At 40.4% G+C, this 140,957-nt stretch overlaps 2 protein-coding genes across 8 annotated transcripts; both read left to right on the top strand.

Moving 5' to 3' along the window:
- The first annotated feature begins 15,381 nt into the window (after positions 1-15,381).
- Positions 15,382-35,284, top strand: coq3 (coenzyme Q3 methyltransferase). 4 transcript variants are annotated; one of them, XM_069887136.1, is made up of 9 exons: positions 15,388-16,026; positions 21,666-21,689; positions 23,017-23,059; positions 23,599-23,654; positions 23,743-23,880; positions 25,367-25,466; positions 26,191-26,433; positions 26,963-27,122; positions 34,427-35,284. In XM_069887136.1, exons 1-9 carry the CDS (start codon positions 15,806-15,808, stop codon positions 34,633-34,635), a joined length of 1,194 nt encoding a protein of 397 aa, XP_069743237.1. In that variant the 5' UTR covers positions 15,388-15,805; the 3' UTR covers positions 34,636-35,284. The 4 variants fall into 4 exon arrangements, 3 of the variants coding, with proteins under 3 accessions (XP_069743237.1, XP_069743236.1, XP_069743238.1); XR_011340663.1 differs by lacking the exons at positions 21,666-21,689; positions 23,017-23,059 and adding an exon at positions 27,255-27,539 and having other exon boundaries at positions 15,382-16,026; positions 34,427-34,512; XM_069887135.1 differs by lacking the exons at positions 21,666-21,689; positions 23,017-23,059.
- Positions 35,285-51,225: 15,941 nt separating this feature from the next.
- On the top strand, positions 51,226-121,999 carry faxcb (failed axon connections homolog, metaxin like GST domain containing b). 4 transcript variants are annotated; one of them, XM_069887133.1, is made up of 6 exons: positions 51,226-51,253; positions 62,732-62,867; positions 100,513-100,709; positions 111,926-112,143; positions 116,681-116,797; positions 121,150-121,999. In XM_069887133.1, exons 2-6 carry the CDS (start codon positions 62,829-62,831, stop codon positions 121,446-121,448), a joined length of 870 nt encoding a protein of 289 aa, XP_069743234.1. In that variant the 5' UTR covers positions 51,226-51,253; positions 62,732-62,828; the 3' UTR covers positions 121,449-121,999. The 4 variants fall into 4 exon arrangements, with proteins under 4 accessions (XP_069743234.1, XP_069743232.1, XP_069743233.1 ...); XM_069887131.1 differs by lacking the exon at positions 51,226-51,253 and adding an exon at positions 57,921-58,365; XM_069887132.1 differs by lacking the exons at positions 51,226-51,253; positions 62,732-62,867 and adding an exon at positions 90,562-90,795.
- The last annotated feature ends 18,958 nt before the right edge of the window (positions 122,000-140,957 follow it).

The following is a 140,957-nucleotide window of genomic DNA, read 5'->3' as shown; positions in this document are numbered from 1 at the left end:
ACTGATACACAATTTTTAGTGAGAAATATAGATTTCCGTTTTTTTTGGCAAAAATAAATTGTTTTGTCAATGCCTGGACTGCAGCTCTGGAAAAAAAATGTAAAGCTGCTTAGAAGTTGGTATTGAATACAATGGAGTAAACCTCAATAGCGTGTCAAATTTGGTGTTTAAAAATACTTGCAAGATCCTTTTAAACTTCTTGCAAACTGCACATTTTAGATGTTTAGTCAGTACACTGGATTTTGTCCACATTCTTGTTTAAACATTAAACATGCAGGAAAGCATTTGATGGAATGAAACTGCATAAGCAAGCCACAGATTGTTAAAATTAATAATTGGAAGATAAATACACTAGGAAAGTCAATGTATGTGATATGTTCATTGAGATACAATGATCATCAATTTCTCTGCTCTATTACTAACTGAATGGTGGAATATTTAGCAAATGATTGAAACTGAGTCAACCTTGTGCTGAGGTGAAATCCAAGTTATCCATTGGCACCAAGATCAGGCCAATTAGTTGAACTTCTCATTGTAGAAACAACAATTTTTCAAAATAATTTATAGTTTTGGTCAACACATCTGCATACAATTACCATTGTGCCTTTGGATGATTATGAGGTAATATCATCTCTGAAATTATAAACTTCAACTGGATATCATCAAAATTCTTCAAATATGTAACAACAAGAATGCAAATCTGCCTTGAACTTTTCTCCTGAATCAATTGAATGGTTATTAATAATCTGGTATCGTAAAAGTAAGGCAAAAAATCTAAAAAAAAATTGAAATTGATATTTGAATTTATAGATGATAATAAATTTTAAAACTCCATAGAAATCTTATTGATTTTAATAAACATCTTTGTTCATAAGATTTGTCTATATGTTTTAACTGGTCACAAGCATTGCGAAAGTGATAAATATCCACAAATTGTGGAATCTGATGTAATGAAAAATATTTATTCAATCATTACTGACCTTTTAAGTTTTAAGCATTCAAATTTTAAAAAATTCAAGTCTGAAACTAACTGGCTGAAAAGTTATGTCCAGTCATCCACAACACATAATAGCTCTTCAAGTGCTTGTCAGCAACTTAACCTAGTCTGAAAGCTGGGTAGTGGGATTAGCCCTCAGTAAATGTGTTTCGGTTGGGTTTGAACAAGAGAGGTGAATTTTTAATGACATTTTTTAAAAGCTTCTATGTTGGAAGACCTAGAGCAAAAGAACATGAGGTGTATTTCCAAGTCAAGTTTATTGTCATCTGATTGTACAAGTACAACCCAATGAAACAGCATTCTCCGGTCCTTGGTGCAAAAACGTGCAAACACGCAACCAGAAATAACACACATACAGACAAATAATACATTTGCAGGACAAGTATATCTATAGAAATAAATATTGTTTTGTAAAATGAAAGTCTCAGATCTTTAGTGTGAACAGTTCCTTTGGTCGTTCAGCATTTTCAACAGCTTTTATCCTGAACCTCCCCCCAATGCATGTCCATCATCTACAAGGCCCAAGTCATGACAGATGGCACATTCTTCACTTCTCTGAATTAGTGAAGCTCCAACAATGTGGAAGAAGTTCAACAATGGTTAAGATCGAGCCATCTATTTGAATGGCATGCCATCTGCCACTGGCAGATCATGGCTGCAGTATGTCAACCTACAAAATTCACTTAGTTATTCTAAATAACTCAAGATAGGCAGGTCAAATCAAATCACAAGTTTGGAGTTATGGTCTTGTTTCCATATACCTTCACTGAGCTGATAACTGCAGAGCAGATTATGACACTTTTTCAACAATTTCACTTTCAATTTTTTTTTAATTGTGAAAATTGAAATGATTGTCATTTCCAAGACAACTTAATTGATATCATTCTTGCTCAGGGTTTGGCATTGATGCCCACTCTTGCAAAGTCATTTAGTCCTGGACTTTTCAGTTTTCTAGTTTTCCTGTGTATACACAAAATGATTTTTTTAAATGTATTTTCATTTAATTGATTACATTTCTAAATGCTTGAGTGGAAGTGTTTGCACCCGAAAAAGACTAAGTATATACAGACCCCCTACGTCATGTTGTCTCCTGTGCCTGACTCCATTTTATTTCACATATTTCTTTTTATTTATTTATTTATATCTCACATGCTGTTCAACCTGCTGAGTTCCTCCAGCAAACGTTTTTGTTACTTTGTGTCGTTGCCACAAGCTGTGCCTAAACCCAGGGTGAAGAATCACTTGCTGGGGATCAGTAGACCTGTATTGTTAAGAATGAGCCTGGCCAAGTTGCTATGAAACCTACTATTTGATTGGATCTTGCCATACCACAACCCTTGTAGTAAACTACATGAAGGTAGTACAGTAGTTTGCACATGCAACTGGACAATCTTGGTTTCCTCCCTATCACAACCTTTGTTCTCCCCAATCCTCACCACCTCTGCAACTGAAATCATTTTTATTTACCTTTTCAATTCATTAATTCTTAACTGTAGATACTGAAGCCAAGTTTATTATCTGATTGCATAACCTGATGAAACAGCATTCTCCGGTCCTTGGTGCAAAGCCCATATAACTAGACAACACACATACAAGCAATATATATACTGGACAAGAATCCCTGCCCATGGTCAAGGACAAGGGGGCGTGATTGCAAGTGAGGCAGGTAGTGGGATCCAAGAGACAGTGCTGGAGGAGCCTCAGCCTTGATTTTATCTGAAGTCTGAGGATCTTATTCCTTGTGTTGATAAGAATGGAGGCTGTAGGAAGGATGAGCAACCTAACAGGCCTGGGGTTCAGGAAGCCATTTGGTGGGGGGGTGGGGGGGGGGTGGGGAGAAAGAAGAGAAATGTGGAAATTTGGGATAAGAGGAAAATAAAGTTCTCTCACAGGGATAGAGCATCCTGAACGATATGTTGGCAGGGTTTTGAAGATCTTGTCTGACTTGCAGAAGAATTTTCAGTGGGAGGGGAAAGATCCAGTGATCGTTGTCCATGCAGATGTCAACAATGTAGGTAGAACCAGGAAAGAAGTTATGCTAAGAAAATTTGAGGAGCTAGTGACCAAATTAAAAAACAAAACTTAAAAAAAATTATAGTCATATCTAGAATTGGCCACAGTCCAGAAGATTAGCGGGTTAAATGTGTGGCTCAAGGATTGCTTTTGGAGAAGTGGGTTCCAGTTCATGGGCGATTGACACCAGTATTGGGGAAGGAAGGAACTGTATAAACAGGATGGGCTCCATCTGAACCATGATGGAACCTGGATCCTGGTGAATCACAGAACTAGGACTGAGGACAGGGCTTTAAACTAAATAGGGAGTAGGTTCAACAGACTGGTGAGGGATGAATAAAGTAAAAGAAAAAGTTTAAAAGAAAAGCAATAGAGTGGATAAAAGTCAATTGCAAAAAAAGTAAAGATGACCAGATTTTAAAAGCACAATGGATACAATGGCACTTTATCTGAATGCCTGTAGTATTCAAAACAAAGTCAGTGAACTTGTGCCCATTATAGAAATATGGTTGCTGGGTGGAGAGAATTGGGAATTAAATATCCAAGCATATCTGGTGATAAGGAAAGATGGGCAGGAAGGTAAAGATGGGGGTGGTGGGATGGGGTAGCGTTCCTAGTTAAAGATGGGATCAGGGCAATAGAGATGATGTAGGATCTAAGGAGCAAAATGTTGAATTAATTTGAGTATAGATTAGGAATCGTTAAGGAAAAAAAATCACTGGTGGGAATTGTCTATAGGCTCCCAGTATATGACAGTGGCACAGGCAAAAAAAAAAACCCAAGAAATATCAGAGGCATCTAAAGATGGAACAGCAGTTATCATGAGGGACTTTAACATGCACATTGACTGGGTGAATCAGGTTGGTCAAGGCAGCCTTGAGGGGGACTTCATAGAATGTGATAGCTTTCTTGAACAGCATGTCAATGAACGTACAAGGGAACATGTTATCTTGGATCTGTTCCTGTGCAATGAGTTAGATATCTTCTTTGTAAGGATGATTACAGTGTGATTGAGTTTCTCAAACAAAGGGAGAGTACCATAGTTAGCACTTTGTCTAAACAAGGGAAAATACAAGGAGATGAGAGAGGAGTTGGCCAGGGTAGACTGGGAATGCAGGTTATATGGAGGGATGGTTGAGGAACAGTGGAAGACTTCCACAGAGATTTTTCAGGGTGCTCATCAAAAGTAGATTTCAGTTAAAAGCAAGAACAGGAAGGGTGGGGACATCCTGCCTTGGATAACTAAGGAAATAAATGAAGGCATCAAACTAAAAGCTCGTGTACGAAGTTGCCAAGAGCAGTGGGAGCTGGGAAAACTTTAAAAAACAAAGAACCACAAAGCGAGCAATAAAGAGAGGGAAGGTAGACTGAGAAAAGTAAATACTTTATTGTTGATGTGTAAGAAAACACATCAAAATTTTAAAAGTGCAACCGCGGTACCATACAGCATACAAGAGCAAATAAAACAGTGAAAACAATAAAAACAAGAAAGAGGGAAAAAAAGCAACATTAAAACAAAACAAAACCCTAAATGACAGAGTTTAATTTCCAAATGGCTCTGGCATAGAAACTGTGCTTGAGTCTGTTCATTGGTGATTTAATGGACCTGTATCGTCTACCTGAGGGCAGTAAGTCAAACATGATAGCCCAGATGAGTAGAATCCTTAAGAATATTAGTTGCCTTCCCAATACAGCAAGATCCAAATAAATCCTCCAAAGGGGACAAGGAAAACCCCACGATCTTCTGAGCCATATTGATAAACCACTGAAGATCCCTCTAATCTGCTTCTGTACAGCTGGAAAACCACATGGGAATGCAATAAGTCAGCACACTTTCAATTGAGCAGCGATAGAAGGACATCAATAACTTCTGCAGATTAATTTTCCTAAGAATTCTCATGAAATGGAGACATTGATGTGCATTCTTGACTATAGCGGTAGTATTAATAGTCCAAGAAAGATCCTCAGTCAAATATATTCCCAAAAACTTGAAATTTGTAACCCTTCTCACACAGTCCACATTAATATACAATGGAGCTGGGGCCATACTATTCCATCTAAAATCCATGACAAGCTCTTTTGTCTTCAAATAATTCAATACCAGATTGTTTTCTGAGCACCATTCTGTGACCTTTGTCCCAATAGGCTCATTCATCGCCCTTTAAAATTAGCCCAACCACAGTTGAGTCATCTGCAAATTTTATGATGGTATTAGGCAGTGGTTCACAACCTTTTTCTTTCCAGTCACACATCACTTTAAGTAATTCCTATGCCATCAGGATTGCTTAAAGTGGTATGTGAATGAGAAGGGAAGGTTGAGAATCACTGGTCTAGACCCAATTGTTACTGAAATATTTTACTTGAGAAAAATTGTCATTGGCCCATTTCCTTTGGAGTTATGAAACCGTGCACATAGCAAGTTAATTAGGAACAATTAAAACAGTGGTTTTCAGACTTTTTCTTTCCACCCACTTACCACCTTAAGCAATCCCTTACTAATCACAGAGCATCTATGGCAAAGGGAATACTTAAAGTGGTATGTGAGTGGAAAGAAAAAGGTTGAGAACCACTGTATTAGAAGAATACTCAAAGACACAGTTGTAGTTATAAAGAGAGTACAACATTGGGCTCAACACACAGCCCTGTGGGGAACCAGTGCTAAGTGTGAGGGTAGGGGAATAATGAGCTATTTTTACAGTCTGGGAGCGGTTTGTTAATAAGTCCTTAATCCATAGACAAATCGATTTAGAAAATCCTAAATCAGAATGTTTACTAACCAGTCTGCCTGGAATAAACAGTATAAAAATCAGAACTAAAGTTTTTAAAAAGCAACTTCACATAGCATCCCTGTTGATCTAAGCGGGTCAATGCTAAGTGAAGAACAGTGGCAATAGCATCCACAGTAGACCTATTAGCCCTATAAGCAAACTGGTGTGGATTGAAGGTGGATGGGAGACTAGCTTTAATGTACTACAAAACCAGCTCTCATAATAACTGGTGATAAAGCAACTGGACAAGTCATTGAAGCCCTTGATAACCTTCTTCTTAGTCAGTGGAATGGTTTCAGCAAGCCTTTAAGCACAGAAAAATTATAGGTTTTGAGAAGGACCTGTTGAAAATCTTTGTGAATACCTCAGAAAGATGGTTCACACACTCCTTCAGAACCCTGCCTGACATACTATCGAGGCCAGGAGCAGTAAAAGTTCATAATTACTGTAATATAAAGTGCAAAGCGGTGGCTAAATTGAAGGGTTGTCCCTTGGAAGATGAGAAGGGGTAATGAGGAAATGGATGAAACTTTGAATTTTGTTTCAGTCTTCTTGGTGGAGGGCATATTGAATATGCCAAAGACAGATGTTATAGATGTGATGAGATGTGAGGACCTGCATGTAATAGCTATCACTAAAGAGGTAGTACTCAGAAAACTTGAAAGTCTAACAATAGATAAATCCCTTGGACCTGATGGAATGCATCCCAGGATACTGAATGAAATGGTAGAAGTTATAGCTAAGGCTTTGATGATATTTGACCACTATGGACTCTTGGCAGGTCCCAGTAGATCAGAAGACGGTGAATGTCAAGTCACTATTCAAAAAAGGATGTAGGTAAAAGGCAGGGAACTATAGGCTGATTAGTTTAACATCCATGGTTGGGAAAAAGCTTGAAGCTATCATTAAAGAAGAAAAAGTGAGGCATCAGGAGCAAAATGGATCCATCAGGGAGACACAGCATGGATTCAGGAAAGGCAGGAGCAGTTTGACAAATTTACTGGAGTTCTTTGAGGATATGACAAGTGCGGTAGGCAGAGGGGAGCAGATGAATGTTGTTTACCTGGATTTCCAGAAGATGTTCAATAAGGTATCGCATAAAAGACATAGAGAAGATAAGGACACATAGAGTTGGGGGTGATGTGAGAAAGTAGAGTTAGGATACAAGGGTGTTTTTTTCTGCTTGGTATTCAGTGGTGAGCAATGTGCCACAGGAATCAGTGCTTGGCTTGCAACTGTTCCCGATATACATAAACAATCTGGAAGAGGGGGTAGATTGTAGTGTATCTAAATTGATGACACTAATTGAGTGGAAAAGCAAATTGTCCTGAGGATATAGATAAGTGAATGGGCAAGGGTCTGGCATATAGAGTACAATGTTGGTAAACGTGAGGTTATCCACTTTGGAAGGAAAAATGGAAGATCAGAGTATTAGTTAAATGGCAAGTGACTTGGGAGTGCTTGTGCATGAATTGCAAAAGGTTGGTTTGCAGGTGCAGCAGGCTATCAAGAAGGCAAATGGAATGTTGGCCTTCATTGCTAGAGGGATTGAATTTAGGAGCAGGGAGGTTATGCTACAACTTTAAAAGGTACCGATGAAGTCCCATCTGGAGTACTGTGCGCAGTTCTGGTCTCTTTACTTGAGTAAGGATTTAAATGTTATATTTAGACATACAGCACAGTAACAGGCCCTTTCAGCCCATAAGCCCGTGCTGCCAATTCACTCAATTGACCAACAACACCTGATACATTTTGAATGGCGAGAGGGAACTGGAGCCCCCAGATATGGGAGTTGAATCCTGGTCTTGATTGTTGGCACTGGAATGACATTGCTAATTGTGCCACCCATGCTCAGCAATGTACTGGCTTTGGAGAAGGTGCAGAGTAAGTTTAACAGGTTGATTACAGAGATGAGGAGAGAATGAGATGTCTGGGACTGCACTCGCTGGAATTTAGAAGAATGAGAGGGGATCTTATAGAAACATATAAAATTATGAAAAGTATAGATAAGATTGAGTTAAGTAAATTGTTTACATTGATGGGGGAGAAGAGAACGAGAGGATATAGCCTCAAGATTCAGGGTAGTAGATTTAGGATGAAGATGAAGAGGAACTGCTTTTCCAGGAGTCTGGTGAATTTGTGGAATTCGCTGCCCATTAGTAGTGGAGGCTACCTCAGTAAATATATTTAACACAAGATTGAATAGATTTTTACATTGTAAGGAAATTAAGGGAGATAGGGAAAAGTCAGGTAGGTGGAGATGAGCCTATCATCAGATCAGCCATGATATCATTAAAAGGCTGAGCAGACTCGATGGGACGGATGGACACCTGCTCCTAATTCTTATGTTCTATATACCATTAAATAAATAAATAGATTTTGTTTTGTAAATATGAGATTTAGTGTGAGCAGTTCTGTTGGTCATTCATCATTCTTGGTGCCTGTGGGAAGTAGCAGTTTCTCAGCCTAGTGGCACTGGTTACGATACGCCTGTATCTCTTTCCCAATGGGAGCAGCTGAAAGATGCTGTGTGCGGGGTGGAAGGGGTCCTCAAAGATTTTACAAGCCTTCTTCAGACAACAGTGGATCATGTTGATGGTGGGCATGGGTGACTCTGATTATCCTTTCTGCCACTCTTATGGTCCTGTGGATTGACCTCCAATCCATTTCCCTGCGGCAACCGTACCACACTGTGATGCAGCTGGCTGGGACTCTCTCAACAGAGTACCTGCAGAAGGCAGTGGACTGATCTCGCCTCAAACCGTGCATCTTGGCGCCTCACAGTTCGGCGGGCAGCAACCTCCTTTGAAGAAGACCGCAGAGCCCAGCTCACTGACAAAAGACAAAGGAGGAAAAACCCAACACCCAACCCCAACCTACCAATTTTCCCTTGCAACCACTGCAACTGTGTCTGCCTGTCCCGCATCGGACTTGTCAGCCACAAACGAGCCTGCAGCTGACATGGACATTACCCCTTCATAAATCTTTGTCCGCGAAGCCAAGCCAAAGAAGATAATAATCAACTTGTTTCTTTTTCAATACATAATCAAAGTTTATTGCATTGGAGATTTAAAGGTGTGAAAAATTTGGGAGATTGTTTTAAAGAGGGTAAGTTTTTTATCTTTTAATCAGATGAGGGAAGATTTTGGTATTGATAAGAACTCTTTATTTCTTTATTATCAAATTCGATCTTTGGTAAAATGTATGTTTAGTAGAGATATGATTTTATGTGTGGGTGATGTAGCTTGCTGTGTTTCACCTGATAACTGCTGTGATGTTTTGGTATTAGTGGTTGTGGTCTCTTCACTTGATATTGGTGTTTCAGGCTTTTCTGGTATTAAAGTTTTCTGCTTCATCACATCTTGTGTCAGCCAGATGTGAATTCTGTTCCTCCTCCGCTGATTGCCAGAATCTATCTCGACACTGTATGATCTTGGTGCTTTAGTTTCTCTGATGAACTTTGCTGGGGTCCATGTTTTCAACATCAGCTCTTGAATATGGACATGATGCCCTCTGAAGAGTTCTGGCAATGTTTATGCATGTTTGTTATAATGTTGGCATCCTTCTTGTGTTGTTTATCAGCCAGTCTTCTGATGGTTTCCTCCTGGTCTACTGAAGGGTGTATTTTGCTTGGCAGAGTTGTTTTATATCTCCTGCCATTTAGAAGTTCTCCCAGGGACTTCATGTCAACCCTTAATGGTGTTGCTCGTAATGATAGAAGAGTGAGGTGTGGGTCTTCTTTTGTTTTGTGACACTTAACTAGCGTGTGTTTCACAGTTTGCACTTGTCTTTCAATGAACCCATGTCCTTTGGGATAGTATGGGGATGATGCAGTGATAACAAACCCATACTCTGCACCTAGCTTTCTGAATTCTTGTGACATGAACTGTGTTCATTGTCACATATTACTTGCTTGGGTATAACTTGTTCAGCAAAGAGCGCTCTCAATTCTGAGGTGATAGTTTTTAAAAAAAAATTTTTTAAATTTTTCACACTATAAACCATATTGACCAAGATACATACAGACATTTTTCTTCTTAAATATATACAGTGTCATTTTCTCCCCCTTTTTACCCCCTCTCTTCCCTCCCTCCCTCACTCCCTTCCCCATTTATATAAAGTTCAATCTATAAGATACATTAAACCCGTTAAACAATGTTGTCACTTAATAAAAATAAACAAGAAATTTTACCGAGTCAGTTCTTTTCGTTGTCTTCTCCTTCTGTCATTTTAGGTGGTGGAAGTCCATGATAGGATTTCTCTATTGTGTTTCATGTCTGGCTCCCATATTTGTTCAAATATTGTAATGTTATTTCTTAAATTATATGTTATTTTTTTCTAATGGAATACATTTATTCATTTCTATATACCATTATTGTATTCTCAAGTTGTCTTCTAATTTCCAGGTTGACATAATACATTTTTTTGCTACAGCTAGGGCTATCATAACAAATCTTTTTTGTGCTCCATCCAAATCGAGTCCAAATTCTTTGTTTCTTATATTACTTAGGAGGAAGATCTCGGGGTTTTTGGTATATTGCTTTTTGTGATTTTATTTAATATCTGGTTTAGATCTTCCCAAAATTTTTCCACTTTCTCACATGTCCAAATTGCATGAATTGTTGTTCCCATTTCCTTTTTACAGTGAAAACATCTGTCTGATACTGTTGGGTCCCATTTATTTAACTTTTGAGGTGTGATGTATAGCCTGTGTAACCAGTTATATTGTATCATGCGTAACCTCATGTTTATTGTATTTCTCATAGTTCCGGAGCATAGTTTCTCCCATGTTTCATTCTTTATCTTTATGTTTAGATCTTGTTCCCATTTTTGTTTAGGTTTACCATTTGTTTCCTCATTCTCCTTTTCTTGCAGTTTGATGTACATGTTTGTTACAAATTTTTTGATTATCATTGTGTCTGTAATCACATATTCAAAATTGCTTCCTTCTGGTAACCTCAGACTGTTTCCCAATTTGTCCTTCAAGTAGGTTTTCAGTTGGTAGTATGCAAACATTGTATCGTGAGTTATATTATATTTATCTTCATTTGTTCAAAGGATAATAATTTATTTCCCGAAAAACAATTTTCTATTCTTTTGACCCCTTATCTATTGTAAAAGGGATTAGCTGATTTTGCGTCAATATTAGTTTTGGTAGTTGGTAATTTGTTTTATTCCTTTCTACATGAATCTTCTTCCAAATGTTGAGCAGATGATGCAATACTGGTGAATTCCTACGTTGTACCAATTTTTCATCCCATTTATATAGTATATGTTCAGGTATCTTCTCCCCTATTTTATCTAGTTCTAATCTGGTCCAATCTGGTTTTTCCCTTGTTTGATAAAAATCTGATAGGTATCTTAATTGAGCGGCTCGATAATAATTTTTAAAGTTTGGTAGTTGTAAGCCTCCTTGTTTGTACCATTCTGTTAATTTATCTAGTGCTATCCTCGGTTTCCCCCCTTTCCATAAAAATTTCCTTATTATTTTCTTTAACTCCTTGAAGAATTTCTCTGTTAGGCGTATTGGTAATGACTGAAATAGGTATTATATCCTTAGGAAAATGTTCATTTTAATACAGTTTATCCTTCCTATTAGTGTTAGTGGTAAGTCTTTCCAATGCTCTAAGTCGTCTTGTAATTTTTTCATTAATGGATGGTAATTGAGTTTATATAGATGTCCGAGGTTTTTATTTAGTCGTATACCTAGGTATTGCATTGCTTGCGTTTGCCATCTAAATGGCGATTCTTTCTTAAACTTTCCGCATTATTCATTGGCATTGCTTCACTTTTATTTGCGTTGATCTTGTGCCCTGACACTTCTCCATATTCCTTCAATTTCCTATGTAATTATTTTATTGATATTTCTGGTTCTGTTAAGTATATTATAACATCATCTGCAAATAGACTGATTTTATATTCCTTCTCTTTTATTTTTATCCCTTTTATTTTATTTTCTGTTCTTATCAGTTCTGCTAGTGGTTCTATAGCTAACACGAACAGTGAGGGAGATAGTGGACATCCCTGCCTTGTTGATCTGCTTAAGTTAAATTGTTTTGATATATATCCATTTACTGTCACTTTCGCCAATGTCCCCTTATATAATGCTTTAATCCAATTAATATATTTCTCTGGTAGGCTGAATTTTTGTAGTACTTTGAATAAATAATTCCATTCTACTCTGTCAAAGGCCTTCTCTGCATCTAAAGCAACCGCTACTGTTGGAGTTTTATTTCCTTCTACTGCATGAATTAATTTAATAAATTTACAGATATTGTCTGTTGTTCGTCTTTTTTAAATAAGTCCAGTTTGGTCTAGATTTACTATTTTTGGTACATAGTCGGCTAATCTGTTTGCTAATAATTTAGCTATTATCTTATAATCTGTGTTAAGTAAAGATATTGGTCTATATGATGCTGGTGCAAGTGGATCTTTCCCTGTCTTTGGTATTACTGTAATTATTGCTGTTTTGCATGAATCTGGTATGCTTTGTGTTTTATCAATCTGGTTGATTACTTCCAGAAGGGGAGGAATTAATAAGTCTTTAAATGTTTTATAGAATTCTATTGGGAATCCATCCTCTCTTGGTGTTTTATTGTTCGGTAGTTTTTTTATTATCTCCTGTAATTCTTCTATTTCAAATGGTTTTATTAATTTATTTTGCTCCTCTGTTTGTAATTTCAGTAGTTCAATTTTAGTTAGAAATTCATCTATTTTGTCTTCTTTCCCTTCGTGTTCAGTTTGATATAGTTGCTCGTAGAATTCCCTGAAGTTTTCATTGATCTCCGTTGGATTATATGTAATTTGCTTGTCCTTTTTCCTTAATGCCAATACCATTCTTTTAGTTTATTCTGTCTTAAGCTGCCACGCTAGAATTTTGTGCGTTTTTTCTCCTAGCTCATAATATTTCTGTTTTGTCTTCATTATGTTCTTCTCCACCTTATATGTTTGTAGTGTTTCATATTTTTTTTATCTGCCAATTCTCTTCTTTTAGTTGTATCTTCCTTTATTGCTAATTCTTTTTCTATATTTGTTATTTCCCTTTCCAACTGTTCTGTTTCCCGATTGTAGTCCTTCTTCATCTTAGTTACATAACTTATTATTTGCCCTCTGATGAACGCTTTCATTGCGTCCCATAGTATAAACTTATCTTTCACTGATTCCGTATTTATTTCAAAGTACATTTTAATTTGTCGTTCAATGAATTCTCTAAAATCCTGTCTTTTAAGTAGCATGGTGTTTAATCTCCATCTATACATTCTTGGTGGGATGTCCTCTAGCTCTTTTGCCAATAACAGGGGTGAGTGGTCCGATAATAGTCTAGCTTTATATTCCGTTTTCCTAACTCTCCCTTGAATGTGGGCTGATAACAGGAATAGGTCTATCCTTGAATATGTTTTATGTCTACCCGAATAATATGAATATTCCTTTTCCTTTGGGTGTTGTTTAATTCTGAGGTGATTGTTGACGCTCTCAGGTCTTTCACCCTTGTAACGAATGGAAACATTAACATTAACAGGCTACTATTAAATACCACTCTTGATTCTTGGTGAACAAGTCTGCTCCCACTGTGTCCCATGGCCTGATCCTTTTGGATATCTTCTTGATCTGGATCTCATAATTGACAAGAGTTCAATTGCTACTCCTGGCAGCTATCCAGACTTAGAATTGCTGGTCCATCTGCATCTACCATGTAAAACGTACAGAGGATGTTCTTTCCCTTATGGCAGCCATTGATCTTAGCTCTCCCTAGCTGCTTGATCATGGGTCCACCATAGGCCGTTAATGTGACATTTGCTGTTTCCAATCCACCGTCTTTTGGATATCCTTTTATTATATTCTCTGGGAACATCTGGCGGTAGAGTCTGAATGGAAAGATATTGCTTTGTGATCCAGTATCCAGCTTCAACTTTAGATTAAATATTCTGGCTTCTCCTCTGTATTTGGATCCTTGTGTGCAACTCGCTTCCTTCTTTCATCTCACCTGACATCTCGTGAAGGTGTATGGATTTTATGTCCAGTATCTGGGTGTTGGAGTCCTCATTGTTGTTTCCTTTTATGTGGTGGATCTTGTTCTTGTCTTTTTTTCCTTTGTACCAGACTTGCACATCTTCACCCAGTGCTTTTCTCTACCACAGGCTCTACATTCAGAACCATATGCAGGGCATTTGTTTTGGTAATTGAAAGGGTTTTGCCTGCCGCACTTCCTGCAGGTCTGGGATGGGGGGGGGGGGTTTGCACTTCTCTGATTGTGTTCTTTATAACATCAACCCTTCTTTCTCTTTGCTGTGGGTGGGTCTGTATAGATAGCGATTTCATTTGCATCCTCATGGCTTCAAAGGCTCTGGCTTTGTCCAGCTTCAAGCTATCCTTCCCTATCAGAGATTTTTTTCCCTTTGGGATGGGCACTCCCCCATATTAGTTGATCAACTGATCTTGATCTATATCCTTAAATCTGCATTTTGCAGCAACAATTTTTAGTCTTGCGAGGAAGTTATTAACAGTTTCATCAGTCTCTTGCATTAAGCCTTGAAATTCATAGTGCTTAATTCTATGATTAGACCTGGGTTCAAGCTGAGAAGTAAACTTTGCAAATATCTGCTTGGAATCAATTTTTTCCACCTCTGTAAGCTCCCCTTGCTCTAGGCCTTGCTCCCCTGTCCGGAGAAGTATAAAACTGACTTTCTCCTCTGGTGTTGCATTTTTAAAATAGCTTTTGAATGCTAAATTGCACTTCTGCTGAATTTTTTTGAACAATTCAACAATGTCTTCAACCTCCCAGTCCATCATTGGGTGAACTGCTGGAGCTCCAGCCATTTTTTTCAGTATTTTTTTTCTCTCTCTCTTCTTCCTTAGTATTTCAGTGACTATTGTGAGAGATGAGTAAAACTAATATGAAAATATGAAAGATGAAGAAAACTAGTATGGATATATGTGTAATGAATAAAGCCAGTATGAATAGGATAAGGATAAGATAATAGAATGTAGGAAGTAAAGTTAGTCAGAATAAGATAAGGGTCTTCTAGCCTTCGACAGAATTAGCAAGTTCTGCATATAAGAAGTTAGTAAGCCCTGAGAGTTGGGAAGGTGTGAATAAGGACAATGACATGATGGGACGCCGACAGGATACCCCCTGGTCCTCCAAGTTCACAGAAAAAGCATGTAGGCAGACAGGATTGCCTAATGCCATACTCATCCAGGAGGCAGAAGAATGTAAGGGGGAGGGTACTTCTATACTGAAATCAACTGTATAAAAGTTGGGTGAGCCCCAGTGTATGTGTGTATTCCCAGGGTAAGGGGAATCATCCAACTTTGCATTGTTGTTGAAATAAATGTTCTTTGTTCTCAATTTTTGTCTCGAGCAAATTCTGTGAAGGTACTTCTGTTTCTCACACTTACAATAATTTGTATGCCTTTAATCCTGTTCTCTTATAGTGTTGCCACCATGTTATGTCTGTGTTACTTGGGAGGCTTCTTAAATAACTTAGAGATGCAAGATTCAAATAACAGAAGAAAGTTTACTTACTGATGTCTGCCACCATCTCAGGAGACCGTTTACACTCATACGCCCCACAGTGGTGCACTACCATTACTGCAGTGAGAAGGGTGTATTCTTAAGCAGATACAAAATAGTTCACGTTATCCTGACCATATAATACTAAGACTGGTGAGAAAGATTCTAGAAAGTGCCTTTTTGTAGATAGGTTCTTGATTAGGAAGGGAATCAAGGGTTATGGGGTCAAGGCCAGAGAATGGGGTTGTAAAGGATCACAATGGGGTTGTAGATCAGCCTTGATGGAATGACGGGTCGACGCGATAGGCCGAACGGCCTCACTCTGCTCCTATCTATCTTGGTATATTACTTCAAAAGTTGCGCGTGTCTTTTGAAGTAATTAGAGCAAGACATTTGCCTCGTTTAAACGGAATAAAGAACGGTGCATGTCGTCGACGAACAGCAACCGGCCCGAATTGTCGGGCGCCTGCGGTTCCGCCGGATGGTGCCAGAGTGGGACCTGCTGCCCCAGCCATGGCAATGCGCACCGTGCTGCTGTTGCGGCGGCTTCTCAGTCGGAGGAGCGGCCGCGGCGCCACGCGCCCTCTCGGGGCGGTCCGGGCAGCGCGCTGGACCTGGGCGGCTGTCCGACCGCCAGCGGCCACGGGCCCAGGCGTGCTCGGGGAGCGAGAGGCCCCGAGAGCCAGTGGTTGCAGCAATGCGCCGAGTCCGGCCAGCTTCGCGGACGCCCACAGGTGAGAAAGGCTGACCTGAAAGCCCCCCCCTCCCCTCCTTCCCTTCCCCCCTCTCCCCCCTTCCCCCTCTCCCCCCTTCCCCCCCTCCCCCCTTCCCCCCTTCCCCCCCTCCCCCCTCTCCCCCCCTTCCCCCCCTCCCCCCTCCCCCCTCTCCCCCCCTTCCCCCCCTCCCCCCTCTCCCCCCCTTCCCCCCCTTCCTCCCCCCTCTCCCCCCTTCCTCCCCCCTCTCCCCCCTTCCCCCCCTCTCCCCCCCCTTCCCCCACCCTCTCCCCCCCTTCCCCCCCTCTCCCCCCCTTCCCCCCCTCTCCCCCCCTTCCCCCCCTCTCCCCCCCTTCCCCCCCCTCTCCCCCCTCCCCCCTTCCCCCCCCTCTCCCCCCCTCCCCCCCTTTCCCCCCCTTCCCCCCCTTCCCCCCCTTTCCCCCCCTTCCCCCCCTTCCCCCCTTTCCCCCCCTTCCCCCCCTTCCCCCCTTCCCCCCCCTTCCCCCCTGAGGCGTTTCTTGTGAGTCCCAAGCAATGTCAGTGGGATGATTTATTCATGATCTCGCCTACTCTATGTTCCAGCAGCTGCTTTCGCCTTGTCATAGCCCCTGAAGAAAATAATCGCCTTCAAAGCCCTTGAAACGGAACAAAAGAGATCATAGGTGCAGACAGTGTCAAGTATGCTTTGAAGTTGTCGAAAAAATCTAAGAGAGAGATTTAGACTGTTATAAACCCCCAAACCACTTGGTAGTAAAGGTAAATCAAAATAGTCTGAAGGATTTAAAACAAAATGTATATAGAGACGTTCACAATCTTGGGATACTTGACCTCTGATGACTTGCCCTGTTTTGTCAGGAAAATTTATGACCAATTTATTGAAGCTGCTGCAGTCATGAGATTGGTGAAATAGCTCTTTTATTTATGAACGTTTTGTCATCAGGTGAAAAACTATCTCATTAGCAGTTTTCACGCCACAGGGGAACGGTGACCCTACTTAGTCCCAGTGAAATTCCCGGGAATTCAGGACCTCCCAGGCCTTTCACACTGTGGTTTAAATACCTGGGAATTTGCCCTCCCTGACAATTTTGGGGGGGGGGGGGTTCCCCAACCGATGACGCGTTATGAAAGTGTAGTGCACTATCAGTAACCACAAAGACTAAGCTGAGGGAACTATAGGGTTTCATAAACAGAAGAACCTTGCTGGCCCGGATCCAGGTATCGATATGGAGAGAAGGGAGAGGTGGCTCAACCTTTATGACCCAAGACCACAGGGGAGGAGTCATAGGGTATGAGTCATCAGTGGGCAGGCCAACTCCACATATAGTCAACAATAACTATATACAATGGAGGAAACATATCACCACAGGAAGTTCACCCTCCCATCCATCGATCACTCACTCTCTCCCCTCAATCGGCTGCCCATTGCCCGACACCCACCCCCCCGCGCTTCGGCACGTCACGTGATGAATGGCCGACTTTGTTTCCCATAATTCCTCATGCAGCTGGAACCACTTTGTGGAATACAGCTGTGTGAGGGATTATGGTTAATGAGGACTGTTATTCATCCCCCGTCGTGCTGCCGTCACGATGTCCAAAGTGACTGCTATCAGGTGGTAAGTATCTTTTAATTTTAATTGTAATTGGCTATATGACTTGGCATGCAAGTGCTGATGTCATGAGGCTTCCCTGCTTGACCATCTGGCTCTTCACACCACAGGTCGAAGGTGGTCCGGTAAAGTTTTCTGGGGCCGCAGTCCTACCTACGAGGTAGGGCAGCAGACCTGTTTAAAATTCCAGGGCTGACCTTTTCACATTGCAGGTTCACGGGAGGGTTCCCGGGAAAATTTCCAGGCCTATTGAAAAGACACATTGAATCCAAAATTACATGAATAGGTAAAGGAGATGTAGAATTGAATATAAGGTGAAGCACCCCTTCTGAATTGCACTGGGTCATCTCTTGAATTCATTATACTGCCATCTGATACCCAATGAAAATGCTACCTGCCACTACATAGATTGGATAATTTTTCCCCAATGTAATTGCATCATGAATGAGATTTTACTTTTACCTCATTCATTGGACATGATACTGACAAATTGACTACTACCTTCTCAAAGTTCTCTTGAAAAGGGAATGATGAACTGCTATTTGAACTACTGTGTTCTTTGTAATGAAGGTATTCTTGTCAAGTGCTTAAAAAGAGTTTGAACCAGTGGTGATTATTGAATTGAGTTGTTTATTTGTCAGAGATAAAGCAGAAAGAAGGTTAATTTTGTGTGGTATCCAACTCCTAGTACAAGTAGTGCAATAATAATTAATTGACAAATTAAGTGTAGGGAGGAGTTTAACAGTATTACCTATGATCTTGGAGTAGTCAAACCATGCAGAGTATGGAGAAAGCACAAAAGCACACTGCAGGGAATAGAGAAAAGTATGGATATAAAAGATAGTGCATGGGGCATCCTCTTTTGCCAGTATGAGATCCATTTAAGAGTCTGATAACATGGCAATTTTGAAAGTAATGAAAGGTTTTAACTTAATAGATATTTAGAGGAGATTAAATCCTAATGAAAGGAACATTCTTTTTATTCTCATAGACATGATTCTTATTATACGATAGATTTATTTTTAATTTTGGCGCAATTGCAAGGAAATGTTATGAATGTGGATTACAAGGCTAGAATTTTATCTGATCATTCGCCACTTTTAATTATATATTTGTTTTTGTAAAAGGAACAAATGGTTTCTACATAGCGATTAAATTCAACATTGTTAAAGAGGACAGATTTTTGTAATTTTTATAAGAAAGCATATTCAGGAGTTTTTAGAATTAAATTCTAATTCTGTTTTCAATAAATTGATTGTATGGGATGATTTAAAGCCTTATTGAGAGGACATGCAATAGGTTTTACATCAAAAATTAAGAAATAATATATGAAAGAGGTTGATCAGTTAGAAAGAGAAATACAGGATTTGGAAAATTTATTACAGAAAAAACCTACAAACGAGAAAAGAAAGGAATTAATACAGAAAAAAATTCCTTTTAATATGATCCAGGCATACAGGACTGAAAAATTGATTGATAGAAATAAGCAAAGGTATTATGGATTAGGAGAAAGAGCTCATAAAGTTTTAGCTTCGCAGTTAAAAACAGAACAATAGTCTAGAATAATTAATGCTGTCAGGAAAAATTCAAAGATAATTATTTTATAATCCTAGAGAAGTTAATGATGTATTTAAAGTTTTTTAATTCTGATTTGTATAGATCAGAATATACTGGAGATGAAGTTAAGATTGATAAATTTTTATCTCAGATAAATCTGTCCAGTTTGACATATCAAGATCAGAGAAATTAATGAAGTGCTTCATTCATTACTGAATGATAAATCTCCAGGAGAAGATGGTTTCTGTCTGAATTTTGTAAGAAATTTAAGGATCTTTTAATATCTCTGTTTCTTTTAATATCTTTTTCAACAGCAATAATTAAAGTTATACCAAAGAAAGATAAAGTCTTGTTGAATCCTGCATCTTATTGTCCAATATCTTTGTTAAATATGGATTATAAAATTGTTGCAAAAATTTTAGCAAATAGATTATCTAAATGTTTACCTAATTTAATTCATATGGATCAAACAAGATTTATTACAAATTATATTCATCTGATAATATTGCAAGATTAATTAGTTTAATTCAAAAAAAGAGGGGATCGTAGTGTAGCAGTATTCTGGATGCGGAAAATGATTTTGATAGATTAGAATGGAATTTTTTCTTTAAAGTACTAGAGAAGTTTAGTATTGGTTCTATGTTTATAAATTGGGTTAAACCTTTATATAAAAATCCGTAAGCATAAGTTATTACTAATGGACAAATAGCTGCCTCTTCTATTAACTGGATCAAGTTGACATTGCCTTTGTCTCTGGCTTTCTTTATTTTAGTTGAATTTATAAGACAAGATTCTATGATTAAAGGAATTAAAGTGAACCAGGAAGAATATAAAATTAATTTGTTTCCTGACAATGTTTTGGTTTATTTAATTGATCCTATAAATTCTTTGTCTGAACTACAGGTTAGATTGAAAGTCTATGGGAAAGCTTCAGTATATAAAGTTAATTGGGGAAAAAGAGAGATTATGCCCTTAGCATGGGTGATTATACAGATTGTAAAATGGTTACTAAATTTAGGTGGCCAGACATAGGTATTAAATATTTAGGTATTAGAATTGATAATGATTTAAAAAAATTATATAAATTGAATTATCTATCTTTGCTTAATAGAATTGATGCAGATTTAAAGAAGTGGTATAATTTACCTATTACTTTAGTTGGCAGAGTGAATTGTGTTAAAATGAATGTGTTTTTTTTCTAGAATTCAATATCTTATTCCAATTCTTTCAATTTTTTTAAAGGATTTAAATACAGCAGTTAGGAAATTTTTATGGAAAGATCAAATGCCATGGGTTTCTTTGGAAAAATTGACTTGGAAGTATGAATTAGGGGACTTGTGTCTTCCTCATTTTAAAAATTATTATAAAGCAGAAAATTTGAGATTTATAAATGTTCTGTTTAGTTTAGATAATATTCTAGCTTGGGTTTTTATAGAATTTAATGCAATAAGGGATATGAATTTCCAGGATTTTATTTATAAATGGAATTCTAAATTGTTACTTAGAAGTAGGGAATCACCTATTTTGAAACATTTGATTGAGTTGTAGAATAATATTGATAATTAAATTGGCATGAAAAGTTTAATATCTAGGAAAATGCCTCTATGTCAAAATAGGCTTATTCCTTTTTCAATGAATAACCAATTTTTGAGAATTTGGAGGTGGAAGGGTATTAAGAAGATTGAAGATTGTTTGGAGGATGGGAAATTTATAACATTTGAACGAATGAAGGAAAAATTTAATGAACCTAATAATACTTTATTTTGTTATTATCAAGTTAAAACTTTTTTTATCTAGCAAAATAGGTCTTACTTTGACATTACCTAATCAAAGTGAATTAGAATTACTGATTTGTAACACTACTGTAAATAAATTTATTTCTGTAATATATAACTTGCTTCAAACTAAAGCCCCAAAAATTAGGTTGCAAGATTAAGATTACACCCACAAATAAATGAAGAGGACTGGATGGAGTTGTGTAAGAACAATATGACTAAAATTATAAATGTAAAATATAATTTTTAAAATGTAAAATATAATTAAATGTAAAATATAATATTTGACACCACAAAAATTACTTAGATTAAATCCTGCCATATCAGTTTTATGTTTTAGGTGTAGATCTGAGATTTTAACTTGGCAATGTTCTAATGTTAGACAATTTTGGTTAGGGGTAGGTAATTTTTTGGAACAAATTATGGGCTTAAATTCCCACAGGATCCAATGTTATTTTTATTGAATAATATTAAGGCTATAAGGCAAAAATTAAAATTAAACATCTATCAAATTGAATTTGTGTTAATTGCTTTAGCAGTTTCTAGGAAATGTATCACAATATCATGGAAGTTAGAAATAAATTTAGGTATGGAAATATGGCATGCAGAACTTCACATTTGTGTACCATTAGAGAAGATTACTTATAATGTGCAAGGTAAATATGTTTTTGGAAAATATGGTGCCCATATTTACAAAATATTGGTTTGCATGTTTTAATAGATTCTCTGAAGACATCACTTCTTGGTAATCTCCAATAGATTTTATTGTATAAATGTTTTATTTTCTTCACATTCTGTTTTTTTCTTTCTCTTTTCTCTTTTTTTTCTTTCTTTTTAGGGATGGGAGGTGGGAGGGTGGGTTGGCGGGGTGGGATGATATATACCACATGTATAATTTTCAAAATAATTTCTGGGATTGAATGTCATTTAACTATTATTGAGGTTTTAAAATTTATAAATAAAAAATTAAAAAAAGAATCTGACAACATCAGGAAAGAAACTGTACATGAATAATGTAGGTTCTTGTTCTCAAGCGAGTATATCTTCTCTCTAACAGAAGGGAGAAGGAGAAAGTATGACTGGGTTAGGATGAGTCCTTTAATATATAAGCAGCTCTCCTAAGACTATGAGAGTAATAAACAGATTCGATCAATGGGAAGTTGATTTTTATTATGGCATGAGCTGTATTTACTCTGGAGTTTCTTGTAGTATTTGGGGAGAGGAATTCACGTCCCAGCCTGTGATGCATTTAGACAGGTTAGTTTCTATGGTGCACCTGTAAAGGTTGGTAAGAGATCTTGGGGACATACTGAACTTCCTCAGGCTTTTTAGAAAGTAGAGTTTCTGGTGCACAATCTTGGTTGTAACAGCAATGTGATTAATCCACGATAGATTTTTTTTGGGGATTATGTACTAGAACTTGGAACCCTGCACCATGTGAACCAAAGCACTGCTGCTTTATCCTGGGATGTGTGCTCCTCTCTAGTTACTGAAATCAAACACCAGCTTCTTCATTTTGCTGACATTGATGAAGAGATTGCTATTTCTATCGGACTATATATCTCTTTCTTATGCTCCATTTCGGATTGAGCTGTAATGCTAGAGTTTTGAGTCCTGTGTGAAAGTGAAACTTATTCAGGAGGTGCAATCATCTTGTCAAGTCAAGGCTATTCTATTGCACACTTGATATTTATAGATAATTTAAAAAAAACACTAAGGAGTCGCTCTCTGTTGAATACTCAGCTCTGACCTGCTTTTGTAGCAGCAGGATTTATGTGATAATCTAGTCAAATTCAGCAGATTACTAATTGTTACGGGGCGTTGGTGTACTCTTTCTTGTTCGAAATGGGCATTATATCTCACCTGCCCCTTATTAGTCCGTGCCTGGAAATTGTGGCAGTTTTTTTGCTGCATGCAGGCACAGACTGCTTATTTTTTGGATTAAAAAAAAATCAAATGGAAGCAAATACTTGTCATCACGGAGCATCATTACTTTAATTTGTGATGCAAGGTAGGTCAATGATATAGCAGCTAATATGGTCATTATTTGTCTTTTCTCAACGGATTTGAAGGAACCAACATACATACTGTTGTATCTCCTGGGCAGAGATAGAGGTAAGAGGTATGTAGCATATTGCGGAGCACTGCCTACAACTTTTTGAACCATAGAACATTAAAGCACAGAAACAGACTCTTCAGTCCTAGTCTGTGCTGAACCATTATTTTGTCTCGTTCCACTGACCTGCACCCAGTGCATGTCGGTCCATACCCCTCCCATCCATGTACCTGGCCAAATGTTTCTTAAATGTTAAAATTGAGCCTGCATTCACTGTTTCAGATAGCAGCTCATTTCACACTTCCACCACTCTCTGTGTGAAGAAGTTCCCCCAATGTACTCCCTAAACTTCTCTCCTTTCACCCTTAACCCATGTCCTCCAGTATGTATCTCACCTAACCTCAGTGGAAAAAGCCCACTTGAATTCACTCTATACCCATCATAATTTTGTGCACCTTCATAATTTTAGTTATTAAACAAATATTTTTCATTTTCAAAATTATATTTTGTATTTTGATTTTTTTTAAATGAGAAATGTTACTGTCTAAATTAATTTTTATCTATGTTAACTTCATAAGAATTCCTGTCACTTTTACAGAAAGCCAACCTGAAGAGCTCTTGGAAGATTTTGCAACAAAAAAAACTGCACTTCAGGCAATTTTGACATACCAATTTGATAGAAAGACAATGTTACATTTAAAGAAATTCTGAGAACCATTATAATTCATTTCTGTTTCATTAGAATGTACAGCACATCAACGACAACAGTGGAATCTGGTGAAATGAAAAAGTTTCAGGCCTTGTCGCAAAAATGGTGGGATAGAAATGGAGAATTTGCAGCATTACATGCCTTGAATGATCTTCGTGTTCCTTTTATCCGGTAATTGTAACCTTCCCATTCATAGTTTATATTATGGTGGCTCTGAGAAAGTGATTGCTTAATTATGTCTTGCAAAAAGTATTTGTGTCAAAAGGCACTCAGTAAAGAAAACCATGGTTAATGCTTGCTGGTCTTTCATGGAGCCTTAAACAAAAGACTTCACAAAATAAATATAAACAATTATCTCTAATAGTGTTATGGTTATCTGCTTTGATTGCTTAACATTTATTAGTTCAGTGGACGAGTTTCTAAAATTGTATTTTATTCCTTTTACACTACATACAAATCCCAAAACCTAGCCAGTGCCTTGCTCTGAACCCAATAAGCACACAATTTTTGCTTATTGTAGTTAAAACGGAAAGTCTACAAATGCTGTGGTTGTGGTGAAACACATAAAAGTGCTGCAGAAACTCAGTAAGTCACACAGCATCTATAAAGAAGCAAAGAGATATAACTAACTCTTCGAACTGAATCCTTGACATATTTTGATGAAGGGCTCAGGCCCGAAACATTTCCTTTTGCTTTCTAAAGATGGTACATGACCTGCTGAGTGTCTGGCACTTTTGTGTTTGCTAATTATTTGTAGCAATTCCTCACCAAAAGAAGGAAAAGATAAAAAATTGGACCTGAAGTTGGTCATTCACCTGGGCAAACTTGCTTATTCCCTGTCTATCAGCAAATTTCTTGACAGCTTCTACATCTAGAAATGTATCTGTCCCACTCATCAATTGCACTTCCACAGTCTTTCATAATAGCAAATTTCAAATATCTCTTCTCTGAGTGAAAGATTTCTCTTCATCTGAGTCTTAAATCTCTCTCTAGGTGTGTCACTTGAGATTGTAATTCAATGTCTAGATATCCCAGCTGGGGGAAAAAGAAAGCTGTAGATTTACTTTCAACGTTATTTTTAATTTAACCTTATAAGAATCTGAATTTTTAAGATGGTCTGAATTCATACCAGATCTAAATTACCAATATTGTTCTAGTTTTGTTGTCTCCTGTAATGTACCAGGAGTGTTTAGTCTTGATTTTATTTTAAAAAATATAAACCCTTGACAGTTTTTTTAAAAATGGGTAAGGTAAGAGTTCCATTATTGCCACGTAATACTACATTTAGAATATAATATACATGAAATTTTTTAACTTTGTCTACCATAAGGAAGACAGAGTTGCCACTTTGTCAAGCACCCCTCACAAAAATGTGAAAAAAAAAGTGCTCTAACCACTAAGCTATTAAACTTCTAAGTAGAGCCTGTTGTTAGTGGCAGCTATTATTTAATGAAGTATTGATATGAATGGGTTTTATTTTTGACTGAACTTGGTCAATTATAATTGATGCTGGCAATTTTATAATCTCTAAATTTTTACCCATGGATGATCTATGGGAAGAATTTGAAACAGCATACTCCATTTTTTCAGTTGATGTAGTTTGAAGATGCTTTCTGGAGAAAAATGTGCTAATTTTGTTTTCTGATTTTTTTTTTAGAGATACATTGTTGATGTACAGTGAAAAAATCCACTTGGGATATCCCCTTCATGGTCTCCGAATTTTAGACGTTGGTTGTGGAGGTGGTCTACTAAGTGAGGTACAATAAAAGCTTGTGATAGTGATGAACCAATTCATTGTCTATGTTTAGATTAGAGAACATGTTACTGATATCATTAGTTACTAGCTCAAATTTATTGTCATGTTAAACCTGGTACAGTGAGAGCAATTTGTTTTGTGAGCAGTCCAGCAAGTCAACTCCAATATGCATACAGAAGTAAAAAGTAAAAGAGTAAGAGCACATTGCAGAGTGTAAAAAGGAAGATACTGAAGAAAAATGTTAATAATTTAGAAAGTATTAAAGCACAAGATAAACAGAGTAAAACAATTATATTTTATGTTAAGAGAAATATATGCAGAGAATAGCTCACAAAATTTCACAATGCTTCACCAAGTGCCAATTTTTCATTTACATTTTTGGACATAAATCACAAAAAAATATTGCAATTCAAAACACAAGAATGAACACGATGGAAGAAAGAGGCTCAATCCATTGGGCTACATAATACATACGTTTTTTTTAATAAAAATGTCCTTGGTTGCTTACTAACCTACACAACAGTCCAAGTCTCTCTTCAGTATTTCAAACCCATCTCATGCTTTTACTGACACATATGGTACACATTTCAGTCTCAATAAATCTCTTAACTTGACCCTCAATTCTTAGTGACAATTTTGATCAGTTTTACTCCCTTGAGAAACCTCGACTAGTTTAGCTGGAGCTTTGGTTTGTAGGCAGTTGATGATTTTCCTTTTTTGCTTAGCCACTAGGTCGACTTGGAGCAGTGGTTGTTGGAATTGATCCTGTGGAAGATAATATCAGAACAGCAAAACTGCATCAATCATTTGATCCAGTGCTGAAAGCACAAGTAGAATACACTGCCTGCTCTCTGGAAGAAATGACAGTAAAAGCAACAAATATGTTTGACGCTGTTGTAGCTTCTGAAGTTGTAGAGCATGTTAATGACTTAGGAACATTTATTCAGTGTGCTGCACAAGTATTAAAGGTAAGATTTATTGAAAAAACAAAATCCAGTTGAATTTATAATCATTCATAAAATGTGTCTATAACTGTTAATGCCACACTTATGAAGGATGATGACATTGCCTAGAAACATTGTAATTTTATAATGTAATTGTGTCATGTTCATCAATATGTGCATTAGGAAAAGGTAAGCCTTGGATTTGGTTTAAATCTATATATAAATATTTTGCTTGAATTTTGGTGTTCATTATCAAAGTATAATGAACTGTATAATTCTATGCAATTTATGGACTGGATGCTTTTGAGTTCTGCCATTATGGTACATTTTAGTAGATTATGCATAGGGGATGCATTCTAGATAGTAAACTGACTCTAACATTCTATTGTAAACCAGAAGGCTTTTAAAATCTTGTTTTTTTTTACAATTTAATGACAGGATCAACCAAAATTCTATCTGTTGTCCTGGGGTAAAATTGGTTAAATACATGATTTATGTTTGTATAGTGTACTGTGTATGTGAAGCCTAAAATAATTTTTTCTCTTTCAAATAGCCTGAAGGGTCATTTTTCATAACAACAATTAACAAAACATTCCTGTCCTATGCATTTGCCATTGTGGCAGCTGAACATGTGTTAAGAATTGTACCAAGTGGGACACATGAATGGGAGAAGTTCATCAGCCCTGAAGAGCTGGAAAGATTTCTGGCATCCAGTGAGTAAACAGGAATTATTAATTTTATTTTGGAAATTATTTGTTAGTGAAAAGGATGGATATATTTTAATGCATTTTACCATGGGTATGTTGATGGTTGAGGGAAATATTATTCATTTTCTTTATTTCAAGTAATCACCCAACACAAGCATGGTTTGGCTGAAAAAAGTGTAGCATGCATGCTACTGCGAGGTGTAGAAAGAAGACACGCACATGAGGAGTCGAAATAGAAGACTGATATATTGCACTGGCAGCTTTGCTTATATTCTCTCCCCACTGCTGATGACAGAAGTGATGTCATGGTAATGCTAATCTCTGATTGGCTGGCATTCCCGCCATTGCTCGTCATTTCTAGCTGTGCAGGTGTTCATCTGGGTTTTAGGGATGGACCGGGATCTGATGATACCCCCTGATGAGGTAAACTTTTGAAAACACCTTGTAAGTTAGTGGTAAAGTCTTGGATGTGCAATTTGGGGTACTTGTCAAGTGTGGTGGCTTTGTTGAGGCGGCGATAGTCACCACATGCCTCCACCCTCCTGCTGCCTTTTGTGCCATGTGTAGGGGAGAGGCCCAGGGGTTGTCAGAATGCTGCACTAACCCCATCTCTTCCATTTTTTAAAAACTCTCCCTTGGGGGTGGGGAAGGCAGCACACCCTGGTGTGGAGAAAGGGGACCACAGTGATGATGTGGTGCCTTACCCCGTGCTTCAACTCGGCAGTGGAAAACTGGTGCCACAATTGAAGGGAACTCTGCAAGGATCCACATGAATGCATTGTTAGTTAGCATAATGGAGTTGAGGTGGGGGGAGGTAACTTGTCTTTCCCCAAGGGTGTGGTTTGAAACGTTTTGGCATGCAGAAGTGGCCGCCCTTTAAGGTCCACCAGTAGTCAGTGGGCTCACAGTAAGTCTGCTCCCCGGAGCGGTTGCACCACAGCTGCAATTGTGAATGCCCATGTGAATCGGTTGCTGCCAAAGCAGAGGGGGACAGCGATGGTGCTGAATGTTCATATGGTGGTGCTGTTCACTTATCTTAGTGCTGGGCACGGTCCGGGTGTTGTAGGCCAAGGGTGGGTGGGGGGCACTTATTTCAGCACTGGTGTCAACGAGGAAGCACCTTCCTGACAGAGTCCCACACCTGGAGGAGGGTGGGTCACATTGGGCAATCACCGCAGCCATTAACGACAGTTGGCTGTGGCATTTCCTGGAAACCCGCACCACATCGTTGGTGATAGTATCAATTCTGTTGGGTTGGGTGGGGGGGTCCACTTGCCTCTGTATTTGCTGTGGCCTTGTTGCTGGCTGTGCACCGGGCCTAGCAATCTGTTCCACCAAGACACCTTTTTCTTTCTTCGCTCTCCAGAGCACATTCACCCGGGCTGTGACTTTCCTGAAGTAATTGAAGTCTTCCTTAGTGAACAAGAGTCAGATAACTTTGGACAGCTGGTGCAGGAAAATCTCCTCTTACCCTCCAACTATAAAAGTTATAATGATAAAAGATGGAATATGTAGTTATATAAACAAATTATTTAAAGAAAAAAGAAAAATATAAAGAGAAAATGATACTAATCTGGATTGCATAAAGGATCAGATCACTCACTGGGATCTTATAGTATTTATATTAAATGACTTTGGGGAAGAAGATTATTAAAGGTTGCAAGAGGCCAGAAGTACATTTTTTACATATTTATCCTAGTGCCATCTTTCCAAACCCAAATGAAATCTGATTTCCTAGTCACTGCAATACACTTCTTTGCCACTGCTAAAGCTATTTTTAATAAATTTAACTTGGTAAAATTATAGTTTTAATTCAAGTCCTGTTCCTTTTCTATTCCCCAACAAAAATAAATCTGGATTTGTGAAATAACAATACCAATAATCTGTTCTAAAAACTTTCCTAAATCCATCCAAAAAGTTTAACTTTAGAACATGACCAAGTAGAGTGTAAAAAGTTTCTTATTTCTTCACCACATCTGAAACACTTATTTGATAAGTCTGATTTCATTTTGTGCAATTTTTGTGGTGTTAAGTATAATTGATGTAAATAATTATATTGAACTAAACTATAACATTTATGATATCATACAATCTTGACAGAGTTCTGCCCATCTTTTCTCATCAATTGTGATATTTAAATCAACCTCCCATTTCTGTCTAGATTTTTATATTCCCTTTTTAATATTACCTGTTTGAAATAAATGATATATTGCTGAAATAAATTTCTTAGTTGTAACCTTTCCTGATAAGAACCTCCAACTCACTACAACCTAATAAATACATTGATGGATCTACTTTTTCCTCTTAATTGAAGATGTCAAAAAAGTGTATTTCAAGTAATTCCATATTTATTTCTAACTGTTGGAATAATATCAGTTGACCTTGTTCATAACCATCTTCCACATCTTTAATACCATTGTGAAACCAAATATTTAAAAATGGTTTTTCTTTAGTCAAAGCTATAAGATTATTTTGAATCAATGGTGTTTTTAGGTGATGTACTTCCTTTTATTCCTATGCTTAAGCAAAGATGCCTCCTTCACACCAGTTATTAATTTTGAATACCGTTTATAAATGAATTTGTCTGCTGACTTCTCCCCCATTTTGTCCATCTCTATTTTGACCCATCCCTCAAATAAGGAAGTAAGAAACCTCAATTGAGCTACTTGATAATAATCCTTAAAGTTAGGAAGTTGCAAACCTCCCTGTTAGCTTTTCTAGTGATATTCTTGACATTTTACCTTTCCAAAGAAATCTATATATTTATTTACTTCTTGTAAAAATTTTTGTGGTAACAATATGGGTAAAGTTTGGGAAAAAAAATTGTATCCACAAAAAGATATTCATCTTAATACAATTTACTCAAATTACCAATGTTGTTGGAAAAGTAGTCAACTTTTTCAAATCTTCTTCAACTTTTTTAAGTAATGATAAAAAATTCAATTTATTATAGATTATTTAATTTATTGTCTATCTGAATGTCTAAATATTTAATTCCCTCTTCTGGCCATTTTAATTGAGTATTTCTTCAACAAAGAGTATAATCACCTTGTGTAAGGGGCATTAACTTCACTTTTATACCAATTTACTCTAACCTGAAATCTTTCCATATTCTTCCAAATTTAAATGTAATTTACATAAAGAGGTCTCTGTTTCAGTCAAATAAATCAAAACGTTGTCTGCAAATAAACTAATTTTGTATTCCTCATGACCAACCTTGAATCCTTTAATTTCTAAGTCACTCCTAATTTATTGACTGTTTGCCAATATTTTAGCCAGTATTATAAGCTGCATTCAGTAAGAAAATTTGGCCTATAAGATGAGGGTTTCAAAGGACCTCTGTCTTTTTTTGGTATCACAATAATTATTGCTGTTGAAAAAGAATCTGGAAGAGTGTAAGATGTTGATGCTTTATCTAACATTTCCATAAATATAGGAATTAATTCAACTTTAAATTCCTTACAAAGTTCAGGTGGAAAACCATCCTTCCTCAAAGATCTATTATTTTGTAATGAACTTATTGCTCTCATTACCTCTAATTCTGTGAATTGTACATTTATTTCTAATTGCTCTTCTAAGTTTAGTATGGATAAATTTATCCTCGATAAGTATCTATCAATTTTATTATGGTCTTTTAAAGATTCTGAGCTATATAGTTCAGAAGTTTTTAAAAGTTTCATTTATTACTCAAGGTTTATAACTAATCACATTCAAGTCATTCTTAATTGCATTAATTGTTCTTGAGGCCTGTTCAGATTTCAAGTGCCCTGCAAATATTTTATGTGCTTGTTCACCCTTAATCAGTTGCCTACCTTCTGAGCTTCACTTCTGAATATCTTTTTCCAATATTTTTATTTATTGCACCCATTAATCTATTTCTTTCATATAGTCCTTCTTAATTTCAGTAGTGAATCTTATAATTTGCCCTCTCAGATAAGCTTTCAAAGCATTCCATATTACAAATTTATCATTCACTGAATTCAAACTTGCATCACAGGATAACTGAATTTGCTTTTGAATAAAATCACAAATATCTTTCCTTTTTAATGATGTTGAGTTCGCTCTTCATCTATATACTGATTTTTTTTTTCTTCCCTTGTCTGGCATTGTAATAGTCATTAACAAAGGTGAATTATTCGATAATATCCTCATTTTATATTCAGCATCCAATATCCACCCTTGAATTTGTGCAGATATTAAAAATAACCAATTCTCGAATAAGAGTTATGTCTATTTGAATAAAAAGAGGAGTTACTTTATCTTGGGTGTCGTCTTCTCCAAGTTTCTATCAAGTTTAAATCTCTCATTAAAACCAAAGTTGCTTTTGCTACTTTAGTTCTTACTGTTCCTCCAGTAGTTCTGTCTAAAGTTAGGTGAAAACTAAAATTAAAATCTTCTCCTATAAAAATATTATTCTGCACTTCTGCTAAATTCAGAAAAGTATCTTTTTTTAAATACTTTATTTTAAAAATTTAAAACCACAATTACATCAAAGTCTGATAAAGTTCATATATAGAAAAATATATGTGAATCATATAACAAAAAAAAAACCCTACCTCCCTTCCCCTCCCCACTAATCCCTTCCCTCCTTCCGCTAAACTACTCCCTAAGAATATAGCATGGAACCAAAAATTATCTCCGGAATGGATTGAGAGCTCATAGCTTCAAACCAACCATTTTCAAATATGGGCTTCATACTTTCATTAAAAAATGATATTTGTCTCATAAATTATGTATTATTGACGGATGCAAGGTTTCATTTCTTCAGACTTATGTTTTTGGTGTGGTAAAGAGATAGGCACTTTTCTTCATTCAATTTGGATCTGTCCTAAATTCAAGACTTTATGAATACATTAAATTATTTTTGGAAAAAGTATTAAAAGTTAAACTTCTGTTTGATCCAATGTTATTTTTATTAGGAAATATTAAAATGTTGGTTTAAAATTAAGATTGACTATGTTTTATATTGAATTTTTACATTTAGCTTTAGCTGTATCTAAGAAATGTTTAGCTATTACATGGATATCTGATTTGGTTTTGGGAATCCAAAGATGGCACTCAGAAAGGTATCTTGAATAAATCTCTCATCATCTACATTTGGTGCATACAGATTAAGAAGCGTCTGTAATTCTGAAAATGTTTGACAATGTGCCATTACATATCTTCCAGCAGGATCTGTCACAAAACTTTGTATTTAAATTAGAATATTCTTTTTAACCAAAATAGCCACTCCTCTTGCCTGTGTTTATATAAAAAAAAGCTAGCATACATCCAACCCAATCTCTCTTTAACTCTAAATGTTCTTTATCAATTAAGTGAGTTTCTTGCAAAAAAGCTATATCTACACCCATCTTCTCAAGACCTGTTAATACTCTTTTCCTCTTCATTGACCTGTTTAACCCATTATCATTGTAATTTACAAATTTAACTGTATTACTCATACTGCTCATTAACTCTTTCTAAAAATCTTCCTCCCATAACTCTCAAACCCAGTGTGAAATATGCTTATAACAAAATATATAACTATATATAAACCAAGAAAATCACCCCCCCCCCCCCCCGCCCCAATAATATAATACATCATTAGTTCCCTCTATGGGCCATGATCAGTCACAACTACCCAAATGATACAATAGAAGTTAGCACCACCTACTCTCCCCAACCCTCCTGGTACTTTTACTTTCACTCTTTTAAATCTCAAAACTAAACTTAATAAAAAGAGAAAACATACAACACATTGGGGAAAAAATAGAGATTTAAAAAAAATTATAAAGAGATAAATGGTCAATATAAGATTTTTAATTTACATCTCATAGTAACAAACTGCCAAAAGATTTAGCCCATCAAAATTAAAACATTCACAAATCTTCATACCCTCTGAACAATTGGAAGATTTTGTACAAACTTCTCAGTTTCCACATAGCTCAAAAAAAACTTGTTTCTTTCACCAAAAATTTTCAAAGTTGCTAGATGATGCAGAACAAACCTGTATCTTTTCTCCCATAAAATCTTTTTAACTGGGTTGAATTTTCTTCTTTTTAATACGTCTGCACTTATTTCAGGGTAAAACAAAACTTTAACACCTTCATTCTCAAGTGGGCCTCTTGTCAATCTCACCTTTGCTACTACCAAAGATGAAATCTTCTCTTTAACTTGGAACCAAAGGAATTTAATTAGTATTGAGTGTGGATTTTGAGTTGGAGACGTTTTGGATCTGAGAGCCCTGGGTGCTCTTTCAATCTCTATAGGACGTTCGAAATTCTCTGCACCCAGCGTTTCAGGAAGCCATTCAGGCGAAACCCAGCCATATCTTGCTTTTCTACACCTTCTTTGAGACTCACAATCTTAATATTGTTTCTCCTAACATTTTCCAATACATCCACTTTTTGCTGTAATTTCTTATTCTCCATAGTTAAAGCAGTAATAGTATCTTCTACTATAGTTACTCTATCCTCTACGAGCTGCATGTCTTCTTGCATTCTTTTAATTGAACCTTCTAACTTAGTTAATTTTTTTCTTCTTTTTATTAGCATCCTCAATACTTTATTTATTTCTCCCTTTACATTTGCCCAGTTCATTATTAGATATAATCCTTAGCCTTGGTTTTAAATCTAGTTGCTACAGTTCTATTTTTTTTCTCTTTACCTCCTCTGCTTAATTTTCTCCTTCTGGATCTTCACCCTCTTTACTACCCAATGTCTATGAGCCCAAGTCTTCTGTCAGCGTTGCTGAAGGCCTCCGTTGTTTGCACATGCATGTCGTGTTGCTTCTTGTTTCCTCTTTCTTTATGCCATCTTTCCGTCACTGTGAGAGAGCAAAGATGAAAGAGGGGCCCTCAAGAGAATCACTCATCACGGGAGCAGCCCAAGCACTAGCTCCCCTGCTTTTCTCCGATGGTAGGCCCCTTTTCTTTTCTTCTCGTTGCAATGGGCTCCAGGTAAGGCAACAGCAGCTTTTTTTTAAAAAAATTTGGAGACATGTCTGATAGTGTTGTGTAGGTATGTAAATTTATTTAAGCAGCTTTTAATCACTTAAAACATTGCTTAACCTAATTTTTTTATAGTTTTCCCAAGAAGTTTAGGTTCCGTGCCCTAACCCTGGAGCATCACGTGACCTCCCGTTTTTCCCCCCCCACCCCCATGTTTGTTCAGCAACGGAAACAATTCATTGATGATTTACAGTAGTGATATTTTATCCAATGTTGCATGAAAAATTGCAGTAATGTTCATATTCTATGATAGCTGTAATATTTGTAGTGTAATTAAAGAGACATTTAAAAATGTTTTACTTATTGTTGTTTGCCATTTCAGGTGGATTCACAGTAGAGACGATCAATGGAATCCTGTTTAATCCCTTATTTGGCTCCTGGAATTGGATTAGTAATTGTAGTGTAAATTATGCACTGCATGCAAGAAAAGGTAAAATAGAGCAATCAGATTTTGTCTCCGAAAGAAGCAACAGGAAAGATAATGGTTCCAACCAATCAGAGACTACTAGTTGCTCCACAGACAAATTATAGAAGGAACTATTAAATTCAATTGTCCCTCAGCAATGCTTCTGGAGTAAAACACATGTACATCTACATCAAGTGTAGAAACCTTTTTGAAGCTGCAGAAAGGTATTTTACATGGACAAATAACATTTAAACCTATTAGGTATACAGACTGATATTTTCACAAACCAAAGTAGGCAATGCAAATTATTTTTGAAATATGGTCTTTCAATATGACTTCTGACATACAACAAACTCTGGAGAAACTCAGTGGGTCATGCAGCATTCACAGAGGGGAAAAGAATAATTGTTTCTGGTCAAAATCCTGCTTCAGGATCCCATTTCCATCCATAGATTCTGCTTGACCCGCTGAGTTCCTCCAGCATTTTACTTATTGCTCTAGATTCCAGCAACTACAGTTTCTTGTGTGCATGACTTTTGAAGTACTTTTTTTCAAAGTTTTTACTTAAAATCCAGATGGTTCCTTTGGATTTATTCTGTCACTTCCTCAGTCATTTTGGTCTTTATTAATGTATTTCTTTTAATTTCTTCCTCCCTTTATAATGGTTATTCCCAGAACTGATCTGATTTAAAAAAATAAATCTCAAAATTATGTTTGTATGTCAAATTTATCAAGGTTACAGGGATTATTTTAACATTAAACAATGAGCTTTAATCTGTTTTGGTATGTTCTTCATTTTTGTGTGGAATTTTGATTTATTGAAATTCTTACATTTATGTTTGATCATTTTCAAAAATGCTGTTAGCTAAAACATATGGTTTATTGCATAGATCTGTTTTACTCTGCAGCATTGCACAAATAGACATCAAGACAGTGAAGTATCATTTTGAGTGGGTCCAGAAATGGTGCTCACCAACAGCACAGTAATAAGATGATGTTGCACATCATTGCCAATAAGGTCTATTTTAAAGTGAAGTTGCTAAGGCAAGCTTGTTAGAACTTTCCCAAGAACATATGAGTTTAAAAATTATTTCAGACTGCATGTCTGTTATTATTTATCATTAATAACTTATTCTGTGAGGACATTAAAACATGAAGGAAGAGGGGGGGGGAAAAGTCCTAAACTGTACTCTGAAGCTTCCATCTGATCTATTTCTGCAGCAGGCTTCTGAATAGACTTTTAGAAGTACACCAGCAGCAAATTCCGCATTTCCCAGTGACCAGACTTGGACAACATCTGTCTTGTCTTTGGAACTTAATGTCTTTCTTTGCTCAAGTCAGGTCAGACTCGGGGTCGGAGGAGACAGTGAGTCAGTGCCTGGTGTCGGGTGAGAGGAGGAGGAGGAGCCGGGAGTTAATTGGGGTTAATTGGTAAGGGGCAAATAAAAGGAGTAGAGAAGGGGGGAGCGGCCAGCGAGGAGCGGCCAGCGAGGAGCGGCGCAGTGAGGGAGTGGCCCAGTGAAGGAGTGGGGACTTTGGTTCGAGGGACTTCGGTGAGCAGGGGCTAAGAAGGAGCTTATTAGTAAAGGGTATTATAGTAAGAAAGGAGGAAATTGAGTCAGTTGGGGTAGTCAAATGCTCCAATTGTGGGATGTGGGAAGTCAGAGACACCACAGCTGTTCCTGATGACTACACCTGCAAAAGGTGCATCCAATTGCATATAATGAGTGACCGTGTTAGGGAGCTTGAGCTTCAATTGGATGAACTGAGGATCATAAGGGAAGCAGAGGCAGTGATAGAGAGGAGTTACAGGGAGACAGTCACCCCTAGAAGGCAGGAGTCAGGGAATTGGATGACTGTGAGGAAAGGAGGGAGAGCGCCAGTGCAGAGTACCCTTGTGGAAGTGCCCCTCAGCAACATGTATTTGGCTTTGGATACTGTTGGGGGGAAACAGCCTATCAGGGACAAGTCGTGGGGGTCAGGTATCTGGCACAGGGGCTGCCCCTGAGGTTCAGAAGGGAAAGAAGGATAAGAATAGGATTCTTGTAGTTGGGGACTCGTTAGTCAGAGGGACAGATAGGAGGTTTGTGGGAAGAGATAGGGGATCCAGGTTGGTATGTTGCCTCCCTGGTGCCAGGGTCAGGGATATCTCTGATCGAGTACATAGCATTCTGCAAGGGGAAGGAGAACAGCCAGAAGTCGTGGTCCATGTGGGGACCAATGACTTAGTTAGAAATGGGGATGAGGTCCTGAAACAGGATTATGTAGAATTAGGTAGGAAGTTAAAAAACAGGACCTCCAAGGTAGTAATCTCTGGATTGCTGCCCATGCCACGAGCTAGTGAGGGTAGAAATAGGAGGATGTGGAGGATGAATGTGTGGCTAAAGAGATGGTGCAGGGGGCAAGGGATAAGATTTCTGGATCATTGGGATCTCTTCTGGGGAAGGTCGGACCTGTACAAGAGGGACGGACTCCACTTGAACTGGAGGGGGACCAATGTACTGGCAAGTAGATTTGCTAGAGCTGTGGGGGTAGGTTTAAACTAGTTTGGCAGGGGGGTGGGGAACAGAGGGTGAGAGCAGTGTTCAGGGAGTATGGCCACCTAGCTAGGAATAAAAAAGATAAGAAAGGTAGGATGGAGATTAGGGTAGAAGGTAAAAAAGTGAATATATGTGAGGGTCATTCTCTGAGATGCATATATTTTAATGCAAGAAGCATAGTGAACAAGGTAGATGAGCTGAGAGCATGGATAGATACTTGGGGTCACGATATTGTGGCAATTAGTGAGACCTGGATATAGGAGGGGCAGGACTGGCAACTTAATGTTCCGGGATACATTTGTTTTAGATGTGATAGATCAGGGGGTAAAAAAGGAGGAGGAGTTGCTCTGCTTGTTAGGGAGGACATTACTGCCGTGAGGTGGCAGGATGGTATGGAGGGATCGACCAGTGAGGCTGTCTGGGTGGAATTGAGGGGTGGAAGAGGCAAGAGGGTGCTAATAGGGGTGTATTACAGACCACCAAATGGGCCAAGGGAATTAGAGGAACAAATTTGTAGGGAGATAACGTATATGTGTAAAAATCATAGGGTAGTGATCATGGGAGATTTTAACTTCCCACACATTGATTGGGATACCCATACGATTAGAGGGCTGGATGGGCTGGAGTTCGTTAAATGTGTTCAGGATTGTTTTCTAAATCAGTTAGTAGAAGAACCGACTCGGGATGGTGTAATTAATATTGGATCTCCTGTTAGGGAACGAGCTAGGTCAGGTAGCGGACATTAATGTTGGAGAACCAATTGGGTCTAGTGACCATAATTCTGTTAGTTTTGGGGTAGTTTTAAGGAAGAGCAAGGAGAGGCCTAAAGTTGAGGTTCTGAATTGGAAAAGAGCAAATTTCGTAGGAATAAGAAGGGATTTGGGGAGTATTGAGTGGGACAGGATATTTTCAGGTAAGGATGTTAATGAAAAATGGAGGATATTCAAAAAAGAAATTTTGAGGGTACAGAGTAGTTATGTCCCAGTCTGGATCAAAGGAAAGGCTGGAAGTCATAGGGAGGCTTGGTTTTCGAGGAATATTGGAAATTTGGTTAGGAGAAAAAGGGAGGTGTACAAGAGGTATAAAGAGCAGGGAGCTGAGAAGTTGGAGGACAACAAGGAGTGTAGAAGGAATCTTAAGAAAGAAATTAGAAAGGCCAAAAAAAAGCATGAAGAGGCTTTGGCTGACAGAGTAGAAATAAATCCAAAGGGTTTCTATAAGTACATTAAAAGTAAAAGATTAGTGAGAGATAAAATTGGACCCCTTGTAGATAGTGAGGGTAGGCTGATTGAGAAGTCTGAGGAAATGGGGGAAATTTTGAATGATTTCTTTGCCTCGGTATTCACTAGGGAAAAAAATGTTGAACCAGTTGAAGTAAAGAAAAATAGTGGGGAGGTCATGAAGCATATAAGGATAACCAAGGAGGTAGTGATGGCTGTGTTTAAAAAAGATAAAGGTGGATAAATCTCCCGGACCGGACAAAATATTCCCTAGGACACTCATGGAGGCTAGTGGACAGTTAGTGGGGCCATTAACAGAGATATTTAGGATGTCACTGGCCATGGGGGTGGTACCAAAGGATTGGAGGGTGGCGCATGTAGTTCCTCTGTTTAAGAAAGGGTCCAAATGCAAACCTGGGAATTATAGGCCTGTATGTCTGACGTCTGTGGTGGGCAAGTTGATGGAAAGTGTTCTGAGGGATGCTATTTACAAATTTTTGGAGGTACAAGGATTGACAGGGAGTAATCAGCATGGTTTTGTCAGGGGTAGATCATACTTGACAAACCTGATTGAGTTCTTCGAGGGGGTTACAAAAAAGGTTGATGAAGGGAAAGCTGTGGATGTTGTCTATTTGGACTTTAGTAAAGCTTTTGACAAAGTTCCCCACAGGAGGCTAGGAAAAAAGGTGGAAGCATTAGGTATAAATAAGGAGGTAGTGAAATGGATTCAGCAGTGGTTGGATGGAAGGTGTCAGAGAGTAATGGTAGAAAATTGTTTGTCCAATTGGAGGCCGGTGACTAGTGGAGTTCCTCAGGGTTCGGTCCTGGGTCCACTATTATTTGTTATATATATTAACGATCTGGATGTAGGGGTAGAGAATTGGATAAGCAAGTTTGCGGATGACACAAAGATTTGTGGTGTTGTGGACAGTGAGGTAGATTACCGTAGATTAAAAGGTGATTTAGGAAGGCTGGAGGTGTGGGCTGAGAAATGGCTGATGGAATTTAATACAGAGAAATGTGAGGTGCTGCATTTTGGAAAGGCAAATTTAAATAGGTCATATACATTGAATGGTAGACAATTGAGGAGTGCAGAGCAACAAAGGGATTTAGGAGTTATGGTAAATAGTACCCTCAAGGCTGATATTCAGGTAGATGGTGTGGTGAAGAAGGCATTTGGAATGTTGGCCTTCATAAATCGGAGTATTGAATTCAAGAGTAGGGAGGTTATGATGAAATTGTACAAGGCATTGGTGAGGCCAAATTTGGAGTACTGTGTACAGTTTTGGTCACCAAATTATAGGAAAGATATAAACAAAATAGAGAGAGTGCAGAGAAGGTTCACGAGAATGTTGACAGGATTTCAGGGTCTGAATTACAGGGAAAGGTTGTGCAGACTGGGGCTTTTTTCTCTGGAGCGTAGAAGATTGAGAGGGGACTTGATAGAGGTGTTTAAGATTTTAAAAGGGACAGACAGAGTAAATGTGGATCGGCTTTTTCAATTAAAGGGGGAGATTCAAACTAGAGGTCATGGTTTAAGATGGAAGGGGGAAAATTATAAGGGGAACATGAGGGGAAATTTATTTACGCAGAGGGTGGTGGGGATGTGGAATCAGCTTCTGGCAGATGTGGTCGAGGCGGGATCATTGGTTACATTTAAGGAAAGACTGGATCGTTACATGGATAGGAGGGGACTAGAGGGGTATGGACCGGGTGCTGGTCAGTGGGACTAGGAGGGTGGGGATTTGCTACAGCATGGACTAGTAGGGCCGAACTGGCCTGTTCTGTGCTGTAAGTGGTTATATGGTTATATATGGTTAAGTTCAAGTTTATTATCATCTGATAGAACCTGAAAAAACAGCATTTCTCTGGACTACAGTGCACACACATCAGGATCAGGAGTTATTGTCACGAACAAGTCATGAAATTCAGTGTTTTTTACAGCAGCATTTACAGTGCAAACATTCATATTATAACCATCTTACGATATTACTATAAAAAACAATGATAATATTAACAGTAAGAGTGCACGAAAAGTAAGGGAGTGTCTTTGGTTCATCGTTTATTCAGAAAGCTGATGACTGCAGGGAAGAAGCTGTTCTTGTGCCACTTGAGTGCTTGTCTTTAGTATCCGGTACCTTTGTCACGATGGTAGTAGAGTGAAGAGGGCATGGCTTGGACATACATATGCAATATGTAGTACATAATCACAAATATGTATAAAGATATAATTTAAAATAAATATAAATTACTTGGTTTCAGGATGCTGTTTGACAAATCCTGCAGTCCTGATTTTTGTTATTCCTGTCTTTCCTCTTGATGTTAGTGGGTGAAAGATATTGTGTGTTGGATGGGAAGGGTCTTCTATAATTCTCTGAGCCCTATTTAAGCAGCGTTCCCCATGGATGTCGTGAGTGGAGAAAAGGGAGATTCTAATCATCTCGACAGCTTTGATGATCCACTCTATTGATTTCCTGTCTGATGATTTGCAGCTTCCATACCAAAAAATGATGCAGCCATGGAGGACACTCTCAGTTGATTGGTAAAAAGTTGTGAAGATGGGGCAGGTAACCTTGCCCTCCTCAACCACCTTGGGTGCTGCTGCGCCTTCCTGTTGTGGATCCAGGATAGGTCGTCCTTTATATGTACACCAAGGATCTTCGAGCTCTCCATGATGGAACCATTGATGTGTAATGGAGAATGGTCAACTGTCCACCTGAATTCCACAATCATTGCTTTTGTCCATGTTGAGACTCAGGTTGCTGTTTTTGCACCATTTTACAGGACACCCAACCTCCTCTTATTGTTGCTAATGAAGCCAACGACTGTGGTAATAATCCATTAACTTGATACTGTAAGAAATGAATCTGGCAGTACAGTTGTGAGTCAGTAACATGAGCAGTAACGGGCTGAGCATACAGCCCTGAGGTGTGTCAATGCTTGGCCTGATGGGACTTGAGATTTTGCCCCCAACCTAGTTTACTACTGGGAGGTCGCTGTGGTTGTGGATGGAGAGGAGGTGCTCAGCAAATCGAATCCCAATCTGCTCCCTCCACGATTCTCTCGTGCATTCATTCCTCCTCACTTATTCCCCCTCCTCACACCTTCCCTTGTGGCCGCAGGAGGTGCAACACTTGCGCCCACACCTCCTCCCTCACCATTGTCTGTGGCCCCAAACAAGCCTTTAAGTGAAGCAACACTTCATTTGTGTATCCACAGGACTCATTTACTGCATCTGGTGCTCCCGTTGTGGCATTCTCTACATCGGAGAGACTGGTTACAGATCGAGAGATTGCTTCGCTGAGCACCTCCTCTCCGCCCGCAACCACAGCGACCTCCCAGTAACCAACTATTTCAGTTCTGAGTACTCGCATGTCTGTCCATGGTCTTTTGCAATATCGTACTCAGACCTCCCACAGATTTGTGGAACAACACCTTATCTTCCATCTGGGCACTCTCCAACCAAATCGCATCAACATTGTTTCTTTGCCTTCAGTTGAACTTGGTTGCCTTTTCTTCCACCTCCCCCTTTCCAGTCTTTCTAGTTCTCCCCTCCCTTCCCCATTACCCACCTAGACATCCCTTCTCCCCCTCATGGCTGCTGTCCCTCCCCTCATCCACCTATGATCTTTTGCCTTTGCTACCCCCCTTCCTCCTACCCTTTTGTTCAGATGCCTGCCGGCATTCTCTCATAACTTGATGAAGGGCTCATGCCTGAAACGTCAGTTATGTATTTTTTTTACCTTTGATACATAAAGAACATTGACCTGCTGACCTCCAGCAATTTGTTTTTTGCTGTGGAGAGCATTCTAGCTGGTTGCATCACTGGTATGGAGGCACCAACTTTCAGGGCAAGAAAAAACCCCAGAGGGTTGTTAACTTGGCACCAGACTTCACTCCATCGAGGACATCTACAAGAGGCGGTGTCTGAAGAAAGCAGCCTCAATGCTCAAAGATTCCTACCACCCAGGCCATTCCCTCTTTATTCTGCTACCATTGGGGGAAAAGGTACAGGAGAATAAAAACAAGCACTCAGCGACACAAGGACAGCTTCTTTCCTGCTGTCATCAGGTTCCTGAATAATCAATGAACCAAAGACACTGCCTTACTTTTCTTGTACTATTTAAAAAAAATTATTGCTGTACGTTTGCGACATGATGCTGCCGCAAACCACCAAATTTTGTGATTTGTGCATAACGATAAATTCTGATTCTGAAAAACAAGAATAAAACAGTAAGGGACATCGCCCAAACCTTATGATTACACAAATCAACTGTTTAGAACATCATTAAGAAGAAAGAGTGTACTGGTGAGCTCAGTAATCGCAAAGGGACTGGTAGGCCAAGGAAGATCTCCACTGCTGATGACGGAAAAATTCTGAAACACACTTCAGGAGGCAGGTGTGGATGTGTCGATGCCTACTGTCCGCGGAAGACTTCATGAACAGAAATACAGAGGCTACACTGCAAGATGCAAACCACAAGTTAGCCACAGAAACAGTTTGCCAAAAATTCTGGAAAAAGGTCTTGTGGACAGATGAGACCAATGTCAGAAACACAAATTCTCACAAATGAGTCTCTTTAAGATCAGTGACACGACAAGCTTTATTCTCAAGTCTGCAGAGTTGGACTCAACCGGCTTCTTGCCAAGTCGAGCCCTGATACATACAGTGCATTGTTTTTTATACAATTTGCTTGTCCTTCGGCATCTCCACTACACTGCTTTAATTGGTTAGTTTTTGTAGAATCATCCTGATTACTGTTAGTCACGCACACCACGATCATTCATGACCTCTGCTCACACCAAATTCTGTTTTTCTCTCTTTATCAATCTTTGGCTCCTACATGTCTCTCTGTAGTTAAATCTGTTGCAAGTCTGTTGTAACATTTTCCAGCTAAACTCTAGTGGTTAGCCCCCTTTTATGACTAATCATCACATTTTAACTTAAACCCTTTTTAACCCAAATTCTCTATCTATAACAACCAAGATAAAACTATCAGAGTGATGACAGGAACAAAGTGTAAAGGTGTGAAGGAACTGCCCAAAATCCAAAGTATACCACCCCATTTGTTAAACATGGTGATTGGGGATTTATGGTTTGGGCATGTACGGCTGCCAAAGGTACTTGCGCACTTCATTGATGATGTAACTGCTGATGGCAGTAGCAAAATTAATTCTGAATTGTAAAGAAACCTCTTACCTACTCCAGTTCGAGGAAATGACTCCAAACTCATTTGTCGGTGCTTCATCCTACAGCAAGATAATGATCCTAAAATACTGCAAAAGCAATACATGAGATTTTCAAAGCTTAAAAACTGGAAAATTCTTGAATGGCTAAGTCAGTCACCCAATCTAAATCCAATTGAGTATGCCTTCCATATGCTGAAGAAAAAACTGAAGGGAACAAGCCCTTGAAATAAACAGGAGCTGAAGATGGCTGCAGTAGAGGTCTGAAAGATCATCACCAGAGAAGATAATCGGCACCTGGTGATGTTTGAATCACAGACTTCAAGCAGTCATTACATGCAAGGAATATGCAACAATGTACCAAACATTACTACTTTAATATACCTACCATTGCTATGTCCCAAATATTATGATGCCCTGAAATAAGGGGACTATGTATAAAAAGTGCTGTAATTTCTACACGGTCAAACCAAAATGTATACAAATACACTTTAATAAAATAAGGAATGTGTACTTTAATAACATGTGAATTGTTTGATTGCAAATTTAAAACTGGAGAACAGGGGCAAATAAAGGAAAAAAGTGTCTTTGTCCCAAACATTATGGAGGGCACTTTATATCTAAGGTTCACAATGGAGGCAAATTCACAGGCACTCAGTGTCTCTGAAGAAACTCTCTTTTGCTTTCTTTCTCTTGATCTGTAAAAGGGTGCTGGGTGACACTAATGGCGACTATTTGCCTTATATCAGACAGAAGGCAGTTTAGTGTAATATTAAATGTTCTGTATGACAATAAAGGAATCATGAATCATTGTGCAGTTATTAGGCCACTATAGTGAAAAAGAAACAATCAGTTTCATGAATGGAATTGTGCTTACAGATGTATCAGTTCATAACAGATCACACAATTTGATCAATTGTAGCCAATATGAGAGGGAAGAATGGCTTGGGTTGTGTTGGTAAATGGAGCATTAATGTACATCATAAACACACAAGTCTGGCACTGAACAAGATTGACAATTCTAGATTTAAATGTTGGAGCTGAATCTTCCTGGGATTTGTGAGCATTTTTTTATTTGATTTCACTGAGAATTGTGAGGTTGCAAATAAGAATGAAGAAGGAGAAATGATTTAAGCTCTGACAGTAAGCAAAACTGGTGGCAGGGCTTTGCCAGCTGTCATGTTTTACTATCACCATATGATATGGGCCATTTTAGTTCCTCCCCTGCCTTTCACTGAGATCACTGTTCATATTCACTCTCCTGTGGTGTCCTCACAATCCTGGATGTTATTACTGATTTTAAATGTACATATTTCAGATTTGAATAGATTCAAGGATTCAGCCCCTACAATTTTATGGGGCAAGGAATTCTAAAGTATCACCTGAGGAAGAAAAAAATATTTTTCATCTCAGATTTAAATGAGCATTCCTTATTCTGAGACAGTATCCTTTATTCTCCCTGCCAAGCCCTCTGATGTGTTTCAAGAAGGACACTACCCACTCTTCTAGACTCCAGTAAATTCATACCAAACCTGTTCAACTTTTCCTGACTTGACAATCTCTCCTTGTCCAGAATCGTTTTTGCACTCCCTGCAATTCTTTAAATCAGGGCACCAAAACTGTACAAGATACTCTAGATTAGTCTTATTTCAGCTATGCCCCTCCCCAACCCCCCACCCCCGGACTCTGCTCAAAGTTTATAAGCCCCCTTCCCTGTGAAGCAATCAAGTTTTGGTTTCTTCCGTACTTCTACTGACTACATTAAAAATTGTGTTACGTGAGCTGAAAACGTGAGCTGAAAAGAAAACAAGGTTTTTACTTAAATGGGCTGTGGCCTCCGTTGAAGCCTTAGGGCCCAAATTGAAAATGGCTGCTCAAGATGATGTTTTACTGGGCATCTTGCTCTTATTTCTTGTGTTGTGTAAATAATAGTCTGCATTATCATTTTTAAGACCATAAGACATGGAAGCAGAAATTTGCTATTCAGCCCATTGAGTCTGCCCCACCATTTAATCATGAGCTGATTTATTTTCCCATTCAGCCCCAACTGCCCATCCTTCATGCAGTAACATTTGATGCCTTGCCTAATCAAGAACCTATCATTCTCTGTCTTAAATACATCAATTGACTTGGCCTCTACAACCTCCTGTAGCAACAAATTCCAGTCTTCCTCCTGAGTGAACAAATTATTCTGTTATCCACTTTCCCATTTTTGTCCTCATGGTTATCTTACCCTTCACAAATTTGGCTACAGTGCATTCACATCCTTTCTTTAAATCATTGTTATATTTAGTAAACAGCTGTAGTCCTTTCTCTAGTCTCTATAGCATTCCCTGGTTGCAGGTTGGAAACCTGAAAGTGACTACCCCCTACCCCATATGCTTCTTCCTGACAGGTATCCAACCCGCTATCCCTGTTGATATGTTAAACAGTCTGCTGCCTAATTGGGATGAGTACAGTTTCCTTAATGAGCCACTGGAGGCCCTGCTGTTCATCTCATTTCACCCAGCAAGCAAGATCATCGATTTATGACAGCAAAATCAGCTTCATTAATGCCAGGGATCTCTGAGCCCGGGGGTACATTTGCACTGAAGTAAGCATTGAGCAGATCTCATGTGTCCACAAAACCCTGAGATCAATAGAATTTGTTTGGTAAATTTGATATCCTGAGCAGCTACAAGCCAATTCAAATCTGGGCTAGAAGTTTCATCCTATTCTGCAGGCAAGAATGGATGAGATGTATGTAAAATAAAATCATTTGTTTATTGTTATTGCACAAGTACAATCCATCGTAACAATGTTTTCTGGACTTTGGTGCTAAACACGCAGACATAACCATTCATAACACTCATACAGACAAATATGCAGGGCAAGTAGTTGTATACACAAACAAATAAATACTGTTTTATGAATTCGAGAGTCTCAGATGGTTATTGTGAGCAGTTCCTTTGGTCGTTCAGGATTCTCTCTGCCTGTGGGAAGAAGCTGTTCCTCAGCCTAGTGGTGCTGGCTCTGATCCTCTTATACCTCTTTCCCGAAGAGAACATCTGAAAGATTCTTGTGCAGGATGGAATGGTTCCTCAATGACTTTGCGTGCCCTCTTCAAACAACGATCCTGGTAGATCACATTGATGGGGGGTGGGGGAAGGGAGGGAGATGCCAGTGATTCTCTCTGCCACTCTTGTGCTCCTGAGGATTAATCTCAGATCCATTTCTCTGCAGCAACTGCACTAATGCAGCCAACCATGATGCTCTTGATAGAGCTCCTGTAGAAGGTTGACATAATGGTGGCTGGTAGCCTTCCTGCTTCAGTCTTCTCAGGAGCTGCAGTCACTGTTGCACCTTCCTAACAAGTGAGATGTTGTTTGTCCATGATAAATCACTAGTTAACTGAACTCCAAAAATCTTGATGTGTTGCACTCTCTCTCTACTACAGAATTATTGATGTGTAGTGGAGGGTGGTCGTTCCTGGTCTTCCTGAAATCCATGATCATCTCCTTTGTCTTGTCCACATTGAGATTCAGGTTATTACTCACGCATCATATGGTGAGATTTTCCACCTTTACTCTGCATGGTGACTCATTGTTGTTGCTGATGAGACCAACTGTTCAAGGTCAAGATTCAATTTACTGTCATGTAATAAAGACAGTGCATTTTTCCACAGAATTTGTTTTTTGTCTGCTGTAACGCAGACAGATTTGCAATCAATAGAAATTCCCTGGTGCCTTATGCAGTCATGAAAAGAGGAGGAAAAGAGATTCCCCTCAGAGTCACTGGATTTGTCTCCAGTGCTTCAGCAGTCCCCACAGCTATACAGAGTCCACTCCAAACCATCAGCAGCCCGAGCTCCAGATCCAAACCTCCGACCTGATCAGGAAACCTTCAGCACCCTCAGCACCCACTTGCAATCCAGTTCCAATACCTAGTACTGCTTCAGTCAATCTTAAATGAGTCACCACAGTCTGCAGCCCGGTGTGAACGCAGTAATCACCAGCCCGTTGTCCCGTGGTTCCTCGCCTCAAGTCACCAACAGCCCATTGCAGTGTGTTCTTCAGCTGCAGAACCCCTCACTGGTCCGCTGCTGTGGTCACCAACCCCTGGGTCATCCCTGCTTCTCAAACAGGGAGGAAGGGGGGTCTCTCCATTTTCTGGTGCCCTGTGCCAGTCCTCTGCTTCCCTGGAGTCTGCAACCCTTCGTGGCTGCTCCCAATCATAGGTGCCACCACCTTGCGTGCCGACCTTGTGGTTGCAGTACTTTTAAATAAAACTACCGTCAGCTCTATTTACAGGTGTTCAAAGCCCGTATAGAGCTGACAGCAGTCGGACTGGGTGGTTGATCCCGTGGGAGCGTTGCGACTCCCCTCCCTACTCTCCATGGGTCTCCACCACTGTTACGTCATCTGCAAATTTTTTTTGCATCAATACAAACATTAACAATGTAGATAATACATTATAATAACGTTACAAAATGATACAAGATATTTTATATATTTTCTCTCCCACTCCCCTCCTTCCTACCCCTAATAAGAAAGAGAAAAAGAAAGAAAACACCTAAATTTATACATGTGTTATTATTCATATGTTCTTACCATAGTTATTTTATTTTCTAAATATTAATGGAGAGGAGCAGGTGATGTTGAGGATATGGATGGACTTTTATTAACGAAATCCATATATGATTCCCAAATCTTATAAAAATTACCGATCTGATTCCTTAAACTATAAGTAATCTTTTTGAATTGAATATAATTTTGCATCTCAATGTTCCATCTATCTATTGTTACAAAATTCTCTGTTTCCCACGTTATTGCCATACATTGTTTTCGCTACCACTACTTCTAGGCTCAAAAGTTTTATTTGATCTTTATCCAACTTCAGTTTTGTATCCGCTTCATATATATTTCCAAGAACAAATATTCTCGGATCTTTTTATATTTTTACCTTCATAATTTAACCTAATAATACACTCGTCCTTCCCAAATTCCTCCACTTTTACACAGGACCAAACTGAATGTAAAAAAAAGTCCCTCTTATTACATTGAAAACATTTATCAGAATAATTTGAATCAAGTCCATTTAATTTGTATGGAGTGTAATATAATTGATGTAAAAATTTGCATTGAAACCATTTAATACCTGGCATTAATAGTATTTGTAACACTCTTGACACAATCTTGACCATACTTTTTGAATTTGTATATTTTAATCTTTTTCCCATCTTTGTTTAGATTTATATAAATCCTTTTCCCCCACAGTATCTTGCAATTTTATATATATATTAGTAATACATTTCTCAATTAAATATTCAAATGGACTTTGCTCTGGAAGTCTTAAATTCACACCGAATTTCATTTTTTAATATGATTTAAGTTGATAATATGAAAAAAATTGTATTATTTTGTATGTCATATTCTCTTTCATTTTTTCAAAAGTCATAAAAAATCCTAAAAAAAAACAATCTTTTATCCTCTCTAATCCTTTACGAACTGTAAAATAAAGGATTATTCAAAGTAAAAGGAAGAAGTTGATTTGTTTGAACAACATTTTAGGCGTTTGATAATTTTTAATTCCTCTCTCCATATGGATTCTGTTCCAAACCTTCAATCAATGTTTTAAAATCGGTACTTCTATTTTCCCTTTTAGTAATTCACTATTCCATTTATACAAGAATTGCTCTGGGATAATTTCTCTAATTTTATTAATTTCAAACTGAACCCAAGCTGTTTTCTCACCAATTTGATAACAGGACAAAAATCTTAATTGAGCTGCTTTATAGTAATTTTAAAAATTTGGTACTCTTAGTCCTCCTCATTCAGATTTGCGAGTTAGTTTTTCAGAGCTGCTCTTGGCATTTTACCTTTCCAAATAAACACTCTTACATTTTTATTTAAATTTTGGAAAAACTTTTCTGGAATAGAAATGTGTAATGATTGAAAATAATATTGTATTCTTGGAAAAATGTTCATCTTAATACAATTTACATGCCCTATTAAAGTTATTGGTAAATCTTTACATCTTTTTAAATCATCCTCTATCTTTTTTTTAATAGTGGTTAATAATTTAGTTTAAATAAATTGTCTAAATTTCTATAAATATTGATTCCTAAATATTTAATTGCTTATTTTTGCCATTTGAACTTGGTCATTTTTAAAATTTGCATATAGTCCATGTCAATCATAGGCATCACTTCACTTTTATCAACATTACATTTATAACCTGATACCAAGCCATATTCTGCTAATCTTACATTTAATTTATTCAATGATATTTGGGGTTTTGTTAAATAAACTATAATATAATCCACAAATAAACTGATTTTATGTTCTTTATTATCTATCTCAAAACCTTTAATTTCTTTATCTCTTCTAACTGTTTCCACCAAACGTTCTATAGCTGATGCAAATAAAAATGATGATAACAGACATCCTTGTCTAGATGATCTTTCGAATAGAAGTGGTTTTGATATTCAAAATTAGATAGATCAGGTGAAAAAATTATGAAAGGTGAAGTGGCCAAAACTGCAATAGGTTTAATGAAAGATATGGGACTCATAGATATTTGGAGAAAAAATTATCCAAGTGAAAGGGACTATTCCTTTTATTCTTTTAGATATAAAACATATTCACAAATAGATTTGTTTATAGTCTCTGCACAGCTTCAATCCAGAGTTCAAAAGATTGAATATCAAGCGAGAGTTCTATTTGATCATTCACCCTTAATTCTCTCAATTTTATTGGAGGAAGAACAAAATGTAGGTTATAGATGGAGATTGAATACAATATTATTAAAGAGAAAAGATTTTTGTGACTTTGTGTCATCTGTAAACTTAATGACATTGTTAGAGCTATATCTGGTGATGCAGTTGTGAGTCAGAAGTGAACAGAAGTGGGTTGAGCACACAGCCCTGAGGTGCGCCAGTGCTCAGCGTGACGGTGATCGACTTTCTGCTACTGTTAGGTAAAAACATCATGAGCTGGGAATGTAGAGGGAGTCTCCCAGTGCTGGGCCGTAACAAGATGCAGTTGTGACCTTGTACTCTCAAGATAAGAGTGGGGATGACAAATTGATGTGCAGGAGGCTAGCAGAGAGGGACAGCAACAGTTTATTCATTGGACAATGTCATGGTATGATAATTTACTAAGTACGTATCCTAAGGTATATAAAAAACACCATTTTCTGATAACGGCAGAATGCGCCTTCTCCAACTAACACTGTTAGTTGCAAGTGTTACAATCCGGCAATAAAGAACAAAGAACCTTGATTTCGACTCAGTCTGGTGTTTGACTCACTCATTCATGAACAAAGCAGACCTAACACTACTGACCCAGATGATTGTGGTCTTTCCATTAGGAAGTCCAAAATCCAGTTAATTAGAGGGTGTTGAGTCCCAGCCTGGACAGCTTTTCCACCAGCCTCTGGGGAATTATTAAGTGCTGAGCTGAAATCAATGAACAGCAGCCTGGTGTATGAGGCATGCCCAATAGGGCATGTATGGGTCAGGACAGAGTGAAGAAACAAGGCTATAGCATTGTCTGTGAAATGGGTTTTTTTTCTATAGGTGAATTGAAGTGGGTGCAATGTTTTGGGGGGTTGTGCTTTGATGTGTTCCATCACCAGACGCTCAAAGCATTTCATAATGGTGGTATTGAGGCCTGTCATTGTCGCCCCCTTGGGTACCAGGATGATGGTGGTTTTCTTGAACTCTGTAGGAACAATGGATTGGTGCAGTGAGGTTTTGAAGATGTCCATGAAGAACTCGGTCTATTGGTCTGCGCAGTCCTTCAGTATCCAGTCAGGTCTGTTGTATGTTAATAATGTTGCTGAAATTTGAAATAATATCTGACTTTTGTATTGATAGCATTTTTTCAAAAGAGGAAGAAATGAAGTATCCCACATTATGGCCACTTCATTTGATCAATATAATGGGTAGGAATATGACATTTGGATCTTTTTGGAGTTTATCCATTTAACAGCAGCTTTGAGGCATTTCAACATGCTGAAGTAATGGTCTTTGGTATGTTTATGAAATCAGAAAGTTACTTTGTACCCTGCTTTTGCCTTAAAAATTATTTGCTGAGTTTTAAGTATTTAAGCTAAAATGAAACTTGGAAAAAGGACAAGTTGGTCTCAAACAAAAATACTTCTGCAGTCTTGAGGAAAATAATCCACATGAGGCCAGAATAGGATCAATGAAAGCTATTATTAGATCAACCAAAATGTGAATGGAGAAGATGATAGTGGATAGCTGTTAGTGCAGTGCAAAAAGGCTGTATTTACTGTGTTAGATATTAGGGTGCAATTAAAGATTATAAAGCCATTGAAGGGTTCATCAGAACAGACTTGAATATGATTAAAGATACAAATGAACATGAACAATGCAAATATTAAAACAACTTCCATTTACTTAGAATAATCAGAACATCATCTATCAACATTTTTGACTGTATCTTTTAGAACTGCTTGGACTTGGGCTGCCGGAGCTCCTGTAACGGCAGCATTGCAGCTGGTGTAGACTGTGGAGAGTGGAAACAGTGCTCCTCCAAAGGGTTCAATCATCCGATCCTAATGCTGGTGGCTCCATATAGGCTAACCAGCCTGTTAAAGAAGCTGATGGTGTTTGTAAGTAAAACCTTGCAACCAGGGAGATCTGTACCCAAGATGGCAGCTCGCCACATGCATTGCAGATTTCAGAGGGCAGTGGACCGATGCAGGGCACCAGAAACGGGAAGAACACTCCCCCTGCCTCACATTGAGAAGCAGAAACAGAGGAGATGGCCCTACAGGATGGTGACCGTGGTGGCGGACAAGCAAGGAGGTCATCGGTTGAGGGACCCTACAGCATGATGACCATGGCAGCGAACAAGCGAGGGACTCAGCGGCTGAGGAACCTGCACAGACTACGAGCAACTTGCTGTCAGGGGATCTGAACAGGCTGCGGGCTGCTGGAGACTGGCTCATGGGAACCAAGTATTGGAGCCAGGATTTGAGAGAGTGCTGAGGGCAAGAAGGGGCCCTGAAGTGTTTCTGGAGCTGAGGGCTTCCTGATCATGTTGGAGGTTTGGATCTGGAGCTCGGGTTGCCGATGAATTGAATAATAGTGTGTGTGTCTGCAGAAGTTCAGGAGCAATGGAGGCAAATCCAGATACTCAGAAACTCTGAAGGGACTCTCTGTTGCTTCTCTTTCTCTCTTAATGTAAGGGGTGCCGGGTGACACTAATGGCAACTCTTTGCTTTATGGCAGGTAGAAGGTATTTTTGTGTAATATTACATGTTCTGTACTATTACATGACAATAAAGGAATGTTTAATCTTGAAATTGTTCCCTTGACCTGGAAATAGTGGCAAATCAGCTCCAGGGAATAATTGACAAAGTACTTTAATCATTGGTAGGATCCTGAAAGGATAAGGTTTTCAGGGTATCAGGGTAAAACAGAAAGTATCAAAAATAGTGAATATAATTGGCCATAACCAATTGCCCCTGTAAATAGCCCCACCTGTGCACATGCTAATCAACATAGGAATAGCAGAATAGTTTGGATAAATATGGCTTTGGCAGTGGAGCAAGAGGGAGGGGTTCAGATTCCTGGGGCATTTGAAGTGGTAGTAGAGGAGTAGGATCAGTACAAACCAGATGGTCCACATCTGGAAAGGATTAAATCAATGTCCTCGCAGGATTGTTTATTACTGCTGTTGGGAAGGGCGTAAACTAATATGCCAGGGGATGGGAAACCAGGTGGAAAGACAGGAAAGCAATGCAGAGGCCAAAACAATAGTTAGAAAATGCAAAAGACACAAAGAGTATTAGATTCTCTAAGGACAATAAGTGTAGTATTCAAAACAAGGTCAGTAAACTTGTGGCACAAATCAATACAAAATTGATTGATACAATGTTGAGGAGGAGGAATGACTGCAGACAGACATAGATGGGTTAAGTGAATGGGAAAGTTGTGGAACTTGCAGTTGTAGAATATAAGTAGAAACGTGGTGCCATACTAATAAAAACAGAAGCTGTTTATAGAAATAAATTGAAAACAAACTGTAACTATGGCCTTGATTCACAATTAATTGATGATCAAAACAAATCAGCCACATTGATCGGAAATATGCAACGAATGCAGATTTTAAATTATTATTGACTGCAGACCTTCACATTTGTTCATAACTGGTGATTTTTTTAATGTTAAAGGTATTTAGAAACTTACAGTTTGTATTGGAGAAAATGTGCATAAGAATAACCATTTGCACAAGTAAGATAAAGTGTAATTGGGAATGAGTGGTAGTTTTTACAGCCTTGTTAGGCAACTTCCACAAAAGGTCTGGCAGATGGAATACAGTGTTGGTAAGTGTGAGGTCATTTACATTGGAAGGAAATTTAGAAGATCAAATTATTACTTAAATGGTGAAAGATTGCAGCATGCTGGTGTGCTGAGCGGCTTGGGAGAGTTTGTACATTATTTGTAAAAGCTTAGTTTGCAGGTGCCACAGGTGATTCAGAAGACAAATGGGATGTTAGACTTCATTGCTGGAGGATTGAATTTAAGAGCAGGAAGGTTCTGATGCAGATGAGCAGGGTAATGGTGACTGACCACATGGAGTACTGTGTGCAGTTCTGGCTTTCTTACTTGAGAAATGATGTACTGGCCATTGAGGCAGTGCAGAGCAGGTTCACCAGCTTGATTTCGGAGATGAAGTGGTTAACCTATGAAGAGACAGTAAGTCTCTTTGAACTATTCTCATTCAAATACAGAAGAATGAGAGGGGGATCTTTATGGAAATGAACAAAATCATGAAAAGGATAAAGACAGAAAGAGGAAAGTTGCTTCCACTGGTATGCGAGACAAGATCACAGGGTCATGGCCTCAAAATTTGGAAAATAGATTTAGGATGGAAATGAGGAGTCACTGCTTTTCCCAGAGAGTAGTCAGAATTTTGAAGAGGCTGCCTTATTAAATGTATTTAAGCCAGTTTGATGGAGTTTTGCCTAGTAGGGAAAATAAGGGCTATAAAGTAAAGGTAGGCAGATGAAGTTGAGTCCACAGCCAGATCGGCCATGATCTGATTGAATGGTGGAGCAGGCTCAACGGGCCAGATAACCTATTCCTGCTCCTTTCCTTGTGTAAAAGTGATGAATTGTAGGGATATTATGAATATATGCCCACGGAGCTCCTGGTAATGTTGAAAATGCCTCGGCAAATTGCCAAAGTATATTTTGGGGGATGGGACACACTTTAACTATTATGCACGAATGACAGAGGGAGTGAATTATTTAGGCTGACAATCAGTTGTTTGAATGGGATTGAGGATGCTCGTAGCCAAGGTCTTGGGGAGTCTACTCCTGTGGGTTACAAATGGTGATCACATTACTTCAATTAACTTAGTTTTGTTCTATGCTGTTATGTATAATCAATATACAACATTGCTTTTGCTTTTTTGACTCTTTCTTAGCCATCAGGCATCTATTATTATCTTTTGGCAAATAATCCATATATGTGACTTTATGAATTTCATATCTTACATCAACTGTTTTATTTGAACCAGTTTTTTGCTGCTTCAGAAAGGACTTAGCCGGTCATACCTTTATTGTGTATCTACATCCTGCCAACCTTGACTTACTCAGTGGAAATGAGCTCTCATACCATTAGTGCAGTTTTTCATTGTGGATTCCCTGTGTTTTGGGGAAGAGGAATTCATACAGCCAATATTTGATTCAATTTGTATCCCTATTTTATAGAGGCTGTGGAAGACCAGTTCAAGTTGACTCTTCTGGTTCTTAAGAACTTAATGTTTCTTAACCACAAAAACAGTGAATGCTGGAACTATTCAAGTTCAAGTTCAAATTCAAATTTATTATCTGAGTTTGTACATGATATCACATAAAATGCTGAGATTCTGTTTTCTGCGGGCCAGGGAAAATTTCTACTAATCGGTAAATGTAAACTGTACTCAAGAAAAAGATGTTTATACAAAAGAGAGAAATGTAACCAAAGAAAGACACGCTGTTCCAATGCCAGGAATCGGGACTGGGGTTCAAATTCCACACTGTCTGTAAGGAGTTTGTATATTCTCTCCATGTCTGCATGGGTTTTCCGCAGGGGCTCCAGTTTCCTCCCACTATTCAGAATGTTCAGGGGTTTTAGGTCAATTGGGTGTAATTGGGTGGCATGGGTTCATGGGCCAAAAGGGTCTGTTAAGGTGTTAAATTTTAAATTTAAACTGATGGTCAGACAACATTCATGGGGATAAAAACTGAGTTAATGTTCAGTCCAATAATTGTTTGCCACTGGAAAAGAAGCATAGATTTTAAAATGATTCAAGAAAATTTAGAAAAAAAATATTCTAAATTGCAGAAAGGAATTTTGGAGGACAGAACAGAGGAAATGTTTGTGAGAGAGCAGACACCAAGGTCACTCACCTTTTCTAGTTCATTCCCCTAAGAGTTGAACAGAGCTCACCTGAATCTGGGATGCTCCCTTGTTTGGGTGGTACTGCAGCCTCAAACATTTGAATTGTTACTCGAGTCCCTGATTATTGTGCAGATCTATGGCTGCTGCTCCCATGCCTATTATTTATTTTCTCATTTACTTATCTTCACCTCCTTCAGTCAGGGAGAATGCTTTTGCATCACTCAGTCCAGAAGCAGAGATTTGGAATGGAGTTCTTGACCTTCCACGCTGCTGAAGATCCAACTGCGCTGGGTAGGTCACGTCTCCAGAATGGAGGACCATCACCTTCCCAAGATCATGTTATATGGCGAGCTCTCCACTGGCCACCGTGACAGAGGTGCACCAAAGAAGAAGTATAAGGACTGCCTAAAGAAATCTCTTGGTGCCTGCCACATTGACCACTGCCAGTGGGCTGATATCGCCTCAAACCGTGCATCTTGGCGCCTCACAGTTCGGTGGGCAGTAACCTCCTTTGAAGAAGACCGCAGAGCCCACCTCACTGACAAAAGACAAAGGAGGAAAAACCCAACACCCAACCAATTTTCCCCTGCAACCGCTGCAACCGTGTCTGCCTGTCCCGCATCGGACTTGTCAGCCACAAACGAGCCTGCAGCTGAAGTGGACATTTTACCCCCTCCATAAATCTTCGTCCGCGAAGCCAAGCCAAAGAAGTACATTGCTAGGAAATTCTCCACCTACAACCCTTGGGATGTTGTAGTTGGAGTCTGCAGCAATCCCCAGGATATTGAATATTCTGTTTAACAAGTTATGCATGGTGATGGACAATGCTTGGAAAAGTTCAAATTTATTGTTGAGTACATAAGGATATCACATATAACCCTGAATTTCTTTTTCCTGTGGGCCAGGCAGAATTTTTAATTACTGGTAACTGTAAACTGTAGTGAAAATGAAAGAAATGTAAACGAACTGTATGTGCAAATACAGAAAATAAATATTCAGCAATAAATAATGAGAAATTTACAAGTCCTTTAATGAGTCTCTGAATGGTTGAGGGGTAGCAACTATTCCTGAACCTAGAGGTATGAGTCAAGTGGGACCTCTAACTTTCCTGAAAACAGCAGTGAGAACAGAACATGGCCTGGGAGATGTGGATCTTTCATGTCTGCTGCAGCTCTCTGACAGCAGTGTTCCATGTAGATTTGACTGTGATACACTGGATTGTATCCTCTACCTTTTGCAGGGATTTCTGTTCAATGATATTGGTACCCCCATACCAAGCAGTGATGTAGCCAGCCAATTTCCACTACACATATGTAGCAATTTGCCAAAATTTCCGATGATATACCAATCCTCCACAAACTCTTGAGGCTCTGACGTGCTTTCTTCATGATGACAATGATCCAGGAAAGCTCCTCCAAAGTAGTGACTCACAGGAATTAAATCTGCTCACCCGCTTCACCTCTGATTTCCCCCAATGATCACAAACCAAATCCAACAGCTCCTATCACACCCCTACTTTTATATTTGTCAATACCTTTGTCATAATTCTTTCAGTCCAACAGTTATACCTTTCAGGTCAACCTTTCTCAGGCCACCAAGTAATATTCAAAAGGGGAACTGTTAATCTATTTGAGAATATTTGCAAGATAAAGGAAGTATCAGTGTTTAAGAGGAAGGGATTACATAATGTGAACATCTGCAACTCATTCAAAGTAATGACCAGTTGATTTGCTGTCCTGTATAATTTCTTCCCGGCGCGACTTTGAGCATCAGCCACTTAGGGTTTAAGCACTGACCCTGGCCACAGTTTTAATATGAGATACAAGTGTGTTTGATTATTGGGGATGGACACATTTCAGGTGTACAAATCGCTTCTGAACTCACAGCTGAAGGAGAAAGTGATTCGACGTTCTAACACGATTGAATTGTCAATATATTGGGCAAAGTGGATTTTACACAGAAACATTCCCATCGGGTCAATATTGGGAGTTACCGCAACTTATGCCTTGGGAGAATCAACGTGACGAGGAATGACATCACCGACTGAGCCGCTGGAGCAAACAAAACCACAGGAAGACAAAGCCAGGCACCAGGGACAAGGCCAAGATGCTGCTTATTCGCCCCGGATCCGCGAGCGGCGTTCACATCTGCACCTTGGCATCATGACCATTCCCCGAACATCTGCACTTGAATGACCTTTGAAAGGGCGCAGTCATTTCGGGCCGATCCATCGGAACATCGAAGGATGTACTGGGGTGTGGGGTTTGCATCGTCCAGATCCTGCGTGGTTGATCTGAGCAGAAATCAGAGCTTCCCTTTGGGACTGTGCGGGTCTGATGATCACTACTCTTTTTATGGCTACCTAATCACTTTCCCGCTGCAAGACTACTGTCCCATCATGTCAGGGCTGGGAGCAGAGTCATGGTGGAAGAAAACGCTGTGTCTGACGGGGGGAGCCCTGCTGGCAGCGGCTGCCTATTTCCTGCACGAACTTCTGGCGATCAGGTAACAGCTCCCGATCTATTCCACGGGCAGCGACGCTCAGTCCAGGAGAACTGGAAATCCTTCACCCCCAAATAAAGAGCCGATTGGTCGGAAACATGGGTTCTTATAAGAATGGTTTGTAATTACTTAGAGGTTCGATCCTGCACCGGCTTCAAAGGACGAGACAAATTATGTGAAGTCCCGGCACCGCTTTTGTTTTGTGTGAGTGGGCACATCTTAAATCTGAATTTAATCTCCACACTCTGTTTAATATGTTCTCTAATCATTAGTACGAAAGGGAAATTTAAATAGTTACTTCCCAATATATTTCATTTTGTGTTGGAAGACTCAAACGATTTATAATAGCTTTAGATTTCTTCTCGAGAGGATTTACTCTAGTGGCGGAGTCTACAGCTTCTCTGACCGGAGAATTGAACCAGACACCAAGTCCCTTCGAGAAGGGACTTGTTTGTTCCTTCGTTAGGCACAGCAACTTCGACAATGAAATGCTGGAGCGGCGCAGCGCGACGGTGTCTGCAGAAATTTGTGATTTACTTCGCAGATGAAATATATATCTCATGCACTGACTTACAGTTCAACGCCTTCGGCACAATGTGGTCCAAAGGTCTCCCAATGTGCCCCACAGATCAAATAATCACTGGGGAAAAAAATTCTGCAGATGCTGAAATAAAACCAGAAAATGCTGGGAAAACTCAGGGCAGTGGAGAGAGAAAAAACAAGAGTTCATGTTTCAGGCCTAAGACCATGAAAGCAGGAAAAGACAGAAAACGAGCTGGTCTTAAAAGTTATAGAGGGGGTGGGAAGAAAGAAAGAAGACATTGGAAATATCTCTGGTAGGATGCCGACCTCATTTCAGTGTGATATTTCCAAATCAATCTGATTGATAGTTTAATGGAAGAGGTACTAAAGTGAGAAAGCAAGCTCAGGAACGGTTAAAGCTCTGAAGTTCTCTGTAAAGCTGTTACTGAGAGCTGAAACGAGATGGGAGTATGGTACATGTGCAACAAATCAGATTGCATTAGTAGAGCCAGCGACTAAATTAATATTACAGATGAATCCACCAGTTCTAATTCAAACTGAGAAAGCAAGTAACCTGATATTATTGAATTCAGTATTGAGTCCAAAGGGCTGCAACATATGCAGATGCAAGGTAAGGTGTTTCTCCTCATGTTTAAGTTGAGATTTCAGTTGAATGTCACTTTAATTCTCTACCCCACTATGACTCTCGCCTTCCAACCTGCGTTCTTCACTTGTTCCAAGGTAAACTTGAGGAAGAACATCTTATGAGTTCAATATAGAGTTCAACAATTTCAGGTAACTCACTTTCTGTGTTGGTGTCAGAATGAGCCAGTTTGGCTATGGGTTGACGATCGATACAATAGCTCACAGCCACCTTCTGAAGGGCAATTAAATGCTGGGTCTGGCTATGAAGCCCATAATCCTCAAATTAATAAAAGATATTGATAGTTTTATTTTCACTGGTTGCTTCCAATGTTTTTGCTTAGGTTCCAGTTCTCTGCAACAGCTCTGATCTGCATTTCTCACCTGTTGTATGTTCTTTTATTTATATCCTTTCTCTCTAACTCCCCCATTATTATGTCATCCAGCTGTCTTTGTAAACACAGGTCACCATTGGTAATCCTGGTTTCTCTGTGTCAGGGATATTCCACTTGTTTTACCCATCTCTATCTTTCCTTCTCGATAACAAATCTAACTCATTTATCAACTTAATTTCCAGTCCCGACGAAGGCTCATTGAGATAAATTTAGACTCTGTTATGCTTTCCACAGATGCTGCCCGACCTGCTGAGTGTTTACAGTATTTTCTATTTTAGGCCAAATTTTATTTTCATACTTGATTTCTAGCTTTCCTAGACTACATCAGTATGGCAACAAATGAAATTGCTTGCAATTTAAGCAAAGCACATGGGAATGGACATGAGTAAAACTAAGCAGAAATTGGAAACCCTGTGGGTTCAGCTATTGATGTGAGATAAGAGGGTCGACTCTTATGAGGACTTCCAGAGTTAATGTTTTGGTGTGTATTTGTGCACCAGTGCAGCTGGGTCATTTTGTAACCATGTGCTTCACCTATTTCCTGTAACTAAAACTGCTGTAGAGCTGTCAAAGGATGGGAATTAGAGGCCATCAGGTCATTGTCACAACCTAGTTCATCAGCCAAGCTCCTACACCAAATGTTCGAACCTCTGGCACCTCTCGTAGTAAGCAGGATTACTATTGCAACTATATGTCATAAATAGGATTAAACTAAAGTCTCAGAACTTTTTCTTTCAAGTTTTGTTCTGCAATGAGGCTTTGCTGCCTTCTTCTGTTATTTAAAAAAAAATTTAAAACACGGTAGAAGCTGATTCCGGCCATTGAAACCGAAGTTGCACAATTGGACACTATTAACCTACATCCCCATTTTGGAGGGTGGGAGGAAACAGAGCACACAGGGGAAACCCACATAGATCATTGGGAGAATGTATAAACCCCTTACAGATGGCACTGGATTCGAAACTGGGTCACTGGCATTGTAATAGCATTGTACTAACCGCTACACTCTCTGTACCTCTGTGTGGTTGGGACAGACCATGTCAAAAGATCATGACAGAGAATGAAGGATATTAGCTGAATGGTATTATGTTTTCAAGGTGTGCTGTGACTAGTCTGTGGGTCATTTGTGTCAATTTATGGAGACCTTGCATAGCTTTCAAAGGATATTAGCTGAATGGTATTATGTTTTCAAGGTGTGCTGTGACTAGTCTGTGGGTCATTTGTGTTAATTTATGGAGACCTTGCATAGCTTTAGCAGAGTTGATTGAGCACTAGATGGCAATGTCATGCTCAGCCTCCTTGCCTGGGTTGTCAAGCCTCTCCTCTTGTTGCCTTTTGATGTTGCGGGTTAGTTATTTTTTGACAGTAGTTGAGAGTATAGAGTCTGATGTGGACTGTAGGTGTTGAGAGTCACATGTATGTCAGAGTGGCAAACAATTTTTCCGTATGAGACATTAGTGTGGTAGATTATGTCAGTCTAATGATTTTATAGATTCAAGATTCAGACAGCATGGAAACAATATTCCTAATTCTCCTGGTCTAACTCATTCATGCTGACCAAATTGCTCCTATAGACACTGCAAGATCGGCTGAGTTTCTCCAGCATTTCTATAATCACAGTGTTTGCAGACTTTCATGTTCCAATCTAATTCCTTTTGCCTCTTAAGTATTTGCCCACATTCCTCTAAACATTTCCTATTTATGTACTTCCTCAATTTAAAAAAAATGTTGTAATTTTATCTACCTCCATTGAGAGCACATTCCGTAAATTCACTGCCCTCTGTGTGAAAAGCCTTCTCAGAACCTCCTTTCGCGTCACTTTAACTATACTCTCTAATTTGAGACTCCCATATCCTGTGATAAAGACTGAAATGATCTCCCCTGTCTCTGACCCTCATCAGTTTATAAAACTTGATAAGGTCATTCTTCAGCCTCCTTTGTCCCAAGGAAAACATTCCCACCTTATGCAATCTTTCCTTATAACTAACTCAAGCCCTCCAATCCCAGATGCATCCTTGTGAATCTTTTCTGCGCTCTCTCTCTCTCTCTCTCACTTAATTACAGCCTTCCTATAGTGGGGTGACCAGAACTGTACAGTATCCAAGTACTGTCTAACCAACACTTTATATGGCTGTAACATGATGTCCTTTTTCCAGACAAAGTAAGAGTAATTATTGCTGAATTGCTTGTTTTATTCAAGGGTTCTGTGCATACCTGGGAGTGTGGGGTTGTGTCTTCTATTGCTACATTCTAACAGCCCTCTTTGGAGGGCACATGGGTGACTGAAAGGCAGATGAGTCAAAGACGGCCCTTTTCCTTCTCAAAAGGACATTGAATGGTTTCAATTTTAGAATAGTATTACGGCTTTTTGTTTATATTTCTGCTTGCAGATTTCTTTTCAAAATCCATATTTTAAAGTGAATGAAATAGATCAGGTTTGGTTTGAACTCCATTTAGCTGCTTATCAGCCTGGTGCCTCAAGTCTAAATTTAGTAACATAACATCTGCACCAGCAAGCCCAAGAGGGCATTGTGTCCACTTCTATATATTTCTCACTTCACCATTGCTTCCTATCAGAAGCAGGATTATCTGCCCTTTGCCCCTGTAGATAATACTGTTAGCTGCTTTTTCACTCTCCCACTGTACACAAGTGGTCGTTGGAGGCTAAGGCCCAAAAAACAGGCTTTCTGCTCTGCTGATCTTAGCATTCATTAAGTTTACATATTCCATTATATTAATATATAGTGTAATTAAATATTTGCACCAATGTTTCTTTCCACAGGTAACTTGTGTTTTTCTTTATTTCCCAGGAAGGAGCAAAAGCTTGATTCAAAAGATGCAATTATATTACATCAGTTCTCTCGACCAGAGTGTAAGGTTCCAAGTTTGTCTCCTTTTTGCTTGAAGATGGAAACGTATCTTCGAATGGCAGACTTGCCGTACCAGGTTGTTAACATGTTTGCTACTGTGTTTAGTGTTTACTGTTCGCAATTTGTGTCATGTTGACCACCTGAGTTTCTGTAAAATAGCAGTCAAATGTAGTTCTCAGCGCATTCTAATAGTTGATCTTTCTGTTGATATCCTATTCAGACAAGATAGTTTTCCAATATACCCCCAATCCAAAAATTTCAGAGCTGTTTCTGTTGCTTGGCACCTTGCGTTAATCCCTTGTTGGCAGCAACAATTATACCTTTTGAATCAACACAACATTTGCTTATATAAGGTAGCAGCTGGACTGAGAAATTTTGCAGAAGCAATTGTAAAGAAATGATCATTTTATATATAGCTCCCAATTAAATATATATGAATTTATATGTATATAAATGTTATTCAGTGTTCATACACAATAGATAGTGGATGCATTTCAGGTAGTTTGTACTTCATGGTTTATTGCCCTAGTCATATTGTGGCATGTGAAATGTTATTAGCAACAATGACCAGGGAAAATGTCTATACACCTGAATTCTAACAAGTCATTATCTGAAAAAGGCAACTGAGATTTTTGTTACCTTCTGGAACAATTGATAACAGAATGGGAGGAGTCTCATAAAAACTTGGAATCCTGGATATTCTTGCTTCAGTAATCTGCTGGCTTTTCATTTGGAAGGGACGAGGAAGGACAAAGAGAGAACTAGAGGTTGAGGTAATTGAAGCAGTAGATAACTAGGGTTATACATTCTAGGATGGAAGGACAATAAAGTAAGCCATTTTACAGTTTCATAGCACTGGCAAAATATTGTTTAGCACTTTATATTCATTGTTCATTTCTCAAATTCCTTCATTATCCTGAGAGGATTATATGCATGCAATTGGTTGTTCACTTAACATAAAAATAGCAGTGATTTTCTTGATTTTTTAAAATCAAATATATAAATCCTTTTAGACAAATGAAAATAGGTGTAAGTTAGAAAGATGTTTTTGTTTATGCAGATGGCATGATTTGAATTTGTTGCTGCATTATTAGTCTTGGAGGTATTTGTGAGTTCAAGAACTAATTTGTGTTGCCACCTGTGGTTGAGGCCTGCTTTTGGAGTACTTTGGCCTTGTTTGTAAAGAGATATTGAAGAGATGTGAGTGGGAGAAGCTTGCCAATAATCTGGGAAAGTATGAGTTATTCAGTTTGGAAGGACAAATAAGAAGCAAAATTATAAATTAATATTGTGGTTCAATGAAATCTGAGCAACATAGTGCATGAAAAACAAAGGATGCAGATACAACAGTTGATGGAGCTAATGAAATATTGGTCTTTATTACAAGTGATGTACATATGTAGGAAAACTTTTATGCAATTTTATGGGGCACGAGTGCTAGCAGATGTTTGAGTATCATGCATAGATTTGACGTCGCTATTTAATGAAGGATATGCTTGCTTTAAAGGCAGCTCAGAGAAGACTCATCAAATTAATTCCTCAAGTAAAGAATAAAAAGGGTTGTCATGTGAAGAAAAAAATGACCAGGTTGGAATTCAGAAGAATTCTCAATTAATAGACCGCACTCAAAAGATAGTAAGTGCCGAGGAATGGCACGTTGAGCTGTTGAGTCTCCAGACGGAAGGCGCGGGAGACTCACAAGGCTTAATTTAAACCTGCCAGTCCCGTGGATTGGCAGAAAACCCATAGTGAGGTCCCACCTTGTCCTGTGGAGCTTGGGACATGCGGTATATAAAAGAAGCCTGTAAACTCTGAATAAATCAGTCTTGAGTTGACTACTCTGGTGTGTGTTTGTATTACTTTAGTAGCTCTATCATAGTAACCGCTACAATGTAAAATATAAGACAATTTATCCATTATAATTAAAATTCCAGAAATGAATAATGATAATATGTACAATTCATTTTAATCATCCAATATTTTTAACCATGGTAGAACATTAAAAATTAAACTAGATAGTGCTCGATCAGTCCCAGATAATAGCCATTATTTTAATTTCTGATTGCCTTATGTTCTGCATGTGTCGTACCCTATCACGTTTTACAGATTTAGAGCATTGTCCTTCAACAACAATTTTGTTGAGTTGGTTCTTTAATTTGGAACACAGTGAACACAAGGACAGGTGAGAGGAATTGTATAGCTGAGTGAAACACAAAAGTCTGGAGATGCTCTGATTGTATGCAGGTAGCAGCATCCATAGGAGATGCCGTGAAGAAGGCTCAGATCCGAAACTTCCTATGGACGCTGCAAGACCTGCTGATTTCCTCCAGCATTCTTGTGGAATTATGTAGCTAAACCATCACAAATAGTTCTGTTTTTAAAGTTACCCTTTTGCACTGCATGATAATAACTAGGATATGATGATATGATGGTTAGGATACTGGACCAGCAGCAATGTGCTCTGTCATTGATCTTGATAAACTTATTAGGAGGTAGGTGGTACTGGCATCAGTAATGGGGTGCAGTGGGTGCAGACTGCATCAGGTGACACCATCAGAGGGAGCGACACCAAAATGACTATAAAATTTTTGTGCAGTGTTTCAGCAGAAATTTATTATTTTTGTAAAAATATCCCTGTAGTTAGTTATAACAGGAACAAGAATTTTTATAAGCCCAGCTTACATGTATCAATATACCTACAAGGCTAAAACTCTATGCTAAATTACTTTTTGACCTTCTAATCCACTCCAGTCAGAGTTGTCATTATTACCCAATTACAATGATGCATCGAATCACATGATTTTGTCTGCTTGCGCTACAAGCACATGCTGTTGTTTTCGTTGCTCCTGGTGTTTTTAGTCACTGCTTTTGTCAAATCTTCAGATGTTTTACCTATAATATTGTGATAATTAGTATTTGTAAATAGATTCAGGCTGTGTGTATGATATTATATTTAAAGATGTAATTTTAATTTTGATAGTTGTTTATCTCTCTACTATTGCCATTCCATTCAGTGATATATGGGAATTACGATTTCTAAGTAACATTAGGTCAAAGAACATTATGAAGGATTCTGCATGGTCTGGTATGGGAGGAGCTCCATGGGGGGTGGGGGGGGGCGGTGGTTGGGAGGTGACACCATGAGTTACCGCACTGGGTGATGGGAAAATAAACTCAAATAATAAAATGATCTGGAGTAACTGTCACCATAAAGCTGCTAGATTGTCCATTCGGCAAAGAAACCAACTGTCGTTACTTGATCTGTGCCTACTGATGCACCATCAATAACAACAAAAGACCAATAAGCTTTTATTTGCAAAAGAATGGAGGAACGTCCATGCTGGTCGACTGTCCTGAACTGGGGAGGGGGCTGTGGAACAGTCACCTTCATTCAAGAGTCTTTTGGAGGAGCCACAGGTGCAGACAGCCAATGAGCGTGCCCAGACAGTTAAATAAACAAACAGTGGTTTATCACATTCACCCTTTGATTTTAAGAGTTTTGTAGGGTGAAGTGTATCTGATGTTATCATAAATTAAGTCTTTTGGGTGGTCTGATCTGCTGCAGCAGTGGGGTCCTGGACAGTCTGGGGTGCCTGCATGCAGACATTGGTGTTGGTTGGTGGATGTGTGGTGATAAGTCTGGCATGCTATTCATTGTGGGTGTGGTAAAATGCCATGGCTCTGGTGCATCGTGGCTGATGATAGGTGAGGGGTTGGGGTGTGAGAGGTGATCAGTAATGGATCCAGAACTCCTGAAGGTGCCAGGTTCATAACAGGTCCCTGTGTCCTCATGCCCATCAGGGTACACCACATAGGTGTATTGGGGGTTGGCGTTGTGGAGGTGGACCCTTTAGATCAGTAGGTCAGACCTATGGCTCCTTGTGTACTTCCAGAGTAGGACCAGTTCTGGCGATATCAGCTAGGCTGGCAGCATGGTCCCTGATGCAATCTTCCTGGGGAAGGAAAACATTCTTTCATGTGGGGTGGCATTAGTGGTGGCACATAGGAATGACCTGATGGAGTGGAGTGCCTCAGGGAGAACATCTCACCAGTGAGAGACTGGAAAGCCTCTAGCCTGTAGGCTATTCTTTTCAACCTGTCTGTTCCCTCAGGGATTGTAGCTCGTGGCAATGCCTCTGGCCAGTAGTACTGGTGCAGCTCATCACTCATAAAGGAGGGCCCTGGTCGCTATGGATATAGCAGGGAATCCAGAGCAAACAGGCTGCATAGGGCCTCGATAACTGTGGCATTTGTCATGTACGAGCAGGGGATGGTGAATGGAAAACATGAGTACTCATTGATGTTGTTGAGGAAGTACAAGTTGTAATCAGAGGAGGGGAGGAGTCCTTTGAAATCGATGCTCAGGCGATCAAAGGGGTGGGTAGCCTTTATCTGCTGTGCTTTGTCTGATTGATAGAAGTGCAATTTGCACTCTTTGCAGACCTGGCAGTTTCTGGTCATGGTCCTGGTCCTCTTAATGGAGTAAGGCAGATTGCAGGCTTTGATGAAGTGGAAGAACCTGGTGACTCCAGGGTGCCAGGGGTCATTGTGGAGGATTTGCAATCAGTCTATTTGAGTCTATTTGTGCAATGGCATATGTTCCATGGCATAGAGCATCTGGGGGCTCATTGAGTTTCCTGGGCCGGTACACGATATCATAAATGTAGATGGAAAGTTCGATTTTCCACATCAATGTCTTGTTTTTTTTAAAGTTTACCTCGCTACTGGCTGTTGAATATGAAAGCCACTGCCTGTTGGTTGGTCAGCAAGGTAAATCGTTTGCCGACTAGGTAGTGTCTCCAGTGCCATACTGCCTCGACAATGGCTTGGGCCTCTTTCTCAACAGAGGACTGTTGAATTTCGGAGCCCTGGAGGGTGCAGGAAAAGAAGGTGATGGATCTGCCAGCCTGGTTAAGTGTGGCAGTCAGGGCAAAGTTGGATGCATCACTTTCTATTTGGAACAGGATGGATTCATCCACGGCGTGTATCATAGCTTTGGCAATGTCTGCCTTGATGTGGTTGAGACCTGCACGGGCTTCTGGAGGCAGGGGAAAGGAGGTAAATTTAATGAGGGGGTTGGTCTTGTCCGCGTAATTGAGGACCCACTGGGCTTAGTAGGAAAAGAAGCCCAAAACCTTTTCAGGGCTTTGAGGCTGTGGGGAAGGGATAGTTCCAAAAGTGGACGCATGCGATTGGGGTTGGGGCTGATGACTCCGTTCTTCATGACGCAGCCAAAGATGGCAAGGCGGGTTGTGCGAAATACGCATTTAGCCTGACTGTATGTGATGTTAAGGAGTTTGGCAGTCTGGAGAAAATTTTGAAGATTAGCACCAAGGTCATGTAGGTCATGGCTGCAAATGGTTACATTGTCCAGATTATGGGAATGTGGCCTGCAGCTCATACTGGTCTACCATTCGGTCCATCTCCCACTGGAAGACCGAGACCCCATTGATAATACTGAAGAAGAAGTTATGTAAAACTGATAGGCTTTTATTCGCAATGGAACAGAGGCACATCCATGCTGGTTGACTGTCCCGAACTGGGGAGGAGGCTGTGGGTCCATCCGCATCCGCCTCGAAACCAGTATATTGGCGGTCCTTCTGGTGGATGGGAGCTGGTGGTATGTTGACTTTAGATCGATGGTGGAGAAATTCCAATATTGTGTGATTTGGTTTACCATATCGGATATGTGAGGAAGAGAGTACGCATCTAGCTGCTTGTATCTGTTAGTGGTCTGATGGGAGTCAATGACCATCCTAGTTTTCTCCCCATTCTTCACCACTACCTCATGGGCTCTCCAAGGGCTGGTGCTGGCTTCAATGATCCCTTCATTGAGTAGTTGTTGTACCTCTGAACTAATGAAGACCCTGTCCCCGGCCCTGTACCACTTATTTTTGGTTACAACTGTTTACAGTAGGGAGTGAGGTTAGCGAACAGTGGTGGAGAGAGGAGATCTTGAGAGGTGAGAGTCTGCAAGTCGTACACTGTGGGCCATCTTGACTTGGAATGGTGGGGGAAGAGGCTGGGGTTTTTTCGCTGATGGAGTGCAGTGGGCGATTTAAGAACTGCTGTTTAATACAGTTGGGAGGAAGATTGGGCTCATTGTACTCCATTGCCACGCTTTTAAGGCGGCTTTGGAAGTCCAGTCCCAGAAGCACAGCAGCGCAAAGCTGTGATATCGCCAGGAGTTTAAAGTCTTTGTAGACAGTGCCTTTCATGGTCAGGGTCACTATGCAGTAGCCGCGGGTATCAGCTGTGTGAGACTTCGAGGCCAAAGGGACTTTGTGACTCACTGGGTTAACTATGAGGGAGTAGCGCTGCACCGTGTCTGGATGAAAGAAGTTCTCCATGCTCCCACTATCGAACAGAGAGCTTGTTACATGGATGTCCATAATCTATCTGGCGAGCTGGCGAGTATTACCTTGATCCAGTGTGATGGAGGCCAGTGCTGAGTTGCTGCCTGTAGCTGTGGTGGAGAGTTGATGTCTTTGATTGCAAGATTGTGGCATCCAAAATGGCAGCTCCCATGGCTCTCATGTGAAGCTGCTGCGTCTCAAAGATGGTGGCATCAGAGATGGCAGCCCCCATGGTCTGCACGCAGTGCTGCTGGGTTTAGGTGGTTTGGACTTGCATACTTTTGTGTAGTGCCCTTTCATCCTGCAGTTGCAGTAGACTGCGTCTTTCGCCGGGCAGCATTTCCTCGGTTGTTTGCTCAGGTCACAGATGTAGCACTTTGGGTACTCACAGGGTACAATGGCCGTGGTCAGGGTGTTGGCAGCATGTGGAGCTCTTGGAGTACAGCGGCCATGATTGGATTGCTGGCAGTGCATGGTAATGTTAGCCCAAGGCAGCCAAGTGGCGGCCATCTTGTTGGTCGAGTAGGCTTCCATATTCTGGAGAGCCACCTCCAACATGTCTGCCAGTTTAACCGCCCTCTGTAAATTGAGCTCACTTGCTTCAACAGTCCCTGATGGATGTAGTAGGACCTGACGCCTGCGACATACACATCTCTAATCAGGTCCTTCGTGTTCTCCATGACCGCCATGGCCTTGTAGTTGCAGGCCTGTCCGATAATTTGTAGGGTCTGGAGGTACTCAATGCTCGATTCACCAGGTCACTGTTTTCAGGTGGCCAGGAGATGTCTCGCATAGACCTTCTTCATGTATCTGCCTTACAGAATGTCTATCGCCTCCAAATACAACATGACAACGCTGATCATTGAGTATACCAGGGATTCGAACTGGGAGTGTAATAACTGCTGCTTGATTGGATGATGGCAGATGATGCTTCGAAGCAACGCAGTCAGAGTTTGAAGTTGGCGGAGACTTCAGGATCTGCTTTATTGACAAAATTTATTGCAAATAAAATTGATGCACTATCAATAACTCCTGAAGACTGGAAGTTATGTAAAGTAGATAGGCTGTTTTTCGCAATAGAATGGAGGCACGTCCATGCTGGTCGAATGTCCCGACCTGGGGAGGTTGCTGTGGAACAGTTACCTTTATTCAGGAGTCCGTGGGAGGAGCCACAGGTACAGTCGACCAATGGGTGAACCCAGGCAGTGATTTCCCACACCTCCTTCTACTTGCAGATCCACTAAAGTGCTCTGCCATTCAATGAGATCATCTGATGATTGGCTCATCTCCACCAGTCTGCCTTTTCTCCATATCCCTTAATTCCCTTTGTAAATATCTATCCAACCTTGTCTTAAATATATTTACTGAGGTTGCCTCCACTGCTTCAATGGGCAGCAAATTTCAAATTCACCACCCTCTGGGAAAAGCAGTTCCTCCTCATCTCTGACCTGAATATACTACCCTGAATCTTGAGGCTATGTCCCCTAGTTTTAGTCTCCCCCACCAATGGAAACAACTTATCTACCTCTATCTATCTTATCTATGCCTTTCATAATTATATATGTTTCTATAAGATCCCCTCTAATTCTTCTAAATTCCAGCTAGTTTAGTCCCAGAAGACTCAGAAGATAAAGTTGCCTTTGGAAAATATTGAAATCCATGATTGTTTTAAGTTTAGGGGCATTGTTTGAAGCAATATCAAAAGTTTCTTTGTCCAGTAAAGAGATTTATTTCATGCTATCCATTGCTTAAGGAATGAATACCAAGGAGGTGGTGGCCATCTCATCAACCAGCGCAGAGACAGTGTCAGAACAAGTCTAATTGGGGGGCATTAGGGTAACCGCGCAAGGTGGGGGGACAAACTGATGTTTGAAAACTCACTCAGTGGGGGGGGGGGGAGAAGGTGGATGTCAAACCTGCCATGAACCTCCTCCATGATCCGCTGTCACATTTTCCCTTTCCTCTGACATTACAGACAAACGCATGTGCTTATGTCGCGTGAATGCTAGTGACACTTGTGCTGCAGGTGGGGGGGGGCACAATAACTCATTTGGGGGGGCAATGCCCGTGAATGCCCCCAATTTGCTCTTGCCATGAGTTAAACCAGGAAGTCTGCAGATGTTGCGTTATGATACACAGATGTGCTGGGGAAGATCAGCAGGTCACGCAGAATACATAGAAGTAAAGGGTAATCAATCTTCTGGGCCTGCACCGTTTGTGACGTACCTGGCAAAAGATCCAGGCCTGAAACTTTTGTTACCCTTTACCCTGCGTGACCTGCTGAATTCCCCAGCACATTTGTGTATCATAAACCAGCTTTTAATGTTGAAAGGGAAGAGCAGTTGGATAAGGCTGATGATTTAAGGGCTGGGTATTGTCCATGTTAAACTGCTTAATGGATAAAGATCGACAGAATTTGTTCAAAAATAATAGTGCATTATAGAACATTAATCCCTATGGGGCAGGAATGCACAGTTGCCAAAGGAAAAACAAATAGCTGGTTCTCGAGTTTCCTCCCATGTCCCAAAAATGTGCTAGTGGAAGTTAGAAACAGAAAATTATTCATTTAATGTAGATTAATGACAAAAAAAACCCCAAAGAGTTCATGGGTAGATGTAACTGTGTCTTGAACTGGAATTGTGTAGTGAACTGGAATTCACTGGAAGTGTCCTGTATGGACGACTGGTCCTGCCTCCCGGCCCCTTCCACAGGGGCCCGTATATAACCCTGGTTTCCTGCCTAAACCCTGAACCCCTCTGAAGCCTGTTCATGAACCCTACCTGTGTTGTAAGATATTAAAAGCATTAGTTCTCCCTCCAGTCAAGTATGAGCTTTTATTTAAGCTACAATTTTATTAGCTTACAAGCAAGGTTGGAGACGTTGCTCAAGCCCATTATGCTGTTAATAGACCCCCAATCCCCTGACGCACCTGAGGTGTTTGCATATAAGCTAGACTGCTTCCAGGCCAACCTGAACTCGACCAGGGACATCTTCCACACAGACAACTCTGGAGATCAGTACTCATCTCAGGGGAAGGGACAAAGGGGTATGCAGTTGTCCAAGACTCCCTAATGTACGAGGTTTCCATCAAGGCATTGAAGGCCCACTACATGAAGACCCCGAAGGCCGGAGAGTTGATTGACGACTATCTGCTGGATTTGCAGACACTGGATAAGAGTGCAGGTATGAGGCCGCTTCAGGCCGCGTCCGAGAAGATGAACAGATCCAGGACACTCTGGTTGCAGGGCTCCGCTCGAGGTACGTGAGGCACCAAGTGCTTGAGTCAGAAAGGAAGGGCCTCACTAGCCACGCCGAGCTGGCTAAATCACTAGAACAGGCTAGTCTCGAGAATGATGACCTTGAGGCCAGTGAACTTGCGCTCTCTGGTGAGCACCTCCAAGGACCAGTGCCCCTCGCTCTGATGACTGCCGCTCCTGAGCCCGGGGTGCTTTTTCTACGGCAAGGAACAAAACTCGGCATGCTCCAGCTGTGGGAAGAAGGGATAATGGGCGGGGATCTGCCACGCGAAGGGAGGTCTGGGGAAGTCCATGGCCTGTACCACTCCTGGATCCGATTACAGCCCCAAGTTATCTGCACCGGACTTGCCCAAGATCACCTGCTGTGCAACCTGCTGCCTATGGAAATGGCGCAAAAAGCCTCGGCAGCCATCTTGCAGCTGCCTGATTTTGAATTCAACGCCATCATCATGGTCAGAGGAGGAAGGAGGGTGGCCATCTTGCTGCGCCATAAGCTCGGCACTATCTTACCTGGACGAGTTGACTCAGGACAGAGCGGGCCACTCAAGGGAAGAACACAGCATCTCCGGCGACCTGGCATCGCTGGTCCTTGACCAGAATAGAGCTCACCAGCTCAGCAACTTGATGGTGATGGTAAAGGTAAATGGATATTCGACCAAGTGCCTGATTGACACGGCTCCACGGAAAGTTTCATAGACTAATGGGCTGTGCAAAAATATAACTTAAAAATGTACCCCTCTAATTATTGAATCTTCCTACTGCCCTAGTCCCATTCGGCACATGTACAGAAGCATTGTATAGTTCATCTGTCATTTGGAGAGGGGGATTTCTGTAATTTTCGCATGAACATTTTAGATAAATTGTGTTCTCTAGTGTTGTTGGGTCTGGACTTCCTGTGTCACCTTAAAAGTGTGACCTTGGAGTTTTCTGGTCCCCTTCCTCCGGTAATGGTTTTGAACGGAGGGCCCTCAAAACCAGAACCCACTTGCAGCCTCTCCACGCTGAACATCGACCCCTCCCCCCCATCTCTGTTCTCAAACCTGTCTGCCGACTGTAAGCCCATCGCCACCAAGAGCAGGAGGTACAGCACGGCAGAGAGGGAGTTCATAAAGACGGAGACCCAGTGCTTGCTGGAGGAGGGGATCATCGAACCCAGTACCTGCCCGTGGAGAGCGCAAGTGGTAGTAGTAAAGGGGGAAAACAAGTCCAGGTTAGTGATTAACTATAGCCAACCAATTAACAGATACTCACTCCTGGATGCATACCCACTCCTTCACATTTCAGATATGGTGAACAAGATTGTGCAGTATCAGGTCTGTTCAACCATCAACCTGAAAGCTTCCTATCACCAGCTGCCAATCCATTCCGAGGACTGCTCGTACGCAGCATTTGAGGCTAACGGTGAACTCTATCATTTCCGGAGGGTCCCTAACGGTATTACCAATGGGGTGTCTATCTTCCAGTGGCAGATGGACAGGATGGTGGATGAGTACCTTCCCCTACCTCAACAATGTCACCATCAATGGCCACACCATGGAAGACCATGATGCCAATTTCCAGAGATTTCTCAACGTGGTGAGAGCCCTGAATCTCACCTACAATTCTGACAAATGTTTATTCAGGACTACACAACTGGCTATCCTTGGCTATGTGGTGGAGAATGGTGTCATTGGCCCTGACCCTGATAGGATGCGCCCCCTGTTAGAGCTTCCCCTCTCCAGAACCACAAAATCTTTGAGGAGATGCCTGGGATTTTTCTCATATTACGCCCAGTGGGCCCCTCAATATGCCAACAAGGTTCATCACCTTGTAAAGACCACCACTTTCCCCCTTTCAGCCGAATCCCAGATGGCTTTTAATTACCTCCGAAGTTACATTGTAAAAGGATGAAAATATCCCTTTCCAATGGAAAGTGATGCTTCAGATGTAGCCCTGGCCACTACCCTCAACTAGGCAGGCAGACCGGTTGCCTTTTTCTCATGGATGCTTCAAGGCCATGAGCTCCAGAACCCATCTGAAGAAAAGGAGGCTCAGGCCATTGTAGAAGCCGTAAGGCACTGGTGGCACCACCTGGATGGTAGAAGACTTACGCTCATAACGGACCAGCGCTCTGTTGCATTCATGTTCAGCAATGCCAAGAGGGGAAAAATCAAGAATGACAAAATTGCTAGGTGAAGGATCGAACTCTCCACCTACAGTTTTGACATTGCCTACTGGCCAGGGGCCATTGAAAATCCTCAAGATGCCTTGTCCCAGGGATGCTGTGCCTCCGCACACACCAGTCAACTATGGACCATACACAATGAACTCTGCCATCCAGGGGTCACCAGCATGGCTCATTTTGTCAAGACCCGCAATTTGCCATACTCAATAGAAGACATCAGGGAAATGACTAGGTCATGCCAAGGATGCGCCAAGTGCAAGCTGCACTTTTTTCGTCCCGCAAAAGTGCACCTGATTAAATTATCCAGGCCCTTCATACAGATCAGCGTTGATTTTAAGGGACCTCTCCCCTCCACGAAAGGGAATATCTACTTTCCCTTGGTCATCAATGAGTACTCCTGATTTCCGTTCACCATCCTGTTCCCAGACATGTCTGCTTTGTCCATTACGAAGGCCCTAGACTCTATTTTTATCCTGTTTGGATATCCTGGCTATATACTTTTTTTGAAAATTTTATTTATAAATCATAAATCATACAATCAGAACACAGACCAGTACATTACATTTTATCCCATATGACCCCCCACCCAACCCTATCTCACCTTTCCCTCCAAAACCCCCCTCTAAACTACCCCAAAAGAAAGAAAGAAGAAAATGAAGAGATCAACTAACATAATACCCTTCAATTATTTGCCATGGTTTGGGACAACACCATCAATATATGGGAAAGAAAACGTTAATAAGAAAATTGCATATATTCCATATACGGACTCCAAATTTTAACAAAAAAGGGATAATTATTTCATAAATTGTATGTTATATTTTCTAACGGAATACAAGATCTCATTTCCGCGTGCCATTTTTGAATACTCAAATTAGTCTCATTTTTCCAAGTAATTGCGAGACATTTTCTAGCCACAGCTAAGGCAATTTGAAATTTATCTAATTTTAACTCCAAACTCATTTTTTTAATATAACACAGTAAAAATATCATAGGGTCAAGTGAAATTTTAAATTTAAACATAACTTCCAAAAATTCCTTAATTTTGCTCCGAAAAGGTTTAACCGTCTCACATAAGCAAACCAAATGTAAAAAAAAGAACCCACTTACTTATGGCATCTAAAGCATAAATGAGAAGAGATATATTTATATTTCCTTAATTTCTCCAGAGTCAAATATAATTGATGGATAAATTTATAATGAACCAATTGATACCTTACATTTACTATTTTGGTCACACTATCCTCACATATAGTCATCCAATCATCCTGAGAAATAGATACCACCAAATCTTTTTCCCACGTCAGTCTAGATTTATGAATATCCAGTTTAAGCATTTTATTCTGTAATAAAACATACACCTCAGATATAAATTCTTTCTTGCCACCATCAGTAAATACAATTTCAAATATGGAACATCTCGGTAGCCTTAAGGTATGTCCAAAAATAATGCTTTAACCTGATAATAAGAAAAAAAAGTACTTGAAGATATATCATACTTCTTCTTCATTCTTTGAAAAGAGATAAAATAACCAGCTTCATATCAATCTTCTACCAATTTAATTCCTTTCTGTTCCCACAACTTCAAAAGTTGATTATTAACCATGAAAGGAAAAAGCTTATTTTGAAACAAAGGAGTTTTTGCTGAAATTTTGCCGATTACCTATAGTTTCATTCTTTTTATTCTATAGTTTCATTAAATGTTTTAACACAGGTAAATTATAATTACTCAATATCTGAGAATTCCATTGATAAATAAATTGGTCCATCTTCTTCTCACCAATCTGAGATAATTCAATATTAGCCCAAATCAAGGGATTATCCACTTGAAATATCCTATTGATACATTTCAACTGAGCTGATTCATAATAATTTTGAAAATTAGAAAGTTGCAAACCTCCTAATGCATATTTCCAAGTTAGCTTATGTAATGTTACCCTTGCTATTTTATCTTTCCACAAAAATTTTCTAACCAAAGTATTTAGGTCTTTAAAATTTTTTTTGAGGAATCCTACAAGGAATAGACTGAAAAAGATATTGAATTGGGGAAAGATATTCATTTTAATACAATTAACCCGTCCTATCAATGTTATAGATAAATCCTTCCACTGATTCAAATCATACTTAATTTTAGACAATAAAGGTAGGTAATTTAATTCAAATAAATGATTATAATTACAATCAATAATAATATCTAAATACTTAATCCGATCAGACCATTTAAACTTCGCAACCTGTCTACAAAGCGAATAATCCATTTTGGCTAAAGGCATAATTTCAATTTTTTCCAAATTCATTTTGTATCCCGATACCTCACCGTACTGCTCCAATCATTTTTGCAAATTCCCCAAGGATTGCAAAGGCTGTGTTAAATATATCAAAACATCATCAGCAAGCACATTTATTTTATATTCATCAGTTTTCACCTTAAAACCTTTAATAGTACTGTCCTGTCTAATCATCTGAGCTAAAGGTTCAATGACCAATGCAAATAGAGCTGGTGACAAACGGCAACCCTGTCTAGTCGATATAGATAACAAAAAAGGTAAAGACACCTGTCCAATTGTCACTACCCTAGCAGTAGGAGTTTTATATAAAGCCTTAATCCAACCAATAAAAAGAGGCCCAAAATTAAACTTTTTCAAAACTTTAAACAAAAAACTCCATTCTACTCTTTCAAAGGCCTTTTCTGCATCAAGAGAAATTACCATTGGTTGGTCAGACTGCTCCCAAGAAATATTAACTAAAGAAATCAACTTAACAACATTATTTGCTGAGTATCAATTCTTAATAAAACCGACCTGATCTACATGAATCAAATTGGGTAAGTATTTGGCTAATCTATTTGCCAGAACCTTGGCAACAATTTTATAATCTATAGGATACTGCCTTTAAGGGGTCTCTATCCTTCTTAAGAATAACAGTAATAATTGCTTTAGGAAAAGAATCTGGGAAGGACCCAGTCTTCACTGCTTGCTCCAGAACCTCCATCAGTAAAGGAATTAATAAATCCTGAAATTTAGGAGTAAACCCATCGTCCCTTGGAGACTTGCCATTCGGCATTAACCAAAGTGCTTCCATCAATTCTTTAGTAGCAAGGGAAGCATCTAAATCCTTAATATCCATATCCTTTAAGGAAGGTAAAGTTAAACCAGATAAAAAAAATCCCTTTTTACTTCATATTCCGATACTTCAGAGGTATATAATTTCTCATAAAACATATAAAACTCATCATTAATTTCTTGGGGTTTATACATGATCATCGAGCCATGCCTAATAGCATTTATTATTCTAGAAGCTTGTTTTGTTTTTAACTACCATGCTAATATTTTGTGAGCTCTTTCACCCAATTTGTAATATCGCTGTTTAGTTCTCTGTAATAATTTGTCAAACTTATATGTTTGTAATGAATTATACTGTAATTTCAAATTAACTAAACGTATTTCCTTAAATTCCATAGAATTCAGTTGTAAATCTTTTTCCAAAATATCTATCTCCTTTTCCAATTTGTTAATCTCAGCCATTTGTCATTTCTAATTTTAACAGAATAACTAATAATTTGTCCTCATAAATAGGCTTCCAAAGCATCCCATAAAACAAATTTACTGTCAACTGATCCTGTATTTATTTTCAAAAAAAAGTTGCATTTGGTCCCTTATAAATTTACAAAATTCAGGATCTTTCAACAAAAACGATTTAACATTCTCTACTCTCTCTGAAGCAGTACAGGTAATTAATAACAAGAAATGATCAGACAAAATCCTAGACTTATATTCTGCCTTAAAAAGTTGACCTCGTAATTGTGCTGATACTAAAACCAAATCTATTCTAGAATAACAATTGTGGCAAAATGAATAAAATGAAAAATATTTTTCTTTAAGATTTAATTTCCTCCATATGTCTACCAAATTCATATCTTTCATTAGGACCAGTAACTGTTTAGCTACTTTAGTTCTAATTATCGATTTAGGAGATTTATCTAATAGTGGGTCTAAACAGCAATTAAAGTCACCTCCTATCATAATCTTAAATTAAAAAAGGAATCCACCATAAATTGTTCATCATCAATATTAAGAGCATAAACATTTATTAAGGTCCAACATTCAGAGAAAACATTACAATTGACAATCAAAAGTCTATCAGATGTCTCAAAAATTGAGTCCAATTTAAAAGTAACTTCTTATTAATCAAAATAGCGACACCTCTTGCTTTAAAATTAAAAGAAGTTTCTATAACTTGTTCAACCCAATCTCATTTTAATTTTTAATGTTCATTCTCAGTCAAATGTGTCTCCTGTAAAAAGGCAACATCAACCTTCAATTTTTTAAAATATATGTTAATACTCTCTTTCTCTTCATCGGATTATTGAGCCCATTAACATTAAAAGTAGGTAAGTTTAAATTAGCCATAAAACATCACTATAACCATCTCATAAATGGCAAGCACCTCCCCATGACATCAACACAAGCAAAGCTAAAGATCTGCTTAAAGATAAGAAAGAAAAAAACCAAAGAAAAATCCCCATAAAAAAGTCAACACAAATAAAAATACTGAATAGTATTACCTCCCTCAATTATATGGGAGTGACAAATGCCACAAAGTGGCCAACAACTTTGGAAGGATCAGCAGTTAAACCACCCCCCTCCCCCAAACAGAACAATCAAAAATAAAACACAAAATCATCTCAAGTGTGAAACGCTTCTTCCAAATCTTGATTGACTTGATCATCATCAATTCCAGTATCAATCAACTGTTGAGATTCCATCTCTCATTTACCATTCTTCACTTTCTAAATTACAACAAGCTGCTGAGGACTCCTGTCTGAATTTTGTCGCTGCTTATTGTTAGGTAAAGAATTACCAAAGACAAGAGCTTTGTCATCATCAGAAAAAAATTGAGATTGATAATCTCCATAAAAAACTTTAAGTACAGCAGGATAACAAAAGGCAAATTTATAACCCTTTTTCCACAGAACAGCTTTAGCTGAATTAAATTATTTACGACATTTAATCACAGCTTGACTCAAATCAGCATAGAAAAATACCCTGTTATTTTTAACAAGCAATGGATCTTGATTACTTCTCGCATTCTGTACTGCAAGTCTCAAAATCATTTCCCTTTCCTGGTAATGCAAGCAACAGATGAAGATAGAGTGTGGCACTTGACCAAGAAGCAGCTTTCTTCATTCTGCTCGATGAGCCCTGTCCAACTCCAGACGATTCGCAACATATGTTATTCCCACAACCTCGGGAATCCACTTCTGAAAAAAACTGGACTGGGTCTGGACCTTCAGAATCTTCTGGAAGACCAACTATCTTAACATTATTCCTTCGACTTTTGCCACATCCATTTTAACAGAAGCTATTTCCCCCTTCATTTCCACAAACTGACCCTTCAAAATTGAGAATCCTTGGTTTATTTGTACAGCTAAATTTTTCACTTGCTTAGACAAATCAGCAGTTGAATGGTGAGGATCAGACTCAAACTTAGAATTCTGCCTCACCATAGGCCTACCATGAAATATGACTGTATCCTCTTCCATCTAGTGGTCTTCCTCTTCCTCTTCCATTCCAGCGATGTCCTCTTCTTCCTCTGTTGATATAAAGGCCACCTTGTCCCGACTGTGGGTGCGGATGCCCTCCCCCATCAGCCCAGAGTCGCTGGACTGAGGGAGACTGGGTCTCCCCATAGCCTGGGCCATTTCGGGTGATGCGCAGCCCCTGGTCGGGAGTAAGTCGACGTCGAGCACCAGTGCCATCTTGCGCGACAGGATGCGAAGTCAGCGCCGGTGTTGTATGCACCTTACCGCTGGACTAGTGCTGTGGTCAAGATTGAAGGGAAATTGAATCCAGAGGCTCCATTTGTGAGGTAGGCTGAGGTTCCTCTGTGGCAATTAACTGTTTAGTAGCTGTTTACTTTGCAGTTTGAGTCTTAGTTTTTCTTATAGTTGCTTGTCGAATGCTTCAACAATACAATCAACAGTTTTAAAAATAATTTAAAAACTTTTATACGGGATTTTAAAAGTTCTGCCAGGGGGAGGTGTTTTCCCACATCTTCTCCCTATGTCATCACGCCACTCCCATCCCCCCATCCCGGCTATATTCAAAGCGACTGGGGCTCAGCCTTCATGAGTGATGAACTGTGTTAGTACCTGCTGGTGAGGGGAATCGCATCTAGCAGAACTATCAGTTACAACCCCTGGAGGAACAGGCAGGTTGAAAAAGAGAACACCACGATCTGGAAGGCTGTCAAATTTTCCCTGAAACAAAAAGGCATTCCAGACTTGCTCTGGCAGGATGTCCTCCCCATCGCACTCCACTCAATTTGGTCGCTACTGTGTACTGTGACCAATGCTACTCCTTATGAGTTCATGTTTACATTCGACAGAAGGTTGGGATCAGGGACTACACTCCCAGCCTGGCTCACTAGTCCTGATCTGGTCCTTCTTAAGAAGCACGAGAGGAGAAGTAAGACTGAACCCCTGGTGGAAAGGATGAAATTGCTTCATGCCAACCCCACATATGCCTTCGTGAAATACCCAGATGGCAGGGAGGATACCGTCTCCATTAGGGGCCTGGCACCCACTGGAACAGTGGATCTGTTGCCCCAGGTGCCCCACAAGCTACCGAATGTTTTCTCCCCAGCCCCCACTCAGGGCCTCAGGGGATTCAGTTCAAGAGGAGAATGAACCCCCCTCTATCATCGAACTGGAGCCTCAGCCCACTGCCCTTCCATCACAGGCAGACCAGGAGACTCAAGGAGCCCAAGGCCCCCCCAGTGTTAAGGTGCTCCACCAGGATCTCCAGACCCCAGGACTGCCTGAATCTGTAAATAGTATTGTAAATATTTCTCTTCTGTGTCCATTATCGGCTTTTGATCCTTGTTCTCTTCATTCACAGACCTTTAATTCTGAAGGAAGGGGTGAATGTAGTGAACTGGGATTCTCTAGAAGTGTCCTGTACTGACTGGTCCCACCTCCCAGCCCTTCCCCTGGGGGCCCATATATTACCCTGGTTTCCAGCCTAAACCCTGAACCCATCTGAAGCCAGTTCATGAACAGTACCTGTGTTGTCAGCTAATAAAAGCATTAGTTCTCTCTCTAGTCGAGTGAGTGCTTTTATTTACACTACAATTAGTGATCAGAGGAAATCAAGAGAGTAGGTATGGGTCTGAAGAATTACTCTCCTGGATCCAGCCTAGATTCAATAGGCCCAATAGCTTTCTTCTGCGCTATCATAAGAAAAAAATAAGCAAAATAACAAGAATGAAGAGAATGTCATTAAAGAGTGAGAGTTCCTCAAGAAAAAAATATTTTCATCCAAGCATTTAACAGAAGAAGGTGAGAATTTTGTAGGTGCCCTATCTGTTTAGTTTGGGACCTTTCCTTTCGAGTACTGAAAGTGGTAACACAAGTGGTCGAGAAGTCATATGGCATACTTGGCTTTATTAGTTGTAGCATTGAGTACTGAAGTTGACAAATCATGTTGCAACTTTATAAAACTTGGTGAGGCCATAATTGATTATATGCAGTTCTGGTCGTGGTACTGTCAGAAGGATGTAGAGTCTTTGGAAGAAGCGCTGAAGAGGTTCACCAGTCTGTTGCCTGAAGTAGAGGGCATTGGCTACAAGGAGAGCCTACATAAACTGAATTGTTTGCTCTGGAGTGTCAGAGACTGAGGGACGACCTGATGGAAGATTATAAAATTATGAGGGGCATAGAAAGGGTAGGTAGAGTCTATTTTCCTCCAGGGTGGATTTGTCAAATGTTAGAGCCATAGATTTAGGAGAGAAGGGGAACATTTAAAAGAGATTGTGGAGCAATTTTTAAAATAGATAATAGTAAATGCCTGGAACACACTGCCAGGGGAGATGTTGGGAGCAGATATTAGTGCAAAATTTAAGAGAAATTTAAAAAGGAATATAAGCAGGCAGGGTATAGAGCAGGGATGGCCAAACCGCAGCTCGAGAGCCACATGTGGCTCTTTGACATGTAATGTGCGGCTCACAGGGAGGGTAGCTGTTGCCAGCGGGGAGGGTAGCTATCACCAGCGGGGAGTTTTAGATGTAGGCAGCAGGGAGGGTAGTGTGTCCACAGAGGGGAGGGAGGCTGTCAGCGATTCCCCCTAGGGACCTGAAAACTGCTAGCTGCTTTCAGGTGCCTAGGGGGATCGTTTGGTGTGTAGACTTGATTTAAAAAAATCTTTTGCAAAATTGCTCCCTTTTGAAACGGTGCTTTTTCACTATCTGCAGTGAATTTGCAAGTCAAGGATTGGAAAATACTTTCCCCAGCAAAACTGTACCAGGGGTGGACAACCTCTCGCACCGGCCGCCCCAGCCCTGTAGTCCCGCGTCAGCCACCCCAGTTCTGATGTCCCGCACCGGCGGGGGCTATCAGGCAGCGGGAATTTAGGTCACTGGGCAGCGGGGAGGGGGGCTGTCAGGCACAGAGATTTAGGTCGCCAGCTTATTGTCATCAGCCTGACCCCTGCTAGGCACCTGAAACCTGTTAGCCACTTTCTGGCTGCTGCTTTCAGGGGCCTAGGGGGAGCACTCGGAAGCGGAGAATAAGTTAAGTACACCTCGGGGATGGGTTCTCTGCTTTCAGGTGGCCTCCCAACAGCCTGCTTTATATCGGGTATTATGGCTACCTGAAAGGGGCTGTTAACGATAGTGTTAGTGGGTGTGGCTTGCGATCGCGTGATTGCTACGGCTCTCAAACATCTGAAGTTTATGGTATGCGGCTCTTATGTTAAGCAAGTTTGGCCACCCCTGGTATAGAGGGATATAGACCATGTGCAGGCAGATGGGATTAGTTAAAATTAGCAGAATGATTGGCACAGATATCATGAGCTGAAAGGCCTTTTCCTGTGTTTGAATCGAAGATTGGGCACTTTGCTCTACTATTTAAAAAAAGAAAGAAAATTATAGGCTGTATAATTGTGGTTGGAAAGTTGCTAGAGTTCACCAGTAGAGATTGAGGGAGTGGACATCTTAAAACCTGTTCGATGATCAGAAGATACATCATACGATATATTAGATTGCATTTTTACTTTAACAAAGGTAGGAAGCACGAGAATGTACAAAGCTTTTGATAAATTCCCTCACAAGATAGAGAGCATGTTAGAGAGTGGTTTTTGCATGGAATTAGTTCAGTCTCTTGACTCCACACAGTTGGTTGGAAAACTACACATTTAAGTCTGCCTACAGATGGACAGATAATACTACTGTGAGCAACATATGTGGAAGTGGAAAATTAAAATATGTTATGAATGAATGAAAGTATGGAAAAACAGAAGCAATGGATTTTAGTGCAGGCACACTTGGGATTTTCCACTTTTGCAAACTGGTCAAGTTTGCTCTGAATGCTCCTTTGTAAAGCAATATCCATATATGTGACAATTTGATTGGTACAATTGTGGTCCCTCCCCCCCCCCCACCCCCCCCACCCCCCCCCCCCCACCATTTGATTATATTGTTTATACCTTACTCTTATCTGTTTGCTGTAAGTCTGTGCAATTATTCCTTCTCAGTCCTGGTTTGATGAATTAGTCCATTGTCACCTGGAGAGAGTGTTTTATGTTTAGACCATTACCACTCAAAGGTGATTTGATAGATTTGTCAACATTTTCTCAGACTGATGAAAGGATTTCAGTCCACAAATGATCTCTACATTAATATTTCCAGAGGCTTTTAGAGATGAATGCAGACAATGGAGTTCTGAGAGGTAGTTAGAATTAAATGAATACTTGTCATAATGTGGCTGTTGAGTGTTATTTTTCTTGGATGAGTGTAAATCCGTCTTATTTGTCTTTGTACCAATAGTTCTGTGAGCATTTCATTTGGCTCCCTGCCAGTTTCAAAAGTTTCTGCTTTTAGTAGCGTTTTTAGCATTGTGTTGTCTTTGCACCTGTACCTTAGTGATGCTTTCTAACCGATAACCAATGACATTGTTTTCAGAAATTTCCCTTCATCGCCTTTCCTCTCTCTCCAAAAGCTCACTTCATGCTTGAGAACATTCTTCTTAATTCCTCCATGAGGGTTCATTCTGCATCAACGGAGGCACCTAAAGGCCCAAAAGGTTCTTTGGGGTTGCTTGTGCTTTTAAAAAAATCCAAAAAACATTTATTGAGCATCAAAACAACTTTGTTCACATTAGACAGATCCATATTATTCCCCCCTTTCCACCCATTTTGCTTTTGCTTTGTTGCCATAATTCTATCAAAGTTTTGAGGCAAACTATTTTACGCTCGTGGGTCTCTTCTACACATAGATAAAGTTAGTGACAACGTAGATAAAGTTAGCGACAACATAGATAAAGTTAGTGACAACAGCTCTGAAACAATTCTTGGCCAAAATAAAGGATAAAAACATTTCAAAAATCTAGTCCTGATGTAGAGTTTCGACCCAACATATACTTTTTTTGCCTCATCAAATGCTGTTTAACACACAGAGTTTTTTCAGTGTTTCAATTTTGTTACAACAATTCTTGTGGTTGTTTTATTATTGCAAGTGCACAGTTTCTGATTAGACTCAATTGGCATGTGTGATGCATCAATTTCTGGATATTGCTTCATTTACTGACATGCAATGTATTAGCCATCCTATTATTTTCCAGATTTAAAACTGTCTTAAACATGACTTGCTTTGGAATCTCCAACTCTCTCCTCCTGAAACCACAGGAAGCCTTGTTTAAGGTCCTGTAGTAATGCTGTGTCCAAGAGAATTCAGAGCAAAAAAATTTATCTTTGAGTACTTCAAAATTGTGCACATATTTTTTTTTAATGATTGCTCATGGAAACTGATTTTTTCCTCCAAAATTAAACTGTAATTGCAAAATATATATACATATAAAGGAAAGGATTCTTTTTTTAAAATTAAAAAAACATTTTCACACTGAACTATACTAACCAAAATACACACAAACATTTCCCTCTTGAATATACACAGTGTCATTTACTCCCCTTTTTCCCCCTCCCTTCCCTCCCTCCTTCCCACCCCTTCCCTACCCACTAAACGTTCAACATATACAACACAATAAATCCATTAAACAATGTCATCACACAATGAAAATAAACAAGAAAATTGTGTCATCTACTTTTACACATTGGATCAGTTCATTTCGTCTTCTTCTCATTCTGTCATTTTAGGGGGTGGAGGTCCGCGGTAGGACTTCTCTGTTGTGTTCCATGTACGGTTCCCAAATTTGTTCGAATACTGTGACTTTATTTTTTAAATTATATGTTTTTTTTAATGGAATACATTTATTCATTTCTATGTACCATTGCTGTACTCTCAGGCTCTCTTCTGATTTCCAGGTTGACATTATACATTTTTTTGCTACAGCTAAGGCTATCATAATAAATCTTTTTTGTGCTTCATCCAATTTGAGGCCTAGTTCTTTACTTCTTATATTACTTAGAAGAAAGATCTCTGGATTTTTTGGTATGTTGCTTTTTGTGATTTTATTTAATATCTGATTTAGATCTTCCCAAAACTTTTCCACTTTCTCACATGTCCAAATTGCATGTACTGTTGTTCTCGTTTCCTTCTTACAACGAAAACATCTATCTGATTCTGTTGGGTCCCATTTATTTAACTTATGGGGTGTGATATATAGCCTGTGTAACCAATTATATTGTATCATGCATAACCTCATGTATTCTTGTCATCATTCAATCTAAACATTCAGGTTCTTTACATGATAGTGTTAGCACTTCTTTTTCATACATTTGGCCCTGTGGGGTGATACTCAGTTGTTTAAGGGACTTCTTCACTAGACTCAGACCCTCTGTGCCCAGTAGCTGAATGACCCTAGACTGTGGTCTTTCTCCACAAACCACTTCATTCTCTGTACCAAACTGCAGCACATTCCCCAGCATGTATTCCTGTAGCCTGGAATGATTCATTTGATGACATCTTGCTATGCTGGAAGACCAATAAGATTTTGGCAGATCATAGAGCCAAGTTGATGATCTTCCAGCAGCGCGAGTGTCTGTTTCATAATTCAATGTCCTCTGTTATGTTGCTGCTCAGGATGAACTGTGACTCATAGATAGCGTAACACTATTAGAGTACCCATGATCGGGACTGGGGTTTGAATCCTGCGCTGTCTGCAAGGAGTTTGTACATTCTCCCTGTGTATAGATGGGTTTCCTCTTGGTGCTCCAGTTTCCTCCCACCATTCAAAATCTTACTGGGGGGTTGTGGGTCAATTGGGTGTAATTGGGTGGCATGGGCTCGTGGACTGAAATGGCCTGTTACCGTATGTCTGTATGTCTACATTTAAAATTTAAATTTAAACAATACACCTTTTATCCTTCTTCAGATTCTCTTAGCAAGTCCAGTATCTGCAAAGAGGTGGGCCTCTATCTCCTTCCCATCACTGTCACCTTGAGGGCATTGTGCATTGGGAGTGGTACCCTGGTCTTACAGGATGGATCTGATTGGGAGGGTTCCTGTCACCACAAGACAAATGTGGTCCTGGTGTTTGTTGGTCAGTTCTGACTATGAGATAGTGTTTCAGATGATTTGAACAGTCTGCTCAGGGAACCACCCCACACTATCCCTAGTTCTTTGAATCCATGTGAAATAGTTTTATTTATCTGCATATTTCTAACAACATTGTTGGTGTCTCATCAATTCATCCACCCTTCTGATAACTCATTGTATAATTAATCAGAATAATGAGCCCATGTCTTTTAGTCATATGTGGTTGTTCATGGCACAGGACTCAATTTGTTCAGATAATCATATTAGGCATATCTATTGAAGAAACATACAGGAATACCCTGTATAACATGATTTTGAACAGCAGGTGTTTTGATATAATGCAGTTGGTCGCTGTCCTGAGCGGTCAGTCCATGCTCTTTCATTCTATCTTTGTTCAGACAAAAATATAATTTCTGCACTTCTTCACCAGGTTGAAGATACAATTATTGAACTGCCTAATTTTTATTTCTCTTGGCATCTTGTAAAATTAGTGACATAATTGATTGACCTGGTGCCTATTTTGGTATAATTTCAGGTTGGTTAGCCATTCTTTCAGCATATAATTTTCAGTCAATTCAAAATGACAGTATTTTCAAGGAAAAGGTGTAAATCCCCATTCTGGACAGTCAGTCCCCATCCCAGGCAGTCAGTCCCCATCTTGCGTGGTCACCGTCAGGGCAGTCACCACCCCAGGCAGTCACTGTCCTGAGCAGTCACCATCCCAGACAGGCAATCAGCATCCTGGATGAGCAGTCACTGTCCTGGGCTGTCACTGTCCCAGGTGGACGGTCACCATCTTGGGCAATCACTTTCCCAGGAAGTCACTGTCCCGAGCAGGCAGTCACCATCCCTAGCAGGCAGTCACTGTCCCAATCGAGTGATCACTGTCCCGGGCAGTTATTGTTCCGAGTGCGCAGTCAACATCCTGAGTGAGCAGTCATTGTCCTGGGCGGTTACCATCTTGGGTAGTCACTGTCCTAGGCGGGCAGTTACCTGCCTGGAACAGTGACTGCCCAGGATGATAACTGCCTGGCTGAGACAGTGACTACCCAGGACAGTGACTGCTTGGTCAGGTCGGTGACTGCTAACTTGAAATGGTGCCTACTTGAACAGTGACTGCCCACTAGGGACGGTGACTGCTTGGTCAGGTCGGTGACTGCTAACTTGAAATGGTGCCTACTTGAACAGTGACTGCCCACTAGGGACGGTGACTGCTTGGTCAGGTCGGTGACTGCTAACTTGAAATGGTGCCTACTTGAACAGTGACTGCCCACTAGGGACGGTGACTGCTTGGTCAGGTCGGTGACTGCTAACTTGAAATGGTGCCTACTTGAACAGTGACTGCCCACTAGGGACGGTGACTGCTTGGTCAGGTCGGTGACTGCCTGCTTGGGACAATGACTGCCCAGGTAGGTGACTGCTTGCTCGGGACGGTGACGGTCACTGTATCAAGCGGGCAGTCACCATTCTGAGTGGACTGTCACCATCTCAAACTGAAAGCAGGCATCTAACAATTACCTGGCTCTGCATCTCCACAACCCTGAGACTGACTTCCCCCTCACCCACCTCCTCACCTGACGGGTGTTGCGGGCTAAGTTTGCTGAAGACAGGTGGGGGGGATCTGGAACTAAAGAAGTGCAAACTACTGTACATTAGACAGATATTTTCTTAAATAAACAATGTTCATTTATTGCCAATAAAGATCATTGTAATTTTTCAATTCTATATATCACTTTTAAATATGTTATCCACATGTCTGCATAGGAGATGTAGATAAAAGAATAAATAATTATAGGATTGGAACCTATTACATTAAAGTACATAGTAATAATTCTTTGAACAGTGCAGTTTTCCATAGCAGTGAACTTGTTTGGAACATATTAACCATGTTATATAGGGTATGCCTGTATCCCCCTCCTCTACATTTTCCCTCCCCTCCATGCCAGCCTTTTTTGCTTTTTAGCTGCGAGTAAAGAAGGATTTCATAAAGTCTCTGTCCACTTTCCCATGATTCTTGTAATAACAAAATGGCAGCTGTGAATTATTTTTAATGGATCATGCAGTTGGAAAGGAGCACTCATTTCAAGCTCACAAACAGGGCAAACTTTCATATTCGGGCGCATGTTCTTTGTAGCTTTAGGCATTTATTGATCAGGTTTGCTATCACTTAAGGGTGACAAATAGGCCCAAGGATGCATGACTGGAACTTTGGTGCACTTCCATTGCCAATCCAACAGCAGAATGGTAGATGCAAATCTGCCAAATTGATGGGAGGAATAGATAGAGCTGCTGATGTACATTATGATGAAAGGAAATACTCTGACAAGAGAAACCCTCACAGACTATTGGCTGGCAGATTGTGCCAGATTTTCCAGCACTTCCACCTCAGCTCCAATCACACAGTCTCCTGAGTGTAGCAAATAAACGATCCAAGTCAATAAAAAAAACTTGTAATATTTCTTTCTTCTCTCTCCTGCTGCTAAGTTGATTGAACCCAACCTTGCTGCAATCCTTGAGCCTACCTTGATCCTCACTGAACTAAAAAAAGTCCCATTAACATTTTAAATTCAGTGTACCTTGAGACTTCCACCTGGTATAAGAGAGTCTCTTTGGACTATAGGACTCCCCACCTAATACTAAATATTCCTGGTCCAACACTTAGTCCTTCTTACTTGACTCTTAATTTCTGCTCCCTCATGCCCTCCAAATCTCAAACCCCTCACAGACTCTTGATGGCCTTCCCTGATATCTACCTTTCAAAGTCCATCCAAATAGAAGTTCTGCAGTCAGACCTTCCTTGCTCAATTTTTGAACACTCCACTCCCCAAGAGGACTTCTGTACCCCTCACATGACTCTCAGACAACCCTCTTCACATTTCTTCTTCGCATCTTTTTATTTTGAAAATTGGAGGTCAATATACTGCTTTAATTAATGTCACAATGTTCAGAAAATGATGCTGCACTTTTTAATGGCAATGACATTTGAACATTCAGTTCCCAGTGCTGTTCCTCCCACTCCTTGGTTCAGTAAAGGTCAGCATAAATATACCTCATGTATTGAATTTAAAGTTAATTATTGTTTTTTTTTTCTGAGCTGCAATGCAGCCTACACATTTTTATTTTTATTTATTTTGTAAGGTTTATATGAATGTGATGCTGTCGCAAAACAACAGATTTCCTGACGTTCATGACAATACATTCTGATTCTGAATGAACAGAAGCACAAACAGCAAAACACCTGTAAATGACAAATATTATCTCCAACTAACTCTCTGAATCACCATCTACGAGCATAAATCTCCGTTAATAACAGTTCAAGTGCTAGGCTCACATGTTGTACTGTACTGTGGTTTAAAATGATTATTATGTAACAGCTCACTGGAGGCTTGATCGAATCAGCTCGGGAGGTTCCGAGCAATGTCATGATGTCACAATGTGATGGCATCATTTGGAATGTACAGGGTTTTAAAAGCTACATGTGATTGTTTGAGTAAACAACTTTTACTGAACTTCAACTCGACTCGTCTGATCATTTTTTTTGTTCTTCATTTTGCACTGCAACACTATTGCTACATTGGTGACCCCAACAGGTCTAAATAGATTTTGGACACAACAGGGACAATGCATTGGTTTCACTCGAACTGCCTGTATTTTGAACCTGAAGTTTGGTTTGGGCAGGCTGAGGTGCAGTTCCACATTCTCAAGATAGAAGTGGATGCCACTAAGTACTATCATGTGGTAAGTGCCCTTGACCAGGACACGGCCGGTCAAGTAGTGCGTTTCCTTCGGGACCCACCAGCTCTTGGCAAGTATGAAGCCCATAAGCCCTCCTTCTCCGGATTTGCAGTCTCTCACGGCATGAGCATGCTGTACAGCTCCTCCATATTGATGGCCTGGGGGACCGCAGCCTTTTGGAGTTAATGAACAACGTGTTGACACTGGCAGACAGCCATAGGCCTTGCTTGCTCTTCAAGCAGTTTTTAGAGCATCTGCCAGAAGACATCTGCCTCATGTTGGCTGTCGAGTACTTTGATAACCCTCGAACAGTGGTTGCCCATGCAGACAATCTGTGGTGCGTGAAACACAAGGCACAAGGCCCTCTGAAATTAGTGCTGCATTAGTGGTGATGAGGGTGCACATTTTGCCGGACAGGCATGACTCTGTGACAATGGCTCTGGTGGATGGCCACCCTAACAGCCTACAGTACATCTGGGATGAACTCTCCCAGCACAAATTTCTAGTTGACATGGGTGCAGAGGTTAGTATCCTTCTTCCTTTGACCTTTGACACCCCTACCAGGAGCGTGGGTCTGGTGCTCACTGTGGTGAATGACAGTTCGATACGTACGTACAGCTCATGGATCATATCCCTGAAATTCGGTGACAATAAGTTCACATGGAAGTTCATTCTTGCTGCTGTGTTCTGGTCGTTGCTGGGTGCCGGCTTCTTCAGAACCCTTTCACTGATGGTGGACTTAAAAGGGTGCCGGTTGGTGAACACCGCAATGTTCCTGACTTTCCACCTTGGAAAACCCAAGCTACCCGTCCCACACCTAGATGCCATGGAGTACTCAAACAACAAATTGGCCAATCTTCTTGCTGAGTTTCTGGACATATCACTCCCAAGTTCTCCATTGCCACATTCAAACATGGCGTCGCACATCACATCCTCACCCAAGGACCTCATCTACATGCCCGAGTCCAATGGCTGCCGCCCAACAAGTTGTGGCTTGCAAAACGAGTTCAACCAAATGGAGGAGCTTGGAATCATACACAGGTCTGATGGCGTGTGGGCTTCCTCACTACATATGATGCCCAAAGCCACGGGAGATTGGAGACCTTATGTGTATTACAGACATCTCAACAATGCTACCACTGCAGACCGCTATCCTGTGCCCCATATACAGGACTTTACAGCTAATCTTCATGGGGAAAGGATATTTTCTAAAATTGATTTGGAATGTGGGTACCACCAAATACCTGTAAACCCGGAGGATGTGCCCAGACCACCAACATAACACCATTCGGTCTCTTCAAATTTTGAAAATGTCTTTTGGGCTCAAAATTGCTGCACAAATATTTCAGCGACTGATGGACACAGTGAGGGATGGCATGGATTTCATTTTTGTATACTTGGACTTTCCAAGGTGGAAAGTCAGGAATATTGCGGTGTTCACCAACCGGCACCATTTTAAGTCCACCATCAGTGAGGCATGGCATGGATTTCATTTTTGTATACTTGGACAACATACTCGACACCAGCCACTCCCACAAGGAGCACATGCACCATCTGCCTTCACTCTGCCATTGTCTACTGGAGTTTGGGCTAACTGTGAACCCAGCTAAGTGCAATTCAGACCGTCCTCTATCGAGTTTTTGGGACATCAAATCAGCAGCCGGGGTGTCGTTCCATTGCCTAACAAGGTGGAAGCCATCCTCAATTCGATACCATCAAAGGACTCCAGGAATTTGTGGGGACAGTCAATTTCTATCATCGTTTTCTACCCTCTGCAGCTCATATTATGAAAAACCTCTTCAACCTCGTGTCCAATGATGCCAAAGAACTCGGGTGGACAAAGGAGATGACAGTAGCATCCCAGCAGACCAAAGACCCCTAGTGAAGGCAGCATTTCTGGTCCGTCTACAAATGGATGCACTAACCGCCTTGTTGATAGATGCATCCAACGCAGCAGTAGGTGGGGTCTTGGAACAGAACACCAATAGACAATGGAAGCCTCTATCACTTTTAGTAGGCACCTCTGCCCTCCGGAAACTAAATACAGCACATTCGATAGGGAACTGCTGGCGCTGTACCTAACGGTCAGATATTTCCGCTATTTTTTGGAAGGCAGGGACTTCATGGTTTTTACTGATCACAAGCAGCTTCATGAAGGCATCAGATTGCTAGCAGTACGTGCCGTCTCTCCGGGTGTAAACTACATCGATCTTGCCAAAACTCAGTCACGGGACAACGAACTCCTGGCTTATAGAACTGCAACTCAAGGATATAGCCTTTGGTCTGCAAGGTACCAATCTCCTGTGCGATGTTTCTACAGGTCAGCCTTATCCTATCATCCCTGCTGTGTGGAGATGTTGCATTTTCAATACCATTCACAGACTGTCCCACCCCTTAAATCAAGCAATGGTCCACCTGATAGCTGACAAGTTTGTATGGCATGGACTCAAAAGCAGGTCACGTACTGGGTAAAGATGGGCACGAACTGCCCATCTGCAAAAGTGCAAAGGCATGTGAAGGCGCTGATTCAGCCTTTCCAGCCGTCACAGCGCAGATTCAACCATGTGCATGTTGACACTGTCGGCCTGCTTCCAGTGTCATGTGGGTCTAGGTATGTGTTAACGATCATCAACAGATTCACTAGGTGGCCAGAGACGGTTCCTATGATGAACTTATCGAATGATTCATGTGCAGAAGCTTTTATTTCTGCCTAGGTATCTCAGGTCAGCCTACCCACACATACCACCTCCAACAGAGGTCCACAGTTTACTTCCTCACTCTGAGTCATTTTGTTGTGACTGCTGGGAATGCAGCTTTACTACACGACAGCCTACTACCCGCAGTTGAATGGCATGTGGAGCAGTTCCATAGGCACATGAAGGCTGCACTGATGGCCCACATTCAGGGACCTGATTGAGCGAACAAGCTGCCCTGGATCCTCCTGGAAATAAGAATGGCACCCAAGAAGGATCTCAGCTCCTCATCAGCTGAGTTGGTTTATGGAGCCTGCTCATTGTACTTGGGGAGTTGGTGCCCGCAGCATGCAGACAAGAGGTGCCACCAACTGAAGTCTTAAGCAGACTGCAGGAGCAGATTGGAAAATTTGCCCCAGTTCCCATGTCAAGGCATGGAACAATGACACCCTGTATCCCAAAGGAACTCTGGGACTGGGAGTTTGTGTTTGTGTGCAGAGGTACACAGAGGCCATCTTTACAGAGGTTGTATGAGGGCCCCTTCAGAGTGCTACAAAACAATCGTACAACATGTGTACAGGACTGTCTTGGGTAAACTTATACCTCTCATTTTGTTCATTTTAGATTGGTCATAGTGTTTGAGCTACCGAAAGAAAATAGAGATACAAGCCATGAGCAGTTCAGTTTATACAAATGTTTATTACAAATTCAAAAGCTGATTTCAAACTACAATATGCAAGCCCTTCCCAACTATACTTATCAACGCCTGGACTGGTCCCAATTGCCGAAGCGAGGCAACGACTGCACACTTGTAGTAGGTTGTCAGGGCGCCGGTAGCAGCTTCTCCACCTCCCCCGACCGGGACGTTGGCTGGACTCTAGAAGTTCTTCTTCTTTCTGAGAGATGTTGCCACCTCTCGGAGAGTCTCAAACTTCAGCAGCGGAACCATGGCTTATATTACCCATAAACTGTTTACCCAAGCACCTATTTCCAGCACAATAATAAAGATAAACGAGCAAGCTCGCATGCCTAGGCTTCTTTCGAATAACGTAATTTTCAGCTTATTACTTTGAATACAATGGTTTATTTTGCATCAAGGCTAGGCCTCTGACAGTCTGTGATCAAAACAAGCAGGAAGATTAAATGTTCTTGGTACACAGATGTCCTTTCATCAAATAACAGGATCTCTGGCCCCTCAGTGGAATTTAGCTTATGTCTGCTGATTCTAAAAAACAAGCAGGGTCTCAGCGGGGGTGGGGGGGGGGGGGGCGTGGCAAGATGGCGTAGGGAACAGACGTGCCTTCCAGACCTCTCCTGACTCTGATTTATTGTTTTGTCTTTAAGTGCCCGTTAAAGTTCTTTTAAAAGTTTATAAATAATAAGAGGTGTTGGATTAGTGCCTAATAGTTTATATGCAAAAAAAAGGTAAAAGAAAATATCAACAGACTGTTAAAAAACTACATTTTTCGAAATTGTCTGAGCCTACTTGTTTACAAGAAGCCAGGACTCAACGTAGAATGGATCCAGAGGAGGACGTGCAGAGTTCGGCATTGAAGCTTCGTTTTAAGCCGGTGAGGCTCTCTGAAGGTCGCACTCAACAGCTTTCAGAACAAGGGGCTGGACGGGTGCCAGTGTTTCGCACCGTGGCCACTGCAGGTGTTGTTGCTGAGGCTTTGACAGTTGAATCAGCTGGGGCGCCACCAGCTGGAGAGTTAAAGAGCTGTCATTCGACTGCTACAGTGGTGGCGCTGCAAAATGCATCTTCCATTACAACGGTTTTTCCAAACATCGATTCAGTGAAGATGATTAAAGAGATTTGGCTTAAAGATAACCCTGATCTTCAGTCTCCTGGCATTGCTGGGGGGACTTTGAGAGGGATTTTTATACGAAGTTAAACTGCTAGAAAAGATACTAAATTAAGGGAAGGGACAGAAGATCCCGTGGTCTCTAAGGAACAGCAAGACCCCATTATGCCTGAATCTACTTCTGTTGAAATGTCTGTTAAGGATCTTGAAGATAAGATATATTCTGTATCGAGTCACTTAGTTAATTTTGTGAACCTGTTTATTTCCAAGATTAATGCGATGGCGGAAGTCATTAATGGAGCTTTTAAGCTTGAAATCATTGAAAGATTTGAAATGTGTGATCAAGGTTTAGTCGATGCACAGGATCAACTGCAAGATGAAAATAGAATAATTGAAACATTGCAGATCCAAAATAAAAATTTAGCAAAAAAGGTTGATTATTTGGAGAATCAATCTAGACGGAACAACGTGAAAATTGTTGGTTTGCCAGAAGGCATAGAAGGACCAGATCCAAGAAAATTTTTTACTGAATGGATTCCACGAGTGTTAGGACAGGATAAATTCCCTGAAGGTTTAATACTGGAATGTGCTTATAGAGTTTTAAGAAGAAAATCTTTTTCAGGACAGAATCCAAGATCTGTTTTGATCCATTGTTTAAACTATTGTGACAGAGAGACAATTTTACATACGGCTATTAGAAATGCCCAGCAAAATAGATCTCCTTTGATGGTTCAGAATAATCCTGTTTTCTTCTATCAATATTTGAGTCAAGAAATTATGTTTCAACGACGTGAATTTAATTCGGTGAAAGAACGGTTGTGGAAAAAAAGACATAAGGGAACATTCAGGTATTCTGCGGTACTGAAGATTTTTTAGGATGGAAATTAGCCAAAGTTCTTTGACAATCCTAAAGAGGTTATGGACTTTGCTCAGTCTCTACCAATCATGCAGTTTCAGGAACGATGTAGTCCTTCAAGGTCTCCAAAGAGAGTAGAGATGTAAGGTGGGATCCAGTTTTTTAAAAGAAATGGAAGCAATGGTGACCAAAGTGGTAACGTTGATTTAAAAAAATAAATCTTTTATCTTTTTTTTGAGAAGAGTTTAAATAGTTTAAATAATGATGATAGTTTAATGAAATGGGAGTTGGGAGAGGGAACTGGGTGGGCACTAGTTTCCAGAAGTCATCAACTACCTGTGAGTTAACTCACACCCAATATTTTGGAGGAATTACCGCTTTGGGCGGTTTAAACAGGAGGAGGTAGTTGTGACCTCTGACCTGTTTTTTTTTTCTTTTAAATTTTTGGGTTAAGAAGTGAAGGTTTTTTTATTATTATTTTTTTAAATAAATAATTTTTTTTAACTCTTTTTGTTTTCTGATTGTAATTGAGAGGGAATTAGGAGGTTTTTTCTCTCCTTTTTTTTCTCTTTTTTTTGGGGGTTTTTTTTCTCTTTTTACAGAAGATAATAAGTCAAAAATTGAGGATGTTGAATTAGATGAAGAGGAAGATGAGGGGAAAGGTGATAAGAAGAAAAAGAAGAAAATTAAGTACAAATACATTGAGGGAGAATAAAATTAAGTTAATTTCGATAGAGAATTTTGAAGATGTTATAAATGAAGAATATGGAGAATTTTATGAGTTTGAACTTTTTTCTTTTTTTTTCTTTTTTTATATAAGGGGTGGGGAAGGGAATAAAAAGTTTATCTGTTTGTTTTTCTAAGGGATGTTTTTGTTCTCTCGATGAATTATAAAGGAAACTTGGTTTTAATGGAAATTCTGTATTTATGTATTATTAATTATGATTTTTTGAATAACAGATATGTGGTTGATATATGATTTTAATATTTGAACTTAGTTTTAAAGTGGACTTCATTTGTTAAATACATGTATTATGTTTGATTTAAATATATGTTTAAGGGTATTATTTTAGTATTGATATTTTTTTTGTTGTTAGTAATTTTTTTTGTTGTTAAGTTTTATCCTTTTTTTGTAAGTGGGTTTTTTTCTATTTTATTTACAATATTGTTAATTAATTCTTCACTCTTTATTTTGGGGGGAGGGTTGGACTAATTTTAAATTAGATGATTAATGTGGTGTTATAATTATTGGGGGGGGGTTAATTTGTGTAGTTTAATGATGTAGTATTCTAATTTTTATTATCTTATTTTTTATTATTTCTTTAAATGTAATTTTTATTTTATTCATGTCATAAAATTTTAAATAAAGTTTAAAAAAAAAAGCAGGGTCTCAGCCTTGCAGAAGCAAAGGCTACAAAAGTAAAAAAAAACATGGTTAGAATCTTCCATTACAAGGACATTGGGGGGAATCCAGAGACATTTACAATTGACTGACTAAATCCCACTCATCTCGACCTTGATTGACCCTTGACACGATCCCCCGATGCGAAGATGCGGACGACCGCCCAAGAGCTGTGGACGGTAATGGCACTAGAAGTTCTGGTAGGGGTGGGGTTGGCACATGGTGGCATGTGGCAGCTCACCAGAGGCGTAATTGGGAGGTTCTGAATAATGTCATGACATCACAATACGATGACGTCATTTGGAATGTGCGGGGTTTTAAAAGCTGCAGATGACTGAGTAAGCGACTTTTACTGAACTTCAACTCAACTATGATCATTTTCTCTTTCTTCATTTCACACTGCGACACAGTTGATACAATCATAATGCAAATATAATACTTTCATGAACACATCAACTTGACAGTGTGATTCTGTAATCTAATAATGTCATTGGAACATGCCCATTTTGTACCATGCAAAGTACATTCATGCGGAGTTTGAGACCATGCATTTAATAGTCATCATTAGATCCATTTCATCACTGTGGGACCAACAACTTGGTAGCTGAGCTTTAGACCTCCAGTGTATCACACGGCATCATTGACAACACTTGTACTCTGGGGGCCATGGTTTGAGACCCAGGGCCATGGTTTGAGACCCGGGGCCATGGTTTGAGACCCGGGGCCATGGTTTGAGACCCGGGGCCATGGTTTGAGACCCGGGGCCATGGTTTGAGACCCGGGGCCATGGTTCGAGGATAATAGGCAAACCATTTAGGACCGATATGAGGAGGAATTTCTTTACCCAGAGGGTGGTGCATCTGTGGAATTCATTGCCACAGAGGGCAGTAGAGGCAGGTTCATTAAATATATTTAAGAGGGAATTAGATATATTTCTTCAGTATAAGGGTATTAAAGATTACAGAGAGAAGGCGGGGACGGGGTACTGAACTTTAAGATCAGCCATGATCTCGTTGAATGGCGGAGCAGGCTCGAAGGGTCGAATGACCTACTCCTGCTCCTATCTTCTATGTTTCTATGTGATTAGTGGCTTGCAGATGCTGCCTGCGTTTTGACTCAGTTCATTTGCTTTGAGAGAACTCTGGTGACTCAATTGAGTGAAGTGGTAATATTTTCCATACGGAACCAAGAGTGCTGTGAGGTATCTTTAGCCATCCCTTTTTTCAAGCATAAATGGATTCATTGATGCCCATTCTTGTTTGCTTGATACATGTCCTCACATTAAACTCAATTGCTAAGGATTTTGATCACTCACTCACCCTATCCTGTTGTAAACTCCAAATCTCCTACTCTCATGATGCCCCCCTCCCATATTTCACTCAGAGAGCAAACTTGGATAATTCGCACTGTCTCCTCCTCCAAGTCATTAATATAAACAGTAAATAATTGAGGTTAAGAACTAATCTATGGGGCACTCCACTAGTTATATCCTTGTAGACTGAAAAAGACTGATTCACTGTCATCCATGTGATAATCTGTCCTTGATCCATACTTACACATGATAAAATTGATACTATTTTTTGTCATGTAATGAAACAAAAATGTAACATTACACAAAATTTCCATCAGGCAGACAAAGATTCACCATTAGCATTGTCTAGTGCCTTTTACAGTCAGAGAAAGAGAAACAAAACAGAGTCCCTCCAGAGTGACTGAGTGTCTGTGGATTCACCTCCAGCCCTCCCACAGCCTCTACCGCTAAAAAATACTCCAGTTTATTTCAAACATGGGCAACCTGAGCGCAGATCCAAAGCTTTGACATGATGAGGAAATCTTCAGCGCCCAGGGCCTTTTGGGAGCCCTCCTTCCCCCTAGCATCCTCTCGAATCCTGGTTCCCATGAGTCAGTCTCCACCAGCCTGGTGTAAGTCCTTTGACCTCAAGTCTTCAGCAGCCTGTGTGGGTTCCTCGCCCACAAGTCAAAATTAGTGTTGGATATCTAAACTGCATTCCCCTGATATACTTGTGAGAAGCATATGTGACTTCATTTCTCAATCTGATAGCAGTGTAAAATGTACACATTTGCTATTTATGAACAAATATAATATGCTTGGTATGGCAAAAATTAATGCCATGCCACCCAATTTTGCAACCATTATATTTTTAATGCACTCCAACTAATTAAATCTTTGAATAACCAACATACAGCATTTTCTGTGTTTTTAATGGTGACATCAAATAGACTGACTGGTGCCAACAGATGACCCACAGTTGCTGTTTGGGATGAATGTATGTTAGATCAAGTTAAAGTGCTTTTCAGTGTATAAATATGCTCATTTAGATTGAAAGAGCTGGAATCAAAAATTGCAAATATTTCAGCTTCAAATATTGAAGATTGGGTACACAAGAAAGTTTTCATATTGCTGGCAAGAAACCTCGTCTATCAATGCAGAAAGTGGAATATTGTCCACTTAGATTTCAGATATGTACTACTGTGAAGTAAAGCTCCCTGCTTACAATTTGGAGTTAAAACATGACCTCAGTGAAACAAACTTCCTCTTCTGCAAGATGTAAATTTTCCCCTCCCCACACAAGTCATTTTTCAGCCATTTTAGAATGTCAATTTGATACAGATTTTTCAAGTGGTTTTACGCCTTAATAAAGCAATAGAAATCCTTTGTTTTTACAGAAAGCTCAAGGCAAAGTTAGGACTGGAAGGAAGTTTAAAATGGAAATATTTTATTTATCACTTGGAATGATGAGTGGTAGAAGCACAGAGTAATACATCTCACACACCTGGGACACAGCACAAAAATATTTTTGGAAGCTTCGCTATCAATAATGACCAAATAATCTCACTAGAAAATGTGGATGTGAGTTCCAAGCAGCATTAGTGGTAATGATATAAAATATTTGTATGCCGTTCTGCAAGTTATTCCTAAAATACTTTTCCATTTCCTTTTAGAATTATTTCGATGGCAAACTCTCTCCTCAAGGAAAGATGCCTTGGATTGAATATAATCATCAAAAAGTAGGTGGCACAGAATTCATTATTGATTTTCTTCAAGATAAACTGGGTGTTAACTTAAATAAGCATCTGGATTCCAGTGAAAGAGCTATTTCAAGAGCCATTACAAAAATGGTGGAAGAACACTTCTATTGGTAAGTAATAATGGATCAAGGCTAAAAATGTTATCAAAAAGTGTAAGCCTCAGGATTGAAACATTTCAGAATTCAGCAAAGCAGATATGAAAAAGGGAAACATAAGCAATAGTTTGTGTGGTCATTCTCAAACTGAAACAGGAGAAATGATATTTGGGAATTAAAAAATAAAAGTAATTATTTATGTTGTATCTGTATGCATGTGTAGAGCTCGTCGAAAGAATCAAAGACTTGTTGATCCAAACAAAGGCTTTTATTAGCAAAAGACAGGAGCTCTTCACAGGTGGCCGACCAGTCCGGAATGATCCGACCTGGCTCGGGACACAGCCCTTTAAGGCCCAGATAGTAGGCGTGGCTAAGCTCTCAGCCAATCGCTGTAAGCACAGTCTAGATACTGTAACTATATACACTGGTGATAGATCTGTAGTATCACAGCATGTAAGAAGACAAATCATTTCTGGACATAAATGAGAATAATTATTGACAAATGACATGAAAATCTAAAAGAAATGAGCATTATTGAAAAAACTATCACATAGAGTGATATAGACTATGTTCTGGCAGATGCGATTGGTTAGGTGGGCATTATTGTTTATGAATGGGTGAAAGGCTTGTTCCTTTGCTGTACTATTTTATGTTCTATAACATGGTGACTTGTGTCCCACAATTTTGAACAAGGCAATAGATATATTGTTAGTTAAACAAGAAAATCTGCAGATGCTGAGGTCTAGTGCAGTATGCAAAAGTGCTGGAGAAAGTCAGCAGGTCATGCAGCATCCATAGAAAATAAAAGGCAGTCATTGTTTCGGGCCTGAGCCCTTAATCATTCCTGAGGAAAGGCTCAGTCCCAAAATGTTGATTGCCTTTCACATCCTTTGGATGATGCTGTCTGACCTGCTGAGTTTCTCCAGCACGTTTGTGCACTGCAGATATAATGCCAGTTCATCTGTCAAAGTTCTATTGATTCAGGAATGGTTTCCACAGATTGGAACATAGAAAATGTAAGCAATTATTCAAGATAGGAGCAAAAAGGGAAGCCCAAATGAATTAGCCCAATAGTTGGGCAAATGTTGGAATTTACAATGAAATATGTTGCAAAAAGGATACTTAAAAATAATGACACAATTGAGCATGATCAACATGTTGTATATTTATTAGAAGGAAACAACATGTTAAGTGTTTTCTGAGGTAATTTGCAGAGTAGATAAGTAGATAAGGTATATCAGAACTGTCAGTGGTCTTTGAGAAGGTGTAAAAAATTAGGGAATGTTAAAGGATTAGAATGATCAACTCCATTGTTTTAGGATTAGGGTAATGGATAGAAAATAGAGAGATAGAATAACAGGAGATCCTTTGGATGGGATACATTGTAGTGTTGCAAGGTTCAGTGAAGGGGCCCCAATTATTCGCCGTCCCTATTCCTGATTTGGATGATGAAGACAATTGTAGTTTATGTGCAAGTGATATAAACTGGAAGACCATGTGGGCCATGAAGAGGATGTGGAAAAAATTAAAGGTGATAGAGATAATTAAACGGATGAGAATGTAAGAGAAGATAATAATGTAGTAAAATGTTAAATTAACCACTTATGGAGAAAAAAAATGAAAAACAAGAGTTCTTTAAGACAAAACGGTTTGCTAAAGGTTTTTATTCAAAAGGTCCTGGGTGCCCTTGTATATAAAAACTGCAAGTTAGCCAACAGATATAGCAAAGGGATAGAAAGGAAAATGGAATGTTGGCCTTAATTACAGGAGCACATGGGTTCATATTATTGAAATTTTAGAAGACCCCGGTGAGCCTGCATATATATTATTGTTTTGTAGGTCTAGAATGTCCACCTAAGGAAGAATATACTTATGACAGGAAAGCAACAAAGGTTCATCAGTCTTATTCGGAGGGTGGGGGTGGTAGGGCAATTGTTTTAGGAAGAAAGATTAAATAGATTGAAGCACAATCCCCGTAGCTTGAAGAACAAGAGGTGATTTAATTGACATTTTACTACAAATTTTTATGGGCCTTGAGAGGGTGGATGCAAGGTTGATCTTTCCCCTGGCTGTGGTGTCTGGAACAATGGATCACTGTCTCAAAATAAAAGTCAGTCATTTAGAACTAAAATAAAAAGATATTTTCTCAGCAAAGTTAATGTAAATGGAGTAGGGTGGGGTGATTGATGGTCATTGATGACTCAGCAAGTCAATGGTCAGTGGGGCACAGCATCAATGGTCAATGTGGACTTAATGAGTCAATAGTCAGTGCTGACTCATTGAGTAAATGATCAGTGGGAACAAGATGAATCAATGGTTAGTGGGGTCTTGTTGAGTCAATGGTTAGCAGGGACTCAGCAAGCCAGTAGTCAGTGTAGTTCAGGTGAGTCAATGGACAATGCAGATAAATGGAGTCGATGATCAGTGCTGATTCAGTAGTCAGTGGTCAGTGAAGACAAGACAATTGTGGTCAGTGGGGACTCAGATGGTCATTGCGGACATATAGTCAATGATCAATGGGGACTAAGTGAGTCGATGATCAGTGGAGACAAGGTGAGTCATTAGTCAGTGTGGTTGGTGCTGACTCAGTGAATCGATGGCCAGTGGAGACAAGACGAGTGAATGGTCAGTGTGGACTCATAGAAAGTCAATAGTCAGTGCGGACTCCACAAGCAGTAGGGGCCAGTTTCCGTGCCGCATGATTTTATGATTCTATGATTTCAAGTATCATTTGTTCCCTTAAGTTCAAGGTGCTGTGTCAATCGTCAAGCTGAGCTGCCTTGTAACAATGTCCAAAATCCTGTCATTTCCAGTCCTGTACTCATCTACATTGTTTGGGGTAGAGAATTCCTGACATTTTCAAGCTTATCAGTACAGAACTTTTTCCACAAGGCAGTCCTGAGTTTTGATCCATCGTTCTTGACTCTCCAGCTAGGGGATTGAACTGTTGAAGAAACTAAATAACCTTTCACAATTTTCTGCTTTTTCTCTCAAATTGGTTTTTTATCTTAATCTGGCATGACTGTAAGTCAGTGCTGAATTAATTCCACTAAAATATGGTTAATATAGGTCACTATTAGATGTTGTGCAGCAAAGCTTCATGTATTTGGGTCACTGCAGGATAAAACACATTAAATCTCGTGAATATGGATCACTGCAGAAAGAATGTATTCAGGTTGACCATCATACTTTCAACTTCATTTACTTTTGACACAATCCTGATTTTTTTTTAAAATTTTGATTTTTTAAAAATTTAAGTGATGAAATATAACTAAAGGAAGTTAAAAAGAAATTTTACTTTATACACAGTGGTATCCTGGCGTATATTCATGAAGCAGGTTATAGATATTGATGGCTCTGTACAAAGTCAAGAAATTATTCTCCTTGATCCAGTAGTGAATTCTTCATGGGGCAACAATCTTATATCTCAATAGTGGCTTGAGGAAAGATTCTTTTGTGCAACGTGGTTAAAATTGAATTCACCATCTGGAAAAAGTGAGAATGAAATTGCAAGTATATAAGGAACAGGGTAGAGGGTGGAAGTTGTGAGTTGCTCTGGAAGATAAACTGGTCTATTGGCAGTGAAATTCAAATGGGCTTTACTGATGAGATGTCCAGTAGACAGAACCAGTTACTAGGTCTCATTTTACTTGGGATGGAATCAGAGAACAAGCATAAAGCTCCCTGATATGTGTGTTTTCATTAAGGCAGCCATCTGGGCACCCTCCAACTAGATGGCATTAACATTGACTTCTTCGGTTTCCGTTATCCCCTCACCCCATTTTCCCCTGTGTCGCCTTTCCTCTAGCTCTCTTTCTCTCTCTGCCCTCCCCCTTTTCCCTCTGTCTTCTTTCATAGAGCCAAACCCCCCCACCCAATCAATTCTCACTCTCTTCTCTCCTGTCTTTTATCATATTCAATTAATACCTTTTGTCTTTTGGTCTAAACTCCTCCCGCTCCCATTCTTCTTTTTCCCCCAGTCTTTTAAATGCAGGTGCCTGTCTCTTTTTTTACTTGTACCTTGAAGAAGGGCTCAGGCCTGAAAGTCGGTAATATATCTTTACCTCCTATAGACATTGCGAGACCTGCTGAGTTCCTCCAGCATCGTTGTGTTTTACTACAATCATGTCTGCAGACTTTTGTGCATTAGCCCAACCATTTCTTTCCTTGCTTTCCACAAATTCCCAGGTTAAAGTTGTTCAAGCTCTGGGGATTTATCCACCTTTAAACATCTCAACATTTCTTCTTTCATGTTGCTTCATAAGTGCAACATCTCAAGACCATCAACATTTCTTCTTTCATGTTACTTCATAAGTGCTTCATTTTCAGGTCTAAAACATAACAAAATTAAATTATCGAATATTTGACTAGAAATCTGCTCACGACCATGAGAATAAAACAGCAATGCTATTCATGCATCTGACTGTAATATAAAGAATCTTGGCAGTTAGAAGACTTTCTTATTAACAGTTTTTGGAACAGCATTAAAATGACCAAACTTTTGTCAGCGGAAGAGTCACAGAGCATGTTCATTTTATATAATCTCCAATGAATGCAAACCTCGCCTGCAAAGACTATATCATCAGTGTTTGCATAGAAGTGTGTTAATAGGCACAAATGGAGCAGATGTTGGCCATTATAAGGCTTGATCATAAAGCCTTGATGTCCAAAGGTGAAGTATAGTGGACAGTTTTGGCTCCTTGGACTGTGTTTTCAATTCATAGATGACATGTCTATCATATGGGGAGGCCAAAAAGAAAGGCAAATTCAGTAAATATACAAAATGCTTTGAAGAGCTCAATAGGTTAGATACAGCAAGGATGTATCCCTAACTGGGAAATCTGGAACCAGAGAATCTCAAAAGGGTATTCTACCTCAGACTGCAAAAAAGCAAAATTTATGCACTCAAATGATGTTAAATCTTTCAAATTCTTTACTCCAGAGAGCTGCAGAGGCTCAGTCATTGATCTCAATCTAAAACCAGTCGTTTTCAAACTTTTTATTTCCAGACAGAATATGTGTTTTTCCTTTAATTTACAGGTGGTCTCAGTCTGGCATGAGACCATGGACAGACATGTCAGCAGGAGAATGGGACGGGGAATTGAAATTGGTGGCCACTGGGAGATCCATGCTATTACAACGGACTAAGCCAAAGTGCTTAATGAAGCAATCTTTCAATCTGCATCCACACTCTCCGATGTAGAGGAGGTCACAACGGAAACACCAGATGCAGTAAATGACCTCTATTGATTCACGAGTAAAGTGTTGGTTCACATGGAAGGACAGTTTGGGGCTGCAAATGGCTGTGAGGGAGGAGGTATGGACGCAAGTGTAGCATTTCCTGCAGACACAGCGTTAAGTACTGAGGAACCAATGAGAACATACATAGAGAATGACAGGGCCTAGGAAGTGTGGTAGAATAGAGAGAGGTGGGTGTACAAATACATGAGTACAAATACTTGAGCATGGAGACACAGCTAGACAAGGTGGGGAAGAAGGTCTGTAGGCCCCTGGCTTCATCAGATGGGACATTTGAGAACAAGAGTTGGGACGACATTATGCCACAACTGTATAGGACCTTGATGAGACCACATCTGGAATATTGTATGTGTTTGGTTATCATATTGGAAGCTTGTGATTAAGATTCATGAAGATAAGAAGGAGAGACTAGATAGGCTGAGACTAATGTCTCTGGAGTGAAGGACACTTGGTGGTGACTGTACAGAGGTTTGTAAAATCATGTGGGGCATAGTAAAGTTGGGTGGCACGGGCTTTTTGCCAGGGTTGGGAAATCTAAAACTGGAGGGCATAGATTTAAGGTGAGAGAAGGGAAAAGTTTAAAAGGGACCATAGAGGCAAAATTTTCCCCACAGAGGATGGTGGGTACATGGAATGAACTACCAGAGCAAGTGGTAGAGGCAGGTACACGTACATAATTCAGAAGATGTTTGGTCAACTTCATGGATAGGAAACAAGACAGACAAGGACTCATTGCAGGCAGCTGTGACTGGTTCTGTAAGGTTCCTTGGTGGGCCTGGACGAGTTGAGCCAAAGGGGCTGTTTCCAACCTCCATAACTCTACAAATCTGTGACCTCATGAGGGAGATGTTTCTTTAAGGTCCAATGAGATCATAATACTGGCCATCAGCAGTTTAAATACTAAACAATAAGAGAGAGTATAATTACATTTCTGTGAGGGCATTGGCTTGGAAGGTCAATGATGGAATGAAGTTAAAGGTCTAGGATGTTCTGATGGACCAGAGGTGGCCAACCTTTTAATTTTTAATTTAGACATAGAACACAATAACAGGTCATATCAACCTATGAGCCCAATTAACCTACACCCCTGTTACCTACTCATGGGCCAAAATGGCCTGTTACTGTGCTGTCTGTCTAAATTAAAAAGTAAGGTTGGCCACCCCTGTTGGACGATAAGAGGCAGGGGCATATAGTTCTGAGCAGAGATCAGAGGCACTGAGAGTACTTGCATTGGAAGATTTGCTAATGAGATAACTGGTGTTTAATTGTTAAATAACACAGAGTTTTGAAGGGATCTGCAGAAATATAAAGTGAAATAACTGGATCACATGGGTTAATCGAGCAGTGAGGATATCAGATTGACAATTTCTGTCTAATTCATGGATAGTGGATTGAATTGATACCCTCTCTGATGTGTGTGTGTGAATTTTCCAACCCAGTTCTCCTCCTTGTTTTATGAAAGCAATCCAATATGCCCAGGAATCAATAACATGAAAGTAGATTCCCATTTCCTCCATATGGACAGTGAGGTATAGGGATCTTCCATTTAAAACTGTCATTAGAGATTGAGATAAGAAGTCAGGAAATATTTCTTCAAAGTGAGGGCCACTGAACCTAGTCTTGCTTGTGCAATGACCTTGGAAGGACAAAATGAGATGAGGTGGATCACAAGCTAAGGAGAAGATGCTATCTCTCTGATACCTGGCTTGAGTTAAAAGTGTTAAACAGAGCTGTATGAATCTCAATATCTGAACCATCTCCCTTTAGCAAGAGCATTTTCAGTGATTCCATTTCCTTCCCTAGCAAGTATAACAGCAGTATGACATATCGATACAGCACTGGAGCATGAATTAAATACACAATTGTTTTGAGAGCTAATCATACTTTATTATCTTCATCTGTCATTGGTGATGCTGGTGTCTACTCAGACTGTCCCAGTTTAACCTGTCACTCTCTGCATCTTCTTACAATATAACTTGATTTTTCTCAATCTGACATTCATACGCTTTGATTCCGATATGGAAATACCTTGCAAGTGTTTGATAAACAAAGAACATTCAGGTCTGTGGCTCTTCAACAGCATCTGCAGTGTTTTTTTAAAAATAGAAGTAGTTTTAGATATACTTATGGAAAGCTGTAATGGTGAAAGTAAAGGGAAAAGATGTGGAAACTGTAACTTAATTTGACCATTTCAAAAAATAAAACATTCTGCCCATTATTCCAGGTAAATCCTGCTGAGAAGACCTCCACTGTAACACTTAAAATTAAATAAATGTGATTGAGGAAAAGTCCTAATAATCAAGTACAAACAAAGAATCAATTTGATTAAAGAATCCATTAAAGTCAGTCATACTGAAGGAAATGGAAGTTATAGTGGAAGCGTTTGTGGTGATTTATCAAAATTCTTTGGACTCTGGGCAGATCCTGAGAGATTGGAAGACAGAAAATGTTGCATCACTGTTTAAAAAAAGGTGTAGGTAAAAAGCAGGTTAAATAGACCAGTTATCTTAAAGTCATTAGCCAGAAAATGCTAGAAATTGGATTCAGGAAGGGCATGCCATGTATGAAAAATTTATTGAAGTCCTTTGTGGGTATAATGAGTGCAGTGGGTGGAGGACAACAGGTAAATGTTGTATATTTGTGTTTTCCGAAGGTGTTCGATAAGATACTGCAGAAGGTAAAGTACAACTGATTATCCAAAATCGGATCCCCCAAAATCCTCATTTCTCTGAATTAAAAAAAAAAATTGGACAAATGAGGATATCCAAAACAATCAGAAATTCTCATTTATCTGAATTTATTTTGGAGCCGAACTGACCTCAACGATTTGAAACAAAAATTCGATCGACATGCAATTAGAACGAAGATTGTCCTCATTTCAGGTAACTCCTTCCCCTCTCTTTTTCAATTCCTTCTTTACTTTTCCCTATTGACTTTTCTCTCCAACTCTCCCTCTCAAACTGCATGCCACTGTGTCCCAGGTGTAAACAGCGACATCAGGGAGAGTGGCCTCCTGGACAGGAAAGGACCTTGGGCTCAATGGCATTCCCTCCCTCTCTTCTTCTCTCCCCTTCCTCTTCACTTTCCTCCCTCCTCTCCCCTCCCTTTCTTTCTGCTTTTTTCCCTCTCTTCTTCCTTGGCATGCTGGAGTTCCCGACGCTGACTCTTAACTCTCCCCTCGGCCTACTAATGGACACACACACCGGACTCCTCGGTGTGCATGTGCGGTAGGCCTAGGGGAGGATTCGGAGTCGGGTCTCAGGCGTCAGGAGCTCCAGTAACCAGGGAGACAGGAGCCCACTGACTCGCCAATGAGTGTTTCACTGGCCTGGGAAGCCTCACCGGGGATCACAGCAGCGGTTGGGAGATCTTGGGGATCGGCAGTGGGGGTTGGGACCTGTCAGGGATCGATGGCAGCCAGCATCTTTTTGGTAAGAATTAAACATTATTTTAATGCTTAAAAAGCCTTCCCTTGTTGTTTGTGGTGGTTTAAACATTGATACAAGTGATTTGCTGTTGCTACTGACCTGTTTTTAAAAAATGGCCAGTTCTCAGAAATTTTTTTTATCTGACATAGACCCAGTCCTGATCATTTTGGATAATTGAAGTTGTACTGTATCTAATTTTGTTGATGAGACTGAATTCAATGAAAAAGCAAATTATGCAGGGAATGCAGAGTCTGCAGAATGATATGTATTGGTTAAGTGAACGGGCAAAGTTCCAGCAGATAGAGTACAAGTTGGTAAATACAACAATAAAATGATAGATCACATTATTATTTAAATGGTGAAAGATTGGGGTGGGCACAGTTGGCATAGGGGTTACTGCAACATCTTTACAGTGCCGGTGATTGGAACAGAGGTTCGAATCCTGTGCTGTCTGTAAGGAGTTTGGATGGGTTTTCCTGGGGGCTCCGCTTTCCTCCTACCTTTTGAAACCTACTGAGGATGTAGGTTAATTGAATGTATATTTGGCGGCATGGACTTGTGGGCCGAAATGGCCTGTTACTGTGTTATATGTCTGTATGCACTGTATGTATGTATTTATTGCAGTGTGTTGTTGTGCAGAGGGACTTGGGAATGCTTGTACTTGAATTATAAAAGGTTGATTTGTAGGTGCAACAGGTAGTCAAGAAGGCAAATGGAATTTTGGCCTTCACCACTGGAGGAATTGAATTTAAGAGCAGGAGGTTCTGCAGCAACTGTAGTGGGTACAGTTTTGGTCTCTTGAGAAAGAGTATATTGGCTTTGGGGACAATGCAGAGGAGGTTCACCAGGCTGATTCTGGGGATGAGATGTTATGGTATGAAGAGAGATTGAGTGACCTGGCAATATACTTGTTGTTTATCACAAGAATGAGAGGGGATCTTCTTGAATTATAAAATTGTAAAATGATATATAAGATAGACATGGGAAAGCTGGTTTCACTGACTGCGGTGATATGACCACCAGCCTACTGCAGGGGGCGAACTCTGTACCTGCAGGAAGACCACCTAAGGGGCTGACTCCACCTGGCTGTCAATCAGCTGACCCGAATATAGACCTGAGCTGGCCCCTCCTGAGCCAGTCACACGGGGAGCCACCAAGGCCAAAAGTTCAGACTTTTACTGGAATAAAGCCTGTTGTACAGTCTTTTGAGTTTTGTGCTTGTTTGTTGCTACCTCAGTGCACTACACTGTCAGGTGAGACTAAAGCTAATGGATAGAGCCTCAAGATTCAGAGGATGGAAATATAGAAAAGCCTCTTTTTCCAGAGAGCAAGGAATCTGGGGAATTCTCTCCCCATAGAAGCAGTAGTGGCTGTCTCTTTAAATATATTGAAGACAGAGTTTAATTTTTGCATAGTAGAGGAATTAAAGGTTAAGGGGAAAAGGCAGGTAGGTGGAGCTAAGCCCTCAGGCAGAGCAGCCATGATCTTATTGAATGGTAGAGAAGGCCCATTAGGCTGTATGGCCTAATCCTGCTCCTATTTCTCATGTTCTTATATGCTTATACTGTTTTAAAATACTATGACTGTGATGCGCTGAGGTAGCAAGCAAGCACAAAACTCAAAAGACTGTACAACAGGCTTTATTCCAGTAAAGGTCTGAACACCAAGTCTTGGTGACTCCTCGTATGACTGGCTCAGGAGGGGCCAGCTCAGGTCTATATTCAGGTCAGCTGATTGACAGCCGGCCAGGTGGAGTCAGCCCCTTAGGTTGTCTTCCTGCAGGTACAGTGATCACCCCCTGCAGTAGTCTGGTGGTCGTATCACCGCAGTGACTTATTTTGTTTTCAGAATCTTATCACTGTTGTGAATTGTTGCAGCTCAGAAATTGATATTTTTCACCACAGTGGACATAATTGGAAGTAGTTTCCACGAGACAGTGCCCAAATTCAGCCCGCTTTACTATCTTGCACCTTCATTTCATTTTATCCTTACTTCTTTATTTACCATCAAAGTGGATGTGAAGATCTCCTATTGTAAGTCTGGCACAAACTTGGTTTCTGACCACTTTTATAAAACTTTTTTGTTCATAGAAGTCAGTTGATTCAGCAAAGCTTTTGTTTAAGTGATATTCTCAGGCAGTGTTATGGCTGAAGGATCAAATAATTCTCCTGGGTCATCTCCACTGGGCAATACAAAAAGAATTGTCAGGAGGATTTTTATCACCAATATCACAAATTCCACCGTATTAACACTTAACTTGTCACAAGGATCGTCAGATTCCAGATTTCTCTTGGAAATATAAAGATCCTTTTGAAAGACACTGCACAAATCATCCCAACATTGGGCCCATCAGTACGAAGCTTCTGAAAGTACAAAGTATCAACTCATGACTTGAGGTGCTAAAGTTAGTCAGTCATTGCACCACCACTGAAAGACACCTCCTCCCCTTTTCCAATACAGATGGATGTGGGAAGATATTCCTTCCAACCATGCAGCAAATGATTGTGATTTCTCAATGTGACACTTGCTTTTTTAATATTACAGGGCCATTGTATACTGTCAATGGATCGACAATCTCCATGAGACTGGAAAAATACTGTCTGTCTCAGGCCCATTAAGTGGTTTTCTTAAATGGATACTATGCCATCTAACAAGAGGAATTGTCAAACGGGAAATGTATGGTCAAGGCATTGGGCGTTTCTCAAAGGAGGAAATATATACCTTAATGGAAAAGGACATGCGAGCACTTTCAGTCATCTTGGGTGAGATAAAGCATTAATTTACTCTCATATATTACTTAATGAATTACAAGTTCCAATGAAATCAGAAACTGCAATCAACTGAAGGTTTCTGTGAATAACATTGTTACTGCCCTCCAGCACTCACGGAAATAATCTTCAATTAAATATTGACCCCGTTTTCATTTTATATTACTTTGCTTTCAGGTAGGCGTGAAAATTTTGTGGAACAGTTGTGAATAAGAGCAAAGGAGTTATTCTTACTGCTATTTATCTCTCATTAAAATCTTGTTAGTTCATTTAAATTGATTGCTGTGAAGACCTTTAGGACACTTGCAAGATATAATATAAATGTACTTATTATATTTGTTTTGGAAGAAATTGTCTCAAAAAAATCCTTTTAGTGTATTTTCAGTTCAATAACAATAAATAGTTTGAAGATTTGGTCTTTTTGACGATGCCTTAAATTTCCTACGTTGGACGACATTTGTTTTTGTACATTTCATCTCTTTGTCCTTTGTGATATTCCATTGACTCAAATCTCTGTATTAAGGTTTCAAGGTATTGTTACTGTGGCTATACACCACTGTACACTGTTACTTGGTTACTGGCACTGTGTATATGCTTGATTCATATGTATGGCTGGCCCGCCTTCCCTGGGTGACCCCACCCCCTGGAATCCCCTAATAAAGGCAGTTAAGCTCAGTCCTTCCCTCAGTATGAGTCCGGGGATCGGGGCAGAACAGGAGAATGGTCTAAATTTATGGTATTAAAAGCCAATCTTTTTGTAGTGTATCAATTTTAATACCATCAAATTTTTGTAATGGACAAGCTGCTAAATCCGGATAAACTAGATGTAGATCCTCAAACGCTTGACACCCCAGACCAATTCAAGCTCTGGCTTATCTGCTTCAACGACTTCTTGCACACCAGTGCTCAAGTTGTGAGTACCCACAATGACAAACTAGGCCATCGGGCCTACACCTACATTAGAGGCTGCACGAGGTTCAGGAGGCCATGAGTAAACTCTAAAGTAGGTACAGCCCCAAAACTAATGCAGTCTATGCCAGGTACCTCCTCACTATGCGCAATTAACAAGCTGGTGAGCCTCTTGAGGAGCACATTCAAGCCCTGCGCGAACTAGAGTGTGCATGCGGCTGTAAAGTCATGACTACAGAAATCTACACAGATGAGCTCATCCGGAATGCCTGCAAAGTGGACATTCATTCAGACTATGTCTGCCACCAGCTACTGGAACTCAATGAACTAACCTTGGATAGGACAGTCAAGATTGCCAAAACGCTGGATGTAGCCTTTTTCAACTTGGACCCTTTTGCATCCGATGATGCGATCATCTCATGGGGAACATGGGCGCTGCCATCTTGGGATGCAGCATCACATTCTGCTGCAGCACAGGGGTGTCCTGACTTCACCACTGCCACTGCCGAGGCACAGAAGTGCTACTACTGCGGCCAACCAAAACATCCCCCCGGAAGCGCTACCCGGCGAAAGAAGCAGTGTGCTTAGGGTGTGGGAAGAAAGGGCACTATGCTAAAATATGTAAGTCCAGACCTTCCCTCCCGAGCAGCGCCACGTGCAGGCAGTTGGGGCAGACATCTTGGCTGATGTAACTTCCGCCATCACTTCTGTCCCCGAACAACAGCACCGCTATGGAAGCTGCTATCTTTCCATCCCAGGCCATGGGCACCATCTCATCAGTCCAACACCGACAGTGACTCTGACTATGACAGAGTACTGGCTTCCATTACACTCGATCAGCACAGCCCTCACCAACTCACTCACTCTATGATGGAGGCTGAAGTAAACAAACACCCTGTCACCTGCCTGTTCGACAGCAGCAGCATCAAAAGTTTTGTGCTCCCTGAATCGGTGCAGTACTGTTTACTCGTGGCGAGTCCATCCAGTTGCAAGATATCCCTGGCATTCAGGTCACATTTGGCCGTGACTCTGGGCTACTGCATGGTATCATTAACTGTATTTTAAATTGTTGGTCATACCCCAGCTCTGCTCATCGGTAATCCTGTGGCTAGACTTCCAGCGCCACCTCAAGTGTAATTTTCAAATTCGACAGGCCCCATCCTCCTCTCACTATCCACAACCACCAAATTTTAAACTGCCCACCCTCCCCTCCACATGTGATCTACCACAAGATCCGACCTGCAGGCTGTCCATCCACCGGGTACACCCTCCCCCTGTTCGCTAACCTCACCCCCGACTGCAAACAGATTGCCACCAAAATCAGTAGATACAGCATGGGCGACAGGCCATTCATCAAGTTAGAGGTGCAACAGCTTCTGGCTGAGGGGATCATAGAACCGAGCACAACCCCCTGGAGGGCCCAGTCGTGGTGGTCAAGAACGGGAAAAACAGCATGGTTGTGGACTACAGTCAAACTATAAACCGTGTACCCCCTTCCCTGCATCGCTAATATGGTAAATCAGATTGCCCAGTACCAGGTGTTCTCTACTATTCTCTCCCTATACCATCAGTGCTCTGTGATTAGTAAGGGATTACTTAAGGTGGTATGTGAGTGGGGAAACAAGGTTGAGAACCACTGCTCTATACCCAATTGTTACTGAAATATTTTGCTTGAGAAATATCGTCATTGGCCCATTCTCTTTGGAGTTTTGAAACCGTGCACATAACGAGTCAATTAGGTACGATTAAACCAGAGGTTTTCAAACTTTTTCTTTCCACCCATATGCCACCTTAAGCAAATCTTACTAATCACAAGAGCACCGATGGCATAGAGAATACTTAAAGTGGTATGTGAGTGGAAAGAAAAAGGTTGGAAACCACTAGTCTCGATGTTTCAGGACTTTGTGTAGAACCAGTGACGTGGCATCCACAGTAGACCTGTAAACAACGATAGGTAAATTGGAACAGATTCATGCCACTGCTCAAACAGGAGCTGATACTGCATGCTTCGTCATCGGCCTTTCAAAACACTTCATCACTGTTGATGTGTGCCACTAGTCGATAGTCATTTAGGCAGTTTACCACACTCTTCATGGGCATTGGTACGATTGACACCTGTTTGAAACAGGTAGGTACCGTGCCCTGCAGGATTGAGATGTTGAAAATAACCATGAATACGTTGGTAAGTTGGACCAGATGCTTTACTCGGATTCACTCTTCTGAAGGCAGCCCACACATCATCCTCGCATACGGACAGGAGGGGATCATCAGGGGACATGGGGGTGAGCAGTGGTGGTTCATTCTTACTCTCATTGTTGAATCAGCCATAGAATTCAGCAGGGAGTGAAGCTTTGCCGTCATCTATTCCACCGGATTTTGTTTTGTAGCAAGATATGTTATTTAGACCCTGCCACAGCTGTTGGGTATTCCTCAAGGTTTCCATTTTTGTCCAGAAACTACGTTTTGCCCAGGAGGTGGCTTTCTGCAAGTCAGATCTGCTCTTTTTGTAGTGATCTGGATCTCCTGACTTAAATGCTTGTAATTTGGCTCTCAGCAAGTTCTGGATTTCATTGTTCATCCAGGGCTTCTGGATGGGAAAAACTCTGAACGATATGGTGGAGTTACACTCATCCACAGCTGTTTTGATAAAGTCTGTGACAGCCCTGGTGTAAACATTCAGATTCTCAGCTGAGTTCTTCAATACCGCTTAATCTGCTGAATCGAGGAAGTTCTGCAACTGTTCTTCAGCCTCCTGCAACCACCTTCTTCCTTTTCTGATCTCTGAAGCTTCTCTTTTTAGGCACTGACTGTATGAAGGCAAAAGGAGCTGACCTGCCAAAATATAGTCTCGGGAAAGAATGGTAGGCCTTCCTTATCTTGTTGTAGCAGTGATCAAGTGTGCTGGAACCTCTGATGCAGGAGGTTACCTGCTGGTGGTAACTGGGCAGAATTTTCTTGAGACAGGCCTGGGTAAAGTCTCTGTCTAAGAGTGTAGTGGGTCATTGTGGGCCGTCTCTTGTTTACTGACCACATCATGCAGTCTCTTGTTTACTGACCACATCATGCAGCTCCACAAGTGCCTGTTTGTAATAGGCTGTTGTACACTTTACTAAACTTGACTCGAGAACATTTTTAGCAAAGAGCTATGAACATGTTCCTTTGCTGTTTAACACAGATGTAATGTTGGATTGGGAAAAAGGTTAAAAATCACTGTTTTAATTGTACCTAACTGACTCGTTATGCACTCTATTTCATAACTCCAAAGGAAATGGGCCAAAATGACAATTTTTTTTCAAGCAAAATATTTCGGTAACAAATGGGCGGAGAGCAGAGCTTCTCAACCTTTTTTTCCCCACTCACATACCACCTTAAATATCCCTTACTAATCACAGAGCACCTATGGCATAGGGATAATTTAAAGTGGTATATGAGTGGAAATCCACTGGGGAAGGAAGTTGTCATCTAACAATGGTCAAATAATAGGAAAGACGATCCAAATTGATGATCACATCAAAAGATGCTGGAAATATGCAGCAGGTAACATGGAGATTTAGACAATGAGAAATTTCAAGTTGATGTCCTTCCTTCAGAAATCTAAATTGATTTTGTTTGGTACTTGTAGGTGATAAGAAGTATATTATGGGCACAAGGCCTTCCACCGTTGATGCAGCAGTATTTGGGCAGTTGGCGCAGGCAATGTGGACTCTACCTGGAACCAGACCGGAAAGACTGATCAGAGGTGAGAGTAATCAGCTTTGTAATAAAGAATGCACACAATTGAAACAAATGTTATTGCTGAAAATAACATAGATTGCACATATAAAGCACATAGATTGTGAATAATTGGCCCACTCACCAATTCTTGTGGTACCCCAGATGCTTTGGCCTGAAAACCTGTGAAAGGCATTTTTATTGGGACTCACTGTTTTCCAAAATCCAAACATAATTTCTCTGCTATAAATCTATGTTGATGCAGAATCAGAATATATTATCATGAAGATGTCACAAAATTCATTGTTTTTGCAAGAGCATCGCAGGTGCAAACCTTCATATAAACCACCTTACAACAATAAATAAAAATAGTGCACAGAAAGTTAAAGTAAGGCCATGTGTTTGGTTCATTGATTATTCGAGAATCTGATAGCAGAGGGGAAGAAGCTGTCCTTGTGCCATTTAGGCTCCTGTACCTTTTTCCTGATGTTATCATAGTGAAGAGGGCATGACCTGGGTGGTGGGGGTCTTTGAGTATAGAGGCTGCTTTCTTAAGACACCGCCTCTTGCAGGTATCCTTGATGGAGTGAAGTCTGGTGTCCATGATGGTGCAGGCCAAGTTAACATCCTCTGGAGTTTTTTTATTTTCATGAGTGTTGGGACCTCTGGACTAGACAGTGATGGAACCAGCCAGAATGCTCTCCACGGTTCAGCTGTAGAAGTTTTTGAAAGTCTTCAGTGACATACCAAATCTCCTCAAAAACCTCAAAAAGTATAGTGGCTGGAGAACCTTCTTCATGATTGCATCGACATGGAGGCTCCAGGATAGATCTTTGGGGATGTTGATATCCAGGAATTTGACGTTTTTGACACTGTCCACGACTGAGCCCTCAATGAGGACTGGAATGTGCTCTCCTGACTTCCTCTTGAAGTCCACAATCATCTCTTTGGTTTTGCTAATGTTGGGTGCAAGATTGTTATTGAGATACCATTCAACGAGCTGATCTATCTTCTTCCTATATGCTTCGTCATGGCCATTTGTGATTCTGCCAACAACTGTGGTGTCATCAATAAATTTGTAGATAGCATTGGAATTGTGCCTGCCCACACAGTCATGGGGATATAGTGAGAAGAGCAGTGGGCTAAGCATATATCCTTGAGGTGCACCTGTGTTAATCAGTGGAGACATTGTTTCCAATTCGTACTGACTGTGGTCTTCCAATGAGGAAGTCAAGGACCCAGTTGCAGAGGAGGGGTTTAAGAGGCCCAGGATTTGGAGCTTCTTGACCAGCACTGAGGGAATAATGGTGTTGAAGGCTGAGCAGTAGTCTACGAAGAGTTTCTGTTTTCAAGGTTATCCAGAGCTGAGTGGAGAGCCAATAATATTGTGTCTGCTTGGAGTGATTTGGTGATAGCTGATTTGCAGTGGGTCCAGATCTTTACTTAGGTATGTGTTAATTCTGGCCATGATCAACCTCTCAAAGCTTTAATCTCAGTAGATGTTAGTCCTACTGGGCGATAGTTATTGAGGCAGCTCACTCTGCTCATCTTTGACACTGGGATGATTGATGTCCTTTTGAAGCAAGAGGGAACCTCTGCCTAAGTATCTTTCTTATTATTTAGAGCTTTGTATTTCCATTTTCTCTCTCCCTTCTTCCTATCATTTTGCAGGAATTATTCTAGATACTGTCAAACTTTGAAATTTGAAAGCCAGAATATTTGTTATCTTTGCCATGGACGTCATCAGATTTATTAATGATCAGCTCATGAACATCTGTGTAGTATTCTTTTACTAATACTGGTTTATTTTTTTGCGTTAAATAAGCGTCATCAATACCTGAAATACACCTTCCAATCCTTTGAACACAGGTGTGAAATTAAGACATTTGGCTGACCTGCACTTTTAGAGGCCAACACTATTACTTACTATTGTGACAACTGGAGGTTTTGAGAAATTGAAATTAAACTAAGAATCAGAATTGATTGTCCTGAACATCATGAAATTTGCTGTTTTACGACAGCATTACAGGAGCAAATATTGCCATAAATAAAATAGTGCAAAGGGAGAGAAAATAAGGTAGTATCTGTGGTTCATTGTCCATTTAGAAATCTGATGGGAGAGGGTAAGAAGCTGTGTTCGTACAGTGAGGTATCTGTCTTCAGGCTCCTGTACCTCCTTGCTGATGGTAGCAGTGTGAAGAGCGCATGGCCTGGGTGGTGAAGGTTTTTGAGGACAGAGGCTGCTTTCTTAAGACATCACCTCTTGTAGATGACCTTAATGGAGTGAAGACTGTTGCCCATGATGGCACAGACTGAGTTCACAACTCTCTGTAGTCTTTTCCTGCCCTGTGCATTGCCACCTCCATACCAAACAGTTAGAATGCTCTCCATGGTACACCTGTAGAAATTTGCAAGAGTCTTTGGTGACATAGCAAATCTCAACTTCTCATGAGGTATAGCTGTTGGTGAGCCTTCCTCATGATTGCATTGAACTGCAAGAAAATTCTGCCATACTATGAGAATGCAGATTACTTACACTTGAATTTTCTTAGTATCTTGCACCAAAAATGGGCATTCCTCTAATTTCAACATAAAATTTCAGACATTTGTGACGATTAATAAGGTCAACCTTTCAGGTTTACAGAGCACATACTGAAAAATAGAGACCTCTTGTGGTAATTCTAGGTTTCAGTCATGATTACCTAGTCACTGAAATTCTTCATGTGTCTACAAGGTGGTGCTGCAGGCAAAATAGTTGATCTTTTGCTTAAGTGCCGCCAGGAACTTCCAGTTATGGTCTCCTACAATTTAATTAATAATGTTGAAAATGCACATCAGTGAGCAAGTCATTAAATTAAAGAAAATTGGAAATACGTTGCTAAACTGTAATATATCAAAATAACCATATTACAACCTAAGATGTGCAGATATTTTAAAATTAATGTTTTTATAATTTCTATTTAAATAATGTATAAATTTATAATGGGTTTTATAAGTGTGAAACATTGTGAACATTATTTTATGCTTCGAGCTAGTGATAAAACCCTGAAACCACTTGTAGTTCAGATATTCTCATGTAAAGAGGATGTAATTGTTATGGAAAGATAAATACTTGAGGATTTATGTTCCCCTTTATCTCAATGAATACACAGAGGTGTAAAAAAATCAATATATGACCTTTAAAACAATTTGTAATTTGTTCCTTTATCAGTATTGGTTAATTTGTGATTTTGTATAAAAATATTTATTCAGAGTCCAAATATTATGCAAGGATTTCCTGACAATTTGACTTGGAGAAAAGGTAGTGAAACTTTGGAATTTTCATCACCACTGCTAATTTTCAGATCTTAATAGGAGACTTAAGATCAGTAATACGGTCAGAAATGGGCAATTCAATTCAATTGATTTACACTAGCATTTATGGCAAGAGGAGCCTCCTTACACCCTCCCTTCTTCATCTAACCCTTTCACATTATCCTTCTTGGATCATTCGCCCCTCAGATTTATAAATGGCTTCTCCAGTGAGGGTCATAAATAAGGCTGTTTGGAAAGAGCAAGGAATGCAATTACGATTTGCTTTGGTTCCAATTTTTCAGCTTTACTGGATGCTGCACAATCCTTCTACTGAACGAGGTATCACCATAAAGTTGTAAAATTATCAGTTGTTATTGCACAATAGGAGTGAGAGAGAACAGTATCCTGAGGATGACTCTATGGCTCTAAGACTGACTATGAGGAGAACAATAGAAATTGGTTAATATTTTCTTCTTTGTGGCAGGGAATGTATCTGAAGAGGGATTATGGGACTAGAAGATTAAGTGTTTCTTTATCCACAGATGCTACCTAACGTGCTGAGTATTTATGATCTTTTCTATTTTGATTTCACATTCACAAGAATTTATAATGTTTTGCTTTTGTTCATTTGTGTGAAGTCGGTGAAATGATATGCTCTCTATATACATATTTATTCTCTTACCATAAACTTGCAGAAACCAATGTACAGCAGAAGATGAGGATTTTTTTTGTGTGGAAAAGGGTGGTTGTGATCTCAAATTCACACTGTGCAAGGGTAGTGGAAACTGAGTCAATCTTTTGAAAGGGAACTAGGGAGACACAAAGGAAAAGAATTGGCAGGGTTGTGGAAACAGAGCAGCATGCACTCAGTTGGTTGAGTTGGCCATCTTCTTTGTGGTAATCACACTTGGATTCTATGATTTCCTCCAAGCATTTTCATTGCTTTCATTCAAATCAAATGTTCTTCGTGTTATATTGAATAATCATAGTATTTTTGCAAACCTCTGAATAGAAAGATTCCCAGAGTCCATTTTCAACGGTACACTGCTGCAGAACGCACAGTAACATATTTGTAATCATTTTCAGATGAACTGGTCAATCTTGCCTTGTATTGTGAGAGAATTAAGAGGAAGTTCTGGCCCGAATGGACAGCAGAAAGCGATGAAGCTTCAGATAGTAATGAAGATGAAACAAGTGAAGACAGTTTGACTCCCACACCACTCCAAGACTTCAGTTTGTACTCTCGCACAGAAACATTTGATGAGGAGTTAACTGAGAACAGTGTTTCCTATTCTCAAACTCCTGACACAGATTATACTGGCCATTCACTCTTTGATTCAGATGTGGAAATGGAAGAATACACAGATAATGAACTGGTTAAATGAAACATCCTGAAGAAACAAAACACTGTATATTTTTCACCTTAAGCAGAAAAACTGATGTTCTCTGGTGGACAATAGTAGTACTCAATACAGGTATTGTCTTTCAGACCAATGTGAAATCATTGTCCATTACAATTAGCTGAGAAACTCATTTACACCAGTGAAGTCTACTCCTCTGAATGTATAGAATTTAACTGATATATACAGTATGCTAATAGAAAAGTACATTCAATCATAAAATGTCACTGTTTGGTGGGTAGCCTCATGTGCCTAATGCTATAGCATCTGCTTTGGACACTGCAATTCTTTTTAGGTATCCTGCACAGAAATGCTTTTCCTTTATTAATTTAGGTCATTTCCAAAACTACATACATCTGAGAAATATGATAGAACATTTCACTGTATATCACAGTGATATAAATAAAACCTTCTCTTCAAGGTTCTTAAAGACTTTGCTATGGAGTGCCAGCATGTAGAAATTTATGCTGTTATTGTTAAAGGTGAAAATAAAGCATTCAATCAAGAAGATACAAATGCCAATTCAACGAGGCAAATTGTGAAGGTGTGCATAGAGAGCAGTAGTGTATTTAAATTATGTTTGTGTGTATATATTTCTTCAAATATATGTACACACACACACACACACACACACACACTTATCAACTAGGCTTACTTATGAATTGATGGAATAATATGATGTCGAATTACTTTCCTAGATTTTGTATATTTAAACTCTGTGCATTTACACAGAATGACAGTGTGTGAAACCTATTGTAAATAGTGCTGTTAAATTTACATTGATAGTTTATTTGAATGTCCTTATTATATTTTACTTCTACCAAGTATGACTTGGCAAGAATAGTTTTTGGACATAATTGGTCAAATAGTTGGATAATTCACATATACTAGCTCTGTAGCAATTGTCCAAATTAGATTTTTAGTGAATAATTACTTAAATTAAATTGAACGGATATAAAGAATAGGGACTCCATTTGAGCAGATCAAAAATGCTGTAAGTGCTGGAAATCTGAAATCAAACCCAAAATGCCAGAAACATGCAGCAGGTCAGAGCGCGTCCTGAAGGGTCATGGACTGGGAATCTGTAAACTTTATAGCTCTGCAATGAGAACATTGCTTCAGTATTCCAGCAGTCCCTTTTTTGTGGCAACATGATTTTCGTTGCAAATATGTTGCTAACGTGATGTATTATCTATCATGGTGGCACGATATCACTCGATACTCATTTTCAGCTGGCACCATGTGCCATCAAAGAATAAAGGCATCAAGATTCCTCCCAAGCTAGAAGGCATTGTCCTCTCTAATATGCTGCAGGGTGAGAGAGTGGAATTACTCCAGGTTCTGGTATACAGTTTAATGAAACGTAGTCAGTTTTCTTTGAATTGAGGGTCTTAGTCATGATTCTTACCCACAGAGGGTAGAAAACTGTTAGATGATGTAAATATTTTCAACTCCAGCCTGGAAAATTAAGGTAGGTACCAATTTTCTGCCACTGTAACCTTGGTACGGGCCAGGTTTGCACTCCTACTCAGTACTTGCTATCATTTTACGCCTCTGCTTCCAACAACTTGTTTTCCTCTTGTTCCTTCTGTTTTTCAAGGGGAATGGCTGCACTTACACCCATGAAGTCAGCCCATGTTGAAGCCTTAAGGTCAGAAAATGTTCTTTTAGTATTGGCACTCCATGTTTTAATTTTTTTAAAAATTTTTCACACTATGGACCATATTAACCAAAATATACACAAAGATTTCCCTCTTGAATATACACAGTCATTTACTCCCCTTTTTCACCCCTCCCTTCCCTCCCTCCCTCCCACCCACCTCCAAACCCATTAAAAGTTCAACATATACAATACAATAAACCCATTGAACAATGTCATCACACAATGAAAATAAACAAGAAAATTGTGTCATCTACTTTTACACACTGGGTCAGTTCATTTTGTCTTCTTCTCATTCTATCATTTTAGGGGGTGGAGGTCCGCGGTAGGCCCTCTCTGTTGTGTTTCATGTACGGTTCCCAAATTTGTTCAAATGATGTGACTTTATTTTTTAAATTATATGTTATTTTTTCCAATGGAATACATTTATTCATTTCCATGTACCATTGCTGTACTCTCAGGCTCTCTTCTGATTTCCAAGTTGACATTATACATTTTTGTGCTCCAGCTAAGGCTATCATAATAAATCTTTTTTTGTGCTTCATCTAGTTTAAGGCCTAATTCTTTACTTCTTATATTTTTTCTTTCTTTGGCTTGGCTTCGCGGACGAAGATTTATGGAGGGGGTAAAAAGTCCACGTCAGCTGCAGGCTCGTTTGTGGCTGACAAGTCCGATGCGGGACAGGCAGACACGATTGCAGCGGTTGCAGGGGAAAATTGGTTGGTTGGAGTTGGGTGTTGGGTTTTTCCTCCTTTGCCTTTTGTCAGTGAGGTGGGCTCTGCGGTCTTCTTCAAAGGAGGTTGCTACCCGCCAAACTGTGAGGCGCCAAGATGCACGGTTTGAGGCGTTATCAGCCCACTGGCGGTGGTCAATGTGGCAGGCACACACTTCTTATATTACTTAGAAGAAAAATCTCTGGATTTTTTGGTATGTTGCTTTTTGTGATTTTATTTAATACCTGATTTAGATCTTCCCAAAACTTTTTCACTTTCTCACTTGCCCAAATTGCATGTACTGTTGTTCCCGTTTCCTTCTTACAGCGAAAACATCTATCTGATAATGTTGGATCCCATTTATTTAACTTTTGGGGTGTGATATATAGCCTGTGCAACCAATTATATTGTATCATGCGTAACCTCATGTTTATTATATTTCTCATAGTTCCGGAGCATAGCATATCTTTATGTTTAGATCTTGTTCCCACTTTTGTTTGGGTTTATAGCTTATTTCATTATTTTCTTTCTCTTGCAGCTTGATGTAAGTGTTTATTATAAATCTTTTAATTATCATTGTGTCTGTAATCACATATTCAAAGCTGCTTCCTTCTGGTAATCTCAATCTGCTTCCCAGTTTGTCCTTTAAGTAGGTTTTCAGTTGGTGGTATGTAAACATTGTACCGTGAGTTATACCATATTTGTACTTCTTTGTTCAAGTGATAATAAATTATTTCCCAAAAAACAATTTTCTATTCTTTTAATCCCTTTTCTCTCCCATTCTCTAAAGGAAGTGTTATCTATTGTGAAAAGGATTAGTTGATTTTGCGTCAATAATACTTTTGGTAGTTGAGGCATCAAACCCTTGCGGAATTCCAGCAATAGCTAAAACAAATCAAATCAGTTGAAACCTCCTGATCCTTTCAAAGATTAAATGTGCTGGCCAGCAGGGTGGGGAATGGTACTTCCTTTTAAAAATTTATGCGAGGATGTCCTGAGGAACAATTTAAAATGACAATACCTGATAAATAAAGCGATTGATCTGTTCGCTCTGCACCCTTCCAGAAGGTTGCATAAATGTTCATTCTTCTCAATAATATGGGGTCTGATGTAATTCACCTCCACATGTGTGTTTTAAACATAGATTTTATCTTGGAGCACCTGAAAATTTGCTTGTAATCTTACATTCTAACAGTCTAATTACCTTCCCAATGAGCTTCCAGGTACTTTGTGGCCTTTGAACTCAGGATATTCGAGTTCATTATAATTGTTGGAAAGCAGAGAACTGAATTGCACAAACAACAATGAGACAAATGAATGGATAGTGTGAAATGATGCTGTTCAGTTGGGATTGACGCAGGCCCTTCGACTCTCGATGTTGTGCTGACCCATATATGTTCCTTAAAAACATACTAAACCCTCTCTACCCTGTAACCCTCTGTTTTTCTTCCATCCATGTGCCTGTATAGAAGTCTCTTAAATGCCCCTAATGTTTCAGTCTCCACCACCATCCCTGGCAAAACATTCCAGGCACCCTCAACTCTCTGAGTAAAAAAAACTTACCCCGATGTCTCCCCTAAACTTCCCTCTCTTCACTTTGTACATATGTCCTGTGGTGTTTGCTATTCCTGCCCTGGGAAACAGGCACTGGCTGTCCACCCTATCTATGCCTCTCATAATCTTGTGGACCTCTATTGTCTCCTCTCATCCTTCTTTGCTCCAAAGAAGAAAAAAAAATCCCACTTCTGATAACTTTGCTTCATAAGACTTGTTTTCCAATCCTGGCAACATCCTGGTAAATCACTTTGCACTCTCTCCATAGCTTCCAATCCATATTAATGAAGCCCAACATCCCATAGGCCTTCATAGCTCTCTTATCAACCTGAGCAGTGACCTTGAGAGACTTATGGGCTTTGGACCCCAAAGTCCATCTGTTCATCCACACTCTTAAGTAACCAACCATTAATCTTGTACTCAGCCTTCTGATTTGTCCTTCCAGAATGCATCACCTCACACTTAACCGGATTGAACTCAATCTGCCACTTTCCATCCAACTTTGCATCTTGTCTCTATCCTTTTGTAACCTTGGACAACTTTCAGCCCCATCCACAACTCCTCCATCTGCATCCTTCCGCCTCTTCATCCAGGTCATTTATAAAAATCACGAAGAGCAGGGGTCCCAGAACAGAATCTTGTGGAATTCTACGAGTCACCGACCTCCAGGAAGAATACTTTCCTTCCATTACTACTCTCTGCTAGTCAATTTTTTAAAATCCAGCTAAAGATTCACAGATTGCATGCCTCAAGACTTTCTGAAGGGTCTCTCATGGGTGACCTTGTCAACAGATCATCAATGACTTGGATTGAGATGAAACATCAACATGGTTTCCACAGATGCTGCCATCAACTCGTTCTTGTATCTTGATTCAGTGTTCTCATCACTGTATAATGTCATGTATTTGTACATGATTGCTTATGACCTTTCTCTGCAACCACACTGACACATTCTATCTCGAAGCTTTGGCAGTGCGCATTTCCATTTTATTCACCACCACATTCAGAGCTGCAACAAATTATTTTATTCCTTTCTTTCAGCTGCTGAAGACCTTGAACTTCAAAATATCTTGAATTACATTCCCCTAGCTTTCACTATTCTCTGAGCTCACCCCTCCCTCCGGTTCTCCTGCTGTATTTTCATTGGCCCATCTGATCCTGACTGCTCTGTCCTCAGCAGACATCCCCGCTTCATCCCCCCATATTCCTATCTCAATGAATTATGAACCTACATGATCTTGAATTCTTGTATAGCCTCAGTGCTAATTTCTTTGGCCAAAAGTCCTAACCCCAGATTGTGATTGTATTGGATAGGATAGAGCCTATCCTCTTGTCTCAAGAATTTCTGGTCCACCTGATCTTACCCTCACTTGATCCATTCCTTGCCAACTGCCAGCAGGGCTTTGGCCACTGTTTTTTCAACTCTTCTCATTCATTGTAACCTACTCCCTTCTCTTGAATTAATTGCATTTCTTCAACCTTATATGTTAACATTGCCACTCTTTCCAGAGATATTGCCTGATGGGTTGATATTGTCTATTTTATTGGATAAACATTTAACATTCCTCTACTTCTACATTTTATTGCAATCATTAACCATATATTAAAAAAAAGGATGATGGACAAAAAAATGCTCAGTAAAAACATTAAATGCCTGTCTGTTAACATTGGAACAGTGACTTTTAAACTGTGTATCGATGCTGGAAAGGATAAGAAACATCCATTTTTACATTGCTTGATTCCTTATTGTCTTGAGGTTTGCCCAATTATTCCCTATACCAGGAGATTAAACATAACATTTTTTCTAATGGAACAACTAATAATAACTGACAAGTTTGTACCTCCAAAAGAAACAGTGCAATACGTTCACAGAATTCAAATGTAATTGTATCTGAACTCTTTGAATGATGAAATAATACTTTTAACATAATTTACTGTCAATCATGTGGAGTCTCAAATTATTTGGAAAGTTATAAGACATCAAATATCACAAAATGGTCCAGGTTTTGCTGTCATTGGGCATCTTATGGAGTTTGCTGTTGTCTTGATTTATCTTTACATTACATATTTAGATGTTTACATGGTAAGCTGAAATGATGTAGTGAAAGAAACCAGACATCAGTGATCTGACCAAGCAGATGTGCTTCCTTAAACAAGGAAAGGTAGTGTATTCAAGTCAAAATTAGGTACAGCAAGGGAAATAAAGAGAGTGAAAGAGATTGGATATAAAGTATTAACAATTGTAATGGTTATTTTTCAGTTCCATGCTGGTTGTTTAGCAGTAATTTACACAACAGATTTTTAAATAACAATCAATCTTAAAAATGACAAGACATAATATTGAATAAACTTGCTTAGTTTTGCTGCAAAAGTAGGTAAGCTTTAAATGGAAGCTGCAAAAGCTCATCAAACAGAAATGGTGGGGCAATTACAAACTGCGCCAGTGGTTCCCACTGCATTTTTAAATTAACAAACACTTGTATCTTCAGCAACAATATTTGCATGTTGATCTTTTGAACTCTGGTGATTTTTGATTGTTTGGCATGTACTGACAATTATTTTTTTAAAAGTCGCTTTCCAAATACTTTTGTAGGCAAATCGCTACCTCATGTAATGGTTAACACTTTTCTTAAAGTAATTAACTGCAGCTATGAAGACAGTTTCTTCTTCCCATATCAGACTATGAGTGCATTGTTCAATTTAATTTTTATTTTTCAGCCACATCTTTTTAACATCTTCATGCTTGACAGAGCATAGATTAATATACCTTGAAGCACCACCGATGGAAGTCCCTTTTCTGCAATACTTCATGTTTACAGGCTAAAGCTCAGCGTTTTGACAAGAGGCAATCAACATTTTATTTGTAATGTTTAGTTATCAAAATATGGGCTAGAAATGTGCCATGAATTGAAATACAGCTGTCTAGTGTATGTACAACCCAGATTTCCAGGGGCTTGTGTCCTAGATTAGTTCTGTATCTATTTTGCACAGGCCTTCGTTCAAGTCACCTCTCCCCCTCACTTGAAAAAGAGTCCTTGTGATATTTGAATTTTCTTGCCTATTCTGCTTTAGGGAATCTTTGAATATCACTTTTTAAAAATGAAATGTTACCTGCAGATTTAAAAAAAAGGAATGGACTGTAAAGAACAAGTATTGCATTAGCTTAGCAAAAGACAGTGAAGAACATAAGTTCTTCATTAGATATAATGATATAATTATTGCCCATTATATCAGGAGAATGTCTAAAAGGTTGCTCTGAAATTCTACATGCTTCTTGGCCAAAATTACCAGTATCTTCATTTTGTTAGAATTTCTTTGAACTTGACTGTCAATGAAGAAGAGATAAAGAACCAAGGCCTCACGTGGAAAGGATTTTGTCAGCAGGAAGGGTTTTCAATTGAGAGTTGCAAAATTTTCAGATAAGCTTATCAAGTCTCACAGGCTGGAGCAACAGCAAGATGTCTTATGTAAATAATGTTATTTTAAAAAAAATTAGGCACACAGCATGTTAACAGGCCTTTTCAGCCCAAGAGCCTCTGCTGCCCCAATTACATCCAATTGACCTATAACCCCGCTACATTTTGAACAGTGGACGAACTCGAGCACCCGGAGGAAACCCATGCAGACACGGGGAGAATGTACAAATTCCTTACAGACTGCACCGGATTTGAACCTTGGTTGCTGGCGCTGTAACACCGTTGCACGAACCGCTATGCTAACCGTATAATCCCTCATTTGGGAAGACGGCAGATTCCTGTTTTGATTAATATATGAACATTTTTTGCACTTCTTAAATTCAGTATTTCTAATCATTGTTGCTGTTCAGTATGTCAGTGGCTATAAATAAAGCAATTTAACAACTGGCATTTAGCTTTCCTTGACCAAATGAAGTTTACACGTGTAACATAGGGCCACACAGGCAGACTATTATCCAATTATACAAGCAAATATGGGATAGTATAAGTCAATAACCATCACTGATAGAAACAACTAAAGTCTTCTTGATACACTCTTGGCTCTCGTGTGGACTCTCCTGCTAGTGACTCTTATTGATGGCCCCAGATTCAACCTCTTCTGATGGGCTTTAAGTCTTTCATGTAAGCTTGCCCAATGCATTTCTGTTCATCGTTCATCTCTTAGAACTCTTCACCAAGTTTTGTTCATTGTTGTGCTGACTGACATAACATTATCACCTAACGTTAAGAAGACAAGTTTATTGTCATCTGATTGCACAAGTACAACCTGATTAAACAACTTTCTCTGGTTCTCGGTGCAAAATACGCAGACACACAACCAGACATAATACCCATAGAGGGAAAATATTCATATATACAAATACATAAGTATATAAATTTGTATATATGAGAGTTTTGGATAGGCAGTGTCAACAGTTCCTTTGGCCATTCAGCATTCTCACTACCCATGGGATGAAGCTGTTTCTCTGCCTTGTGATGCTAGCTTTGATCATTCCTGTATCCCCTACCACCCACAGGCATCAGGCCTCATTGAGAGGATGAATGGTCTCCTCAAACAAAAATTGCACATGCTGACATCTGACCATACGTTCAAGGGTGGCTCAGCATGCTGCAAAATACAGCGGACCAGCTTACCTTACACCCCACTGCATTGGGGAGGGGGGGGGGTCCCACTTTCAAGACATTTGGCCACATCTGAACATCAGAAATTAAACCAGGTTGGCCTTCAGGACCCTGAAGAGTCAGAGAGGGTAAGGGTGGAGCAGCCACAAGGTGGAGGTAATTGCTCGGGGACCAGGAAGTACATGATGGGTTGCATTCCTGGAGAGATGTCATTATCTTGTCATCACACTAACAAGCTCTCCAAGTGAGAGTGAAATATTCCCACCCAGCAGGTCAAAGACAACCCAACATTATGGAAGACCACCTTGCAGGCTAGTTCCACCTTAACAACCTTGAAACACTCATCACAACAGACCACTGCAAACTCATCACTGATTCTGATGAATTTCCAACCAACATCACCAGCTTATCTTAGCAGCACTTTCTGTTGATATAAACCGTTTCAACTCCCCTTTGATTCTTTTGCCACTTTTCCACATACAGTGTAGAAAATTAACCAATCAGCAAATACTTGAGATGTGGGAGAAAGCCAGATCCATATTCATGGAGTCACCATGAGTGGGCTATTTCCTATTATGAAGGAATATGTACACTGAACATTTATGAATATGACATTGAAATAAGTCACTTTAAATTTAAAGAAAATCAATTAAATTACATCAAATGAAGAATACTAGGCCTAGAACTATGTTATCAGGGAAAACCCACAATAGTCTAAAGAGAAGTTGACCAATCAAAATTTTAAGGACATTTAGAAAACTGAGAAATCTGAGATTACGAGAACAATCGTAGCAATATAATGTGGGACATTTCTCAAGAATGGCTGACTGAACCTGTAAGAGCACCTCTCTCTGTAACTGGATCCTGGACTTCCTAATGGAAAGACCACAGTCTGTCCGGGTCGGTGGCAGAATGTCGAGAACCGTCACGCTGTGCACTGGGGCACCTCAGGGCTGTGTGCTCAGCCCGCTCCTGTTCACGCTACAGACCCACGACTGAATTGACAGATCCAGCTCCAAAATTGTCATCAATTTTACAGATGCCACAACAGTAGTTGGCCTCATCAGCAACGATAACGAGTTTCATTATGGAGAAGAGGTGAAAAATCTCATGAAATGGTCCAAGAGTAACAACCCAAGTCTTAGCGTGGCAAGACGTAGGTGATGATCATGGACATCAGGAAGACCAGGAATGACCATCCTCCATCACACACCAACAAATCTGTAGTAGAGAAAGTGGAGAGCACCAAGGTCCTTGGAGTTCACTTAACTAATGATAGTGATCTATCATGGACACTCAACATCTCCTCACTTGTCAGAAAGGTGCAACAGAAACTGGACTTCCAGAGAAGACAGAAGCGGGCAAGGCTACCGGCCATCATTAGGTCATCCTTCTATAGGAGCTCTGTCGAGAGCATGCTGGCTGGCTGCATCATGGTGTAGTACTGGTGCAGAGAAATGGATCAGAGATAAATCCACATGACCAGAAGAGTGGCAGAGATGATCACTGGAGCCTCCCTCCCTCCCCTCCCATCAATGTGACCTATTGGGATCATTGTCTGAAGAGGATGTGCAAAACTATTAGGGAGCCATTTCACCCCGCACACAGCATCTTTCAGCTGCTCTCACTGGAGAAGTGATACAAGAGTACAAGAGCCAGCATCATCAGGCCGGGGAACAGCTTCTTCCCTTGAGCAGTGAGAATGCTGAACGACCAAAGGAACATCCGAGACTGTAATTTGCACAAAACCACATTTATTTATTTAGATATAATACTTGTCCTGCATATGTATTGCTTGTCTATATGTGTGTTGTGTCTGGTTGTATGTCTGTATGTTTTGCACCAAGGATGAGAGAACGCTGTTTTGTCAGGTTATACTTGACTCATAAGGTAAGGTAAGGTGAAGTAAGGTAAGCATGGGATTGAAGATAATTGACCTAGCCAACCAGTGTAGGACTTGATTAAATAAAAAGTGATTGTCCACAAATGTTCATCAGCTAAACTTAATCAAAGAGAATTGTTTTCTTGCATTGCTCAAAATATCACAAAACAATACATTTAGCTAAATAACATTAACCTTACAAGAGTGCTCATGCAAGGTGCTGCCATTCATTCATGAAGCAACTCATAAAACAAAGTATAAAGCATTTATTCAGCTCAAGCAGTTTAGATTTTCTTTGAAAACTGAAGAGTTACTCGACTATGAGTATATTCTTTCTTTGGCTTGGCTTCGCGGATGAAGATTTATGGAGGGGGTGAATGTCCACGTCAGCTGCAGGCTCGTTTGTGGCTGACAAGTCCGATGCGGGACAGGCAGTATATAATATAATATATTATATTATATATATATATATATTATAATATGAGTATATTGTAGCACTGCTAAAGGCAGAGCTGCTGAAATAAACGCTGTCCACATCAAGCAAGTAAACCAGTAACTGCCGTTTATTCAAACCACACGCGTTCCTTTTTAGGGGAGTGTAGAGCTCGTCGAAAGAACCAAAGACTTGTTGATCCAAACCAAGGCTTTTATTAGTAAAAGACAGGAGCTCTTCACAGGTGGCTGACCAGTCTGGAATGATCCGACCTGGCTAGGGACACAACCCTTTAAGGCCCAGACAATAGGCGTGGCTTAGCTCTCAGCCAATCGCTGTAAGCACAGTCTAGATACAGTAACTATATACACTATGTACATTGGTGATAGATCTGTACTATCACAGGGAGGCATCAGGCTCATGGGAGTGATCATAATGCTGCTGTGACACCTGGCCGTTCCCCTGGCAACGCACTCCTGCAGCCTGGAACTTCTTTGTGGTGGTGGGAAAGCCCCTGTGCTCTGCTGCGCTGACTGTTTGCTATGGCGATTCAACCCATCATGTCTGGGGTTGACCCAGCCCACTACACCACTCCCCCCGCCACCCCAGAATCACAGTCTCTTTGGGTGAGATTTGGGAGATTATCTTGGATGGGCACCCCCAGTGCCTTGGTGTAGGGCCAGGGAAAGGCTCTGAACAGTCCAAGCGGGCTTTTTTGAGGCGGTTGACTGTAAACTTGCTGTACCTGCTTCCAATATCTAGAGTATTTTCAGAGATTTATAAAAGGTGCCATTGTTGCCTCACCGAGCAGGGGTCCAAGACGTTGCCCAATGCCTGCACCAGCGGCTTATGGTCCGTGTAGGCCGTGAACACTTGGCCTTCGAGAATGCATCGGAAATGGTGTATGGCCAGGTATATTGCCAGCAGTTTGTGATCAAAAGCACTGTACTTCAGCTCGGGTGGTTTGCTGAAGAAAGCGAGTGAACACCACTTGTGATCCATCCACTGCCTGGTCTGAGGCATCTGTTATTAACGACAGGGGTAAGTCAGGATCTGAGAGTACCAGGAACGTTGCTTTGGAGAGTGCAGTTTTGGTGTCCTCAAATGCCTGGAGTTCCTCCACATACCAGCTGGGCTCCTTGTTACCTGCCTTAATGAGGTTGAAGAGAGGCTGCATGGTGGCTGCTCTCCTGGGAGGAAGGGATGATAGAAATTCACCATCCCAAGGAATTCCTGCAGGCTTTTGAGGGCTTTGAGCCTGGGAAAGTTCCAGATGGCCTCAACCTTGTCAGGCAAAGGTGTTGCTCCTTCACTAGAGATGCGGTGCCCAAGGAAGTCGATGGTGGACAAACCGAAGTGGTACTTGGATGGGTTGATGGTTAGCCAGAAAGTATGTAGCCGGGCAAACAGGCATTTTAAATATTCTTTGTGGGTCTTGGCATCTGGGCTGGCAATGAGGATGTCATCCAGGTACACGAAAATCCCCTTCAGGTTTCTTGCCACTACATCCATGAGGTGATGGAATGTTTGGGCTGCGTTTTTCAGCCCAAAAGGCATTTTCAGGAATTCAAAGAGGCCAAACATGGTGATTATGGCCGTTTTCCAGATGTCATCCTGGTGCACTGGGATCTGGTGGTAGCCCTTCACCAGATCGACTTTGCAAAAAATCTGGGCACCTTGTAATCGTATGGCAAAGTCCTGCATGAGTGGGATGGGGTATCTGTCTGGTACCATTACATAAATGAGCCTGCGGTTGTCTCGGCAGGGGAGCCAACTGCCAGAGTTCTTTGGGTCCATGTGTAATGGCAAAGTCCACGGGCTGTTGGAACAGCAGACGATCCCCAATTCCTCCATCATGGCAAACTTGGCCTTGGCTTGGAGGAGCTTATTTTGCGGCAGTCACTATGCCCGCGCATACATGGATGGTCCAGTAGTCTCAATGTGGTGAGAAGTTCTGGGCCAGAAGAGTGGAGAAGTTGGCGACCAGTGTGGTGTTCTCTCCTTGTTCAAGAGCATGGACAAAGGCCGGAAAGTGTGTTGGTGCAGTGTGAGGGGGAAAACCTGGAAGGTGGTGGCATTAACCAGCCGGCATCAGTTGAGGTCGACCAGGAGTTTATTCACCAGGAGGAAATCCGCTCCTAGGAGGGCTTGGCCTATTGAGGCAATGGTACAGTCCCACCTGAAAATGGCATTCTTGGTGTCCCATAGGTGAGAATAGTTGAACCGTCGGCAGCATGTAGGGGGAAGCCTCTGGCATTGTTCTTCTGCTCAAGGAACATATGCAGAGCCAGCCTGATTTCTCCACCAGTGTCCATCAGGAATTCCCACTGGTCCTTCCAGTCGCAAAGATAAAGCAGGCCTTTTCTGGTGCCACCTCCTGCAAGGCCACTAACGGCGGCTGGCTTGCTTGCTTCCCTACATTGGACTGGGTTTGCTGCCTATAAGGTACACATCACTAAGCATTGCGGCCCCACCAATGGTGGTAGTAGCAGTACCCTACTGCTTTGTCACTGCAGTTGCCACGTTGTGGCTGGACTGCTGCGATAGCCGCAAAGATGAGATGGCTGAGGTTTGTGCTGTTGTTCCCACTGTGCAAATGGAGTTGGGTTGCTGAGTGTGGAAGAGCCGGTCTGCTTCTCTCGCCACGTGGTGTGATTTGGCAAAGTCCATGTTGGAGATGGTGGCGGCAAAGTGGATCGGCAACTTGGAAAGGAACAGGGCCTCAAACAGGAACCACTTTGTGTGTACATCTGCAATGGCCACTAGCTCCTGCAATGTTAGAACCTGCTTGGTGTCCCCACTGTAGCACTACAAAAGGCAGAGCTACTGAAATAAATACTATCCACATCAAGCAAGTAAACCAGTAACTGCCATTTATTCAAATCAAGTGCATTCCTTTTTAGATGAGGCACCAGGCTCACAGGAGTGATATCATAATGCTGCTGTGAGGCCTGGCCGATCCCCTGGCAGCCTGGAACTTCTGTGTGGTGGGGGGAAAGCCTGCCGTGCTGGCTGTTCGCTATGGCAATTTGGCCCACCGAGTGTAGGGTTGATCTAGTCTGCTACACAACCTCTTAGTTTGTCTTCTGCCCAATGCATTGGATAAACGTTACCTTGTGGCTTGATGAGTCTCATCTCTTGAAGTTTTGTATTCAGGTAGTTCTAAGAATTCTATGCAATGCACAAAAGTGTATTCAAAGGGTGTTGGTTACCCTTCACTTCCTATAGATGCTGCATTTTTATTCATTATACTACAATCCCAATGTCTGCAGACTTTCCTGTTCACCTCAAAGAATTCTATAAAATATTATATGTTGTGTTATCTGTAATGAATGAAGTTATCACTTCATGCTTTTAAGAATTTGCTAATATTGCAAATAATCCATCTTGGGAAATTACAGACAACAGAAAGTAAGGTTTTAATATGGTAAGAAGCTGCATGTTTTTCAAAACTCACTTTTGTCGATCACATTGTTTCTTTAACAAATCTTCTGTATCTTTTCAAGGTCCTTCGTAATATCTGACAAGACCTATTTCCATGGTCTCTCAGGTGAAGGGTTTTATTATTATGAGATATTTTTGACTAAATTCGGTAAGATTAGAAAAGATAGGCTAAATCTTCAGACCCAAAGTATTTGTAGGGATTGTCTGTTTTAATCTTGTATATTTTGAATGTAGTCCTGTCGGGAATAGTCCATTAAGCTCGATAATATTTAATAATCACTTCACCTTTTCTCACAACCCATCTCTCTGCAAGAGCAGACTTTTATGATGAAATCTGCCATCACCTGTAATGCATAGAGGCAAAGGCTGTTTGAAGATGAAGGCCTGAAACCCAGCACTAAGCTTGTGGCCTATGATGAAGTGGAGATTGTTTACTCCCTCCTCCTTGTACGGATGGATTATGTATAGCAAGCTCGTCAGACCTCTGGATAGATACCAGGAGTACTCTCTCTGGTTAGATTACTGTCAGAGCAGCAACCTCTCTTCTCAGAATCAAGGTTTGAATTATACACAGCTGGTCCAATGGGTGGGCTGCATCATTTGTATGTCCAAGACTCGATTTCCTACATGATCATTTTGAGTGCCAGCAAAGGATCTTCTCAAAGCCTTCTTATAGAAATGTAAGATCCTCGCTAATTCATGGAAATCCCTGGCCTATGACCACTCAAACCCGATAAGAAGCAGTTACATTGAACATAGAATAGTGCAGCGCAGGATCAGTGAATAGTCTCCTGGGGACTCCTGGGGCCTTGACGAATATCTTCGTATATTCCCAGAGGACTGGAGAGTGAGAAGGGAAAAAAGGACAATCTATGAAATTATTTGTGATACATATATAATTGAGTGGGTGTGGTGTGAATAAAAGTTCTCACAACTAGTGGGAGAACATTCACCCCTTCCTGGAGAATTTAAGGTCTGTAAATGAAGACAGAGAACATGGATTCAGAAAAAAAAGGTTGAAAAATATACAGTGATTTACACATTTACAGACTTAAGTGGTCTGGGGGGCTCTGGAGATCCTGGTGGAGTGCCTTAGCACTGAGGGGCCTTGGACTCCTTGGGTCTCCTGGTCCCCTCATGAGTGGGGAGTGGTGGGCTGGTACTCCAGCCCAAAGGTGGAGGGGGATGCACTTTCATCCTGAACCGGATCCCCTGAGGGCCTGACTAGGGTTGCCGAGAATGAGCTCTGTGGATTCTAGGGTACCTGAGACAACAGACCTTCTGTTCTGGTGGGTGCTAGGTCCCTGATGGAGATGATGTCCTCCCTGTCATCTGGGTACTCCACATAGGCATATGTGGCATTGGTGTGGAGCAGTTTCACCTTTTCTACCAGGGGGTCAGTCTTGCTTTTCCTCGCATGCTTTCTGAGAAAGAGTGGTGAGCCAGACTTGGATGGTAGAAGTGCAGCTTGCATTCCGTGCAGACCTGGCAAGACCTGGTCATTTCCCTGACGTCTTACATGGAGTAGGGCAGATTGTGCACCTTGACGAAATGAGACACGCGAGTAACCCCTGGGAGCTCATTATGCAGAGAATGCAGTTGGCCGGTGTGTGCAGAGGCACAGCTTCCTCTGGATACGGCATCTGGATGGTCATTAAGGGCTTCTGGCCAATGGGCAATGTCATAATTGTAGGTGGAGAGCTCGATCCTCCGCCTAGCAATCTTGTCATTCTTGGTTTTTCCCCTCTTTACATAATGCGACCGAGCAGTAGTCAGTGAGGAACGTAAATCTTCTACCAGCCAGGTAGTGTCTCCAGTGCCTTATGGCTTCTACAATAGCTTGAGCCTTTTTTTCCACAGATTGGTTCCAGAGCTCATGGCCTTGTAGTGTCCGCAAAAAAAAGCAATTGGTCTGCCCACCTGGTTGAAGGTAGCGGCCAGGGCTATGTCTGAAGCAATGCTTTCCACTTGGAAACCGTGTGCATGGAGGCTTTCGCAATGTGGTTCCGGAGGTATTTAAAAGCCATTTGGGCTTCAGCTGAGAGGGGGAAATTAGTGGCTTTTAAGAGAGGGTGAACATTATCAGCGTATTGTGGGATCCACTGGGCGTAATATGAGAAAAACTCTAGGCATCTCCTCAAAGCCTCTGTGGTCCTGAGGAAGGGGAACTCTAACAGGGGGTACATTCTATTGGGATCGGGGCCATTTATGCCATTCTCCACATGTAGCCACGGATAGCCAGCCATTTAGTCCTGAACATGCATTTGTCAGAGTTGTAAGTGAGGTTGAAAACTCTGGAGGTTGGTGTTATGATCTTCCAAGGTGTGGCCACAGATGGTGACATTATCAAGGTAGGCGAAGGTAGGCTTCAACCCATACTCATCCACCATTCTGTCCATCTGCCTCTGGAAGTTAGAAACCCTGTTAGTAATACTGAAAGGGGCCCTCTGGAATTGATAGAGATGACAGTTAGCCTCAACAGAATGCATTGGCAGCTGGTGATAGGCAGCTTTCAGGTCAATGGTCGAATGGACCTGATACTGTGCAATATCATGCACCATGTCCAAAATTTGAGGTGGGGGTGGGGTTATGCATCCAGGAATATGTACCGATTAATAGTTTGGTTATAGTCATGTTTTCCCCTTTTACCACTACCACTTGTGCTCTCCACAGGCTGGTGCTAGGTTCAATGACGCCTTCATTAAGCAGATGTTGTGTCTCAGACTTTATAAAATTTTGGTCTGCTGTACTGTACCTCCTGCTCTTGGTAGCAATGGTTTTGCAATCTGAGAACATATTCGGGAAGAGAGGAGGGGGAGTCGATATTTACTGTGGAGAGGCTGCATGTGGGTTCTGATTTTAGATGCCCTCTGTTCAGAACCGTTATGTGGGGAGTGGAGGTGACACAGGAAGTCCCGATTCAACACCAGTGCACATGATTCATTAAGTATATACAAGTGAAATTTACAGAATTCCTCTCCTTCAAATGACAGATGTACTATACAATGTTATTGAACATGAATAGAATGCGAATGAGACACAAGAAATATGTGGTAATTAGAAGGATAAATCTTCATGTTGTACTTTGGCACAGTCCGTGAGTCTATAAAGCTTCCAGTAGAGCCCGTGTCAATTAGGCATTTAGTGCATTGTCCATTTACCTTCACAGTCTCTATGGAGTTGCTGAGCTGGTGAGGTCTGTCCTGATCTAGGACTATCGAGGCTAGGTCCCCGAAGACTCCATGCTCCTCACTCGAGAGGCCCCCACCATCCTGGTTTGCCCTGTGTGGGTAAGACAGCATCAACCTCATGGTGCAGCAAGATGGCCACCCTCTTTCTTTCTCTGACGATGATGATACCAAGTTTGAATTTGGGTCAAGGCAAGATGGCCGCTGAGGTTTTTGCGTCGTTTCCTCACTGCCACCCTCCGTCGGCGTGTCACGCAGCAAGTGGGTTTGGGTGAATTTGAGTCAGAAGGCTTGGGGCTGGAATTGGATCTGGGAGCAATACGGGCTGCAAACTTCCCCGGACTTCCCCTTGTGCAACAAAACCTTACCCAATGCCCTTTCTTGCCATAGCTGGAACACACTGAGCCTTTTTCCAGGCAACGAGATCGGGGATGTTGGCTCTTGCCGCAGAAAATGCCCTCCCTGAACTCAACTGCCTCATTTTCACCATGAATAACCAATCCCTATACACCTCCATCCCCCATTCGGAAGGCCTCAAAACCTTTTCTTTCTTTCTCGACATCAGATCCAACCAGTCCCCCTCCACCACCACCCTCCTCCAGCTGGCAGAACTTGTCATCACCCATGATAACTTCTCCTTTGACTCATCCCACTTTCTCCAAGTCAAAGGGGTAGCCATAGGTACCCGCATGGCCCCCAGCTGTGCCTGCCTTTTTGTAGGAACAATCCATGCAACAAGCCTTTACAGGCAAGGCTCCTCAACTCTTTCACCGCTTACATCAACGATAAATTTAGTGCTGCCTCATGCACCCATGATGAGCTCATTGACTTTATTACTTTGCTGTAAACTTCTACCCCGACCTTAAATTCACTTGGTCCATCTCGAGCAACACTCTCTCTTTTCTCAATTTTTCTGTCTCCATCTATGGCAGGGGTGTCAAACTCAAATTCACGGAGGGCCAAAATTAAAAACTTGGACTAAGTCGAGGGCCGAACTAAATATTTATTGAAAATTTTCAACAACATCTGCATGTTTTCTCTTCTTTCAACTTATTAAAATAAGTGTTTAATAATAGTTTTGGATAAACTCTTTCCAGAAGCATTAACATTGACTTGGACCCCAAACCCCCTATTTTTTTGTATGTCTCCTTTTCTCTAGCTCTCTCTCTGTCTGTCTGTTTTTCTCTCTCTCTATCTGTCTCTCACTCTCTTTTGTTTTCCATGTCTCCTTCCACAGATCCAAATACACTTGTTGAGGAGCCTTCAGCCACGAGAGTCGCTGGTTATCCATGAGTAGTTATCAGTGTTTATTGATTTCTATTTATTTAATTTGAAGGGTCAATCTATTTATTTATTTACTGCTATTTATTTATTTGACTTTTACCGGTTGATTTTGGAAGTTTGGTGGGTGACATTGGTCGGGTGGTAGAGTTTAAAAAGGGAAGGACAGCTTCCCTTGCTGTTCACTTGGTGAGGAGCCTTCAGCCAGGTGAGTCAGGTGACTGCTGGTAATTAATTATTGTGGGTGGGGGGGGGTGGAATTAATTGGGTAATTAAGAAAATTAGCAGGAACCAATAAAAAGGAGCAGCCCAGTAAATGAATGGCCTAGTGAAGGAGTGGGTTTTCGGTGAGCTGAGGAAGAGCTTCCTGTGAGGTAAGGTTTGATAATTTAAAAAAAAAATTATCTCAATTGCTTTAATTTAAATTGAAGAGCAGTTAGGGCAGTTGAGTGCTCTGATTGCAGAACGTGGGAGGCCAGGAACTGCACAGATGTTTCTGATGACTGTACCTGCAAAGGTGCATCCAGTTGCAACTCATGGAAGGCCAGGTTAGGGAACTGAAGTTGAAGCTGGATGAACTATCCAGAGGCAGGTAGAGGCAGTGATAGATAGGAGTTATGGGGGGAGAGAGGGGGAGAGAGGGGGATGAGGGGGGGGGATGAGGGGGGGGGATGAGGGGAGGGGGGGAAGGGGAGGGGGGGAAGGGAGGGGGGGAAGGGGAGGGGGGGAAGGGGAGGGGGG

The sequence above is a fragment of the Narcine bancroftii genome, chromosome 6 (genome assembly GCF_036971445.1).
Source record: "Narcine bancroftii isolate sNarBan1 chromosome 6, sNarBan1.hap1, whole genome shotgun sequence".
NCBI lineage: Eukaryota > Metazoa > Chordata > Chondrichthyes > Torpediniformes > Narcinidae > Narcine > Narcine bancroftii.
This window is presented reverse-complemented; position numbering and strand designations above follow the sequence as displayed.

Bases quoted from the DNA above. Each gene is read 5' to 3' on its own strand.
- coq3 (XM_069887135.1), top strand. From the start codon at position 15,718: ATGTCGTCGACGAACAGCAACCGGCCCGAATTGTCGGGCGCCTGCGGT. The intron at 25,467-26,190 runs GTACAATAAAAG...TTTTTTGCTTAG, and splicing joins GAGGTGGTCTACTAAGTGAG to CCACTAGGTCGACTTGGAGC. The intron at 26,434-26,962 runs GTAAGATTTATT...TCTTTCAAATAG, and splicing joins GTGCTGCACAAGTATTAAAG to CCTGAAGGGTCATTTTTCAT.
- faxcb (XM_069887130.1), top strand. From the start codon at position 95,456: ATGCCTGAATCTACTTCTGTTGAAATGTCTGTTAAGGATCTTGAAGAT. The intron at 100,579-111,925 runs GTAGGTGGCACA...TTAATATTACAG, and splicing joins TTGAATATAATCATCAAAAA to GGCCATTGTATACTGTCAAT. The intron at 116,798-121,149 runs GTGAGAGTAATC...AATCATTTTCAG, and splicing joins ACCGGAAAGACTGATCAGAG to ATGAACTGGTCAATCTTGCC.